Source organism: Cyprinus carpio, chromosome A24 (assembly GCF_018340385.1).
Source record: "Cyprinus carpio isolate SPL01 chromosome A24, ASM1834038v1, whole genome shotgun sequence".
Classification (NCBI taxonomy): domain Eukaryota; kingdom Metazoa; phylum Chordata; class Actinopteri; order Cypriniformes; family Cyprinidae; genus Cyprinus; species Cyprinus carpio.
The window spans coordinates 18,324,865-18,429,344 of NC_056595.1; the positions used below are offsets into that span (position 1 = coordinate 18,324,865).

The window sequence follows — 104,480 nt, forward strand, 5'->3', positions numbered from 1 at the left end:
AATAAACACAATAAACCAAACGAAATGCAAGCTATGCTAATATTTTTATTGAAATATAACTCATACATTTATATACAGATATGTTAAATACCAACACAGAGGAGATTGAGGAACTTGTGATTAATGTCCACGGAATTTAAAAGTTCTGTCTGCTCAGTCTCAGACTCATTCTCAAACTAACTTGAGAAAAAAAAGAAGAAAAAAAAAAATCAGAATTACATTTGTTGGCTTATAAAGTTGCTGGGTTGTGAGGTGACAGTAAACATGCAATATTATGTACTCATGTATACCTGTATGATAGATATACATGTATGATAGATTACATTCAGATTTGTAACAGAAATTACAAAATGACTCAACTATGATCAGATCCATAAAAACGATGTGTGAAGATGAATATCAGATAAATCAGAATTAGGCATGGAATGCATGATATATTGGTACCATATTGGTCATCGTCTAATATAAAATTTTCTTTTATTAAATATTAAATAACCTTTAAAATTATAAGTTTTGTGTTCTCTCACAAAAGCATTGAAATATAGTTCTTCCTCCTACCTCTTTATTTCCATCACACATTTTTTTGCACAAACAAAATTTTGTAAGAGAAAAATATTATTTTTCCTTTCATCTTATTTTTTTCCCTATCACCTAAGCCTTTAGAGGTGTAACATTCATTTAGGGAACACATTCACTATTAACTAAGAGTTTTCCTTAATAAATTCCTAATTTACTGCTTATTAATAGTAAGTAAGGTAGTTGTAGTTATGTTTAGGTATAGAGTAGGGTTAAGGAATCTAGAATATGGGCATGCAGAATAAGGTATTAATATGTGCTTCATAAGTACTAATAAATAGACAATATACTAATAATATGCATGCTAATAAGCAACTAGTTAAAAGTGAATAGTGCTCCCTAATCTAAAGTATTACCAAAACTACTAATAATGTAAATGTATATGTAAAAATATACATGTAATCTTTAGTAAATATCAAAGTGAATATTTATTTATTATTATAATAAATGTATATAACATTATTACAATAATGCCTAAACTCATTTGTAGAATTTACTTTTTTTTTTTGTCTTTTATTTAGAAAAAAGTTTGAGTCATTTATTGGTCAATATTAAATCATGACAGATCTGCCAGAGTTTTACTATCGGTCCCTCTAAATTTAAAAGGTTTTTGAAGGGGCCCCTGGTTATCTTGTCAACCTGCTTCCTGGATCCAACCTCATTACAAGTCCTGGGGGGCGGGACTGATACTGTCACGTGGATTTTTTTAAAAGTGTTTTTAAATGTTTGTAAAGATTTGTAAAAATGAAACAAAAAGTCTTAGTGACCCTTGGCTTGATTTGTGTCATACTGTTTCTAAGAAAAGCTCAAGTATAGTGTAGGTGATGCATGCAAAGATAGCAAAGCAAGACAAGAAACCACAACTCGGCATGTTGCTTAAGTAGTCAAGATGAAATCATCTCACGTCACTGAAATTTGAGTCACTGAGACAGATATTAATAACACTACATGTGTATGGTATGTGCATGGTGGCCCAAACAACATTTAAACTCATATATTTCTAAATGTGGTTTTGCACAATGGAATAAAGTCTAAAGCTGTGTCAGTGGATCTACTAGTCAGAATCAAACTTCTGTTAAACTACTTATTATTATGGCATATTATTAATAGTATAACATGGTGAACTTCTATACAAGGGGTTCATTTCTTTCATTAAGGCACTGTACTTGAGTTTAACTTAACATCTCTGGCTTGTAGCCTTAGTCTTTCTGTGCTGTGCTAACTTACCAAAAATGCTTGTTTATTAGCGGTTTGCACTTAGCCAAACCACAGATGAGCGCTGATAACAGGAAAAGGAAATAACCAGACATGAAAAGTGTGAACTTGCAGACTGCATCACATATGTCGCTTGAAAAATATTCTATTCTACTATTCTACTATAGTCAATATGTTTTTTGAAGAGTTTTAATCCTCTGGAGTCCAAGGGTATTTTTGGGGCCTGGAGAAGTTTTGTCATGCCCTGACATTTGTGCTTTTTTCAGTTTCTTATAAATATCTAAATGGCTAAAGTCTAATCTCACTGTAATCAGCACAAACTAGGCTATAATAATATGTGAGCAGCATGTATGTACATGATTGTGTTTTTGAGAGAAAAAAAATGTTTATGCGTGGTTAGTGAAAAACTAAAAATGTTAAATCACTTGAATAAGGCAATAAAACACATACAGAAAATTGGTTCCCAGGAATTTTGAGAACTGGAGCTTGTAGCCTAGAATTTTTTTTTCTAAATTATGTGAAAATCCATCTTGTTTACTCACTTACAGCAAAACAATATATTGATTTAAATTTTCTAAGACACTTTTTGTTGGTAAAAGTCATATGCGAGTAGGCGTCAACTATCATGAATTCACACCTGAGAAGACAAAGGCCTGCATAATGAGCTGCATAATGAGCCATTCAGTCAGCTGTGTCACTGAGAGGGATGAGTTACAAGAAAGAAATGTGAGGACAAAATAAATGTATATAATTTTATGTTTGTAGTTTATTTAGAATATACTTAATTATCCCACAACATAATTTAATATTCACTTGTGAGTGCAGTTAAACAGTTTATTAGGAAAAGTCAAAGCTGACTTTCAAACTGAATTTTTTGCATCATTACTCCAGTCACACAATCCTTCAGAAATCCTTTTAACAATCTTATTTTCTACAAAAAAACATTTATTGTTTTTTTGATAATTATTATCATCATCATTATTATTATTATTATTATTTATTAATGTTGTTGTTAGTTGTTTTATTTTTTTTTTTTTAGGTTTTTTTTGGGGGGATTTGTTGAATTAACAGCAATGATTTATTACATTTGTTACAGTTACATTTATTGTTACATTTATATTATTTACATCAAGCTTTTGAATGGTATAGTAGTGTATATTGTTATTGAAACTTCATAATATTTCACTTGATTATACATTTAGTCAGGAATTATAGTTTGGAAAAAGTCTTTGGAAAAAGTCTAACTAGTAAAATGTTTTACACGTTATGTGAAAACTAGTACAAGTATATAAATAAATAGAAAGAGACTTACTCATGTTTATGAACTCTGCTGAATAAAGTGCTTCATTCTTTTTTTCTGAGGAAATCCAAATCTCAAATCCTCAACCACATCACATCTTTTTGGGGTGAATTATGTCTTATTCCTCTCATCGCGAAGCAAACAGTAAAATAATAAAAACTTGAAGAACAATCTCGCGTTGTCTTCTGTTGTGTGGGCGTATTCAAAAGCCGCGCGCTTCAGTGAAAACATTTGAATCTCAAAAGCGCGCTCGGCGCGGGGGCGTGGTCGCATTAGAAGATAATGAAGGGAGACGTGAAAAACGGGACATCGGGTTTGTTTTCATATGGATTACTTTATCACAGAATATTTGTTTTCAGCAGCACTTGTTTAGTTTAAACGTAGACATGTCAGGCTTTCTATAGATATCTCTCTCATGTCTCTTCGTTGAGTATTCACTGAGTTACAGTTCATTTTAATGACGCATTTGTATCTGAAGATCAGCGCAGACAAAGCTGCAGACAGCACTCCTTGTTTGTTATCTTATTTTATAAGTGCACAAAGTTTTGTTGTTATTATGTCTGTATACAAAAAAAGAAGACCCTTTACAGATTCGATTGATGTATTGCACTTATCTGTACGATCAAACTGAAAGTGTAATTTAAGTTCTTTTCGGGGTATCAGGAGAAAATACCCCAAAACGCGTATACGCGTTAATCGACTCCAGAGGGTTTAATGTCTTTTACACAGTTTGACAGATAAATGTATTGATTACTGAGTCTTCATGTACTGTTAGATACATGGTTCAACTGAACTAAACAAAAGTTCTCTTTATGGAAGATAAAAACATTTCTCCTAAACTTTGATATAAAAACCACTGATAGAGAAACACACATTTGTGTAACTAGACATTGGAGTCAATATCTTATAATGACTGAGATAGTCTGTGTGAGATCAAGCACCAGACCAATGACTAATCAATATACAACATCACCTGTTTTGTGGGAGTAAAATGGAGTTTATCTGAGTCATCTTTTGATTTATAAACATTTGCCATGGTAACCTCAGTTTCCAAGTTAACAAAGTTACCAGTAACCAAAATAACAAAGTTACCAAAATAACAAACAAAGTTACCAGTAACCAAAATAACAAAGTTACCAGTTACCAAAATAATGGTGCGTTCAAGTCATCTCGTATCGATCGTATTTACGAGTTGAATGCACATGAACGCCTCCACAATATCGTAAATACCAGTGGGGAGCTCGGGATTTTCTTTAAAGCCCCAATCTGTTCGAGTTGGGGGCGTGTCAGTGATTAACATGGCGTAATCAATGGATGCAACGTCTGTAGTTGACGGTAAATTTTAATAGAATTTCAATGTTTACTAGTCTATAAACTGTCATTTTTCATGATCATCATTAATCTTGTTATAAGCAGCAAGTTAATGAATTACAACTAAAAATCCTAACATTTGTGCACCTTTAGACGAGAAATGGTTTTGATTCGCAACATTGCACATGGCTTTAACATCTTTTTTATCTCTCTCCATTTAGCATTTTTCTATAAGCAGAGTTATTAAACCTTGCTGTAATTTCTTGCTATTTATTAAAAGAAGGTGCAGCGCCATCTTGCTCCGACGAAACTGACTTGAACGCACCTCACGTCGTCAGCACGACTTCCCTCCTCGTACGTACGAAATTCCCAGGAGGACTTGAATGCTCCATAACAAACAAAGTTACCAGTTACCAAAATAAGTTAATACAGTAAATTGTAAATGTTTTTCAACACTACTTTCAGAATCTTTGTAATTTTATTTTATTATTATTATTTTATTTATTTATTTATTTAATAAATAAACTAGTAAGTAATACACAGCAATATCACACTTTGTTACCTATGGTAATTGGATGAATATTTGTCATTTTATTTTATTATTTATTCATTTGTTTATTTATTTTTTGTGAAACACAGCAATATCAAATTTTGTTACCTATGGTATTTGGATGAATCTTTTTCAGTTTATTGTATTATAATAATAATAATAATAATAATAATTATTATTATTATTATTATTATTATTATTTATTTATTTATTTATTTATTTATGTATGTATTTATTTATTTATTTATTTATTTTTTGTGAAACTATTAAGTAATATGCAACAATATCACTCTTTGTTACCTATGGTATTTGGATGGAAACTTTGGCTACCGTGGTAAAATTCTTTAAGTGTGTTATCCAGAATAATACAAAATATAGTTATGTTTACATGTTTCTTTCTTTCAGTAAATATGAAACTATCTCCATTAACCTGGCCTTTACTAAGTGAAGTCAGAACATTTTAAAATAACTAAAGTAATACTGATGCTGTTAATGTGAAGATTTATTCTCTATGAAGACTGTATTTTAATTGAGACAAGAACATAGAGTATTTCACATCTAATTTGTTGTCTAAAGTACATTTTAAAGTCCCTGACTCTAATTTGTGTAATTAGATAAACATTTACGATGCAAGTAGTGCCCCCTAGGGATGGACTTTGCTACTTTCTTTCTTTAGGTAATTTTTTCTGTTAATTTTTTTGTTAAATGCTGCCATCTGCTGAGTGCTCATGTCTGTTTGAATGTTGAAAACATATTATGCATTTCCTCACTTTTTTTTTTGATGAGTTTTTCACACTTTATATTCTACTTTATATTGCACATTTTTCAACCCTTTGAAAAGCAACAGCTCAGACCACTGACACCACACCACACCACCTGTACCTGTTGCTGTCTGCATACTGGTACGTAAGGGTGTGAAGACTCATGTTCATCATGCTTCACAGAACTTTTTAAAAAGACAGACAAAACAGCCAGGATGTTCTTTGATTTTATCCTGCCTGTCTGATTTGAGAGCAAGAGGCCTGGAGGTTGTTTCTAACTGGTCAGGTACAATAAACAGGTCTAAATAATTATATTTGAACTATCATCTGGGCATTTTCAATTCAATGACTATTAAAATATCTCTGTTTCATGTTTCAGGTGTGAATTATGGCCCAGACCAACAGTTCCTGTTCCATCAACAATCCTCTGCTTGTAAATGTCGTAACTACACCATTATGCAGGTAAAAGGATTCTCTAACAATGGCCATTAGAAAGTAGAAATGTATCCTGATGAAATAATAAAATTTTCAAGCAACATAAACTGCAAGAATGACATTATATTACAGTATATGAGCTTTTGTGGTGTCACTGTGGTCATGACGTCATTTTCCTGTGTCTCCATAGTGATTAGTCACATGACATTTATAGCTTAGGCATCAAGATTGGGTTTTAAAAAGTATCATATCTGGCTGTTGCCAGTTATATACAATGAAAAATCTTCCATTGTAGAATCCATTCATTGTTCATGGTTTCGTTTGCCCTCAAATGTTACTCCACAATCTGTAGTTTGCTGTTTTGCATACTGTATCTTTTATATAGCTTGTCAGAGTGCATATTGTCTGGTCCATACTTGGTGTTTCTGCAAAGACATTTCCTGTCAGGTATGAGAAAATGTTGATCTATCAGTCAGTCAATCAATCAATCTAGCCCCCCGGAAATCACTTGACAAACGCTTGTATTTAGCCATAGCGCAATCTGTGCATCTGTGTTTACTGCCGTGTCTCTAGAGATGAGTGTGTCTTGGAGTCAAATGAAGGTTTAGTGAGGTAGGAAAAGTTTTGTGGGCCACTTGCAGTCCCTGCCGAGCCTCATAGAATTTTTACATAGAACACGCTAAGGTCACATGATTTTGCAGTACACCACAATAACTTTCCCTAGTCTGTCAGACACATCTGTAGATGCACGTCAAAAGATGCCCCATTATTATTCTCACCAGCTTTGCTTTCTACAAATGAGTCTAAATATTAAACACTATTTAGTTACACTTTATTTTAAAGGTATTCTTGTTACAGTGTAATTTAAGCAATACTGTAAAAAAAAAAGCATTAACCAATAATAAATAAATTTATGGCCTTCAAAACCAAACACTCCAATTACCATTATTTAGACACTGCAAAATATTATTTTGTTCAATATAATTTTTTTATGAGGAACAACATCACATTGATTATTTCCAAATGAAACATTCACCTATGACCAAATCAATGGTTTGATTATTAGAAATTGAGTCCTCTGTACTTGGAAAAAGGCTGTACATATGCTAAATGCGTATTTCCCCCTGAGTTCGGTGAATGACCACAGAGACTTTGTTGCACCAACCCCTTCGAAACACTAACCACACCAGCAGACTGCAGGAAACCAACACTAACTCTCAATATTACCAAGTCAGAAAGAACTCATGAAGAGCAATTTCACAGTGTTTACAATGTAAATAAATTTTTGCTAGCAAAAATTGTGTAAAATATTAGCTTATTATATATATATATAATATATATATATATATATCTATATATATATATATATATATATATATATATATATATATATATATATACACACACACACACACACACACACACACACATATACATATATTATATGCTAATATTTCAATACATAAACTTATATATTATATTTAACTTTTAATTTAACAGTTTGTTAATTATATTTTACCAGAAGCATAACCATTCACTGAAACTCAAACTTTACATGAATTAAACAGCTGATGTAATATTAGTCAATATCGTTTGCAAAGTTCATTCATTATTCATTTTGTTCTTGATTATGTGAACATCTTGGTACTTTCCAGCTTCTACGACACACCTACATTAGCAGTGACCATGCTATCATGGTCATTTAGACCGCTGAATTTTAGAGAGCTGTGAATGTCTCCTCTATGTACACGGTGGTTGCTTGTGAGGTGAGGAGGGGGCCTTTTGTTCTGAGCGGACAGGTGACAAGTCTGTGGAAGGAAGTTGATGCTCATTTTCCCTCTGTGAGTGTTTATAAAAGTGCAAGTTGTGGTGAGCTGACATAATACGCATCAGACTCACAAGAGAAGATGAGGTGTGTTTGTGTAACCCTTCTGCTGTGCCTGGCTACAATGCTGCTCGCTCAAGTCACCTGCCAAAGTAAGACACTTTATGTAATTGTAAAAAAAAAAAATTATTATTATTATTATTATTATTATATTGTGTTGTCTAAATGAATTTCTGTTAAATGCTTTTGTTCCCTTTCTATGTTTGTAGTAAGTGGTATGTCAAATTGCCCTTGTCTCAAGACATCAAATAAGGTTTACCGCAAGGAAGAGATGGAAAATTACATGACACAAAAAGCAGGCATCTGCCATATTAATGCCATTTTGTGAGTCCTTTTTTCTATGCTCTGATCGATCTCAACCCTTAAACAATATATTTCATAATAGATCTTTGCTAATATGCCAGAATACTAGTTATTTTGTCTAGGCTTTATTTTAGTACATTGACAATTTTACCCATAACATTTTGATACCAAAATATTTTCTGTACATTTGTATATTTTGTTGTATTGTCATGCTAAATTGTTACTTTTATGTATTTACAGATTTAAAACAGTCAGTGGTCGTTTCATTTGCGCCGATCCAATAAAGCCTTGGGTGAAAAGAGCCATGGAATGTGTGGACAACAAGAAGAAGGCAGCTGAAACGACAGCGCGTCCCATAAACTCTGGGTCAACATCGACATTGAACAACACATCACATACAACAGGATAATCTATGACTATTTTACCTGAGCTTTGCAAATTTGTTAACATATGTCTGTAATTTTTGTGTTGGATTTTATATTAAAAATATTACTGCATAAAATATGTTGCAGTGCTATGCATGATTTTTTTAATTTTTATTCAGCTCAACAGGACTTTTTAAGTATCATTACAATAGTATTATAATTTTTATTCATATTTTAAATTAGGTTTATATTTGTATTTTTTGTTTTCACTGAATTTTTTTTTTTTTAATTTGAGTAATTTTGTTTGTCATACATTTTTATTTCTGTTTTAGTTATTTTAGTATATCAAGATAAACTAAATGAAAACGAGAAATGTTGCCTTGACAACTAGCTGATAAACAAAAATTTTTACTATAATTATAAGCTAAATTATATGTGGTTATTTTAAAATAACTATTAAAAATGTAGTGGCTGTGTGATTATTTCTAAACTTTGTTTTGCTAATGTATTTACTCACAATAACCTGTACAATTTAAAAAACAAAATGAATAAATAAAATGTGCTATTTAAGAATGTTTATTCTGAAGTAATTCTGACGTTTGTGTGCATGAATACCTGATCGCGAGTGTGTCAGTGGGTAGAACATAGTGAAGTGTTAAGTCTGTATTGTGAGATATCAATCATTTGTTCTAAAAAACAGAAACTCACACACACACACACACACACTGTTAACCCTTGTGTGGGTTTAGATACTCTTATCCACATCGTTCTGTGGGATTTCCCCTTTCACTGTATAAATATGTCACTCAACCTATAGCAGTCTGACTCATGTACAGTATATTACATTTAAGTTATTTTTTCCAATATTGTATTTGCGTGTGAAAAACGGTTAGACAATGCATGTGTGCATGTGAGGAACTGCAGTTTTGCATTGAAACCCCCGTCCCTTTGCATGATGCATTGAATTCCATGTCCACATGTTGGTTTGAGAGGAGGTGGAATAGATCACGGGGTGGCTTTCGTGAGAAAATGTGGGTGCTTAAAGAATAGGTTGGTGGGCAATATGTTTTCCGTAAAGTCAAGTTCATAACTCTAGTGTACTATATGTAAAAATCAGTAGAGCTTAGTTGCATTTAGTTGTTGAACCTACTGACTGCTGTATTTACATTATGGCTAGCAGTTTATCCCATGGATCAACAGAGATGTTCAGATGTGTCAGATAAAAGTGGGTCTTGTCTGTATTTCTAATTTAAAACAAGACCAAAAGTCAGTGAGGTAAATGAAAGCTAGGTCAGGTTTTTGTGGTCTGGGATGATGGTTGCATATCATAGCAGCCAATGCAACATCATGATGACGCCTTTGCTAGCAGCTATCACTCTGCAGCTCTTAGCTGGTTTCCCACTGAAGTATAGCATGGTTGAACCTGGTTAGTACCTGGATGGAAACCTCCTGGGGAAAACTAGGTTGCTGCTGGAAGAGGTGCTAGTGAGGCCAGCAGGAGGTGTTCACCGGGTTGTCTGTGTGGAAAATTTGCCCACTGGCCTCTTTCAATCATCATGGCCTCCTAATCATCCCTATACTGTATCTACAGATTGGCATCATCACTCTTTCTCCCCTCCACCAGTAATGCATCACAATTTCATCATCCAGCTTGGTTCATCAACAATTACCCCATCAAGCTCAGTCAGAAAATTTGGCATAATCTTTGATGAACAGCTGACCTCCATCATCTGCAGTAAAACCTTTCTTTATTTCTTTCTTTCTTTCAGTCAATAGACCCCTCATAAAAACTCTTGGTTAAAAGATGTGATTTTAGTTTTGGTTTAAAGATTGGTAATTATTTGTTATTTGTTGTTGTTTTTGAATGGATTTAGTGATTTATTGTGATTTATTGAGAGTGGTGGAGATGGTGTCAAGTTGAAGCTCAAATTCGGACAATTGATGCTTGCCTATAGAAGAAAGCCATATAATATAGTAAAATTTTCTGCTTATTAGCACCTGTCCTGTCATACTACCCACTTGCTCTGAGGAGTCCTATAAGTTAACGATGTGTACATCCCCATCCAGAATCCTGAAATCTGGGGAATTTTAAGTGAGAGGCATAAAAACGTTTTTGTCTCCTTTGTACAATTTCTGCAGTGTGGCTGGAGAGGCATAATAAAAATTTTTAATTATATGTTATATGGTGGTTTTTTTTGATTGTATATGGTGGTTTTTTTTAGGTGTTAATGGTGTTATGTTCAGCTAGCTTCCTTATTGCCCAGACAAAAAAACAAACAAAAAAAAAATTAACAAATAAAAACTATGCTTTCACTTCTTCTTAATTTATCCTTGTTCTAGTTTTTTAGCTTGTGATTTTCTTGTTTGAACCTTTTATTAAAATATTTTTATGTGATCTTCCTTTTTTTATTTTTTTTTTTGTATTGATTTGTTGTTTTATTGTTAGCTAGTGTGTGGTGAGCATTCTGGTGCACTATGGCTGCTGTCACGTCAACCAAAAAATTCAGACAACTGTTGGTATGACAATATTTACACAGCTATCAATACTTTGTAGACCAATTACCAAGCAGTGCTTAATTTTGTTCAGTCTGTGGTGTGAAAAGGTTGCACTATCAAATTAAGGAAAAAACACGTAAGCAGAAAATGGTGATGTCAAAGTGTCTGAATAATTTTTGGTCCCAATTTTTATCAATTTCACTAGTAGTCCACTGTATGTAGAATTTTTGGGTATATGTCACAGTTCGCTTTATTTTGCTATTCTCACTTACATAAATGAACTATAATGTCCTGCACCCACTAATAAAACAATATTAACAATTATATCTGGTGTCTGAATAATTTTTGGTTTGACTGTGCATTAATTCTTGTTAAAATTACAAAGTAATTCAGTCAAGAGCGGTGAGTGATATTTTTTCTTTAATTTTCTTGGATTAACATTACAGCAGCTAGTTTCTAATAATAGGGGGGCTAGTAGCTAAATTAGGCGAATGCATCCAATATAATACACATCCGATTTTTATCTCAACTGTTTGCTTTCACTTAAGACATACAGTAACCGAGAGTTTTTTCGAACATACTTTCGAAGACGGGAATTTTGACATATTTTCTATGTATTTGTCGGTACAAGAGCAAAAAGAGACAAATTCGGTGTTCAAGCGTTTTGAGACATGTCTCTCTGCGTGAGCCCTGAACACCAGAACACTGCGGTGCTGAATTGAGCTCCTTCACATCTTTTTCTGTTTGCTCAAACAACTGTGATTTGTATTTGTTCGTTCAGGCGCAGGAGGAACTTCGAGGAGAACTTCGCAAAGGAGAGCTCGGTGCGCAGCTCTGCGTGTGCACCGAACACAGCGCGAGTAACCAGCTACTCAGATGAGCTTTTCCACATCTTGTGTTTGAATGCTTTAAACTCTTTTCAGTGTTTAAATTGGCAAGTGGCAAGGCTTAAAAATTCGTGAAAATGATAAGCTTTCGTGACGACACACAGCAGTGGCCTGTCAACTGTCCTGATTGTCTTTTTAGGCTGGCCTCAGCCATACGGTTGAGATCGCCGGGGCCCCCCCCTCAGCCGTGGGCCCCTATAATCGTCACCACCTTTCACCCCACTAGCGACGGCCCTGATCAGGGGCACTCTAAATGCAGCAAACTGCGATGCACTGTGTGTTCTGACAATTTTCTATCATGGCTAACATTATTTTCTTTTAGCAGTATGAGCTACAGTAGCTTATCTATGTGATCAGACCAGATGGGACAAAAATTCAATTGTAGCTTGTATATTTGATTATTGGTTTTTGTTATTAGATTTGATTGGTTATTTGGTTGTCTTTCCATGAATCATTTTTGGTAGGTACTAATCCCTGGGAACACAACCCACAACACTTGCCATTTTGGAGATTTTTGCCCAGTCATCTGGCCTTCATTTGGCTCATGTCAAAGTCACTCATATATTTTTGATTGTCCATTTTTTACTGCTTCTATGACATGAAATTCAAGAACTGACTGTTAATTTGCTGTGTATAGTGAAATGTTACAGTGCTTTGACAAAGCCTTAATTTTTTTTTTCTTTTTTTTTTTTTTTTTGCAAAATAGAGCAACCAAAATGACATTACATTTGAGTCTGAATGTCACCTAATTTTGATATCTTGTTTATTGAACTGTTGTACAAAATCAATCAACTAATATGGGGTCATTTTTATACCCCATATCTTGAAGTTTTCATATGTTTTCAATAATTTGGTGCCATTGTCTCCCCAGGCTCCTGTTAATTTCTGACCCTGGGGTGTGTGTGGCATGACTGTGGGGTAGGGGCTCTTTCAAGTACAGGCCCTTTCTGTTGCAAGGCCTATATCATCTGAAACAGATAAAACAACATACTGTAGCAAAAGCTGCCACTGAGTGTCTAACCCCCTGACATTACAGGTCTCTAGAATGTTCCTTTATTTAACTTGCAGAAAGATTTTGTAAGTAAGGAGACATCTATGTGGGAGGAAGTTCTGATGTTCATTTTCCTGCTTGTGAGTAAAAATAAAAGTATGTATGTTGTGGTGAGCCAAGGTAATGTGCATCAGACTCACAAGAGAAGATGAGCTGTGTGTCGATAACTCTTCTGCTGTGCCTGGCTACAATGCTGCTCACTCAGGTTATGTTGATAAGTGTGTTGCTTTGTTTTATTGTTTGTCTGTCTGGTATGCTGCTCACTCAAAATGATTTTCTGCGTTATTAACTCTAATTTCAATATATCATATTATTTTGAATTAGACTGTTGTCAAAATGAATGTCTGCGTTAAAATGTTTTTGTTTCCTTTGGATGTTTGTAGTAAGTGGCGTGTCAAATTGCCCTTGTCTCAAGACATCAAATTGGGTTCCCCGCAAGGAACAGATTGAAAGTTACATGATACAAAAAGCACCCGTCTGTCATATTGATGCAGTTTTGTGAGTCCTTTTTTCTTATGGAGGCGTGTATGTTGTGATCTCAACTATTTTGGCCAGGCCTCAGTACTTTTTTACATTTTGTTGTATTGTCATGCTAAATTGTTACTTTTATGTATTTACAGATTTAAAACAGTCAGTGGTCGTTTCATTTGCGCCGATCCACTAAAGGCTAGGAGGGAAATACCCATGGAATTTGTGGACAAGAAGAAGAAGGCAGTTAAAATGACAGCACATCCCATAAACGCTGCACCAACATTTACAACAGCATCAACACCGGATACAGCATCAGACTGGAATGGACAGGATGAACTAAGAACTACTGAACCTGAGCTATTAGAATTTGTTAACACATGTGTGTATTTTTTTCATGTTACTTATTTTTATTTGCACCTGGTTAGTTTAAAGTTAGATATTTCATTTTAACTGTCTTGACTTAAAGAAAGGCAGTTGTTAAATTTTTGGGGGGGTTGGTTTCTTTGGGTGTTTACAGCAATTGCCCGTTTACTTTGCACTTGTTTGAAGACGTCGGAAGCTGTTCTCCACAAGGAAGATATCAAAAGTTACAAGATACATAAAGCAGACATCTGCCATATTGATGCCATTGAGTGAGTTCTCCTTTTTTTCTTGTGAAATTGTATACACTGATAAAACTCACACTATTCAACACTACACAGTAAAATCCATTTCAGATAAGGAAACAGATTACCAATTGCAATTCATTTAATTTTAATAAAAGAATATTTCCTTAAATATCACCCAAAATATTTACATATTACCCTGCAGCCCAAGACTGGTTGCCCACTGAAGCTAAGCAGGACTGAGCCTTGTCAGTACCTGGATGGGAGACCTCCTGGGAAAAACTAGGTTGCTGCTGGAAGAGGTGTTAGTGAGGCCAGCAGGGGGTGCTCACCCTGTGGTCTGCGTGGGTCCTAATGCTCCAGTGTAGTGATGGGGACACTATACTAACAAAAAGCACCGTCTTTCGGATGAGACGTTCTGTGGTCATTAAAAAACCCAGGATGTCCATCGAAAAAGAGTAGGGGTGTAACCCCGGCATCCTGGCCAAATTCGCCCATTGGCCTCTGACCATCATGGTGCGTGGGTCCTAATGCCCCAGTGTAGTGATGGGGACACTATACTGACAAAAAGGACCATCTTTCAGATGAGACGTTAAACCGAGGTCCTGACTCTCTGTGGTCATTAAAAATTCCCAGGATGTCCATCGAAAAAGAGTAGGGGTGTTACCCCGGCATCCTGGCCAAATTCGCCAGTTGGCCTCTGACCATCATGGCCTCCTAACCATCCCCATGTTTACTGATCGGCTTCATCACTCTGTCTCCTCTCCACCAATAAACTGGTGTGCGGTGGGCGTTCTGGCCCAATATGGCTGCCGTCGCATCATCCAGGTGGATGCTGCACACTGGTGGTGGTTGAGGAGATACCCCCTTCTATGTAAAGCGCTTTGAGTGTCCCATAGAAAAGGGCTATATAATGTAAGGAATTATTATTTTATTTTTTTTTATTATTATTATAAAATACAACTCAATAATTACTGTTATTGATTTTATACCAATTAATTAATAACATGACTTTTTGTCTGTTTCTTATTAACTGCTAGGCTAGCTAGCGATCCCAGGCCCAGCATAACAAAAAAGACTAACACTAACAGATCTCTCTGTATATATTTATGTGCAAACATAAAACACATAAAATTAACACTTCCATGTCTTGTCAACATTGAAACTCTCCTGGTAACTAGAGAAATCTAAAGCAAGTTGCATCCTGGGAAGAATTAGAACGGCTGTGTATCTCATCAGCTTGGGTTTGCTTAATATAAGCTCAGTTATTGAGTTCAATCATATATATTTTTGCAATAGTTTTTGCAATGAACTTTCATTTCATTAAATACAATTTGACTGTTATAGGTTGTTGAACAAGTGTATATTTCACGATAAATCTAAAACTAGTTATGCCAGAATGCTAATTCTTTTGGCCAGGCCTTATTTTAGTTTTTACCAATAACATTTAAAAACCAAAACACACCCTTTTATGGTACTCATTTTTGTAAAAAATAACATATTAATATTACGTTGTCATTGTTCATTGCAAAAACTGTTACTCTTATATATTTAACAGATTAAAAACAGTCCAGTGGTCTAACTTTTTGATCAATCCACAAAGAAGCCTTGGCGTGAAAGGAAAAGAGCCATAGAGTTTGTGGGACAAGAAGTGGTGCGGGCTTAGAAAACAACAGCACAATCTCCTTAAAAAACTCTGCACCAACTTCAAAAACAAAGTTAACCATGGATAAAAGCAGCAATAGGAACAGGTGAACTAAAAGTACACTGCAATTTCTTAACCAAATGTCTATAAATTTTGAATGCACTGGTTTGAGTAGTTATTTCAGTTAAATTGGACCAATAAAAGTGTGTAATTGGTTTCTTGGGTGGGCAAAAAATGTTGTAGCGATTGGCCGGGGGGGGGGGTTTATTTTGCCCTTGTTTTGAAGATATGGCCCGAGAAATGTTTGCCGCACGGACGATTTCCAAAAGTCCACAAGATACAGATGAAAGCCTTCTTTTTCTCTGTATTGGTTTGGCACTGAAAAAGTTTTACCCAATTAAATTTTGAATACCAAAAACAACACAAAGCGCTTTATGGTAACTATATACAGCTTTACAATTAAAGCATTAAGCATATTGTACATTGTATATTTTGTTGTATTTTTATGCTAAACTGTGGATGCAGTTTATGTATTTATCAGCTTTAAAAACAGGTCAGTGGTTCATTTCATTGTGCCAATCCACTAATGCCTTGGGTGGAAAGAGACCATGGAATTTGTTGGACAAGAAGGAAGGGGAAGGCAGCTGGAACAATTAGAACGAATCCCATAAACCCCATGCACCAACATTTACAAACAGCATCAACACTGGATACATGTGTCAGCCTGGAGAAGGGACAGGATGAACTAAGAAACTACTTGAACCCTGAGCTATTGGAATATGTCTACATCATGTCTATAATAGTAGTGCTAAATTATATCACCAAAAACATTTTAAAAAACCAAAACAACCTTTTATGGTACTCTTTTTTTAATAAAACCAAGTTATCTATATTATGTTGTCTGTATATAAACAGCACCGCGAAACTTTTATGTATTTACAGCTTTAAAAACAGTCAGCAGTGGGGGGGACAACTTTTGCTTCACTTTACAAACAGGCACTGGTGTGAAAAAAAGCCATTAGAGTTTGTGGACAAGAAAGGTTCAAGCTTTAGAAAACAACAGTACAGTCGTTGGACAAAAGTTTGAGAAATTACATAAATATTGGGAAATTGGAAAAAGTTGCTGCTTAAGTTTTTATAATAGATGCAATTTGCATATACTCCAGAATGTTATGAAGAGTGATCAGATGAATTGCATAGGGCCTTCGATTGCATGAAAATTAACTTAATCCAAAAAAAAACCTGTCCACTGGCATTTCACTTGCTGTTCATTAAAGACCTCTGAAATCAATATTCAGTATCAATCAGGTTCTTGGTTAACTCTAGTGTGAGATGTTTGATGACACAAGGCTGAAGAGATCATTATGTTCAGGCTGATTGGGTAGAATGGCAGACTTGACATGTTAAAAGGAGTGGTGATGCTTGAAATCATTGTTCTTCCATTGTAACCATGGGTGACCTGCAAAGAAACGCGTGCAGCCATCTATTGCATTGCATAAAAATGGCTTACAGGCAAGGATATTGTGGCTACTAAGATTGCAACCTAAATTAACAATTTATAGGTTCATCAAGAACTTCAAGGAAAGAGGTTCAATTCTTGTAAAGAAGGCTTCAGAAGGGCGTCCAAGAAAGTCCAGCAAGCGCCAGGATCGTCTCCTAAAGAGGATTCAGCTGTGTGGATCGGAGTGCCACCAGTTGCAGAGCTTGCTCAGGAATGGCAGCAGGCAGGTGTGAGCGCAATCTGCACGCACAGTGAGGCGAAGATCTTTTGGAAGATGGCCTGGTGTCAAGAAGGGCAGCAAAGAAGCCACTTCTCTCCAAAAAAAACATCAGGGACAGATTGATCTTCTGCAGAAAAGTATAGTGAATGGACTGCTGAGGACTGGGGCAAAGTCATATTCTCCGATGAAACCCCTTTCCGATTGTTTGGGGGCATCTGGAAAAAGGCTTGTCCGGAGAAGAAAAGGTGAGCGATACCATCAGTCCTGTGTCATGCCAACAGTAAAGCATTCCTGACACCATTCATGTGTGGGGTTGCTTCTCATCCAAGGGACTGGGCTCACTCACAATTCTGCCCAAAAACATAATGAATAAAGAATGTACCAAAACACCCCCTCCAACAGCACAACTTCTTCCAACACCCCCAACAACAGTTTGGTGAAGAAAACAATGCATTTTCCAGCACGATGGAGCACCCGTGCCATCAGGCAAAAAGTGATAACTAAGTGGCTCGGGGGGGACCAGAATGTTGAAATTTTGGGTCCATGGCCTGAAAACTCCCCAGATCTTAATCCATTGAGAACTTGTGGTCAGTCCTCAAGAGGGCGGGTGGACCAAACATAAAAACCCACTATTCTGACAAACTCCAAGAAGTTATTTTGAAAGAATGGTTTGCTAATCAGTCAGGATTGGCCAAGAAGTTGATTGAGAGCATGCCCAGTCGAATTCAGAGGTCCTGAAAAAAAGCAGGGGCCAAACACACTGAAAATACTGACTCTTTGCATAAATGTCATGTAATTGTCGATAAAAGCCTTTGAAAACGTATGAAGTGCTTGTAATATATTTCAGTACATCACAGAAACAACTGAAACAAAGATCTAAAAGCAGTATAGCAGCAAACTTTTTGAAAACTAATATTTATGTAATTTTCAAAACTTTTGGCCACGACTGTACATCTCTTAAACTCAGTCCTATTGCTGAAGAATACAGAAGCTCAAACTCAATGGTTTAACAAATCATCTTAGATAATCTTTGACTTCAAAAACAATCCATATGCATTTATTTTTAAATATCATGGCTAACAATTAGCAAAAAAACAAACATATTCCAACATCTTAAACACTCCAAATCTTATCTGTTAAACACAAACTACTTTACAATATTGGAATTAGAGTCTTTATTCTGACAGCTTCACATCTTATTTCTAAACTATTTGCTTTGTTTATCTTAACGCGTTAATTCCAGACTTTTCAAGGGCTCTCTCTTCCTTTGGGGCCCTGGTAATCAGTACTGGTTTTACCACCAGGTCCAACGCCCCTGTATATCTGTATACATATATATATATATATATATATATATATATCTGTATATATATATATATATATATATTCGCGGGGTATCTATATATACTTGTCATCAGCGCTGCCCCGCGAATTTATCAGTAAAATAGTTTCGCAGCTGAAGAGCTACATTTCACAGTAGCGAGGTTCTTCAAATAGTTGCTGAACACTGCTGAGACACACAGACGCACATATTCACACGTGCTTAATTTAATCGCTCTCTCTCTCTCTTTCTCAGTTCAATTCAATATGTGCTTTATTGGCATGACAATTGTTACAGTGTATTGTCGAAGCATAGTGTTTACATCTAAAACAGAGATTTATTTATATGTATTGTAGTAGGTTATATGTTTAATTCTATGAATGTTATGTAATTGGATAAATGATTTTTGAGTATTACATAAATATTGGAAATTGGAAAAGTTGCTGATTAAGTTTTTATAATAGCAATTTGCATATACTCCAGAATGTTATGAAGAGTGATCAGATGAATTGCATGAGTCCTTCTTTGCCATGAAAATTAACTTAATCCCAAAAAAACCTTTCCCACTGCATTTCATTGCTGTCATTAAAGGACCTGCTGAGATCATTTCAGTAAATCATCTTGTTAACTCAGGGAGAGAATGTTGACGAGCACAAGGCTGGGAGATCATTTGTCAGGCTGATTGGGTAGAATGGCAGACTGACATGTTAAAAGGAGTGTGATGCTTGAAATCATTGTTCTTCCATTGTTAACCATGGTGGACCTGCAAAGAAACGTGTGCAGCCATCATTGCGTTGCATAAAAATGGCTTCACAGGCAAGGATATTTGTGGCTCTTAAGATTGCACCTAAATCAACAATTTATAGGTTCATCAAGAACTTTAAGGAAAGAGGTTCAATTCTTGTAAAGAAGGCTTCAGGGCGTCCAAGAAAGTCCAGCAAGCGTCAGGATCATCTCCTAAAGAGGATTCAGCTGCGGGATCGGAGTGCCACCAGTGCAGAGCTGCTCCAGGAATGGCAGCAGGCAGGTGTGAGCGCATCTGCACACACAGTGAGGCGAAGACTTTTGGAAGATGGCCTGGTGTCAAGAAGGGCAGCAAAGAAGCCACTTCTCTCCAAAAAAAACATCAGGGACGGATTGACCTTCTGCAGAAAGTATAGTGAATGGACTGCTGAGGACTGGTGAAGCCCCTTTCCGATTGTTTGGGGCATCTGGAAAAAGGCTTGTCCAGAGAAAGAAAAAGGTGAGCGCTACCATCAGTCCTGATGTCATGCCAACAGTAAAAGCATCCTGACACCATTCAGGTGTGGGGTTGCTTCTCATCCAAGGGAGTGGGCTCACTCACAATTCTGCCCAAAAACCCAGCCATGAATAAAGAATGGTACCAAAACACCCTCCAACAGCAACTTCTTCCAACAAACCAACAACAGTTTGGTGAAGAACAATGCATTTTCCAGCACGATGGAGCACCGTGCCGTAAGGCAAAAGTCATAACTAAGTGGCTCGGGGACCAGAATGTTGAAATTTTGGGTCCATGGCCTGGAAACTCCCCAGATCTTAATCCCATTGAAGAACTTGTGGTCAATCCTCAAGAGGCGGGTGGAACAAACAAAAAACCCACTAATATTCGGACAAACTCCAAGAAGTTATTATGAAAGAATGGTTTGCTTTTAGTCAGGATTTGGCCCAGAAGTTGACTGAGAGGCATGCCCAGTCAAAATTGCAGAGGTCCTGAAAAAGAAGGGCCAACACTGCAAATACTGACTCTTCCATACAATTTCATGTAATTGTCGATAAAAGCCTTGTTTGAAACATATGAAGTGCTTGTAATTATATTTCAGTACAATCACAGAAACAACTGAAACAAAGATCTAAAAGCAGTTTAGCAGCAAACTTTTTGAAACAAATATTTTTTTTGAAAACTAATATTTATGTAATTCTCAAAACTTTTGGCCACGACTGTATATATGATTAAATTAGAACAAATGAACATTTACTATTCTATGAACAATTTAATATTCAGTGGTGTGTGTAGGCGCATCACTGATTTGTAGACTCTTCCCTCTTTTTGTGACAGGCATCAATGTATCTTGCTTGCTGCTCTGCTTCGCTTCGTGGCCACATCACCACCTCAGGTGTGCATTATTTTTCTAATAATTCAGCGGCCCAGAGTCAATTATTCCGCTTATACTACGGTTAACACACCTCAAGACATCGATCAGATGATATATTTAAAGGGATTCGTCCGGGTTTTGTACTTGAATCGTCATTGTGAGTAGGATTATTTCTTCCGCATCTCATCCAATGCCTCTTTTGCTGGTTCCAAAACATCATTTTAAGGCTGGTAATGGAGGCTTGAGCCGTTGATAGCATTCTAATGCAGTTATTAATGAAGTTATTAGAAAGAGAATGAGAGAGAGACAGAGACAAACAGAGAAAGAGAAAGAAAGAGAGAGAGAGCTTGTGTGAATTAGGCTAACTCTGTGCGTCCCTCAATAGTGTTCTGCAGCAGCGTCACTAAACAGCGCTGTTATTACCTCGCTAGTGAGAAATGCAATGTATATTTACTTTCTGAAAATCGTCTGTCATGTTGTATTTTTTTTCAGTCCTGTAATTTCCGTTATTACAGTTTTACTATGCGAAGTGATATGGAACTGTAATGCCGTCAAGAGAGCTGCCTGGAACTTGGTTCGCCATTCATTTCCCAGAAAATAATTGCACACCTCAGAACGTTCGTCAGTCAATCAGATTCAATCATTCAACTGCCCCTTAGTATAACTCCTAGTTTGGACTTTATAACTTGACTCAACAATTGCGAGTTTGTCAATTCTGAGGAAAAAAAGCCAGAGGTGTGGGATTATAAACTCATAATTCTGAGCAGAGGGGAAAAGAGAGAATGATGAGCTGATTTTTGAAATATAAACTCAAAATGTATTCTTTTATTCCATGGCTTGCACAGACTGCTATATTAAAACTGTCATCTTCTGCCACCAGATAGACTCTGCCCACAAAAAACGTCATCACTGTTTGCAAACACTGAAATTGGTCTATAATCTGGGGTGTATTCCAGAAAGTGGGTTTTGTTGGAAACTCAGAGTTTGTTAACCACCGAAAAGGGAAACTCAGTGTTTTCGGTTAAAACACTGAAATTGTTTTTTAATTTGGGGTGTTTTCTTGGTAACTTATTCTGTGTGTGAACCTAATTTGTTGGAGGGTTTTTTTTGGTAGGTAAAGAGTTGAGTTTCCATTAAGTAGATCTGTGTGTGTAGGATTGTGTGTGGACTTAAATTGTTTGTGAGCAACGTGTGAGTAGGAAGGGCTCTCACGGGCAGGGTGACCTAACGACCAGCTTAAAAAGCATGTGCGGGTGGAACCAGCTTCACTGTCATTCAGCAAGTGTTTGTCGCAAACAACAACAACACAACAAAATCTTTAAAACCCAGCTGGCAGTTCTTAAATCGGCTATATAGTCGTATTTTTCGGTGAAATCTGGGGTCACTTGCTTCCCCGTCTATATTCAGCTATAGCGTAAGTGAACTCAGTCAGTGAATGATTATATAAAATTATATTGTTGGTTTTCGGTGAAATCTCAGGCCGCTTAAAAGCTTCCAGTCTATATTCAGCTATAGAGTTAGTGTTTTTTTTATTGTTATGATAGTTACGGGTTAATTATACCAATGTAGTTTTGTGGAGAGCTTTTTTAGATAATGGTTGTGAAGCTGGGTGACAAAGAAGAAAAATAAATTATAAAATTTATATTGAATTTTTTTTGTTTGTGTTTTATATTAAATTGTTTATGTTTTTTATTTATTTTTTTTTTATTTGTTTGTGTTATGTAGGTCATCTATATTTTTTTTTTGTTTTTGGTAACACATTTCATTATTTGTTTTTATTTGTTATGTAGTGTTATATAAAATATGGGTTGTTCTGCTAATGGGTTATTTATCCTTACACAACACATGGGTTAATTTGTTTTTATTTGTATGGTTTCCAGCCGGTTATTTCTATCTTTGCTGAGGAAATGTTTAGATCTTTTCTAGTAGGAATATCGGTTTACATGAAGCGATATGGAGAATTTTTGGCCAGAGTTCCCCTGTTTGCGAACTCATGATGAATGGCTACGACTCAGATGACATCCACTGACTCATCCAGCTCTTCTTGGACTGGATGCTATGGTGCAGACTTGGCCGAGGCTTCATCTGTACGCTTTCCCCCGATCGCTCTGCCCCTGAGCGGGCACAACTCATAGCTTCTGGCAACTGAGGTCAGTTCCACACTGGATTTGTAAGGGTTACAACAAGAAAAACAGATCACAAACGTACCCTAATCAGAAGGGTTGTACAATCCAGTACTGAAGGTTAGAAGCATGTCCGTGGTGAGAACCAGCAGCCTCAGCTGTGTATTTCTGTCCTGAAGTAAAGAGTCTGCTCCAGTTGGCCACACTTTGATGGTCCTCACTTATGGCTTTACACGGTTGATGAGGGGTGAATACTTAGGGGTGAGAAACAAATAAAGGTGATCAGACTGTCCCAGGTGGGGGTGGGGGGGGTCACGATGTAAGGTCCATCAATGTTTGTGTAAACATGATCCAAAGTTTTGTCTCCTCTAGTGTGGCAGGAAACATGCTGATGGAAATTGGGAAGCACTGTCAAATTGGAGTGATTAAAATCACCTGTGACATATAAGCAGCCTTTTCGGTGAGCAATAGTAGTGTTGTTACTACTGGCCACATGCTGTAGCAAGCTTGGCATTAGCAATATAGGACGGCAGTTATAATGGTGAATGAACTCCCACGGCAGATAAAAAAGTCTCAACTTACATAAGAAACTCTAGGTTAGCTGAGCAGTGGTGAAAGTGTTCGTCAAGGCCGCTAACAAAATGTACAATCTGCCGCGTCTTGTCTTGCCGGATTCAGCTGTCCTATCTAGAGTAAGTGCAGCTAATAGCATTTATTGGGTACGTCAGTAGCCATCTATGAAAAACCATGACATTGCAATCCAAAATGTATGATGTTATACATTTGGTTCAATAAAAATGAACGTAACTTTATGGAACTGAAAAAATATGCCATTACAAAAGAACAAAAAACACAATGAAAATGAAAAAAATGAACTCAGTCGCAAAAATAACAGGAAAATGCTTCATCTTTGTTAATGTTTTTTTAGTTTTCGGTAATCGTGGATTCTGAATGCATAGTTCGCTTACGCTTCGCAGCTTTTTTGTTTGTGTTTTGACCAAAACCTTCTCGTGGGGGCGGAAGGACAGTGATCTACTGATTGGATAGTGAGCTTTTGTGAAGCTGGGAGAACATCCACTCAGTGGCGCGCAATTGTAAAGCTCTCGCGGTGATTTGGTATAAATAAAATATGTAAATTATTTTGGCCTTCGATGTCTCAGTCTGAGATGAGCTCTTGTCCTTCAAATTTTTGACAATAATAACCCGCAACGAACTGCTCACTGAACATGAATAAAAACTTGTATCGATGTTGTTGGTTTACAGACTTGAAGAACAAGCGAGGGAGGAAGATGATGCGCTCCGTTGTCTCTCCTGAGAGCTCATCTTTACAGACTGAGACGATCGAACATATTTACATATTCAGTAATACAACGCACGACGTATTGCATACAAATCACCGCGAGAGCTTTTTTTTCTTTTTCTTTTTTTATTAATGCAGAGAACAAAAACATAAAAAAGTATAAACATACATCACATAATATCAACCACAAAAAAAACAAAAACAAAAAAAAAACAATAAAGAATAAAATAGAGCTAAAGAAAAAGAGTGCCAAAATCTAAACAAAATTACACAAGGAGATCAAAGACAGAGCAATTTAACAGTCCTTATAGCTTTCTTATTAGTAGATACTGAGATTACATTCAAATAGTTTTTCCATTTCTTTTAGGAAAACAGAGAAGACAGGTTTACAGTTGGAGAATTTGCATTTGTGAATGTGAAAGTTGTTTAGGAAAAAATTAAATTAATAACAAAACTGATATTTTCGTTTGTGGGGTCAGAGTCATAATACCCAAATATAATGTTTTTTCATATGTACTGAGAAGCCTGGCAAAATCTTACTTGACAAACACACCGATATCATCCCAAAGTTTCTGAGTGTAGTGACATGACCAAAATAAGTGTACAGTTTCTTCAGAAGTCGAACAAAAAGAGCTTGTAAAATCAATGTCAGATTTAAATCTTTGTATAAACTTCTTTACAGGGTAGAACCTGTGTATGAGCTTAAAATAAATTTCTTTCACTTTGTCTGTGAAAAAGAATTTTTGTGGTAGAGACCAGATTTAATCACCGCGAGAGGTTTCCAATATGCGCGCCACCGAGTGACGTCTTTACTTCCCGGTCAGAGAGCACCTGTCCATCAAAAGCTCACTATACAATCAGAGTAGATCACTGTTAAGCCCGCCCCCACGAGAAGTTTGTCAAAACACCAAAAGAAAAACTGTGAAATGTAAGCGAAATCTGTGGCAATGCATTCAGAATCCACGATTAGTGAAAATGAATCTTTGAAAAACATTAACAAAGAATGAAGCATATTTAAAGAGCCTGTTAAATTTGTGTGACTGAGTTCATTTTTTTTTCATTTTCATTGTGTTTTTCTTCTTTTGTAATGGCATATTTTTGATAGTTTCTGAAAAAGTTACGTTCAGTTGTATTAGTTTATGTTAATTTTTTTTTTAATTTTTATTGAAGCAAATGTAATTCCATAGTGATGCAAAGTCGTAACTCATCCATTTTGTTCACCAGTGACTGCAGATTAGCGAGGAAAATGCTGGGTAAAGAGAGCCGGAGCGGTGTTAACTTTAGCTTAGCTCTTAGACCTCCACGCTTCCCCCGATCTCGACGCCGCCTGCGAGCACTTCTGCCCGGCCGGGTAGAGTGTGTAGCCTCGGGTGTTCTGGAGATCTCAGGGATGAGTCAAGGATTGTTAATAAAACTGTTGGAAAAGTGCACACCAATATCCAAGAGCTCCTGTCGGGTGTAAGATGTTAAGGCAAAGCTGTTCAGTACGAACAGACCCGAGATAAGCAGGAAAAATACTGCAAAATTGCAAAAACTGAAGAGACGCTGAACCTCGCGATGTGTACGCGCCACCATCTTGGTCTAGTAGTAAACCTAATAATTAGAATTTCCTTTAAGATTTCCAGTGTGGTTGGATGCATTGATTACACATATTCTCACCATCGCAACTTCCGAAATTGAAGCTGATTACTGTATGGAATGGAAGGATCCCAGATGGAAGGGTAGTGCAAGATATAGGCTGTAACCACAACCGCAGCTGTTAAATAAATACAAATTATTCACAATTTATTTGGTCATCTTTATGTTCTACAAATACAAAAGCAACAACTTATTCTTTCCCCTGTTGGAATTTAATATTGGTATTGTGGCCATCTCCTCTTCATCTGTCAGTGGTGCTGGTGCAGGTTCTCCCACTCCCACATGAGTCTCTGCCTTCTCGCTGTTGGCTTCTGAATAGAAGTCAAATGTTTTTCATTACAGTAATTAAGAAATGCAGCATGTTGGATTAGAGAACATTTAATTATGTGAAAAAGCATTAGATTATGTGGGAAAAGCTGCTGCACATTGAAATAGATATACATTGAATGATATTTATTGAATGTTAAATATTTGTAAAGTCATGTAACGTTAGCCTATACCCATTTCATGCTTGAAGCTTTACCTGATTGAATTATGTTTTTATGTTTAATTTTTTTCTGCTGCCACTTTTTTTTGCCCATGGGATACAATGAAAATAAATATTAGTTCAATAAATTACCTTTCTGCACTAACACTGCTTAAAAGCCGGTGTAAGTGATTTCTGGTAGCCAATGTTGACATTTGAAATCACCAAAACAAACACCCCCCTGCCCCAAAAGGTTCTCGCCTCTATTTTGATAGCTCTGCCCCACACATACGCAACCCAGGCAACGATTAGTTCTGTGAAACAAAGCAAAACCAATGTTACACCATGTCTACACCAGACGTGAGCGAACTCGTTATATAGAACTATAGAACTCGTTATAATCAGTGATGATATATATATATATGTGTGTGTGTGTATATATATATATATATATGTATATACACATATCTAGAACACTAAAAAGACACTTTCACACAGACACATAAACACGATAGAACCTTTTATTAAAATAGTTTGCAGCTGAAGAGTGAAATGACATTTCTCAGTACTGACGTTTGCTTTTTTTGAAGCAGTTCAACTTACAGCTTCATTAGTAGAAAAACTGCTGTCCAACATTATTGAGAGGTCACAAACTCAGTAATTCATCTCTTTCATAACTGCATATTAATAACTCAAGGCTCTGATACAAACTCTAAAATTACTTTTGCAATTAACAACCGAGGATTGGCATGAGATATGTAAGAAATTGGTTGTACACACAAGAGTGTTTTAAGGACAACAACCTGACAAATGTCTTGAGGTGTGGTATAACCGTTAAGTAAAATAATTGACTCCGGTCCGTTGAATTATTGAACAATAATGCACACCTGAAGTAGTAATGCAGCCACGACTTAAAGTGCTCTTATGTGTCTTTAATGTTTAGGAATATGTTTGTCTGTGTAATGTAATGACCATTTCTAGGAGGGACTTGTCCCCCTCAGTGTCTGTGGTGATTAGGGCCTTGCTCTATGGATTTGCTTATGATCTTGAAGCAACATGGTGAAGCATTACATCTGTAACACAATTTGTATGCATTCTCACATGTCATAAAACTAAAAGAAGTTTTGTTCTGTAGTTGGGTATGTATTCTTGCAATGCAACTCCATTCATCTACATTAGCTACCCACGCTGTGGCGAGCTGTGTGGGTGAAGGACCAAACCGAGAGCTCATCACTAGCGCCTTTTTCCACTCATCGGATGGGGGCTCATTTGAAAACTTTCTTTCACACACATACACTTTACCCATTTTGGAGGTTGAGGTTTGTGTGTATGTGTGCACAAAAGAGCAGAGGAAATGAAAGTGTGAAATATTAAAGCTGTGTAAGGAGTAGTTTCAGTCAGTGTCTGTCTGCACAGCCATCATGAATTCGCTCGCCTGTCTACCATTCTGCCTGGTGCTGTTTCTGTTCTGTCTCATTGCAGGTAAATCTCAATGTACCTTTTGTTACTCATTCCTGATTCCTGGAAAGGGTTAGTGTGTTGTCAGTTTGAATGCTTGAATAAATCACAAGTTAAATTTGTTGAAATCTATTTTTATGAAGTTCTGAAACAGTTTAATGTTTCAACTGCAGTTTCTTTTTGTCATGCAGAAACGAGTCAACGTCCTTCAGCCTGCTGTTTAAAGACGAGTGAAGACAGAATATCCATAAAAAGAGTGTTGGGTTATACAGTCCAGGAAGCAGGAGTTTGCCCTATCAACGCAATTGTGTAAGTCATCAGATTCTCATACTAAATGACCTTTAGTTATAGTTGTTTGTTACAAATTTCAAGATGTTGTAAAACTAAAGTTACCAGTGCTTACACTGCTTTAAACAGTAATTTAGCACTCAACTAATATGGAATTAAAATTTTTCCATTGTTTTTCTTTATAGCTTGTTGACTGTAGGACGGAAAATTAGGTGTTTTGATCCAGACTTAGAGTGGATCAAAGATATTATGAGAATGGTGGACCAGAACGGACAAAAACGGCCAAAACAAAACTCCGATTCAAGAGCCTTGCTGAGCCAAAATGCCAAAAGACAGAAATAAAGGAACAAATGAAAGATATGCAGACAGAACAATCAAAAGAAAATTTTATAAATTTTTTTGTTTACATTTGTAATGCATTGTTTGACCTGTGCCAACTGACATAAACCTTAATGCCAAAACAAGTATGACTGTTTTATGCTTACATCTCTTTTGAAATATGATGATATTATTATATTTCAAATAATATATCAAATGTCATAATATGAATGAGTGGATCCTTTAACCACAAAGCCACAGCTTCAGTCGGTTTCATGAACACCTGATACTCTCTTCTTCAATATACAGAAATAAAATCCTCTTAAGAGTGATTCAGATTAAGTTAAAAGAGGTATCTGTATCTATAAACTCAAATATGCAGAATACAGTATGCCTTCAGGCATTTAGTTAATTGTCAGGTTCATTGTTAATCCTGGACTTGGTACTTGCTACTTGCTTTTACGAAATGTTGCTTTAATATTGACCACCAGGTGGAGATGTATGACAGAAGATACAACGCCCCCATAACTGGAGTCTTGGTATTTAGTGTTAAAAATCCTTTTATGTTTGCAGCAAGTCAAATCTCAAAGTTCATTTACAGCTCACAAATAAGAATAATAACGGTATGTACTCACAGTTTGTCCAGATGTATTCCTGATTTTCAATGGTTTCACTTCTCTTGTGAGAAATGCCTTTTATAAAATTGAAGAAAATAAACTATAGACATTCTATGAAATAATTTAAATATTTTAATACACATATTTTAATGCACTGATAAAAGTAACAGCACCTAATATTTACCTTATATAGTTTTAATTTCTAAAAATATACATAAAATAGCTTTTATGTAACATCCTCTTGAGACATTTCTTTTCTGAGAAGATGTCTTTCTGGACAGGAACTTGATGCTTGCCACTGTTTCTGCTTTTGGTTTGTGGTGAGTTTCTTTATGACTGTGAGCACTTCTCAGCTTTACGCTCAACTCTGTGACACTTTTTCTTAGCCTCTGTTTTTCTGTCCAGTTGTTTGTCTTTAAATGTCCTTCAGTTGTGTGAAATTGTGGGTTTGTTATGGAAGAAGTGTGTGTAGCGCGTGAAGGATGTGTGGATGTGAGCGTATGTACTAGGAGGGAGGCCGGGTGAAATTAGACACCTGCTGCTTCGCTGTGTTCTCATCAGAGTGTGTGTAATGCGGTGGAAAACACACCTGCTCCCTGTCAGAAGGGCAACATGGACGCCACACTTAGGAGGCAGCAGATTGGTGATAGACACCATTGGAAAAAAACACAGCCATGGTGTAACAAAAGATTTGGAAGGTAAAATGTACCAGAAAGACTTGACAGAATAAGAGAATGCTCAAATCAATAAAGAGCTAAAATGTATGGCTTCACTTAAAATAAAAAAGGAGCATAATACCACCAAGGATTTTTGAACAAGGTACCACAGTAACACCATGGTTTTTGGATCCAACCTTGATGATATTACGTATCTGAAGTACCATGAGTGAATATGGTAATCTTGCAGTACCATGATGCATTACTACCACATGCCACCAGTTCTTTTAGTGTAATTATTATTATTATTTTTGAAGAAATTAATATTTCAATCGGCAAAGAAGCACAGTAATAGTAAATTCATTCAGATTGTTACAAAAAAATGCTTTTAATAAATTCTATTAATAAAAAAAATCACCCATTGTGGTTTCCAAAAAAAAAAAAAAAAAAAAAAAAAAAAAAAGAAGGAAGTAAGCAGCATAAACATGTTCAACACTGATAATAGTAAGAAATGTTTCTTAATCAGCATATTACAATGATTTCTGAAGGATCATGTGACACTGAAGACTGGAGTAATGGCTGCTGAAAAAAACAGCTTTGTCATCACAGGAATAAATTTCATTCAGATAGAAACCAGTTATTTTAAACTGTAATAATATTTTTAATATTACTGTTTTTACTGTATTTTTGATCAAATAAATGCAGCCTTTTTAGCACAAGAGACTTCTTTGAAAAACTTTTGAACAGCAATTTATATATTATATAAATATATTATATAAATATTATTACAGTAATTTATAGTTATATAAATGGATACTGAAACATCCTTGAAGCAAGATTTACTTTTATTTATTTTAACTGTAATTATAATATTTTATATGATATTAAAATACATTTGAATAATAATTTAATGAAATATTATACTCTCTCTATATATATAGTTCCTTTTTCCAAATATATTTTTTAAATTGTTATATAGCGTTTACTAAGAAAATAGTTTTTGTTGTGCATTTCACCACTAGACGGACAAAGACTGACCTTATCCCTTCCGACATCTCAGGCTCTGGAGAGATAGTGTTATCATGGCAGGTTATGAATATCGACTATATACTTTAGATCGATACAGAGACCTTTCACATAGAGCACAGCTATAATACAGCACAGATGAGGCCGCTCCATCATTTTCTCTCAGGTCACTCAGGTAGAACACGGAGACTTAGAGGCGTCTGCGCTCTGTTCGACTGGACACCTATATCTCATAAACATCCTGGAGCTAACATTAGCCATATTTAAACATCTTTAATAAAACACAGCACAGGTTAAATTACAAAACAGCAGCATATTTTCTGCCCTGAAAGGCCTCTTTAGACAACGTTTTGGTGTGATTACTGTACAAAAGACTACAAAATGTAATCTAACTTGTAATCTGTCTTTTTTACTCCTTTCATTCTCTTGATTCCTTATCCCGAGGCTGGCGTTAAGAGGCTGTGTGGAAGAGATAGGAGTCTGGAGTTTGCTTAAAGGATTTTCTGTGTTTTAAATAGAGAGGTTAACTGGGGTCATGGTGGACCAGTGATGTTTAGGGGCAGAAAGCCCAGCTGTGTGCTTCTGATGTTGTGGATTTGATGTTCTGTCAAGGGACCCGGTGTGTTTAGGAAGAGATGGTGTTAATAAAGTCAACATACAGCTAAAAACATTGTCATCCTGAGAGAGAGAGGGGGGGAGAGAGGTCAAAAAATGTGTGTTAAAGAAAAGAGTTCATTTCACTAGATCCAATAAAAGCAGTGTAAATGCAACACAGAAATATCTGCCATGGCAATATATCTAAACCTATTGCAGCAGCAATAAAAATGTGATGTTCAAGATCCAGACACGTATGCATTCTTAAAAATATCCCTTGTTCTCTTGTGTATTTTGAATCACTGTAGTCCAAAAGCCTGAAGTTGCATAACTCTAAAGGAAAACCCTGCATCTTGACCTACTTAAAGACACTGTAAGAATCGGCTGGTACCTTTTTAATGTCGTCCCACTCTGTAGCTGAATGCAAGCTGTAATACTTATCACTAAATATTGATTAAATTAGATAGAGCAGCTGTTTGGTAATGAGATCTCAAATAATTACAAAGACTAATCCGCACCAGAGCATTACGGATTGATCCGTTTCTCTGCCTTGAAATGGAGAGAAGCGGCATTCTTGGTCGGTGCGTCTTTGACAGGGACGATGGAAGCAGAAACCCAGTGAACCCGAGTGATGTGCAACATCACAGAGCCGGCGCTGAAAAAACATTCTCTCTTGGTTATTATATAACCACGCCAAAGGGACGGGAGTCTTTTCTCTCCTCTGTGATCTAAAAGAGACATCCAGTGCCCTCTAAAGCATTGCAGAAGAAGACATATTCAGAGACATTACAAAATAAACAACTCTGACAAGGTTTTGTTCTTCCAGGGGTATGTTGTGTAAGTGTCTAAGGAAGCACAACAGAGAGGAAAAAGTGATGGAGATACGGGGTAATGGTTTTGTTAATGTGTAAGGTGGTTTTTAAGAGGTTTGTAATACAATGTTGAATTGTTTTCTTTTTGAATAGTTTAGTACATATTAGTAATACCTCCCAGAAATATGCTCTTTCTGCAATGTCTGTCAACTGTTCTTACATACGCCAGGATGCATTTATAATATAACATTTATTTGAATTAATTATCGAGAGAGAGAGAGAGAGAGAGAGAGAGAGAGAGAGAGAGAGAGAGAGAGAGCGATGTCTGTGCGTCCCTCTCTCTCTACAAACAATGAAGCTGTGAGTTTTGTTACTTCTAAAACAGAGATTTTACCCCCTCGTTGGGGTATTTTATCAATTAGAGTCGTGGGACAGCGTTAACAACAAGTTTCTGGGCTCTTGAATGTTTCTGTGTGCATACGTGCCACTGCCAGCCATTCAGAATCGCTGTCATTTTCTCCTTCTCTGAGAGCGGTGACGTAGTCAAAACATCTGGTACAATGGGTTTTTCAGGAAATGTGTGTACTCCCTGGACCTCTGCAGGCTTCTCGCAAATATTACTGTGCATTGTGCATGTTATTTTGACAGACAAAAGGTTACATTCAGCTGTCGCAAATTTGTTCGAGTTTATTTTGTGGTTTTGATGCACAATGTTGATTTCTTCTAACACTTTTAAACCCTTTTAAACCCATTAAAATGCTAATCCTGTTGTAAATAATAATGAAATTCAAAACAAAACAAACACAGTATTTACTGGTTTCAGTGTTGTTGTTTTTAATTTACTTATTAATTGAATTATTCGTTTTTTCAATTATTGCTGGCCTGTATTTTTTTTTACCCTTATTAAAAAATTATATCATAAAAAAATCATTGAGACTTTACCTAGCACCTAGCAACCACACAAAACACTCTAACAATCACATGCTAAAACCATTTTAAATACCGTAGCAACCACATAGCAACACTCTGCCAACACTCTAGAACAGTGGTTCCCAATCCTGTTCCTGGAGCACCCCCAACACTGCACATTTTAGATGTCTCCCTATTCAGACACACCTGATTTAACTCATCAGCTCGTTAGTGAAGACTCCAAGAGCTCAAATGTGTGTCAGATAAGAGAGACACCAAAAACGTGCAGTGTTGGGGGTTCTCCAGGACCAGGATTGGGAACCACTGATCTAGAAAATGATTAAAAACATTACAATTAAGTTCTGGTCTAGTGTAGCTTTGAAGATTTTCCCTATTAAGAGCCACAAAATACAACAAAAAAAAGTAGAGATGAAAATCCTTTATCATTAAATTGCACTTTCATTTCCTGTTTCTTTCTAATTCAGATTCTCACAGTGTGACAGAGAGTAAGCCACTCATTTATTCAGCTATACAATATCTACGATCCTTCAGGTAGTGCTAAGGAATTAAATAAACAGACCACTGAACTTTACTCAGCCATGTGGCCTTACATTGTCTGCATTCACTGAACTCTCACTGTGCTTGGCCAGTTTTTCAGATGTAAAAGACTCTAAAATGGTTGTCAACAAGAGTTTTTTTTTTCTTTTTAACTCACTATGTACTTTACTAGAAGTAGCCTAGTGCATGCTAAATGTAACTTTACCACATAAGAAAAACCTTAGCAACTTCTAGAAACCTGCAGCAGACATGCAAGCAGCCCTTTCTCTTTCTCTGCACCAGACACTTTTGTAGAGCTGCACAAAACAAAACAAAAACAAAAAAGCTCTTTTGTGATGGCTTGTGGTGCATCAGGAAGTGCATGCTGGCTGATTGACGGGGGTCCAGGCTCCACCCACCAGAGGTGAGCAGGAGTGTGGGAAGAGGCAAGTGCACAATGCCTGCTCTCCAGAGGGGCGGGAGGGACCTAAGACTCGGCCCCTGCTCCATGGCAGACAGTGCAAGGCTCTCTTTCAGTAGACAGAGCCCTAGGGTCAGTATATGGGGCCCAAAGAAGCAGATCTGTGTGGAGTGTCACGGCCCTCGTTTAACCTGTCCCAGATGGCTCTGTTTTGTGGGCAACACACAGTCTGGGCAGTTCAGCCTCTTAGTTGCCAAGTTCAAAGAATAAGTTCATGAAAATAATGTGGAAGTGGACTTAATTTAAATGTATAATCTAATCTAATTATGCAGTCCAGATTACATGTAATCAATTACTACCCAGCACTTCTTTGTATTTTTATATCAATATGACTCATGATTATCCTATTTAAATCAATGTGACAAACAAGTTAGTACAAAAGTAATTTAAAAGTAGTCTGATTATATTACCTAAAATTTTTAATGTAACTAAATTAAATTAAATTAAATTTATGCATTTTGCAGACGCTTTTATCCAAAGCGACTTACAGTGCATTCAGGCTATCAATTTTTTACCTATCATGTGTTCCCGGGGATCGAACCCCCAACCTTGCGCTTAACGCAATGCTCTACCACTTGAGCTACAGGAGAAGTACAATTATTGTCACATAATTTGGAATCAGACTATTTGTAAGCAACCTGCCCAGTATATATGTAATACTATACATCTATAATAAAGTATATATGTGATTTATTATTTATTAAGATTAATCATATTTAACAATAGTTTAACAATCTTTCTTTGAGATATTAAAAACATTAAAATCATAGTCTAAACAGCTCATAGTCTAAGTATGGGGTGCCTAAAGAAAGATAAAGGCTTTTTCTAAGAATGTATTTATCACAATTAGGCCACTGAAACCAATTCAGTGGTATTTTTTTCCACATTAAATGCTCTTCCCATATGTAGCAGCAGCAGGGTTCTGGAGATCCAGAGGGGCCCCTGCTCAAAGTTCAAGAGCTCTAGTGCAAACCCCCCTTCCTATGGCCATCCACCATGGTTACACATCCATGATAGACAAATATGAAAGCATGTGGCTCTCGGCTGAGGCTGAAATGATCATTCGTGCTCTGTCTGGCCTCTGGAGCTTGCCAGCAAGCCTCATTAGGCTCGAGCTATCTGCGCTAACCAACAGGAGGTCTTAGGTTGAAGGTTGATATGTATTTGTCAGCCCTGTCAAAGTCCCTCCCATAAGAGTGGGCGTGAAGATCTCGGATCTGCCACAGCGGTTGGATTCTCTGGCTGATGGGTACAGATTCTCACTCCTTTGTGCTAAATAATGAAACAGGTTTATGTTGGGGATGTGGTGCAGTGGGAGACATTGTGGAAGACACGTCGTGACCACAACTTCCCCAAACAGGAAGGTTTATCTGACAGGTCACTGATGCATGCAGAGGGGTAATTTTAAAAATTCAGCAGGCCTTTAGTTATTTTTAAGTAAAGCGATATGACATTCAAAGAGAAATGAAAGAAGAAAATAAAAATCTGTCATAATTTATTCAACTTTATGTTGTTTTGGACTTTTCATGCTTAAAATTATGCCTATCATTATTCATGTTTTCTGGTGAATCATTCGGTTCTCGGGTTCAACTCATTGACTCGAACCAATCACAGGGGTTCTTGAATACACGGAAAAGGAAAACCTTATTTATTTTAGAGTAGGGAGATACAACATTTAAAGAGATAGTTTACCCAAAAGGAATATTCTGTCATCATTTATTCACCTTTATGTTGTTTTGGAGCTTTCATTCTTAGAATTATGCAAAACCACCATAAAAGTATCATACAGTGATCCAGACTAAATGTAAGTCAATTCATGACAGATATTGCCATATTTAATTTGTAAATGAACTGTTTTGTGAGTCAGATCTCATCAATGGATCTTTTAATAGAGTTCACAAAAACAGTATGAATGATTTGTTCACAAATCTGACTCATTTGGTTCTCAGGTTCAACTCATTGACTCAATCTGTTCACAGTGGTTCAGGGAAAAGGAAAACCTTTGTAATTTTGTAGTTGGGAGATACAATATTTAAAGACGTTCAAAAAGGAATCTATAAGTCAATAAATAGTTGATATTAAAAAAGTTAAATTCATCATTTACTCACCTTTATGTTGTTTTGAGGCTTTCAAGCTTAAAAGTATACAAAACCTTTATAAAAGTATCATAAAAGTACTAAATGTGAAATGTAAGTCGATTTATGACAAAAATTGCAATGCTCAATTTGTGAATGAACTGTTCTTGTGAGTATTGAGTGGTTCTTATGTTCACCTCATTCATTCGATCCAGTCACAGTGGTTCCTAAATACATGAAAAAGGAAAATTATGAGTGAATAATTTATAATAAATATATGGCATCAAAAGACTTAGCGCTCAGGTTGTTTGGAACACTTTGATTACACTTTCATGGTGGTTTTACATGCTTCATGAGGATTACAAGCTTCATTCCCCATTCATTGTAAATGCATGAAACAGAGTGAGAGTCTTAAAATATATATATATTTTTGTTTTGTTTGTTTTACACAAAAGAAAGAGAGTCAAATGTGTCTGAAAAAACATGAGGGTGAATAAATGAACTATTCCTATAATTACATTTAAAAGAAAAATAAAAGTGTGCAAGGGAGGTTTGTTTTTGTGGAAACTTTAAAATGTAGCTTCTTGGTTGCTGCATGCACCAGACTTTCCTCCCTGTCACCAAAAGTGTGATAGACAGCAAGAGAAAGACAGAGAAATACAGATAAAAAGACAGTGCCACTAAAAAACCTCACTGCATTTATTTTTTAGCTCTGGTGTGTACAGGCTTGTCTGAGCCATCATAAACACCCCCGGCACTCCTCCACACACCCCGGGCAGTGTGCCTGATTGTCTGTCAGCCATTGTTGGAGAGGGCTTACACAGTTGAAACGTCTCATTTACACTTCCTGCCATCACATTCAACCACATGAAATGTGATGTCATTTTTTTGGTAGGTGACAGAGCTTATGAGGGCTCCTGCGTGGGAGGAACCAGCTGGCAGAGGAGGAAAAATGGTGGCCTTTTTCCAAGAGCAGTGAGAGTATTGATTTGACCTTCATCTTTAAATACCAAACATTGAGGTTTTGGTCTAATGGGCTCTGTTGTGTTGGTTCACTTTGCGTCCCAATGCCTGTGATATGACACGTTGCCGCAGCCGGGCAATAAAGTGACTTTGACCCTCTGATCTAAATGCCCATAAGTAATTGCCAATGACAATGGGTGATGGAAGTCTATCTATCTATCTATCTATCTATCTATCTATCTATCTATCTATCTATCTATCTATCTATCTATCTATCTATCTATCTATCTATCTATCTATCTATCTATCTATCTACCTGTCTGTCTGTCTGTCTGTCTGTCTATCTATCTATCTACCTACCTACCTACCTGTCTGTCTGTCTGTCTGTCTGTCTATCTATCTATCTATCTATCTATCTATCTATACTGAATGCCGACAGTAACTATAACTTTACAGCTAAAAAATAAAGCAATACGCGCTCACCCACGCCTACTTTTGACGCCACGCACACACGCGTGACGTCCCCTTCATCCAGCTTGCTGTGGCCAGAGAGTGCAGCACATGCCAGTGTCGGATCCTCCTTCAAACAGGCGCGCTGTTTCCTCTCCAGCACAGTTCAGTTCAGTTCTCCAGCGCAGCCACCGGCTCACCAGCCCAAGTTTACGCACAGGGATGCGGGCGCGTGGAGCCGCCTGAAAATGGCTCTCTGTAGGATTTACTCTTTCCTTGCTCCTTTTCATATATTGGTGTTGTGTCAAGCCTTGAGGAATTATCCAGATAATGAAGGTAATGCATACAGTCGTTGTCGTATTTGTGCGCTTTGGATGTTCTTGGATTTTGTTGGACTTTGGCAATGATTTATAAATGAATCAAGGCGAATTCATGTACCCTCGTTTCTCTCCCGGGACAATCGCATTAAAATTGGATGCTTTAAAAGTAGGATTTGCCTTGGAGTTAGAAAACATTAAAATACACAGTCGTTAAAATGCAGGATTCTCATGACCTCTTTTGAGTCACAAAAACAAAAATGTTAGCGTTGCAACATTTGACGAATAATCCAATAATTTGACTTCACATCACTGAGTTGAAAGGATTAAAAACAAGGATCTTTATGACCAAAATATGATTTAATGCTACCTAAAAGTTAATTTGTAGGACGTTTTTGTAGTTTGTTTTGAACAACCATCCTGAGCGGTTAACACAGGTGATGCATAGCTGTGTGATTTATATAGCACAAAAAATGTTTAACAGAAGACAATTCAGACTAATTCAAGCTGTATTTATATGTATAGGTTTGATGCGTGGTTAGCATTGCCAGGGACGGGTTGGACAGGCAATGCCAGCAGTGACAAATGGATGTGAGACACTCATTTGCTTAATTAAACAATTAATTAGGAAATATCAGAGAGAGCTTTTCCCACAGAGACTTAGTATTCTAACTCACCCAGACCTATATATCATATACATTGACCCTTGAGTGCAATCTAACTTCTTTGAAACTGCCATGAGACAAGTTCCTTTCCGAGTAAGGGACGTGAATAAGAAATAGGTTTCTTAAATTTTCAAGTGAAGCAGTGATATTTATAGACCTTTTTGATTTAAAAAGCTCTTGTCATTTTAAATAACTTAAACAGATAGATATCAGGGATTTTCAGACTATATGTTCAAAGATGCAGGATGTCAGTTTACAGCAATCCACACTGACTTATTTCACTCTGAGCCTTCAAAAATCAGACAATAAATTAACCTCACTGGATTAAAATGGGTTTACTTCTCATTGTCATGAGATTAGGATTAAGCCACCCATTGTGCTGTTGTCAGAAGGAAGGTTCAATGGTGGGTTTAATACACATTTAGGTGGAATCTATCAGATAGGATTTTGTTCAGAGCGTTTAGACATGATGTCTTTGGCTGACTGGAGGCTTTGCAAAATTAAAATACACTTTGCTGGGCTTTGACAGTGGGAGTCAAGTCTAAATTTTGGGTGTTCTGTGGCGTGTCATCGATTTAGCACATCTCAATAATCATATGTAAGTAAATCTTTTAGCTTCACATATGGTTGTCCTTGTGCTGGTGTAAAATACAGCTGTTACAGAGGTGTGCACTTCCTCTAACTTCCAGCTGGTGGTATCCCTGAGGTGATTATTTTTTTTTCCATATGGTTCTGTGAATGTTTGTGTTGTGAGCAGATCTACATCTGTGTTTGTGTTGACGAAGTGTTTATTAATTTCTTGTTCTGGAGTTTTGGTCTTGTAAGCATTTTCTGCACTAAGGATGGTAGACATGTCCCATATCGACATATGCTTGATATCTGTCTTCTGGCCAAACTAAAACACATCAGCACGTATTTAATGTTAATGACTACATTGGTTTTCCATTCAGGGCTTCCTCAGCACATTTTCTGTTTTTGGAAGACATTACTGCAGTGCTTGGATATTTACACCCCTCTGGAGATAATAAAGACCAAGATGCTGCAGAAACATTTTTAAAATCGCTAAAAAAAGCTTCATTCACACTAGCTCAAACTTAAACCTTAAACTTGGTTCTTGACTAGCTGGTGATATTAAGAGACATTATTACATTCACGGCAAACAATTTTGGTGCAGTTTTGGGCAATTTAATTGTAAAATATGGATCTCCAAACCACTGATCTAGGGTGGTTTAACTATAAATTTAAAGCATAGGTACCCGTGACAACCTTTTACACTATATAAAGATATTTTTATTTTTAATAAGTGCCTTCTGTTGCCCTCTTGTTCTTCTAGTTAGCGCTAAGGTCCCTCTCATTAGCTTGTCCTTTGTGCACATTCTTACTGGATTTAGTGACGGTTTCTTGTTTGCTTTTGTTTCCCTCCCTGGCACTCTGGCAGGGAAATTAGCATGAGAAAACATGCTTTTTATGTTCAATTCAGCTGTGCTCAGAGACTCTTTTTTGCTCTCGTTCTTTCCCTCTCCCTCTCACCATCTCTTAGTTACTGACCTAAAGAATAGCCTGAATTTGCATCTCTCTTATTTGTGGGTTGTCTGAGGAAGTCTGTTGATTAGTCTAACCTGTGGCCTTCTTTTTGTTTTCTGCAGGTATAGGTTATTTTTCCCCTTCTAGTTGATAGAAAGAAGGTTTTATACATGAATACTTTAAGTGCTTGACTGGTATTTACTTTGCTTAAGATACATTTACAGATTTTAATTAGTTGTGACCGTACTGCCGTTCTATACCTGTCATGCAGTTCATTATTGAACATTTCGGTTTAAGAAACTGGGTTGGAAACTTGGAGCTAGCATTACAAAATCAAATTTTGCATGGTCATATGAAATTTAATGGACCAGTCTGATCTCCAACAGATGTATTTGCTGATATAAAGCTCAGAGAAAAGCACTATTGATTCCAACTTGGACTCATTGGAAACACGTGTCTGTGGTGAAATTTCTGCAAAATTATATTATGTTGCTTCTTGAACATTTTGCGACACTAAGGCCATGTCCACACGTACATGGGTATTTTTATTAACAGAGTTTTTCCTTCTTCTGTTTTTAAAAAAAGCTCCACATGAAAACGCAAACGCATGCTATGAAGCACTGTCAAGAGCATGCCAAGCCAACAGGTGGCGATATAATCGCAACCATAAAGCCATGTCGGCCGTTTAGAAGCCTGAAAAAGTTTCTAGTAGGCAGAGATAACAGCGCTGGTTTGACGTCACAAGCCAAAAACGCTGGTTTCAATGTCTACACGATAACACTGCCATCCGGAGTTTTTGAAAATCTTCACCCTGGCAGGTTTTTTCAAAAATGGCTGGTTTCAGTGACCCGGTGCAGCGTTTGCGTGTGGACGAATGGCCAAACTGCATAGAAAAAGCTGCGTTTTAAAAATAACCGCGTTCATGTGGACAGGCCTAAGTGGTGCTAAAAACACATTGAGTTTTATACAAAACAGATGAACGTGAATCTGGCTACATTTCGTTACATTGGTTGTTGTACGTATCATGGCAGAAAATGTCCTGTGAGTTGCGCTAAAAGTTTAATGCTAACGTAAGAAAAACGCATTTGCTGAAGCAACCATGCCTTTTTGGTTTGCTTTTACAAGACTTTGAGCTCTTTTATTTACTCGTGTTACAGAGGACTCTGATCACTCCGCATTGCAAGTGCAGTGCTGTACCAGGTGAGCGTCAGAGCAAGTTTACTACATCAGAAAAGCCATACATTTGGAGCTGGTTATATAATGCAAATGTCAAAATCTATTCATTTACAAATCATGCACAACGGTAAAAGTTTTTTGAGATCATAACTAGGGATGTTCATTTCAGTTATTTCTCCTAACCGACAACTGACGCTCGTTAACCAATTATTAACCGTTAACTGACGATTATTTTAAATTAGAATTGAATTAAATTAGAAAGGATAAGTGTCTGTGACCCGTTAAAAATACTAACATTTGTTTCCTGGGAATTAATTTTACATGTGCAAAAAGCAGCAAACAACAGAACATGAGGATTCACATGGTCTTCATATCACATCCCGCACCTGCAGCGCTTCTGCGAGTGGAGAAAAACATAATAAAGCTAGGCTATATATAGGCCTATATATATAACGAATAAATAGGCCTATACGAGAAATATGTTTTTACTTGAATAATAAATTAAGGAAATGAATGAAAAACTGTGCAACAAGTAGCCTAGTATGCAGAGTTTCGGTTCATTTTTGTGCTGCGCGAAGGGAAACCAGACGGCAGAAAGCGGCATCCTATTTTTCTTTAGGCTTATATTACAAAAGCACAAAGATTTATTTTTATTGTGAATGTGCACAAATAAAGGCAAACCTTTTACAATTTTTGACTAAAAGGAGTAGTTGCTTCCACTGTAATAAGGAAAAAATTCAAGTGATTGTGCTGCCACCGCATGCGCACACACAGTTAAGCATTGCTACCTTGACAATGCAGCCTGTTCATTATCATAATAAAATACAGTCAGTCAAACATGGAGGAAAAAAAAACACTGCTCAGATTAAATATGTAGTAAAATCTGTGCCGTTATCACCGTACCATCGCGATGTTATGCAAAACATTTTGTTTTATGTGGATATTGGAACGCGAGTGAATAGGCTACATAATAAATAATAATTTGGCATTCAAATACATTGCGAATATGGAAACATTTGATTTTGTGTGGAATGAGAGACCCAGCATTGGTTTCAGTTTCGTTTTAGCCTAAATGAATTTGTTTTGGCTTGTCGATATTATTGTTAAAGCTTTGTATATTTTTAATTCTTGTTCTTTTCTAAATACTGTTTATTGAAAGGCTTTCTTGTGGAGTGAGGGGAACTAAAATAGTCTAGCTATGTTTACTGTGTTTATTATAATGTTTGTAAAGTTTTCGACTCGGCAATAGGCCTATTTCTGAATAAAATAAACTGCGAATTATGTGGTTTTTTTCTCTTTCTAAAATCACAATTTGTTTATATGCGTAGCATATTTTAACCATGCAGCAAACTAGGGCTGGGCGATATATCTAACGATATGATCATGCGCATCTAGTCATTAATTCTGGTTCCTTGATTACCGCTAAATCGCCATCACCTGCTTTCAAATGGAGCGGCATTTAATAGACAGAGCCGTAGATCACTGACAAGCTACGCAATATCGGGTTCATTATCCCAGATGAATCGCCTTCGATAATGAACGCGATATTGCGTACCTTGTCAGTGAACTATGGCTCTGTCTATTAAATGCCGCTCCATTTGAAAGCAGGTGATGGCGATTTAGCGGTAATCAAGGAACCATATTGACTGACTAGATGTGCATGATCATATCGTTAGATATATCGCCCAGCCCTACAGCAAACCTTTTTAAATATTTTGATAAATTACTGAAAATAAATAAATTACTTTTTAAACTGTTGAACTGATTGTATTATCGGTTAAAATTCTTAACGGTCGGTTAACGGTTAACCGGTTAAAATGAACATCCCTAATAACATATTGTGCAAGGAGCTGCCTGAAAATAATTCTTTATAATTTATTAATCTTCCCTGTAATCATAAGTTGTGTGAAAAGGAATAAAAGTTGTTGCTGTTTTACTGCGTCCAGTGTTCATTTCAGCTGGAAACTGCAGTGAATTGTATAGTAGAGTTGTGCGGTAGAGACAGGCTGATTGATTCAGTTGAATAAGTCAGTTGATTTTATATAAATAACTATGAGTCAAAACCATTAACATGAGAGAGCTATTACATATTTCTGTCTCCTGCTGCTCTGAATTGCACAAGTTAGACCTTATCGCCCCCAGCTGCATTCAGACTCTTGCAGATCAGACAGCTCATGCGGCAGAATGAGTCTCGATGCCTGTGGCATTCAAGGACAGAGGCACATGAGTGCTTTGGATCGTTTCTGGGAAGCTGGGTTTGTTCCATTGGGTTAAACACCATGTGAATCTCCTGAATGAGACGATTCATTATTGTGCTATTTACCTTTACATGAGCATCATCGTTGAGCTGGTGGAAAGTAGAAATGTAATCTTAATATAATCTTCCTCAGCTTGTTGAAGGTATAGTTCTATAGAAAATCCTGTCATTATTTATTCATCCTTATATTGTTCCAAACCAGAATGTCTTTATCCTTTGTGGAACAGAAAAGATGTTTTGAAGAATGTTTTAAATGCTGGCCTTTGCAATGAAAGTCGAAGGAGTCCAAAACCCCCAATGGGACCTCATTGACTTTCTTTGTATGGACTAACAAACACTGAGATATTTATCAGATTCCATTGAAAAAGGATTCCATGTTCATTTCAATTGGATTTGTAAATTTTCTTGTCAATCAGAGAAGGAAGATCAACTTACATCCCACCTTTCCATGAAGGCATTGTATTTTATCAGCTGATCTTTTGTCTGATGGCTTTGTGTTTTTACATTAAGGACATTTCGGTTCTGGTAAAGTAATGAGACTTGATTAAAACAGATCCCTTGTGTGTTCATGCATGCACAAGACCATTTTAGCTGAGAACAGCTTTGATCTGTCCTTATTGTGTGGTCCACTCCTTCACCTTCATTAACACGCTCTCTACTCTCTGTACCCAATACTCAGCCTTAATGTTTTCTAATGTCTGAGACGGTGTGAATTCTGTTGTGCATATCTCATTAACAGCACTATGTTTATCACTGATGGTCTGCTCCCCTGGGGATTTGAAGCTTGTGTGCTATGATTCCTGGGAGGTTTTATCGGATTGGACCCCTGCATTTTGTTAATGCAAGACTTAATTGCTTAGAGACTCATTCCGAATTTGAAAACGGCTGTTTCATGCGTATTACGACAAGCTTTTTTTCCTTGGATTGAAATTAAAGAATTATGTTACTATAAATAAAATTTGTTTTATGAAATTTGCTAAATAAATATTATATTTTGGTGCATAAATTGAACTGCTATGTATTTTAATATAATTTTTTTTTGGCGGTGTTCTGAGAAACTAATCAGAATAATAATCTCTTTAATCAACCTTAATTATAAAGGGTCATTATGAACCACAAGCTCAAAGGTGATGTCATCCTCTTCTAGTGTGTCCCAGTTTAATCTCTCTAATTATGACTTGTGCTGTTGTGTTGTAACCTGTTTCATGCCCTCTTGGGATTTCATGTCCAGCATGGGTGCAGTTTTATTTGGATGTTGTGCGTCTCTGCACACACATCCAGACTCATCGATGCGGCAGGTGTGGCCCGAGCCGTGTCTGTGCTTCTAATGAGACATCCCAAGAGTGTCTTCCCTGCTGTCTTCCACTAACTAACACACAGGTTACCATTTCATGCCATGTCTGGCAGCAGCCTGTTTACACCACTAATCATTAAACAGACCTTGGCATGGCCAGTCAGTTGTGCCTGAAACACATTACAATCATTATTAGGTTGGGAAAGGACCCTTATGTGTTCATTGTAATTCACAAGCTGATGTGGTTCCTGTCTAAAGGAGATGTGTGTAATTTTTTTCATATAAGTAAAAAAAAAGAAAATAAATTAGAATACTCCTAGTTAGATCTGCTAGTTTGTACCTCTTTGGCATTTATGTAGTGCATTCAGATATGAATTTAAAAGTACATTGATATTTCATTCCTTTTTACTTTACACTTCTTCTTTCTTCACTGAGTGGGCAGAGCTCAGTTTATCTCAGCAAAGCCTGTTTGACAATATGATGCTGTAGTTCTCTGATATTTGTGTGAGTGATAACAGTGATTGTGTGGTGATTTCTGTCTTGGTTTGTGAGGCTTATCTATCTCATGCTTTTGCCTTTGAGCTATGGCTTCAGTGTGAAGATCATGATCTTATGACTTTCTGTCAGCAAAATGTTTATTCTAACCAGTGAAACCAGTAAAATGTACAAAAAGAACACCAAGAATGGAAATCAGGTTAAAATAAGTCCTTGAAATCCTTTTTTGTCATGGTAAATCATCTTATCATCATGTGGTTTGTTATTTTAAAAAAAAATTTATTTATAAAAAAAAAAAAAAATATATTATATATATATATATATATATATATATATATATATATATATATATATATATATATATAAATAGTAATCATTATTATTATTATTATTATTATTATATATTATTATTATTATTATTTTTTTTTTTTTGCTACTTTGAAATGAATCACATGTGACAGGAGTTTGAAGACAAATCTTATGTTGTAACTTTTCCGATAAAGACAAAAAGAATGCTGGCTTTGTATGCGGCTGAAAAATTTCTACTTCACTCTTCTAAAGTTGCGGTGAGTTTGCCGTGTTCAAGTGCTTTGTTTTCAGAAAGAATAGGAATCATGAAGGATACCAGGTTCCTTCTTCCCTATTTCTTGAGGAAATCGCATTAAAGCCAAAATGTATTGAAAATTTGTAGTCAATATCCGATGGATTTTAAGTAACAAGTATTCGTTGAAAGCCAAATAAATGATTCTGTAGTTTCGGTAAAATAAATGCTGCTTTCGCTGTGAAAAATACATACAATATGCATCAAATGGTTGTTTATATAGTTAAATATAAAAAAGCAAACATAAAAAATGTGAGCAAGCAATGTAGATTTGGTGGGAAGTTTATGGGCCGCCCAACTCAGAAACACTTGTATAAAAATGATCTTATAGTTTCCCATTTATAAATACAACTTGAGAGGCCATTCGTGTCCAATATCTAACTAGGAAACTCATATTTACGATAATTCCGATAGCATGTGAAGGCAGCATAAAAGCAAAAAAACTCCATCGGTGTGTTTGGACCCATGTCTGCTTAGAAGATACCAGAACATCTTCATTCATATGTGTTAAACAGGTTTGTCAGTGGACATTAGGAGATCACTCATGGGTGTCAAGCTGTAACTGGATGGCTGTTCTTTTGGCCATTGAGTCAGATGAGTGTGATGCTTGTGCCGGACAGGCAGGATCTCTGTGGCAGGTCTCATCAGTCTGTTGAGGCAGAATACCACCTCCCAGTAGAGCAGACCTCTGACGCCCCACCAGCAGTGACTGACAGGAACTGCTGACTGCATTTCAAATACACCCCACCACTTCTGTCAAGATGGCTGTACGATACCAATCTCTTACAATAGATATGCTTTCCGTGCTTAGAGTGGATGCTGTGGAAACCGACATATCAGTCTGTGCAGGTTCTGTGTTCTGTGCATCAGTAACCCCAGAGTCCTTTTCTTCGAACCATACCAATAATTTTTACAGATGTGGAAGACTTATGAGACTTAAGGGTGAAGTGTGTAATTTTTTGTTGATGCTGAAATACTTTTCCGTCTTAATATTTAGAGAAAACTAGAAGTCATTTTTCTTGTTTGGTTGATTTTGCCGAGAAGAGTAAACACTGTAGCTGTGTCAGAAATCACATGCTGTCTGAGTAGGTACTACATTTGATGATGAACTTTGTGATCATAAAGTATGCTCATTATTGGATGACTGAAATCCAAACGTACTACATCCTCCATGTTTTCATTGTGATGTGACTTACAGCATCAGCTGTGTCTCTATACTGACATTTGCAGTTCCTCTCCCATGGTCTCATGGGATATTAAAGTGTCCATTAGATGCACACTTTTGAATCTAGGCAGAAGTAGTAGGTCACCCAGGTATTTTTTTAACCTAATGTTTCATGAATTCTGAGAATTCGAACATACTACTCTTTTCATATACCGTTTTTTGCCAACTCTGTGGAGAATGTTATTTGTTTAAGAATCAGCCTGACATAGCAATGGACTTAACTAATGATGTGAGTTTGGGGCGGGGATATGTATTTGTCTGACCAATGACAGAAGGGGGAGTGTTCAGAAAACCTTTTTGTAAACTATCATGATTTTTGCAATTATGTTTGGTGAGAAATTAAATTACACACTTCACACTTCATAAAAAACTAGTGAGAATACACTTAGATATGAATACCATAATTTATGCTCACAAATCAAGTAGATTTTAAACATTTTAATGCCCAATAGTCCTGAATCTTGTCAGAACATATATTTTCAGAGTTAAGAATAGCATCCTCAGAGATTGATTTACCTTTGAAGGATACTTGACAAGTACCTGACAGTGGCTACGCGTGAGCGAGAGTGACCCCATTGTCCTTTTCGGTTCCCTGAGGACACATATCCAGCTGCTTATCTGTCCTTTCCCTCTTACTTTCTTGACCTACCCTTCTCCTTTTTCAGTTTTTAAGTTTTTGCTCCCCTGTTTACATAGGTGATTGCTGACTACTGCACTCTTCCCAGTCTTAATGGTTAAAATCATCTATTGGCCTGAGGTGCTGAGATCTCTCAGCCACCCCGAGGAATTCCAACATTTGCCATATCCACAGCTGCACGACTGAGAATGATGAAGAAAAGCACCCCTCCTCTACAATATCTAACCAGCTGTTTTTAGTAAAGATCACATTTATTGGCCTGGTTCTGTACAAGATTGTAACCATATTTGAGATAATGGGGGCTAAATATTATTTGTTGGTGAAAAGGAAACATACCATACAACCACTATTAGAGTGGGTGCTTCACCCACAGTGTCTATAAAATTTATTTACAGTGATCTCTTAACATAATTTTGAATTCTATGGTACCTAGTTAGGAAATCTTGTCATTTTGTTGCATGGGACTGTCATGTCTTTTGGTGAGCCTGATTATATTCTTCCTTAAGGACTGCAGAAACACCAGCTTTGTGAAACACTCCCTTCTCTTTTTCTTTGACAGGTAAAGATTAAAGGGATCTTTCACATTTTGGATGACAAATAATTTAAAGACTTTCTATGTGTTTGAGAACTAGACTTCTTAAACATTTGGGCTTTTGTGACATCTGGCTGCGTAAGGTTGTCAACTTGCTAAAGTTAGCTAAACTGTTTTTTTTTTTTTTTTAATTTTTTTAAATGGGTTTTGTTGAAATCACATACATGGCTTGTGATAGTCTTGGTAGCATCAGTAAGAATGGTTTGAAAATTACAAACCAATCTTGTTTTGCCATGTATGCCATTATTTTTTTGCCATTATTTGTAGCTGTCTTAAAATTTCCTATAATAATTATAACTAAATTTCCAGCAACTGTTATTTATCAGTAAAATAAGTTAATTGTGTGAAATTATTTAAATAATATTTCAAAATAATTTTATAATAAATGTACAAATTTTATTCAAAATTATTAAAGCAAATATGAAATTATACATTTTAAGTTTATAAATCTGTTAAATTTTTGGTGCCAATGAAAATCTGAGCAAATAAAAAATGTTCTAGCCTGGGCTCCTTGCTGCTGTGATCAGTAGATTAATGATGTTCATGCTAGTTTATTCTGGTTAGTTTGGTACTTATCTTGCTGAAAGCAGCTTAGCAATTATGTTTACTTGTAAAACATTGTCAGTCAAGTTGGTTACACCTGATCTTGCAGGTGCAAATGGTTGACCAAGTGGTCTTGCTGGTTGAAACAGTAAAAAATTGGCAAGACCTTTCATGTTCAGAGTGTCAACAAAGACTATCTTGCTGGTTTAGAAGTTTGAGCATTTTAGTTGTTTGTGATTTAATAGCCTGGTATCCAAAACATAACATGCAAGTCTTTTCATCAGGGACTGTATAGCAGTTGTTTAAAAAATGCTTGCTGAGCCAGAACTGATGTCGCAGGTGGAACAAATTTTGCCTTGCTGTGAGTTAAATGTTACCTGCTGTTTGTATTAATGGACTGTGCGAGGCCTGTGGCTGTATTCATTTGTTTGTTTTATTAAATGTGTCTTTGAAAGGCCAAGCAGAATGATTTCCAGATCGTTTGGACTGATATATTGGTCTGTCTGGTTTTACTCCTTCATCAGAAAACAGACACACGAGCACCAGCGGTTAATGGCATCGTAATCTGTATTCGGTTAAGAAGCAATATCCTGCTTTGATTCTACATATGGTTTTCTCTTCGAGCGTCAAGTCATCAAATTTACCCAATTGCTCTGTATATGACCCATAAAACCAAACATAATCCATGTTTCCGCATCAACTAACCATCAAAGCGCGATTTAAAACTGCACACTGTTTGCATGTCTCACAGACTCATTGGCAGTCAGTTTTAATTAGAATTTGGATCCAGATGGTCTTTGATTTTTCTAATTTTCCTTCTTCCTTTTTTTTTTTGAAATTGTCACAAAAGGGCACGCACATGTGCCAGGAGAGGGAGAGGTTGATATTCAGCGTGAAAGAGGAGGAACATCTGAGGTTTGGATGTGATTAAGAATTAATCACCCTGGTTGCCAGGGATGTAATTGGTTTGGAACGGAGCTCAAAGTGGGAAGTTCAGGGCTCCGACCAATGGGAGATTGAAAGATTGTAGCAAAAATAGCACCATCAACCTCTGAAAATATTGATGTGAGAACAGATTTCAAAAAGACTGTGTGAGGAGCTGCAAATGAATATCTAACCCTATCTGGCTTTAGATTATTGCGCCTAGTTGTAGAAGTTGTTGAGGTTTAAATCCAATGTATATGTCATGTACCATCTAAATAAAATGGGAATGAATAACCTCAAATGCAAAGTTTTGATTAGACTTTTACAAGTGATTCTGACATTTCTAGAGCTCCATTGTCTATATTTTATTCAGAAATACTGTAGCCTTGAATGATTCATGCTTTACATGACATCATGCTGTTTAAAAACCCCATTATTGTTTATGATAAAACGATAAAAATATGATCTATTAAGTATACTAGCACTGTGGCTTTGATTGACTGAGCATCACTGTCCTTTTCATTCTTTTACAGTCACTCTACTCGACTCCATGTCTGCCCCAGGTGATCTGGGTTGGGAAGCATATCCACCAGAGGGGGTAAGTACCTGTGAAAGTCTGCACAGCACAGCCGAAATAGATCAATCAACTCAAGAAAAAAAAAAAAAAATAAAAAATACTTTTTTTGATCTCTTTGTTTGTGGATGTTTGCTTGTGAATTTTTCATTGTGCCTTTGCCAAAGATTTTTTTTTTTTTTACCTGAAAGCAGTTCAACGTGGAGGCCACTGTCACATGTTTTGGGATGAGTGCAAAGTTTTTTTAAGTTTCAACATCCAATAAAAGGAATTTACAGAATAACTGTTCAAATAAATTCAACATAGACAATGCATTCTGGGAAATTAAGTGTTTTTCTAGCTATCTATATATGTATCTGTTGTTCTTGCTATCTGTAAGGCCTACAAACCATCAAACTTCAAGGCTTATAAATATACAGTTTGTTTTTTAATTGTAAAGTTTTTAAATTGTAAAGTTTTTAAATTGTAAACTGTAAAGTTATAGATTTACAGTTTTTTTTTTTTAAAACATATAGTTTCTTTGAAATGTCATTTTATTTTCTGTACATTCTAATTCAAATTAAGTAACTGAATTGGAATTTAAAAAGCATTGCAAATTCTGGATATGCACAACCATTACACACATCTTATAGTTGTTTGGGGTTGGAACCTAAAAACTTTTAATTACCTGCCCATATATTTAACTGTTACTGCTTCTCCATACAGAGCTGTCACACCCCAGATTTAAAGTGTACTGCTTGATCTTTCCTTGATCTTTCTGACGCTCAAAAATTCTCACTGCTTCCCTCTGTGAACATACAGGCTGTGACTCTTCATAGTTTCCTGTGGGGGGTCGTAGGAAAGTCTCATTTCGAACAACCTTGCCAACCCGCTGAGTAACGATTCTCTGTCTCCTCTGTGGGAGTTGGTTCTCATCCCACGCTTTCGTTTCATTCATTCAAATCCATTTTCACATGATGATGGATTGTAATAGTGGCCTTGGCACAAGAAGTCACGCTCGGATTCATGAGTGCCTGTAAAGTGAAATATCTCATGCTTTTGTGTGGTGCTTATAAAGCAGGGGAAACGTTCAAGGTTTGGCATGTTCAGCAATATGCATACTACACTTTTGAAATGAAAGATTTGAAAGATTTACATTGTTCCATTATTTTTAACCCACATACTTACTGACGTCAGTGCCAAACCAACAAACCAAGTTATTTTTCATGGTTTTCGCCTTTGTTGATTCTTAACTTTTAACAATTGAAGTTTCCAAAGCACAATCATACAATTTTCTCTGCATCAACAATGAGCTGATTTATGTATGAACAAAACAACTGAGACAATTCAGTTCATAACTTTGAGCTGATTGCCTGTCAAATGCACTTTCCCCTTGATGACAGTTAAATGAAGACTTTTCTCGTAATGTGCCCATCATGCATCTTTCAAAATCTTTTAGAACCCACTCTAAGAGCCTAGAAAGTTCAGAACCAAAGTACAGAAAGCAATTACCAAAGCATTGAGGGATGTGTGTCTCTTTGTATTGATTGACTTTTTGTCTGTTTGTTAGTGGGAGGAGATCAGTGTTATGGACGAGAGGAACATTCCTATGAGGACCTACCAGGTGTGCAATGTAATGGAAGCCAATCAGAACAACTGGTTGCGCACTGGACTGATCCAGCGAGAAGGTGCGCAACGTGTCTACGTGGAGATCAAATTCACTTTGCGTGACTGCAACAGCCTTCCGGGAGTCCCTGGAACCTGTAAGGAGACATTTAATGTGTACTATCACGAATCCAACAATGCCGTCGCCGCACCTTTGCGCCACATTCGAGAGAGCCAGTATGCCAAGATTGACACTATAGCGGCTGATGAGAGCTTTACGCAGACCGATGTTGGGGATCGTGTCATGAAGTTGAATACGGAAGTGCGAGACATCAGTGGTCTCAGTAAGAGGGGCTTGTACCTGGCGTTTCAAGACCTGGGTGCTTGCATTGCTCTGGTGTCGGTGAGAGTTTTTTATAAGCGCTGTCCTCTGGCGGTGCTCAATCTGGCCCAGTTCCCGGACACGGTGACGGGCGGCGATTCAGCACTGGTGGAAGTGCATGGCACTTGTGTGGAGGATGCGGAAGAGCTCGAAGCACCACGGATGTTTTGCAGTTCCGATGGAGGTTGGCTGGTGCCCATCGGCCGCTGTGTGTGCCGGCCAGGCTTCGAGGAGGTAGATGGACACTGCCAACGTAAGTATTATTGCTTTTACTGTCTCAAATGATTGTTTTAGAAAATATCAACATTAGGGGTGCACGATTAATATCGGCCGATAATTAATGCGCATCTCGTCAGTAAAGCCGGTTCAGCGGTAAATTCCATCAGGTGCGTAATTTCACATAGAGCAGCTGTTACTACACAGAGCCATTGTTAACTGACAAGCTGCGCAAATCCATCATTATCAGCCGATATTTATCGTGCACCCCTAATCAACATTTTTGTGGCTAAATGGGTAAACATGCTCTTGATCTAAAATGATTCTGTTTGAAATTAATATTGTGACCACAATAGTGGTTTTATATAACAAACATTTCCAAATTCAGAACTTTTTTTATAGGTTCTTTCTGCTTGTGTTAGCAATATACAAAGGGTTGCATAACAGGTTGGTTTGGTTAAACTTTTGGTTACTGTTGTTAGTTGGTGGTTTGGAGGTTTTTTATTGACTTAAAGACAAAGTCCCAGAGTGTTTTAAAATGATCTAATGATTGGATGGAAGAGATTTAGATGGATTATTGTTAGATCACTGAAACGTGGCTGCATCGGCAGATCCTATAGTTGAACAATAGATAAGGATTGGTAGGTAAGTGGTTGAATGGATGAGTAGTTGGGTAGGTAGATGGGTAGATAGATATAGTTAAGCTTTAAATGTAGGAGTGGAGATAAGATAGATGGGTAGGTTGCTAGATAGTTAGGTAGGTGGCTAGATAGATAGATGGTAAGATCATAGCTGGGTAGGTGGCTAGATAGATAGATGGGTAGGTAGCTAGCTAGATGAGTGGATAGATGGGTAGATATATTTCGTCTATAGATACAGACGTGCAGATAGATGGATAGATCAGTGTAGGAGACCTTTGTGTAAACTACATACCTCAATCAAAAATCAGCATCATAATCCTCTAGGGAGTGTTCTGCACATTGGTGTCTTTCATACTTCCAAACAAAAAAATCCATTAAAAGGAGAAAATGCTAGATAAAACCTCACAAATTAATCTATCCCCCTGAGAAAGGTAGACTGCACACTTTATTATCGCATGTGCATGATAATAGGTTTAAACTCAGGTCTTCACTGTTCTTTTCATCTCAGAAGGTGCTAATGGCTTCATTAATGTAGCTTGCTTTCTAGCCAAGACGAGGGGTGCTCTGTAATTACTTATTTATTTTGCTTTTGTTTCTCACTTCGCCTTTGGTGTTTTAAAGCACTGTCACCCCTCAGCCTCTGTTTGAGGAACTTGTCCGTACGCCACCCCAGGACTGAGAAGGCTGCAGCTTTTAAATATTCATTTCAGCCATTCTGGACCATTTTCTTGTGGGTGGAAGTGTAGATCAGGAAGGGAGGGGGTTTGGACAGTGTTACAAGGAACATTTGAGTGGCATGACTAGGAAGTAGACAGAGAGATGGGGCTGGGATATCTGTCACAACCAAGCTGATAGAGTCCTACAGCTAATGTCAATGATTGTATCTGTTAATTAGACTGTTAGCGATAGGCGCAAGTCAGATTTGATAACCTTTCTTTGCTGTGTTGTCGTGATAGTGGCAGAAAATAGAGAACCAGGAAGTTGGGGTAGGATATGTCCAAGGGTCTGTTTTAAAAATCGTCCAATAGCCTTTCGCTTACATTACATCTGTGATGTAATTTTCTAATTGCTATTGCTGGTCAGAATCGGATGCCATTAAGGATGGGATGTTCTCATTCTAGAGAGCATTTGGTTTGACAAAAATGTGTGTAGGAATATGTGTTGGTTTGTTTTCCCAGCAGAGAAAAGCGGTACATTTTATGTGTATACATGCAAAAAGGTATTTTAAACTGGCATATAGATACTCTCAATGCTACTGGACCAAAATCATCAAAATATCAGTTTTGAGAGCCTATAAAGTCTATAAAAATACTAAACTATAAACTGAACAGTTGTATTTTTGGTTGTTGCATGCAGCCTGTCAAGACATCTCATTAGAAAAAGATGCGTTTTCTATATATTGACTTTATGATGTCATAGTATTCAGTTTATCTTGCAACTTTCTATTCAGATAACTTCATCTTTTAGAACACACTCAGGAAACTCACTCTTTGCCATGACACAGTAGATTCAGCTCAGTGCCGCAAGAAATAATCAGCACCGATGGAAAAAGGGTAACATTTTAGCATCCATTCATTACCAAGAGTGGACAAGACTGGGCTGTAACTCAAAATTAACCTCAAAATAAAAGATTTACTCCAAATGCAATATGAAATTGGCATATCAGCCCGGTCAGCTGACAAAACATTAATTTCTCTCTGGCTCCAATAGCTCCTTGAAAAACAGTGCAATGGCATGCGAAATGACTTAAAGTGAAACCGCTTGTGGTCTGTTTTCACCTTGCGGTCTTCCTGTGAGTTCTGGAAGTGCTTGCTGACGCTGGCTTTCTCCACTTTTCATGCTGTGAGGGCTTTTATATTTACCGCATTAGTAGAAGACAGAAGTATTACAGCTAATTTTAGGCTGGTGTTTAACAAATGTTTCTCTTTTCCTAACCTTTTCCTAATTTTTTCCCCTCGTCTTTTCTTACTTCCTACCTTTCTCTTTTTGTATTTTATTTTCATTTCGTCTTGTGGATTCTTTCTAAATCTTTTAACAGCACCTTAGTCTAGCCCACTTACTGCTCAATGTCGACACACAAGGCTGTAATAGAAAGACAGTGAAAAAGAGAGGGAGACGGCTACTATTTAGATACGTCTTCTCCCACAACCTCGGCTCAGTGAGCTGCCTCTTATATTTATCTCTTCCATTCTTTACTTTTCGTCTTATTGTGGCAGCTCTCGAGCGCTCTCCAACAGAAACCCCCTCCCATCCATTCTGGTTTAACACTTTGTCCTGTCGTCCATAGATTCATCCTTTTTCTCTTGCATTTCATTCTCCATATCCTCTCTTAACCTTTTATTCTGTGCAAGTATGTTGTTACTCTGATTAAAAAAACCCTCTTGTGTCAAGTCCTTTCAACGGGGCTGTTCGTTCTTACCTGTATCTCTCAGTGTTGAGCACTTCGGTGTACAATAAGGCCCTTTTGTTGGATGTAAATGGTTTTTGAGTGGCTTGGTGGTGCTCGACAGACTCTGAGTTTGGGTCTGGCATGAGGTCCGACTGTTAGAATGCCAGCTGGAGATGGGCACTCTCTTTTGTCTCCCAAGGCGTATTCGCTAAGCTCACACAGTTGTTGCTGAACGGAGTGTTTTTCATCGGGGCAGGAGCGGCAGAAATGAGCTCTTTGTGACGGTAATCTTGCTGTGAGGAGCTCTGGAGTGTCTTCCTCTATAGGATTTGAGCTGAGAAACTGGGTCATGGGATTGTCAGCTCCCCAATGGAGATTCACGGAGGAGGCGGCTTTAGGAGATAAGCGTGTGTGTGCTTCAAAACCAAATTTTGGAGTGTAGATTGGAGAGGTTAACACGGTTAAGAGACCTGAGCTTTCTACACACTGCTGCTGTTCATCTTTATAGGGGCTCTAGTAATCACATACTTAGACATTTAGTTCGATTTCCACATCTGTAATCCTCACCATGTGATGCTCGCCTGCCAGTTGACAGCATGATGCTGGAATCTTTGTGCCATTTGTTGGCTAAAAGGTGAATGGGCATAAGAAAATTGGAAGGTTTGAGTCGTTTTGCCTTTTATGGACAGGACAGTTTAGAGCAGTGGATCTCCACCTTTTTACTATCCACAGTAATATTTGCAAGTCCCATTACATTTACATTTTCTGAAATGTAAAAGCCATTAATAAATGGCTGGAAATGGCTTGGGTCCCTCCTGCAATTATATTACAATGTCAATATAAAAGGTTTGGAATAAGATTTTTAAATATCTTAAATCTTTTAAAGTATTTTGTGCTCACAAAAAAAAAAAAAAAATCAGTAAAAACTAAGGCTGCACAATTAATCAAATTTCTAATTGCGATTACAATTATGGATGCCATAATTACGTAAGCGTTCAAAGCAGCAATTAATTGTTCAAAGTCCACTTATGTTATTCTGTGTGCTTAAGATGCGTTTTTTTCTTTCTACATGTTATCTTAAGGGTTTTTTCCATTATTTTAATTTTAGTTTTAATATAATAACATTATAATACCATTCATATTTTTACTTTTTTATAATTTAAAGAAAAAAACAATCCAATGTATAGTTGACATTTGAGGCTTAATACTATAGAAAATCACTCAAAGTTTTTCAGTTAGTGTTTTTAGCGTGTTTATTTTCATATAAAAATACGGCATGCAGTTGCACTAAACAATGGTTTAAACAACATTTAACGTAAATTGTGATAATCGTAATTATAATTTTGCCATAATCGTGCAGCCCCAGTAAAAACAGTAGTTTTGTGAAATATTATTACAATTTAAAATGTGAAAATATTTTTGTGGTAAGATTTAAAAAAAAAAAGAAAAAAAGACAGATGCTTTTATTCAGCAAGGACACATTAAACTGATTAGAAGTGTCAGTAAAAAGACATTTAAACTGAAACAAAAGCTTTCTATTTCAAAAAATGCTGTTCTTTTGAACTTTCTATTTAAAAAGTCATCCTGAAAAAAGTGTCATATTTAGTTTTGCCATCACAGAAGTACATTTTAAAATAAATTCTAAATGGAAATAGTTATTTTAAATTGTTATAATATTTCTCAATCAAATAAATGCAGCCTTGGTGAGCATAAGAGGAGTCTTTTAAATAACATGATAATTTCAAACTTTTGACCAGTAGTGTATTATGTTATAGCAAATATTGTATTATATTACATCATATTATACATTGAAGGAGGGACCCTTGAGGCATTTTTATTTATACATCATGTTTAAAAAAAATTTTAAATAAAAAAAGGCTATATTTATATTTATATTTATATATATATTATATATATATATATATATATTTAAAAAAAATTTTAAATAAAAAAAGGCGGTACTGCCAGTGAATCCGACCACAAAACATGCCTGTGGATATTTAGGTCCCAGAACACATGAAGCGTGATATAGCGTTTCTGCACTGTGGACATACATATACTGAATCATTTAACCGGCACTGGTACATGCTGATAGCCCCTACAGCTCAGTGAACCATCAAGCTGCCTGCTCAACATTCAGCCCAACTCAGTGACCTGCGCTGTTTTTTTCCCCATATGCATAGCATATTGCTAGCTATCTGCTAGTTACTCATGGCCAGTGTGTATGAGCTGCATCGAGTGCAAGTTTTTCTTCCAACAGAGAAGCTTTTATTGGAGAAGACAGCGTAAGACATCTGCAATAGCCATTTCATTTACCCTTGACAATAATATTATTTCTGGAACAAATTTTTAAAGGAGAAAAAGATGCTCATGTGTAGCTACATTGCCAGCCAGTTTGGACACACTCGACTGAATTTGTTACTTGTGATCTTTAAAATCATAGGCTTAAATGCTTAAAATTAATTTAAAATTGTGCCTGCATTAAAAAAAAAAAATTATATATATATATATATATATATATATATATATATATATATATATATATATATATATATATATATATATGTATATATATATATATATATATGTGTAATTTTTTTTTTTTTGGTCACCAGCCTACATAATTACAATGTTTGAAAAAATTGTCCTGTTTTTATTATTAGCATCTAGTTAATCAGCTGCCGACTAAAATGTCTAGCCGTCTCAGCCCTCTATCATACTGTCTACCACATGTCATCTACCCATTTCTGTACCTCCAGCTGCTGTTCGGATCAATAATACTTTAGTAGCCGATAGTAAACAACATGGAATAACCTGTCAGAGGATGGCAAAGTGCCAATCTGCAATTTAGGCTCACGGTCCAACTGTCATAACACAGACGATTCATGATAGTTGTTTTCTTTCATGTGCAGTTGTCTCTAAGGAAACTGTAGAACATGTTCGAGTTTCAGATTGCTGGCCTGATGAGATCTGGGTGGAATAAAATATAATGATCAAGTAATGGTATCGCTATTGACAATTACATGGTGCGTAGACTTAATTTCAGGACGGTTCTTTTGTTGGTGTATTCGTAGGTTTAAGGGCCATGGAGATTTAAAATTTGTGCATTTCTTTCTCAGAAAGCAGTTAAATTGAGACTGTTGTGAGCTCTGCTGGAGAACGTCAGGATGGCTACCAGATGTAGGCTGTTTTTTTTTTTTGTCTGGCTGCTGGGTCTTGGGTGTGGACCCCTGTAGGAAAGACAGCCACAGGAATAGAGAGTCTCCACAGCCAAAGCATCAAAGACTCAGAGCACCATCAATTATACAGGGACATTGACAGCTTACAGAACTCTAAAATTTCATCTAGGGAGTTTAGCACATTGTTGAATGTTCCTTTTCTGTCTACAGGATGAATTTATGAATGTTTTTGCATGCGTTTAGTAGAAGTTGTATTTCACAGTCTGTAAAACTGACAGTCAGGCTTTACTGTTTTTCTTTATTGAAAAGGAAAAATGTTAAGGAAACCAGACATTTCTTCCTCATTCCTCCTAATCACCCGCAGTTTAAAAGTCACAATAGTCCTATGATTCCTATTTGAAATATAAATATTATAATTTTTAAAGAAATTCACAAAACACATTATGACACTAATAGAGGAATGCGATTTTCACAGTTTGGTCAAAATAACCATTAAAAACCCATAATGGGGAAATGGACATTGCTGTTTTTGTTCAGCATGGACAGTTTACACTTCTCACTACAGTGTTTACCGGTGTTGTGATGTGTTCTTTGCTGATGTTGCCTCACAGTGACGTTGCAATGGGATTTGTTTCTACACCTGTTCTGTCTCTTATTGGCACTCAGATGTATTTTTTCAGTGTGTGTGTGTGTTGAGAAGGAAGACGGCACATGGAGGCACCCACACGTGCAACCAACAGTCGTCTTGTAATATTTTTTTCAAACTCTTTTAATAATTCATCCAGCGGGCTGCAGATGACAAGAGGGCCTTACGACCAGAAGAAACAGTCTGCTGGTTGGCTCAGACTCCTTATTGAAAGTCAACATGAATCAGAATGGACCCTATTTACTTGATTGCGTTTTCCTGGCCTTATTGTCAGTGACTCACAAATCCAAATTTTAAAAACTCTCTTTGTAACCTTTAATCAGATATCCTCTTGCAAGGGTATTAATTTAATTTAATTTAATTTAATTTAATTTAATTTAATTTAATTTAATTTAATTTAATTAAATTTAATTTAATTTTTTTAATTTAATTTTTAATTTTTAATTTTTCATTTTTCAATTTTTCTGCCTTAGACCACACAAGCTATTGAATGATATTGACTGATTTTAACAAACTCCGCGCTACATTGTTTCCCCCTTGTGGAACATTCCTTTTCACCCAAAAATAAATCAGATGTTGGAGTTAAAAGGGTTTTTCAGTTTTAAGGGACAAAAACTTCACTGTGAGCTGCTCTGTTAGAACGCAATCATGTCTTGGTCATTAAAAGTTATCACCACTTTTAAAAAACAGGTGGAGCCACAGGAGAGACAGGAATGAAATATCCAATATATTTCCACATGTGTATGAAATGGAGCCACTATCAATAAAACAAGAGTCTGTCTTTTAAGAGGAGCCAGTTTCCAGAGCTGACTGGTTTAAAGACCTGGTCTACATTTTGTGATTACAGACCTGTACAGCCTCACATCTCCCAGGTAAATCTGGATTTTGCTATCAACCTGTATGAACAGAGAGGACACAAATCTTCTCAAGCAAAATTCTAGACACTGGAAGGCTTATTAAATAGACCAATATGAATAAATCTTTTTGATTTTTCATGACACAGAATGTTAAACGAAAACAGTAGTAAGAAAAAGACTTCAGCAGCTATTTTAATGGCTGTTCTATGTTCAGAAATAATGCATTGCTTTGGAAACTCAGCTTGAAGTAGTTTTTTTTTATATTCCTGTGATTTTAAATTGATATAGTGAGGCTATAGCTCTGTATGCTCGCACACACAGCAAGAAAAAAGGCACGGATAAGCGGAGAAGAATTCGTTTTTATTGCTACTTTTCTCACATGTATGGATAATCTCTTTTTTATAGCTCTCCGCCCAAGAACTGTGGTCAGAGGCTCCCCCCTGCGCCCGCTCTGTAGCTCACCCCACTGAAATAACAGCAAGACCGCTGGTCTCCAAACACACCTGCTTTTCATTTCAGCTCCACTGATTACAAAGTCTGCTGGAAAACTGAAGTATTGAGTACGCTGTATAAGTTTGAGTAGAATGAGCTGGATGCGAAGCACATTCAAATATGTTGTTCCCCAAGTTCTGATGCATTTCTAAAGATAAAAAAAAGATTAATTTTTTTTTTTTATCTAAAGAAAGCACTATATAACATATTTTATTACATTTATTTTTATTTATTATCACATTTTTTATGAACTTTTCCATAGTTTTTTCAAATACTAAACGTAAGAATTTTGGCTGTTGGACTATAAACAAGTGGGGGAAAAATGGGGCAAAATACTTACATTGAAGAAGCCCTATCTAGGTACCAGATGGAGCAGATTTGACCCAGCAACCACCTAACAATCTACCAAAACACCCTAGAAACTACATATAGCTTAAGAAATGCACTGCCAAGCCTTGTACAGACAAGTACCACTCATATTCGTCCAAATCTAGTTATTTTGTAAGTGCGTTTGTCCGTAGGCTTTGCAATCGTATCATTCAAAAGTGGTTTTATTGTGTGTGTGATTCTTCTCAGAGTTGGAAAATCTGCTGTGGGTGGAATTAATGGTTGAGGAAAACTGTAGAGCTCCGCTTTTGGGTCATGATAAAGTCGCCCACCTTGTTTCTATCAGTTGTTTCATGGGATTAAGTAGCCATTTCGTGTCTGGCTCAAGTGGCCGTTATATGCCACTAGGTTGATAGGATGTTCCAGCTAGGCATACCAGCAAAGCCTGGGAGATTGGCTCTGTCACGCTGTGCATGATGGGTGGAAAGCGGGAAATAGCCTTTGGAAAGAAAGGGCACTCTAGTGAGATTGAGAGCAGATTGAGACAAAGGAGAAATCCATCCGTGGAGATGTTCAAACCCTCTCTTGACACCTCTGAGGTTATTGGACAGGTATTTCGGATGTTGAAGGCCAGGTGGATGCTGCATTTTGTGACTTTAAGCCATTTGAGCAATCGTTTTTTCCATGGTTATTGGAGAAGCTAAAGATTTTGACCTCTGAAACGCTGATATCCTCAGTTGCTTCTGGGATCAACTCACTCCATAATCTTCCTGTTTAAGGAACCACTAAAGATGTGGTTTAGGCCCAGAACAGGCTAGTTCTGTGTGAACATTGCAAATGAACTTTTAGCTGTGTTTCTAGTGAGTGTGCTTAGAGGAAAATCTGGCTTTACCATTCTCCAGTCAACAGCCTGGATGGGTTGGATTTTTTTCCTTATCCAATTGCCTAATGGCCAGGGTAAAAATGGCTGAAAAGACTTAAAAAGTCTCTGTTGTGCAACCGGACCCTAAATCAATACATTGCTATAATCACCAGAACATTTCCATTCCTGTAGGTGAGATCGAGTTCTGCTAATGAGAAGAACCTTGTTTATTCTTGTATGGCAAAGGGCTCAGCGGTTCATTTGTTTACCAACAGAAATGCAAACATGGACAACCATAGACAAATATTCTGTAATACCCTAGAGGCTAACATGCTAGCCTCGATTAGCATGTCATATTGAAAGTGCCACTTTGAAATTGATGCTTTTTGCCTGTTAAGCATCAGTGAGTCAAGAATCTACTTCAAGGTGAGCAAACATCAAAGTCTAGTGGTAAGAAACTTCAATGATCACTAACGCCAACGCTTTTTAGCGGCTTTATGGTCAGCCATCGATTTTCATGTTGTATGCATAAAAGAGAATGCCTTATGATTATACTTCAAAATACTAACGCAAACTAGTCTAGAGGAGCCCATATTTGTCTGTTTGAAGGCCAAGCACATTAAACATGCCTCTGAAGGTTGGCTATATAAAGTTTGTTGAAGGTGTTTAAGATGCTTTTATTTCCAAGTGCCTTTCTGTGCTTTATGTACGAATCCTTCGCTATGTGTGGATAAACGTATTTCCCTCTTTAATCCACCTGGAGTTCTACTATTTAGGTTGCCGTGATTTTGCCAAGTAAGACATGTTCCTGGATCAACGTCTTTTGATGATCCTGGATCAACATTACTGTCCAAAAATATAGACTTAACCCTATCCCTACCCCTAAACCTAATCCTACCCATAATTTATTTCTAAAATCAGTTGAAATGATTAACAAGGGCGTAGAAGCACCTAACCCTGATTGTAAACCTAAAACAGGTATTTCCTAAAAAGTTATATCTTAGTTCTGATTGGTTGATTGGAATGTTGTTCCAGGATCAACAAGGATGTTGATCCAGGAACATGATTTACTTGGTGAAATCATGCTCACCCTACTATTTAAGTCTTGATTTGCACTCAATGCAGGAAATGTTTTGGAATTATGTTGCCATGGAAACTAGTACATAAGCTCCTCTCCCTACATAATAGAATGTTCGGTTTCTGTGGGTACAGGACCCTGTGGTTGGTGGGTTTTTTTTGAGCTTCAGTTTAGGTCAAGTTTTCCCAATTGTTAGTTTTTATTTTAGTTCATTTTAACTTTTTTTTTTTTTTTTTTTTTTTTTACAATAGTAATAACAGCGTCCCTGATCCCTGTGATGGAGAAGGGTCTCTGTTAGCTTTTCAGGTGGTGGGTTGATGTCTATTGATCTGCCTCATTCAATATGAAGCAGAGGCTGCAGACAGAATGAGAAATACTCTAATAGCAATCATTCGTCCCCATGGACTAGGGCATTAAACACACTCTCCAAACATGTCTCTCATCCTCCTCCTTGCAGGACGAAAAAAATACAAGCGCTCCGCTGTTCATTTTTCTCTCGCTTGCTTTCTCTGTCCCCTGATGGTGCTGCTCTTTCTGTCTTTTTGTCTGAAGGTATCATATATAAAAGCTATTGATTCTCTTGAGCCAAGGGGACACCAATCACACCAATGTAAATATTTGATAAGGAAGCCATCCGAAATCTCTGAGATGTTTCACTTTTCTGTCTTCTGCTCATGAGCAAAAGTACAATCTCAAAATGTTTTGTTTTACATCGATTATTTTCTTCTCCCATCAATAATTTGTATTGACATTTTGTTTGCTCAATGTAAAATTCATGACTTTGACTTTTGGTTTTGGTGGTTTTTCAAATATTAATAAAAAATTGACTTTTTTTAATGTATTTAATATAACAATGCTTTTTAAAAAAATATTATTTATATATATTAAAGACATAAAAAAATCTTCATAAAGGAGGTGTATTCAGGTCATGAATTGCATTTTTAATGTTTTTATTTTTTATTTTTTAATGAAGGAATAGAAAATGAGTGCCATTGATTAATAGCATGTCTATACCAGTACCAAACCAGCATAAACCATTATGTTCACTTATTTTGTTTGACTAAATTAAGATTTAACTATGGTAGACTTACCTTGCTAGAGGATGTTTTCAGGCTCTGATGATCTCAGATAGACCAGTTAATCTGGAGCTTTTCAGCTCTCCACTTTGGGGCAAATTGCTTCTCCTGGATCTATCCATCACAGCAATTCCATATCCTCTAACACACTTTCATTTGCGGTTAACAGGCGTAGTCGAAATCTACCTTGTAGCTATTGCACTGGCTTTGACACACTTGACCATTTGGGTTCCACAAAAGGCTGGGCTTTCCAAGGGCTTTCTGGTTTGGCATTGAACACAGAGAGGGTGCAAAACCATAATACACACACGCTGTTTCATTTCAGGCCTCGTTCCAAACCACCACAGGGACTTTACACCTCTTAACTCACACACTGACCACCAGAGGTGATGGAGAAAACAATCACATGTTCATCAGGTCTTAGCTTAGTATACTGTAATCAGTGTTTCTACTCCCCATGCAGCAGAACTGTGTTTTAGCTCAGAATTATTTAGGTCAGTGAATACTCCTGGATTTGTGCCAGAATTCAGTGAGCCTGTTAGCATAAAGCTTTAGTGAGCACAGCAGTGTAGACATTTGGGAAATTGGTTTTCCATTGAATTTTCACATCTGTGTATATACTCCTTTTGTTCTGGTGTACAACAGAAAAGCAGGAACTATGTAGCGCATTGAGCTCTGGCATTAAAAAAAAACAATGGCTTTTTGTGTACCCTATTTGTGGCCATGTGGATTACAACATCTCAGTAAATAAAAGGAGAGCATGCCTAGATAACAAAATACAGTCGAAAGTATCATTGAGGAAGGGAGTATTTGTTTGTTTGGGGCAGTGGAAAAGTGTGAGTTTTTCGTGTTAAGAGCAGTATTAATTCTGCTGGTCCCGATTGCCTCTCGGCGGCATGAAGTAAAAGCATTTAGAGCAAATTCTTGTTCCTTTAATCTCTCAGAAAGATCTCCCACTGAGAGGGTCTTATCTTTACTAAAGCATTATCGGTTTCTTGTTTTCTCACTCTATGTGTGTTTGTAGCTGTATGTGTGTGTGTGTGGTTGTGTCAGTGGCTTTAAATTGAGATAGATGGAGTTTTTTTTGTAATTTTTTTTTTTGTGTTGATGAATGTGTTAACCTGTGGTACACCGTTTTTAAGCTCCTGTGTTTACAGAAATGAAATTTTAGGCCAAAAATTGAAAATATTAAATGGCAAAAATAAACTGGACTGGTCAGAAAGAATGAATTTTTTAATGTCCCATTAAATGACATCCGCTCATGTTTTGACCCATTTGACCTTTTCATGCTTCATACCAGCAATAAACCACTGTTGATTGGTTGGTGGGGAACTGAAAGATGTTGATTAATTAATTAGGAGGGGCCGCTGTCTTATTGATTATGAAACATCTCCGGCCACTAAGTAATGGTAGAGTGGTGGTAAATCAGAGCGTCAGTTAATGGATTGAGGTTGAGGATGTGAGTGTAAATTATAAAGCATGCAATGTAAATCATATTCTACTGCTATTTGGGATTCTTCTGGCTTGTGCATTGCACATTATGTTGTAATGATATATATTTATATAGTACAAGTATTTTTGGTTATTTTTTGCATTTAACCTTTGCTTTATTTTTGGCCTTTTTGCCTATTTTTATTAATATGGAAAGTATCAAAAAAAAAAAAAAAAAAAGACAGGAAATGGAAGCAGGAAATGTTGCAAGCCAGACATGAACTCCATCCACATTTACCACTAGGCCACAGCTCTGATGCAATGTAAATCTGTTTTGCATAGTTTATTAAGAAGAGAAAAAGAAATGATCCATTTTAATATGGTGAACATTTGAAGTATAGCATGGCGTTTTCATGTGCAGATGAACTTCTATAATGAAGATGCATTGGAGCCCAAGACAGCTTCTGTGTTTGAGTTATTAATTACAATAGGTTGAGTCACTTAATGTTGTTAAATTTGAAGCAACACCTCTCAAAACTACATCCACCTTTAACAGCTTCTCAAAGCTGCCATCACTCTACACTCCATTAGCACGGTCCAAAGTTCAGTATTAGTCGCTTTGAAAAGCCTCTCCTGAAAAGGGAAATATGTTGGAGGCATTGTGCTGTGGCTGATAAGAACTGACATGTTTCGAATGTGTTTGCAGAAATATAGGGTTTGCTTTTAGTTCAGGGGCAACATGGGAGTCTGGCACGGCGTCCCTGAGGGGAAGTGCTCTAATGCGTGTGCATACACACACACACACACACACACACACACACACACACACACACACACACACACACACACACACACACACACACACACACACACACACCAATCAGACTCACTCAGCTCCAACTTGACCCAGGCCCCACACACACAGAAAACACAGCTGCCGCGTGCCTCCAGTCATGCTAATGCTGCAGTGGGATGTTAGTTAGGACTCGCTGGAGAAGGTGACGAGAGCTAATAGGAAACCTCCTTCAGATAACATCACAAAACTGCTCTCTTTCCATTGCTGCTTTATTTTTTTCACATTTATAAATGAAAAGAAATAACTTATAGCCTACACTTACTAACTAATGGAAGTCAAGTGTAAGGATTCTTGCTCCAGATCAGTCGATATGTAGTTTTACTTTAACCTTTTTTCACTCTTTTAGCCCTAGCACGCAACATTCTGTGTTTGCTACTGTAGCTTTAAGAATTTCTATATGCAAATTACCTCTGTTTTATTTTTTTTATTAATAAACATCAGCATGTGTGTGTGTATTTCCCTTTTCAGAAGAGTCTTTTCATAGCTAGATGGATGGATAGATGGATATTATCATATACATAAATATATGTATATGTTTAATTTTATTATAGTTTTTATAAAAAAAAATTCTCAAGTAATAATTCAGTTAATTTATTGTAATGATAATATTTCTGAAAATATGAAAATATTTTAATATAAAATATATCAATATTATAAAATTGTTCTATTTCTTATAATTCAAGTAATTTATTGAAATGACATTTCTGATTTAAGAAATATTTATATAAAAATATACATATATTTAATTTTTTCTATTACATTTTATTTTTCTGATATACATGTATATATAATTTAATTTCATACAATTTAATATTTTATATTTACATATAAGTTGTACTTTTTATATATCATTTATAATTTGTGTAATTTATTACACTGCAGATATTTCTGAATATAAATAAATAAATGAAATAATTTTAATTTTTTTCTTCTTCGATAGCATGTCGGTCAGGTTTCTACAAGGCCTCTGCTATGGATGCGTACTGCGTGAAGTGCCCCCCACACAGCTACTCCCACCAGGACAAGGCCTCAGAGTGTGTGTGTGAGAGAGGCTTCTACAGGGCCGAATCAGACCCTCGCTCTATGGCGTGCACAAGTAAGCAGGGGCTTTGTGGCTTCTTAAATAAAATAAAAATAAAGCATTAAAACATCCAGTTCATTATTGTGTTGATTTTATTGTCAAGATTTTATTTGGATAAGTGCACAATTGATGTTCTTTACTTGTGTGTACATCCATCAGGACCACCTTCGGCACCCGGAAATCCTATTTCCATGGTGAACGAGACTGCAGTCATTCTAGAATGGAGTCCTCCTCGTGAAAGTGGCGGACGTGGAGATGTCACCTACAGTGTCCACTGCAGGAAGTGCTCTGGAGAAGCAGGGGCTGGGGGAGACAGTGAGAGGTGTGTTCCCTGTGGCAGTGGTCCGCATTTCAACCCAAGGCAGTTTGGCTTGATGCACCCCAGAGTTCTGGTCACAGAACTTCAGCCTCACACCAATTACACCTTCAGCATTGAAGCCCTTAACGGAGTGTCAGACCTCAGCCCCAGTCCACGTCAACTAGTGTCTGTCAACGTCACCACCAGCCAGACAGGTGAGATGTCACACGTCTACATTCTGTGTTTCTTCATTAAATGATTTTTCTGTTTATTAGTAGTCTCTGATTTTCAAAGCTTGTATCTGAAGGCTAATTATTATATATATATATATATATATATATATATATATATATACTGTGTATATGTGTATATTAAGAAATATTTATATATTTTTTGACATTTATGCAATTATCAGACACTTTATTCAGTTTATTACACTTTATTCTTCTTATCAGACACTTTATTCATTTTTTTTTTAGAAATTAGATTATTTGCAATTATTTTATCGTGTTGACTACTGAGTTTTAAGATTAAGAAATAGCAGCCAAATCTTGAAAATCCAAAAATCAAAAAGAGTTTTATATAAATAAATGAATACATTCAACTTATATTTATTTTTTTGTTTTATCAACTAGTAATGCAAATGATTCATTTCTCTAAATATGTTTACATTTAAAATTGGTGTATAATATTAACAATATAATACATAATAAAATATATAATACAGAATATTAATGTAGTAATTTAAATATTAAGTTAATTATGTTTATGAAGGGGTATCTTTTAAGGTGATGGTTATATATGAAGGACCTTGGTATCAAAAGCCTGAAACCCTTTGTTCTAAATGTTATGAACATTTTACAAGGACATACAATATTTATTTCCTTTTTTGGCTTTTTCATTTGATTCATACAAAATAAATGGTATGATACATGACGTAGGTATATTTTGTAACACTGTCAGAAGGGTCAGGGTTATGCTGTATTCAGTGTCTTTCAATAGCTTTAAATGTACTCAAGTACAGTTTTTTTCTGCTTGTGCTCTTAAATCGCTGAAGCTTTAGTCACAAATTTAGTCTCCTGTTTTCTGCTTTTGAATTTAACACGGCTGTGCTGTGCTTCAATGGCTCCTCTTCTATCTCGCCTGACCTTTAAACACGCACTCTGTGAGCGCCTCGAAGCCTGTCATTGGTCGAGAGGAGGGACGAGCTCTCCTGATCCTGTGGTTAATGATTCAGCCCCTCAGAGAACAAGAGCGTGAGCGAGACAGGCAGGAGCGAGAGGCAGCGTAATGAGAAGCCTGAGAGGAGAGTTACCCAGGATGCCCAGATCAACAGCCCTTCACTCTTATGAGAGCTGACATGCCTGTAACCGTGGAAACGCCACTAATGGGCGGGGCCTGATTGAGGTATATGTAACTCTGATTGGCCTGTATTTCGAGTGCTTGGCCTCTGGTCCACACCGCTTGAAATATTCAAGAGACAATCCACCGTGTGTCAAGAGGAGACTTCTGGGATGATGTAGTGCTTGTTTTGTGGATATTGACTGATGTTTCAGCACACATCATTCATCGGCATGTGTGCGAAAGATAGCAAACAGATTATTTATAAATGCAAATTGGGTGGAGACATAAAGTGACAAATACATCAAATAAAGCTGACAGATTCATGATTTCATAAGAACTGAATGCAGAGTGTTTTAATGCTACATATATGAATATATAATGCAAGTTGTTTCAAATAAATTCTCTCCTTTTGAACTTTCAGTGCATGAAATAGTCCTGAAACTGCATCAGTTTCCAAAAAAATAGTACAACTGTTTTTCAACTTTGACATTACAGAAATAAATAACATTTTAAAATATATTAAAATAAAAAAATGTTGTTTTAAATTGTAGTAATATTTCACAGTATTGCTGTTTTGATTAAATTAATGCAGCCTTGGTGAACATAAGAGACTTGTTTCAAAAACATGACCCCAAAAGGCAAAAAAGGATCAAGTTTTATCGGTATTATTATTATTATTATTACTGACCATATTTATATTTAGATTGAGTTGTTCACATAATGGTCAGATCATGTAGTCTGTATATAAATGCATTATTGTCCTGTTTTTAACGGTTTAACTCACCTTCTACATCATTTCCTGTGATATTTAGAGACACTTTTTTTTCATTACTCTGAATTGAAGCATGTCTGTTCTTTATCTGCGAACCAAACACATGCTGAGATATCATTGTAGCTGTTTGTTTATCACTTTAAGAGTGTTTGTGTGCGTACTGCAGTTAGCGGTGTCACTGTGTCAGCGCTGCACAGCAGATCAGAGCACGCAGAGTTAAGACTCACACAGCTCATTAAAGATCGAAACGTCAGCTCCTTCATTCATCACTAGCTGCCGGGGCCCAAACTGGGAGGCCCTCGTTTGTACTCACAATCTGACACCATCATTAGCACCTCTGTGTCTCTCTCTCTCTCTTTCTGCTCAGGGCGGCTCGTGAACACTGCTGTTGTATGAATGGAAGGGCTGAGGTGCTCTGGCTGCATGCCAGCTTTGTAGTACGGGGTGAAAATGACTCGCAGAATAATTTATCACTCCCAAAAAAGACAAGACGCGCTCTTCCAGCCGTCTCATACTCTTTAATTAGAAGTGTAATTAATCCTCCTCTTTTACATGGAAATCAATCTCAATTAATCTCTCTCTTTCTTTTTCAGTGAGCGTCATCTTAAAGGAAAGGAAGGGCACCGACAGTGTAACACTGGCATGGCAGGGTCCAGAACCTGCCGATGGGGCCGTGGTGGAATATGAAGTCACCTATTATGAAAAGGTTAGACACTTTGGTCTTTTCTTCAGCGCACACTGATCTTCATGACCTTTTGGCCTTATGCAAGTCCTTCTTGCACTGATTGGGCATATGGCAGCTCACTTTTATCGTACCCTGGGGAGAGGCTGTAATGTTAACACAGACATGCTTCATTCGGTCCCAATTAACATTCATAGATCTCCTGTCTGCCAAAAACCTTTGAGGTTGTCAAATTTTAGACTTGATGACATTATTGTCCTGAACAAATTATAGAGGCTTTGTTCAGACAGGGAGAAAAAATAAAAATTTTACTTCATCCAGCTCAAACCTGTTTAGTTTTATAGGCTGAACAGCCCCAAAAAATAAACAAAATCTGATATATTTGCAAATCCACATGCGATTATGTTTGAAATCCGATTAAAACCTTGTCCATATGTGGTTTGAAATCTGATTAAAATAAGATTCTCATTCCATATGATCAAATCTGATTTCAAGTAGTTTTTCTGATGTCTTCATTTGAGACATGTTAAAGGGTTACTCCACCCCAAAATGAAAATTTTGTCATAAATCACTTACCCCCATGTTGTTCCAAACCCGTAAAAGCTTTGTTCATCTTCGGAACACAATTTAAGATATTTTGGATGAAAACAGGGAGGCTTGAGACTGTCCCATGGACTGTCAAATAAATAACAGTGTCAAGGTCCAGGAAAGTATGAAAAGCATCATCAGAATAGTCTATCTGTCATCAGTGATTCAACCGTAACGTTATGAAGCGACGAGAATACTTTTTGTACACGAAGAAATCAAAAATAATGACTTTATTCAACAATTCCTCTTCTCTGTGTCTCTCCAAATCAGCGTAGCGCCATTTTGGCAATTCTGAGCAGTATGCAGATGGAGTACGCTCTTCTGTGTCAGCAGCGCTGCGCCGATCCACTGTTTGCTTTCAAATCAAAGCATATATACACGTAAAAAATGTATCCTTGTGGCGTGGCTGACACAGAAGAGCGTAAGCCGCTTGTGTACTAGTCAGAATTTAAAGAAGATTGCTAGATGATAACAAATGTAATGAAAATGTAAAAATAGCAGAAATGAGCATGCACAATTAAAAATATCTCCAAAATAATTGATCTGATATTGTACTTATGTATCGCACATATCTAGTGCGAACTACTTTCTGCAGTGACATTTCTAAACACATGGTAAGTGATTTCGAGCAGTTATTTGTTTCGATCCCTCCCGTACCACTGTACTCGGCAGTGTGGCATAAAGACAGGGTGATGGGTAATAATTATGATTTATTCAGGTGATTATGGGCTATGTGGCTTTTAGATGGAGTGCACAGATGGACAGGCTTGGCTGCCACTGTGTCCACGATCCGTTTGATGCCGCCTGTTTGGCCAATCTTAGATTTAATAGCACCACAGGAAATATGGCCATCCCTCTCTCGCAGGGCGTGGCGTTTCTGTCTGGAATGTTAGATTTCCCTAAACGAGCTGGCATGTGCCTCTTTTGCGAAGGGCTTACATGAAGCAAGATGAATGGATATCGATAAGCTGTGAAATATTAACATGAGCACACTGTATGGAATTCTCCTTAGGATTGGACAGTGAGAATTGGACAATGAGGCGACAGCTCCTAGTCAATAGGATTGATGTCATTTATCTGGATAAATTCCAGTTACTGGAAGCCGAAAAGCTGTTAGGCCCTTAAAAAAAATGCAGAAATCTGCAGTTTCTTTTCAGTTCAATCCGTCTATGTGAAAAGCATTGTGATAACCATTAGCAGGAGGTGCTTGAATGAGCACTAAATTCCATCTGAGCTAATTGGCAATTGACTGATTTGAATCCAATCTGCATGCTTTGTTCTCTTGTTCTTCGTTTGTTTCTGTGACTGTGAGCCGATATATTATGGATGATTCAACAAAGTTCATGCAGCCTCATGGGGTTTGCAGGACAGGAAGGGATTCAGGGATCATTGTTCGAGACATCCGTCTTCATTGAAAGCAGACTTGTTCACTTATTATTCCATTCTTTCCTACTGTAGAACCAGCAGGATCAGAACTACACTGTGCTGAAGACCAAATCCAACAGTATGACTGTGGATGGACTCAAGCCAGGGACCACATACATCTTCCGGATTCGAGCCCGTACGGATGGAGGCTATGGGAACTACAGGGGAGAGATTGAGTTGGAGACAAGCCATGAAGGTGAGTGGAAAACCATCCTTCATACACCTTCATAAATCAACCAGAAATGTTTTATCTGTTTAAGATCTCTTGCTTTCAACAGTGAAGTGAAGCCCTTTCTGAACTTTTGACGATTAGCCTAAATGTTTTTTCTAGTCTCGGAGAATGGACTATAAAATCTGACCCTAAAATTGTCATTTTAAAATGGACAGTTCTGCTCCTGGATGCTGATTTTTCAATATCATCCATGGCAAAATGCACAATATAATTTCATTACGCAAAACACGTTCATCCTATCACTGCGCATTTGAAATTGTTTTAATAAGCCCATACAATAAAATTGTAATGAAGCCTGTAGTGTTGTCAAAAGACCCGGTACTTCGGTACCAAGTCGGTACTGTTTCCCATACATTGGGAAATATTAAAACTGACTGCAACAAACAGATTTTCCAGAAGGCTTTGACTTCGTTGAATAAACATGAACACTGCACGTGTCAAAGTCTAAACCCGATGCAGGTGTTTTTATATCACTGTATTTCAGAAGAAAATCGACTCTCTTTAGAAAATTATGGATGTCATCTTCCCTGTAATGCCTGAGCAGTGTTTGTGAGCACATGCTCAGCGCTTATTTGATTACAGCCGTTACCGGGGAAACCTCTCTCTCGCTGGCTCTACAAGCACCTCCTGCTGGCAGAGAATGAATTTGCATATGCCGCTGTGGGAAACACCGCTTCGGTTATGAATACTATCAAATATTTTAATTTTTAAATGTTTAAAATATTTTAATATTTGAATGTCGGATTGAAATGAACGCTGTTATTAGAGTAGTTAATCATTAGCATAAGTGCGTCTAACGCTAATATAATGAGCATTAGAATAAAGTTTCTTTATTAACAATTTAATGCTCCTATGACTTTCATTAGGGTAAAAAAATGGATGACATGATGATATTTACTATTTTTACACACCAGAGGCTTTTTAATGAATTGTGAATCTAAAATATATGTGTTAGAGAATGTACAAATGGTTAACATTGTTTGTGTCATATCAGTCAAAAAAGCTGTTCTGTTTTTTTTTTTTTAAGCTAACTTAGTTGTTATTCTTGGCTTTAAATTCAAAATCCCTTTAAAAATAAATATGTACACAGTTTGGATTAAATGAAAGTATAGTCAAGTTTTTTAATTTGTATGTTTTTGTATTTTGCTTTGCTACCGAAATTGTTACAGAGAACCGTGGATTTTCACTGGTATTGGTACCGAATACTGAAATTTTGGTACAGTGAAAACACTAGAAGCCTGTGATTGTACTGTAGTTAAGGGGGCTTTAAGCACATTGCTTTGTGGTGTATTGCTTTATTAGAACCCCATTTACAGTGTCCTTTATTTTGTAGATCTCTCTATAATTTCTGACTGTGTAAGTCCCACCAAACCCCTTAATTTCTCACTCACAGCAGAATATCTTCAAATTTTCAAGAACATTAATTTCAGCCAAACTCTAACCTGTGTCACACATGTATTTCTCCAACCATTGATTGAATTTCCGATCCGCTGTGCGCATTGAAAGAGGCTGTGAAATACATGTGAACACGTTCAATTAGTCCCCTGAGAACAACGAGGCTCCTCGCGCGCTGCAGTTTGCTCTCTTGCTGCGGTGTTTGAAGTCTGAACATGTAGATTTTCTGTCAGTGATCCTCTGAAGTGTGAGCAGCTTCAGCCGAGAGTAGGCAGATACCCCGCTGTGCTTGTCTCATAGTTTGTGTACCATATGGTACGCGCCACCATTCTGTGCACATAATTAGAGGGACCCTTTCCTAAATCTTTTTATTGGAACATTATCTGGAAAAATTCAGCTTATTATTTTACATCCCCTATTCCCTCCACTAAGATATTAGTCATGATTATTTTTGTTTGTGATAACACTCATGAATAATGTCAAAATAGTTGCCCTGATTTTCATAAAGTGACTTTAACAGTTTCTAACTGTGTTTACAGTGTGCTATGCATGGCATATATGTACTTTTTCAAAAATGTAAAGAAAAAGATTAATTTAAAAAATGTAAGAATAAAAAAAAAAATTACTAATTGTTGAAATTAATGGCAACATGCACATAAAATATGCACTTTCCCATATACATGTAAATCAATTTTAGCCTAAAATGTTTATGTTAATAAAAAATTACAACCTTTTATGCATATACCATTGATTGAACAACCGTGTAGAGCGATATGTTTACTATGGTCTAACTGAAAATAATGCAGTTTTATGATCATCCTGCAGGACTGTGGTAAATTTTCAAAATTGCAAGAACCACTGAAAATAATCTCTGCTTGTATGTTGATTACTCTCTCTTTCTATCAGATATGCTTGCTGTTGGAGATCCCAACCAGCAAACCATACTGGCCATCTCTGTAGCAGGCGGAGCAGTGCTTTTGGTGTTGCTGGTGGCTTGTTTTGTTGTGAGTGGACGGTAAGAGTAATTTACTATTCTCTTTTTACATTCAAAATGTATCTTTTTCTTTAAAAATCTCCAGACACCAAAGTATGCAGCCTCCTGTATGATGAAAAAGCAGTGAATTGGCAACTTCTACATAGACAGACTTGGATGAATCCATGCTAATCTGGGTTGTTTAACTGTCAACAAATCCATACGAAGAATAAAGAAACCATGTTTCATTTAATCAGCGAGCAACCATAAATATACAAAGACAGAATCGAGCAAATGAGATGTTGTTGTGCATCTGTCAGTGTGTGTATGCCTTTGTATGAGTGCATGTGTGCATTTACACAAAATCAAAAGGACACAAAATTGTTTAGCCCTCTGATTGCATAGCGTGATCTATAGAGATGAAAGCAAACACTTGAGAGAGCAACTGAAGAGACAGACATAAGGGAGAAAAGCAAGAGTAGACACGCTGTACGGTTGAGAATGAGGGAGCTAATGTAATGGAAATGAAAGGAAAAAGTGGATCAGAGGAGACGAGGAACAGAAAGCAGAAAATAAACCGTTCTCGATGACATGAAATGGTCAGAATGAGTCGTGAGCTGATCTTTGTGTAGGTGTGTGCCCTTTTGGTCTTACTAGATTGTTATATCCAAAATTGGGTGTCAGTAAACTGTAATTGTAACTGTTATATTATTTTGTAATAATTTATATATATATATGAAATATATGAAATGTTTATTAATTTTTAAATAATATTAATAAATAAAATATTTTATTTCCATAAATTATATTATTATCAATATTAATAACATTGTTTACCAACAGTTTAACCCTGCAGTAAAAAAAAATTTTTTAATAATATATATATTTAATATATGTATATGTGTGTATTATATTTCTCATATAAAAAATACAACTATGAGACAATAAAGGCAATGTTCAGCAACCCAATTTAATTTCTTTTAGCAATAGTGTAGAAAGACTGGCATCGTTACAGCTTTAAGTACTGACCGGCACTCACATTCCTTTTTCAAAGGCTGATTTACTAGGGATTTTTCGACTGTTGGATGCTATACGATCCAGTATGTTGTAACACAGAATGAGATTTCCATCTGCTTTGCGATTTGTAACCCATAATGCTCTGTGACAGAAAGGTCCCGTAGGATGTGTTATGTCGGCCAAGTTTATGCCTGCCAGCCAAAACCTTGATGCTGCCACCTCTTATTCATGGTTTCCACCACCCCCAACCCAATGCATGTGTGTCTGCTTGTGGGAAGACCTTCATGGAAGCAATAAAAACAGTTTTGATGCTGATTTCGAATTACATGTTTCTAGTGTGGTGTGGAGGCCAATGAATCGTAATGATGAGTGAAGCTAAACTCTGTAATTGCATTCAGTCCCTTGGCATTGGATTATACTGTGCTATATATACTGGACTTAACAATTCAGTTCACTGTGCCCACGGTTCTTTTACTGCTTTCAGAACCTCAGCTGAGCTTTAAGAGAGAAAGGCCTTTCCATTTTTTTAATGACAGTTTGAGGTCATTGATTTATGATTCTCTCGCTCAGTTGAAAACATATGTAAACAGTTTTTTGCAAAGTTTAACTCTAGTGCGAATCATAAGCAAGATGTTAGGGTTTCAGATGATTAAATTGAGTGAGATCATGGAAGATCTAAAGAGGTTTTTTTTTTTTTTTTTTTTTTTTTTTTGACAGAATTCATACAGCATTATTTGTGACCAATCGGGGAAACCTGGAAATGTCAAAGAATTTTAAATCTGTGATTTGTCTGATGTGAATTCTTAAAAGTTTCTAGCAACAAGCATTTCTAGTTGGCATATTTTTTTCCTCTGGAATTCTCTAGAGGTTTTCACTGGTCAAGAGCAATGGGAGCTCTGGCGTGTGTGTTTGTCTTCTGTTTGCACACTGAAGTTGAGGTTGGTCAGAGAAATATGAAGAGTTTAGGCATGTTTAGTGTGTTCAACTTTGTTTTTGCACTGATTTGGGCTCCCAGTGATTTGGAGTTGGCCAGCATTCTGATACTTGATGAGGAAAAAACAGCTCTGATTGGCTGGTGAGGATGCTGGCAGATGGTCTTCGTTTGTCTTTCATTTCCCCGTTATTTTCTGCTTCTATCCAGCAAAGCAATTAAAAATGGAGCACACATTTAAAGACTTTAAAGATTTTTGTGATTTTGTCTGTGGAACATTTCAGTACAATGACAGATGCTGCAGTACGTCTAGCAGGTGCCTACTAACCAAAGACCCACACATTTGCAAGTCTGAAGAGCATTGTTTGCCAGCCGTGAAAACTAGCTAAAGACTTCAAGCTTCTGATAATAAAACAATTCCCTTAACCTCCATTTGGACGGGCTCCAAACCATTCGCTAAAGCTCATGTTGGATGAAATTATTGCAGTTTAATGATGAAATCTAGAAGCCACATGGCTGTTTTCTGTAGGAATGATAGATGAGTTGTTGGTTAATATTCCATTTTTGGGGTTATTGCATTTCTGATTACTGGTTTTGTGTTTGTGTTATCCGAGGAACCTTTTCGGCTTTTTCCCCTGCCTGTTTTACTTAATCACATCAAGATTTGGCAGATTTGTAGTGTGCTAAATCATGCAAGAAGGGGAAAAATATGATATATTACGTAATAAAATAAGTGTACACCATATAACAGCTGCTCTCTGATGGTTGAATATTCTATGAGACTCTTCAAAAATGAGTAAATGATTCAATTTTATCAAACTGTACAACCACAAAATTATCCAATTCAGACTGCAAACATCATTACAACAAAAAAATGGCACACAGGCTGCTGTTTTTCTGTAATTTTTTTTTACTAGTTTAGAGAGCATCTCATAAACTATCAATGTGTAAAAAAACAGTTTGGTGGATGAAATCTAACTATTGTGATATAGCAACTGAAAACAGACATATACAATCATAAACTAAGAGATTTCAGTGCCACATTTCTCTCTGTTTAGTGAAAACCCACAGTGTTGTGTAACTGATGCCATTTAGGGGAAGTAGTTTTTGTTCACAATCTACCAACGTGAGTGAATGTAGCTTGTGAATGTGTTTTGTTATTCAGTTCTTTGTTTGAGCAGTGTACATCATGCTTTGGAGGCACAGCTGAGGGCTTAATGGGTCTTGTTTGGTTGATTTAGTGCAGACATTACCTGTATGTTGCCCTTGGGTTTGATACCGTACCGTGACTGTTTAGTCAGTCCATTTGTATGTGTTTAACAGAGAAATATAGCAACACATGCAAGTACACACACAAAAACCATTCTGAAATGGTTGCATGAGCGTGTTCGGCTGTTAAACAGGGTTGTTTTTTTCCAAACAATTCCATCTGGCTATTCGAGAGCCTTTCTAGGCAGAAATCGCTGGCCGTGTAGCCCCTGAGCACATCATGACTCACTCACTCTCAGCATGCAACTTCACTTAGAATTTCATTTCCATTCGTTTGATGGCAGGCCAGCTGTAGATGTGTCTCAACGCGTCAGCAGAACATTCTGGAATATAGAGGTGGATGATATGTTGGATGCATGTGCATTGGCTGGAGATGAGAATAGGATGTGCCATCAATCAGCTCAATTTTCTTCTGGATTTCAATTAGCGTAATGAACCCTTCTCAAATGATAGAGTCAGTGTTTTTAAAACACCTGTCAGAGGAGCTTCGAATTTATGAGTGTCCATTTCCTCCGAACACACGATCATTTCCTCTTTTTGCAATTAGCCAGATTGTAAATCTATTTTTTATACTCAGGTAGGAGGAAAGGTTTATAGAGATTTCTCTAGGGACCACACTGTCAATTTCTAGTTGCAAAAAAATACAAATAAATAAATAAATTGTTCTGATGTACTATCACTAATTGCCAATATTCCTTTGGTTTAAAAAAAGACAAGAAAGTATTACAAATAATTTGGAATTACTTTCTATAATTTCTGATACACTTCGAAACCAAAAGTTATTATTGACAGTATATATAAAGTAGTACATCCACGTTTTGTCATTATGTTGTTATAAGTTCTGTATTTTTTAGCAATCTTTATTTATTTGTATGTTAAATCATAAGACTATACTATGACCTCTCAGATATGCTTATGCAGAATATAATAACTGTTTTTTTTTTTTTTTTTTTTTGGTAATGATAGATTTATTTTGGTCTGTTGGTTTGTCTTCATCAGATGTGTCAATATGCCCTTGTGCTTCTCTGAAAAAACTTACAAAATTACAAACTTCTAGAGAGAAATCATTAGTAATCCATGATATTGGCCAGCAAACGTTATGGCTCACGGATACATCTACTCTTTCTTTACAGATTTAATTTAATTTTTTTCAGATAAAATGCATGCTTCAGTGAACTGTTCCAAATTAGCACTGTCCTTTAGGAGAACAGGCACATGGTAACATGCAAAGACATTAGTTGAATTTTGTTTTGTTGTTCATGCCACCCTACTGGGATGTATTGACCATGCCAGTGGCTTGGCATGTCCTTGTAGCAGGCGAAAGCCAGAGCTGGTCTGCCGTCTGCTACATGCGGAACAGATCTCGAAACCCAGCTGGAAGCTGCTTTACCTCATTAGCTCAATGAGCTGGAGTGTCATTATGTAATGAACTAGTTTATGGTCAGAGGACAGTTACCACATTAAAACGACAGTGTTTTATGCTCGTAGCACATCATCTTATGCTGGTTGTTCGGGAAAACCACTTGGTTCTTTGTCCGATGGGATCTAGTTTATATAGCCACATTCTTTATGTGCGTATAGGCTCAAAAATCATTTACGAAAAGAAAAAGCTTGCAAAGGATACACTGTCAGAACAGCTTGTCAGTAGGGTGGTACCCTTAAAGAGACAATTTTGTATTTCACCTAGACCTAAAAGGTGCATAGTGTATTTGTGTTTAAAGTAGAAGTTTGAGGTGGATAGTGTAAAAAACATGCTATTTCTAGGATCTTTGTATTTCACCTAGACCTAAAAGGTGCATAGTGTAGTGTGTTTTTTTGTGGTTTCTAAGGCGTTGCTACAGGTATGTGGTTATTTTGAGTAGTTTTCTCAGAATAATATTCTCAGAATACCCGTTTTATTATCCACCTGGCCAAAATTCTAAGTTTTATCACTTAGAAAAGTAATAGCACATTAATGTCCATAGCATAAATGCTATAAATATAGGCTAACAGAATGAAAGTTCCATCTGTTGTTCTATCTATCAGTATTTTTTTCATTCTATCACACTATCATTAATTTCTGTCTGTGGTTCTGTCACTTTGTCTGTCTACCAGTGGTTTGTAGCATTAGGCTGTTTTATTTTTACCTGTTTTATTATCTACCCAGCCAAAATTTTAAGTTTGATCCCTTTGAAAAGTACTAGCACACCACTTTATAGGCTGCATGTAGCATAAACACTGTAGGATGATTTACATACCAACATTTAATACTGTAGGTTTGTATTAGCAATAATATTGTTGACAAGCACTAAATATCTATTTCCTCAATCTCTCCATTACATTTTTCCCGTAATGCTTATGGTAGACTCAAAGTCAGCTCTCAAGCTGGCCAGACAGTTTAAGAGTCTCTCTGCTTTTGCACCATGGCACTCAACATCCCTTTCTCAAAGGCACAGAGAAAGATGTGAACCCTGTCAGCACATACAAAGCTGCACCGCTGCACTGCTGCACTGTCACCTGCAGATACAAGCTTCACACTGTGAGAGTGAGAGAAAGACAAAAGAGGGGAAGAAGAAAGAAAAAAGAAACTGGGTTGTAGACAAAGGGCTTCCAGCGGTGTAGGGCTGCGAAACGTCTTTATCACCACACAAAAGGGATTATTTGAGGAATGCTTCGTAGTTGAAAAATGTGTTAATTGCAGAGTCCTAGACACTAGTCTGTCACATTTTTTCCCCCGTTTTATCTGCCGTTATAACAGAATATGCAAATAGCGGCGCAGTGTGCATATTGCATTCAAATGAGTGACAGGAAGGTTGAAGGGTGGGATCACGCTTCACTTTAGAAGCCCCTGGATCTCCCGCTGCGGCACGGGAAGTGTTTCATCAGCGTGTTGAGCAGCGCTGCAGCAGGTGCAAGGGGGAGGGATCTGTCTACGGGACCTCGAGGGACAGCAGAGCAGGTTAGAGAGCAAGCGGGTCGGTTTCAGAGTCGATTTACTCTCCCTGATTACCACATGCTTCAGTCGGGAAGCCCACCTCTGTGAACCCCTCCAGCTCTGCGCCCCCTGTTCAAGCGTTTCGCACTTAATAGACTGTGTTTCGCACATGGGACGGTTAAAGATCTGAGGGGTTGGGGGGTTGTACCTGCACACAGATGCACACTAGGCCCCAGGCATTTATTTAGGGGGGTGCATGTGTATGTGTGACTGATGAACAGGTGGGGTCTCTCTTGAGACCCTCAGACTCATTAAAAGCTGCAGAGAGGAAACGAAACACATGTACCTCTGAACCCCCCACCAGACGGGCCTGTACAACAGCTGAAAGGGAGAGGTTTACCCCCCGCAGCTCCACAGGGAGATGCAACAGACCGGATTAGAGGGGGCATGAATGAACCCAGCAGTCTTCCCATTATGTAATAGACCCCCATGTCTGCTCTTGCCCCAACCCTGGCCTCGGGCCCCGATGCTTTGACTGCTTTGTGGCAGCTGAGCACGCTCTGGCTCTTGAATGAAGGGGACCCTGTATCCTGTATTGATTAGCATTGTTAAGTATGTATAAAATCAATACCAGATCCAGAATACTGGTAACACTGATGCATGATCATTTCCACAGATGCTCCAGGAGTATTACTGGCTTAGCTGTATGATTGCAGGGTTTTGGTGATTTCTCACTGTCATTATGGTCTGATTGCAGTGCAGAATTCAGAGTTCCTGAGTGTCATTTTGAATTGAATCTGTCCTTCTGTCCATTTATCCATCTGTCGATCTGTCAGTCGCTCTCACTCATTCTATCTATCGATCTATCGCTTGATCATTCTAGATATAATTCTGTCATTTTAGATATTCTGTTGTTCTGTCTGTCACTCTATCCTTCTGTCATTCTATCTATTATTGTATCTTTCATTCTGTCTATCATTCTATAACTCATCTATCTGACTGATACATCTATCAGTCTAGATATAGTTTAATCAGTGTAGGTATGTTAATATATAGTTCTATTGATCTAGATATCATTCTGTTGTTCTGTCTATCTGTCATTCTATCTATCATTCTTTAGTTCTATCTGTTATACTATCATTCTATCATTCTAGATATCTGCTTTTCTAATTCCAAATAAAATTGCAATTCAGCAATTCTATCTATCATATTATAACACCAAAATTTAAATTAAATCCCTCATTTCAAGTTCAGTATTTGAAATGGAATTAAGGAAGCATAGTTGATTTAGTTCTGAATTGCACTCATCCATGGATTATAGGTTTTCTAAAGGAGCATTTACACTTTTTATTTTGGTCATCTGTGTACACAGTCATCCAACAAGACTTTTTGACAACTGTGTGGTATCTGTCTGCTTGTTGCATTTTTAAAAAAGCTATGTCAGTTTAAAAATATCTACCTTTTAAAAGGTTAACTTTAAAAAAAAAATGTACCTCATGACCCCTTCAATCTGTTCCATTCCCTTGCACTCTAGCTGGTTTTGGATGGAAGAACAAGTTCTGTGTGAATTCCCCCAAAGGCTTTTGACTCATAACACTGTCTCTCCATAGTTGACCTTTTAGCTTTCTTTACCTGCAGTTAGAGGAAATGCCTTGCATTTTGTCATCTGCTATAGCACAATAGAGACTCCAGCTTGCATTTCTATTCCTAAATGGATATTCACCCATATTATTGATCCAGTGTCCTCTAGAAACCCATTTAGGATGGCTTTTTCCACCTGGTCCCCATCAAATGTGCCAGTCTGTAGACATTTTGCAGCCATTCTCCACATTTCAATATGCTGTATAATTACTATGGCTAGTCAGCCTGGGACATTACATTTTTGACAATACGTTATTGTTAAAGACATGACAGGAAAAGGGAATATGTAAGCATGTGTCACTACAAGTATTAAATGAATAATGAACATAATTATCAGTCCTACGCTGGCCACCTTTCCTCCCCAGTGTATTGGAATATTCATTATCTGGGGCATTTCCTTATTCATGATCCCACTGTGAGAGGAATGATGTAGTTAATGATAAAGTCAGAGGTGACAGGATTGAATTTTCTTGGTGCTAAAGAGTGGATTAGAGCAGCGAAATCCTTAATTTGGTGGGAAAATCGTCCTCTGAAGGCACATAATGGTTAAACTACACCGTAAAAAGATGATATATGAGACCAGACCAGGCCGCTGTAGATTTGATTCTACAGTCATCAACATTTTCTAAGTCTTGGGGGATTGGCTGGTTGGTTGATTTAGTGTGAGAGAAAACATGTATTTCATTGTGTCAGTCTGTTTTAATTGTGTTTATCCTATTGTTCCAGGCGCTGTGGATATATAAAAGCAAAGCAAGACCCTGAGGAAGAGAAAATGCAGTTTCAGCATGGACGAGGTAATGCACGCAGGTTTTTTTGGTCTTGGAAAAGAGCTCAAATCTTTTAAGAGTAATCAGCAAAATGTTGGGCAAAACTTTTTAAGATGTCTAATGCAGTGCGTTCAAAGAACATAGTTTGAGAAATTTCATCAAATCAGGAAAGTATTTTTTCTGGCCAGTCAGACGGTGAAAATAATTCAGTCTGGCTGGATGGATGAATAAAGAAAATGCATGCTTTTTCCAGCAAATTGTCGGTTAGTGAACATGCATCTGCTGATGTCTCTGATCGCAAAAGTTGCCTAGTGTGTTTTGTCTAATGACACTTTTCCTGCCTGCCAAAGACAATGTTTAATGAGGTTGAAAATGCGGCACTCCCCTCCTTTTAGGAAAATGGATGGTTCAGTCTAGGTAATGAAATTGTCTGTAAATCAATCTGACCGTTATTCTCACTCCTACCGTGTTCTTGCATTGCAGTCAAACTTCCCGAAACCCGCACATACATTCACCCACATACATACGAGGACCCTAACCAGGCGGTGCGAGACTTCGCCAAAGAGATCGAAGTTTCCAACATAAGGATTGAAAGAGTTATTGGGGCCGGTGAGTCCAAATGAATCAAGAACATGCCCTACTTGTGTTAACCACCTGAACAGCTCTCCAGGGATTGTAATGAAATTAAATTAGGCATTGAGGGTAAATTCAGTTAGTTGACAGGCTCTTGCTTGACTTCCAGGTGAGTTTGGTGAGGTCTGCAGTGGCCGTCTGAGGCTGCCCAGTAAGAGGGAGATCCAGGTGGCCATCAAGAGTCTGAAAGCTGGATATTCAGAGCAACAGAGACGTGACTTTCTGAGTGAGGCTAGCATCATGGGCCAATTTGACCATCCCAACATCATTCGATTGGAGGGAGTCGTCACCAGATGTAAGCATTTACATCCAGAACACATTTGCACATGTAACTTCCATTGCTGGAAATAGTTTGTACCCCCTGTGTTCTCCACACAGAGATAATTGACTTTACAATCTTATCTTCCAACAAAAACAAAATAGCACAGTTCATGAATATTCATTCGAATAATAATGTATGACAATATTTATATCAGTGATTTTCTGCCCTACTTCTACTTTAGAATACAAATGTGCTATGACAGTATGCCTTTGAATTTGCTTTTATCGCTTTGAATTATCACTTTAGCTGGTAAGATAATGTCTTTGGAAAGGTCACAAATAACTTATCATGGCGAGAGTTGGCTTAAATTGTTTGAAAAAAAAAAAAAAACTAAACAAAACAAAACCTTGTTTTGTTGGACTTTGGATTTCAGAAAGGCATATTAGGTCTGTATTACCTCTGATTGCTTGTATCACCACTCCTAAGAATCTGAAATTGATGTGCGCTGCTCACTGATAATGAGGATGCTAATATTGGCCGTGATTAGAATAGCGCTACTGAACCTTGCCTGAATTTGCCAGCTTATTGAGAATGATGTTGCCATTGTGTTTATTTCAAGGCTACTATTGTCTTTGTTTAAAAAAGCTGTATCTTGCAACAGGTGTTTTGGTCACTGTTGAGTGGTAATTTCCACTGCTGATCTCACTTATGATTTTTTCCTCCTTCAAGCCTCTGTGGATTAGACTGACAGGCTCTATAACAAAAGGACCATCCATATTCATACCAGCTGGATGAATACCGATAATACAAACATGTAATTGGATGTGAGTTTTGGGAGGGATCATGAATATTCAGTGTCAGAATTATTAACATTAATCCTCTCGACATTTCCTTTCAGTTCCTCTTACTCATGCAAAATGCTAATGGTGGCCTTTAGTTTGATTCAGTTTAAATAGTTATTATTAATGTTGTTAGAACAGCTTTTCATCTCTTATTAAGTAAATGTACAGTAATTTTCTCATTTGTTTTTAATTCTGTGCTGTTGCAACATAATTATGAGGTTATGAATGTCTTGATTCAACAAATATGTCAGTGAAAGGCTTTCATTATTGTAGGCATTGATTGTCCAAAGGCACACAGAATTCCTGTAGCCCTCATAATGACTCTCATTAATCAATTTAATTCAAGATGATATTTTACATGGACATAGGAATTAAAAAAAGCGCACACACACACACACACACACACACACACACACACACACACACACACACACACACACACACACACACACACACACACACACACACCAACATGCACACACACACACACGCACACCCACACACCATATTTTAGATCCTTTAATCCTACCACATATCTAAATTTAACAGTTACCTTATTAACTATTAATAAGCAGCAAATTAGGTGTTTGAGGCAAAAGTCGTTGTTAATAGATAATTAATAGTGAGAACTGAACCTTAAAATAGAGTGTGTGTGTGTATATATACATATATAATTAAATTTCAGAATAAACAGGATTATGTACAGTATAGCCTTATACAGAGATGGCTTGGGTGTGTATTACGCTAATAATTAATAACTGTATGACACACACTCCCTAATTTAGAAGAATCCTGATTTTTTTTAAAAAAAATTGAATAAAAATACAAACAAAATGTGTGAATGACAACCTTTTCTGCGCACATATATAAACACACTTTTGTGAGTGAGGCTGAATGAAAGTCAGATTATATATCTTCCACATTGCTCTTTCTGGCAAGTAATATAACACACGTGTGTCGGTTTGCGAACGTGTCCTCGTCTGCCGCTGATTGGGTGAGATATGATAGACGGAGTAATTTCACAGGTCACAGATCAGCCTGATGGTGTTGGGGATGGGGATAGGAGAGGTCAGTGACCCTTCAGCACTGCATTACTGAAGCAGCTGTCAATCCAGCCCCCTCCTCGTATGCACAGACTAATCACAGCACTGATGGAGCTGAGCAGAGATGCATTAAAGAGGCTGAAGAGTGTTTATGCTGCCTGATGGAGCGTCAGCAAGAAAGACAAAGAGTTTTGCGCCGTAATATGAAAAGCATCTGTCACATAACACAGCTTTCAGAGAGGCGCTCTATCATTACCACCTCAGACGGCAAAAAATTAGACCCTGATTGAGCTTTTTGTAATGCAAATGTGTCAGCAGCTCAGAGAATGGAATCAGAATAGACCTTAATGCCCCATTCAATTCTTTATCCCCATCTTTACAAAAACACAGAGCTGTCATCATCTCTATTATAAACCCATTGTGCATCTAACCATCAGATTAGCGGACTGCAGTCTGCTGTCTGATAAACGCCAACCTCGGCTCTATTTTCAGGTTCATTCCAGCTGAGTCCTCAAGAAAAGTTTTCTTTGTGCCATCAACAGTGGGAACAATAGATAAGAGGATGTATTTTCTAAATCATTGAAAGTATTGCTTTGTTCAGAGTAATGTGTGCTTTTAAGCTAGAGCTTTACTTGTTTAGAGCCCTAAAAATTCCTTTATCCTCTGATATTTCATAACAAATTGCTGTCATTTCATCAAATGCCACCAAAGCATGTGATTACAGATGATGCACAGAGTACATACTGGAGCTGCAGTTCTTTTAATGGCAATCAACTTTTTCGGAATGGTTTTCTCTAGAAAATGCACGCATATTAACTGGACAAACCTGAACTTTTTATTTTATTTTTTGCTTTATTATTTAAGCATTCCTCTTATGTTTAATGATAAATTGCTTTCATTTCATCAAATACCTCCAAAGCATGTGATTACAGATGATGTGCAGAGTACGTACTGAATTTGTAGGTCTTTTAATGTATATCACTGTTTTCAGATTCTCTTAAATACATGTCCTTGCTCCTGTGATAGTGACCATAATTACGGCCTTTCCAAAGTGGTAAGACATTTAGAGTAGACCGGCTCACCGTGGGACACAATGGACATTTGAGTCAGTGTTGCCAGATTGGGATTTCCAGCCCAAAAGCTTACCAAAACCCACCCAATCCAACAAAAAACTGCCCAAAACATTAACTGTCAAAATGTGACAGAATTTTATTGCCATGTCAATGAAGGTTGATAAGGACCCATTTTAACTCCTTAAAACAAAATAAAGATGACAAACCGCACCAGACAACTTTCCAGGGTGTGTGTTTTTAGTAATGTCATGTTGACTGATTGGATGCAGTACATGCACACTTGGGTTTTTTTTTTTTTTTTTTGTCAATTAGCCTATACAGTTTAGATGTTTGAAAACCACCAAACTGACCCCAATCCAGCCCAAATTTTGTCCACCCACCCAAACCATTTTTTACCCACACAATCAAAATGAAAAACCGCCTAATCTGGCAACACTGGTTTGAGTGTGTGTGTGAATACTGTCTAAAGTGCTCCTACAACTGCTGCAGCATCAATCACCCATAAATATGCATGCATGGATAAATAGCTAGGTAATTTCATTAACAAACTTATCAGTAGAACCGTCAGCCATACTCTAGCTCAATGGCTAGAGTGCAGAAATGCACATCCGTTTGATCTGATGTGAACAACAGCAATGCCAGGGAGATGTTGCGGTTTATGTTTGAATGCGCTCTATATTTCAGTTCTGGTGGCCAAACAATTGTAGGTTGAGGCAGGGAGGCCAGGTCATCCAGCTAGCTCAGTGTCAAAGTAATTTGTCCCACCTTGATAAGCTAATGCGCGATCCTTTCGGATATTCTTCGCCACGCTTGTCGTGTGGCTTAAATTCTAAATGATGTGACCGATACATTTGTGATTTACTTAAAGTGACAGCTAGGACATACAGTGCAACCCCCATTCATCTGAAACCACAAATGGCAACGTCTTAGGGCTTGGTGCTATAATTAGCTTGTTAGGGTTGTTTCTATTTATTTGTGCTTTGCTGAAGTAAAGATTACAAAACCATAATGAAACCATTGACTCTTTGCTTGTAGCCTCACTCTCCAGTCTGCAGGCTTAAATGGTTTCCATGCAAACTGTTTAACAGCTGAAGCACAAAAAGCATATTATACTATATGATATGAAATAAAATAAAATAAAATAATATAAAATAACTCACTAATCAATGACCTCACTAATCAGTTAGTCAAAGGGAAATTTTTTTCATAGCTTTGTTTGTTTGTTTATTTCTATAAAATTAATTATAATTATTCAATGGACCACCCTGAATTTATTTTCTCCAAATTTGTAGTTATTTTTTTATTCTATTGAATTGACTTGAATTGTTTTAATTTAAAAATAAAATGAATGAAAAAAATATTTTAACGGGGACAATATATTATAATCATATTGTATAATAATAATATAATATATATAACATAATAAAATAAATATGAAAAAACATCACTAGTCAATTAATCAAATGAAAAAAAAGTTTAGTTAGATATTTAGTTATCCCTAGAAAATGCATGCTTATTAATTGGACCAGCCTATTTTCTGTTTTTTTTTTTTCATTCAGTTTAATTTATATTATTTTAATCTAAAAATAAAATTTAAATAAATAAAAATAAAAAACAATAACCTATTCATTTACTGGAACAATATAATAATAATAATAATAATAATAATAATAATAATAATAATATATTACACATAATGTATTAAATAAGAAAAGAAAACACTTTTTGACATCACTAATCAAATCGTAAAATAGAAATAAATGTTCATATTATTTGTTTGTTTGGTTGGTTGATTGTGTTTTCTCTAGAAAATGCATATTAACTGGACCAGTTTATTTTATTTATTTATTTTAAATAACATGAATAATTTGCATAAACAGTCCCCATGGAGCAAACTGCGTTTACGTCACAATAGTGATACCTCAAGGATCACCTCGCAGCATTCAAACCTATAACCTGTAAGGATAGGCTACAGGCTACAGCATAAAGGGCTGCTCACAGAAATGGTTAACATCTCTAGGGTTAAACTGCATCTGTGTCTGGTGCCACGAGGTGAACATTTCTGCTGTACATTACATCAATCAAGCATCTCTGATAATCAGGATGGATTAGCATGTGCTCTTCCCTGTCACATGCAGGGTGAGAAGGGGGTTCTCTCTGATTGACAGCGTGTTATTTGGGTGGAATCAAGGGAGAATTTTTAATTACTTTCAGTAGCGCAGGTGCGAGCTCCCCATATGAGCTTCAGGCAGCTGTGTCTGCAACATAGCAAAGAGTTGAACACTTTTCCCATTAGCAGATCTTTACACCCCTTCATCTTCACCCCCAGGGCAATTAATCACCACACCCCCTAAAAACCTCCCCCCTCACTTGTCTCCCCCCTTCATCATCCTCCCTCCTAAAGGAACTCATTAACATTTTAGGTATTTCTGGACAAAGATATTCTCAGTGGACAGCTCACTCTAATTATCTGTCACTATGAGTAACAGGCAGCAGGTAGAGGTGAACGAAAACAGGAACGAGGGTCTGTGAAGTCGCGTTGAGTGGGGGAGGTGTCCGCTCTCTTTATCTGCATGTTTTTCTCTGTCATCTTGGAAATTAATTAAATATAGGACACAAAAGCGCCAGCCTCTTCCTGCCTCTCTGCTGTGTCTTTTCTTATTCGCCTGTGAAAAAAATTCAACGTCTTTCTCTTGCTTCTGCTTTCTCTCTCTCTCTATTTTCTGCAAAATTTCACACTTCCCATTTTGTCTCCTCTTTCTCCGTCCCTTAGGTAAGCCTGTGATGATAGTGACAGAGTACATGGAAAATGGATCTCTGGACAGTTTTTTGAAGGTGAGCGTGCTCTATTTTGCTACGAATGATGGAGGCCAATTTGCACCAAAGGAAATGCTGTGAAATATCACAGGAACACAAAGCAGTCATCCGGCTCTTCCAGACTGGGCTCCACAACTCGCATGTTCACCCCTCACTATATGTCTGGTTTTTCTTTGTGTCCCTCAGCTTGTGTTTGGTTTCCCAGTTCATCCAGGTCAAGTTAGTTTAGAAGCTTTGAGACAGAAGCCACAAAAGGTTTTTCAGGCTTTTTGTTGCCAAATTATTATATAGTGGATATGCAAATAATTTGTACTGTCTGAGAAAAATAGTAAGTGTGGTATTATAAAGTTATTTCAAATTTTTTCTTTACATTATTATACTAAAGTCAAGGCAAAATATTGGAATATTATCCTGAAAATATTTACTTTCTATTATATTGACAGTGTCTTCTACCTATTATAACTTGAAGAGATTTTTTTTTTACATTTAAATTTATTATTTATAGCACTTTTCAGTAAATTGATTATACAAAGTGATTTTACAGATATTATTGCCCCTTTTCTTTAATAAAAGCTACAAAATATTTTAAAACTAATAAAAACTGTGATTTAATTATATTTGAAATAAAAATTAATAAATAATCATATGATTTCTGACACATCTTTTACAAGCAAAAATGAAGCTATAAATAATGTAGAATTTCATACATATCTTAAAGTATTATATGAATTTATTACATTAAAATATTCAGTTAATAACCATCTATTTATATACACATACATACACATAATAAACAGGCTTTAAATTGGGCCAGCACATAGACTCCAGGGCTCGACATTAACACTTCATTAACTCCAGACAAGTAACGTGATTAAAACATCAATAAACAAAAATAACTATTTAATCACCAAAACGCAAGTATAATTCTGATTTTATTACATTTGGAGTAAGTGGTGAATAGTGGATATATAATGCATCTATTGACGGAATAAGGTTGTGCTCCTGAGGCGAGGCTCATAGCCTCTCCGTGAGAAATCAAAACGCGCAACACTAAGAAACTCAGCATCCTGAGGTAAAAATTAAAAATGGAAAGCTTTTATAATTAAAATACAGTTAGTTAGGCAACATCACACAATGTTTTCACCATTACGACTGTTTAATAGTTCTATAAACATTTCAGTAAGCAAACAATAATATTAGGCCACTTAAATTTTAGGTGGAAACACAGCGCATCTCACAGCAACCAGCCGATTCATTGCTGATTGATTCCGTGTTTTGTACGAATCGGTTAAGTCAAAGTTTCATTAGCCCGTAAATAAACATCTGATGAATCTGCCATTTGAACAAATCGTTTGAATGAACGACTCAATGACTCACTCATTAAACACTCACTACTGGCACCTACTGGTGTTTTAATTTAGTTGAAAAGTATCATTTCACCCATCATTTCTTGTTTGTATATTCAAAAATATTTAAAATAATCTCATAATATTATTTAATGCCGTTGTATTTTTCAGTTTAAATTATTAAATTTGATACCGTATGGATAATCACATTATTATTATTGAATCTATGGATCAAATGTAATAATTTGAAATAAAAAGTATTAATGAGATTAGTGGGAAAATGCCCTGGGATAAAATATAAAAAACACGCAAATTTACATGTCACAGCTGATAAAAACTGATGAGAATATTGCTTAAGAATAAATCATATTTGCAAAAAACAAAACACACACACACACACACACACACATATATATATATAATATATATATACATATATATATATATATATACATATATATATATATATATATATATATATACACATATACATAAGCTCGATACCATTGCCCCCCCCCACATAACAAATCCCAATTTTACCCCTGATAATAGTCATACATAGCATATACATATTAACATACAGAAAAAGTATTAATTGAAAACCCCTGCTCTAACAAACCAGCATCCCATTATAACCCCAATATTACCACGCAAACAAAGTTAACAATCAAAAAAATGCCACAGGGTGTAATGAAACATCTTAATTTGGTTAGTTGGTTACTTACTTGCCATTGGTTACATAAAAGCCTGAATGATTATACAGTGATTGCAGTTAATAGCTCATGCCCTGTAACATGTGAGCAACACTATTAATTAGGGAGCCAATGAATTATGAATTACTCACGAGACACATTTGAACATGACCGACTGTGCCAGGATCCATAGAGGTTGAACAAGGCCACAGGGATGAGAATTTGACATGAGAACTCTTTATTTTGTGCAGAAACACGACGGGCAGTTCACGGTGATCCAGCTGGTGGGAATGATGCGTGGGATAGCCGCGGGGATGCAGTACCTCTCAGAGATGAACTATGTGCACCGTGATTTGGCGGCACGGAACATTCTGGTGAACGGAAACCTGGTGTGTAAAGTGTCTGACTTCGGGCTGTCGCGTGTGTTAGAGGACGATCCTGAGGCGGCGTACACTACACGGGTGAGAGATCATGCTTCTGCTCTGGATGTTTGCGCTCCAGTCTCAGATTAACTAGATTTACTATGCAACAGTTTTGTTGTGATATGTTAAGCTGGTTCAGCTTTTTGTTTAATAAAAGAAATATGATTTGATTGTGTAGGGAAAAATCAGACACAATCTTGCTGACCTGTAGTCTGGAAATGAGGTCACACAGGACTGTCATAACAGCTATCCAGACTGATGGATGGCTAAACATCTACTCAGTGTCTGTGTGTGCCTTTCCCTGCCTGTGAATGCATTTTTACATGGTTTTGCTGGAAGATGAGTATAAAAAAAATTAAAATAAAGGTTGGACCAGCATTCCAGAGCAAAATTAACAAGCAATGGCTTTTTTAATTGAAAGGAAGGACTTCCTTTACCACAGCCGCCATAGTGAGTTTTGCAATTATGCCCAGTTATGTTTCAGCAAGTGGTTTGTTTGCTCCTTAACTGTCCAAACATTCATGTTCCATATGTGTCCTCTGGTGTCACTATGACATATTTTGAAAAAAAAAAACTGCTTACCACTAAACACTAGTTACTTGCTAGCTAAGCTCCCAGTTAGCTAAGCTAAGCTAAATGCTCCCCTTTAGCAAAAGTAGCTACAACCTACAGTACTGTACATTTCAAAAATAGCTTGCTATTAAGCTATTCCACAACTTAAGATAATAAAATAGCTTCACTACTGTAAAGCTGCATGATTTTAAAAATAGCAGTGCTAGCTCGTTGATGGTGATTGCCTAATCGCTTTGTAGTGATGCTGCTTCACAGCATTGTGAATCACTGATTTTTTTTTTTTTTTTTTGCTGTTTTTTAGGGGGGTAAGATACCCATTCGATGGACAGCCCCTGAGGCCATCACCTACAGGAAGTTCACTTCAGCCAGTGATGTGTGGAGTTACGGCATTGTCATGTGGGAGGTGATATCCTATGGGGAACGACCGTACTGGGAAATGTCCAATCAGGACGTGAGTAAATTCTGAATATAATGTTACCATAGTTTCACTGCACAAAGATCTCACAGTAAACAGAAAATGGAAGTTTTAAGAATTAATTTTGTGAGGTATAACCATTAGTGTTATTTTATTATGTATGTGCTATTATAGTATTTATTAATATTTTGAATTCACTTTTATTTTAATATTTAATATTTAATGTTTTTATTTTTGTTTAAGTCCTTTTGTTTATTAGTTTTTTTTTATAGTAATTTTAGTTTTTTTTTTTATTTTATTTCATTTTGTTTTTATTTTTGTTTTTGTTTGTTTTTTATGTTGTTTTTTTTTTTTTTTTATTTGTTTTAGTTAACAGTAACAACTCTGTTTACCATTGCAAACTGGCCACTTTATTTTTTAAACTTGTGAATCCTCACTGATTTGTAATAAAAGACCTCTGCCAGAACACTTCACTGGGACTGGAATTAAAAAAAAAAAAAAACTCCCAGGCTTAAAAGGTAAAAAGATTAAATGCATCTGGAGGGTGAACATTTTCAGATTTCAATTCACAGGCCGCTTTAAAAGAGGGAATTTGAATCCGTGTCAGTGGGTTCTTGGCAGATTTTCCACACCAGAATCCATTTTCATTTATTTATTATCACCTTGGGAAGAGATCTTTGCTTGGGATTTGGAAATAGGCTGCTCGGGAAAGAGATTGAGACATCTGGGAATGATTCGAGCCTGTATACTCGACATTTTAAAGTGGAACACAAAAACGTTTGCATGCTTGTAAGCGGATGCACTTTTATTGTGTCGAGGGAGCGGAATTCGAAAGTTCTATTCAAGGCGTAAACCACAAAATCCATCTGTCTTCCTTCCCTTGCTATTGTAACAGGAAATGGAGCGTTTCGACAGTTACAGTCTTCAAGGCAAGAGTTAAGATAATACGAATGTTTGCATCAAGCTAGTTTATTCCTTCCCTTACGGCAGTATCATTTCATAAAAGGGACTAAATTAAACAGCTCTCTTCTTGCGCTAACAAAGACGGTCTGACCCAAAATCTCATTCTCACTTCAGTCACAGATGGATAAAAAATGAATTAATCCAACCCCACACAAAAGCCAAATGCATTAAGCGAGAGAATAAATCTGCTCAGTATTCATGAAGCGTAGATGCTGCTAATGTATGATTTTTAATGTGGAATCTTCTTCCCTCCAGGTGATAAAAGCTGTAGATGAAGGCTACAGGCTACCGGCTCCAATGGACTGTCCGGTGGTGCTTCACCAGCTCATGCTAGACTGCTGGGAAAAGAACCGCAGCGATCGGCCAAAATTTGTGGAGATTGTCAGTACCCTGGACAGGCTGATCCGGAACCCATGCAGCATGAAGCAGCTGGCCAACACTGCAGTCTGGTGAGCCAAATGCCCTCCGCAGATTAGATCTTAATTCAATAGAGGTGATCCGCTGGGATGTGTGTGGCGGTTTGCAATATATAGCTCATGAAGTGTGTTATGATGTTGCTCAGGTGTGTGATTAAAATCGGAGGTGTTTTTTTGCAGTAATCCAATAAATTCAAAATAAATGAAACAGATATCCAGCTAATCTAGATTGAAGCCAGATGTACGTCAGTACGAACCTCTTCCTTCCAGTGCATGTTTCTCTCAGTCAGGAGGGGGGTTTGTGGTGGTCTTGGCTGATATCTGATTGCCTGTCTATCCCTCTGCCGCATTTTGAGGGTTGCCAAATAGGAGGCAGATGGGCTCTGGACTGTTTAGCCAGTGCTTGCCACAGTTAAAGCAGAATGTGCAAACTAAATTTTCTCACAAACCACTGGGAAAACTCTGCCTAGTGCCCTTGCAATTAAATAAAATAGGTTTAAATCTAAATTACTCAGGATTGTGGGTTATAATGGAGGCTATGCAACAGAGAGGGAGAGAGTGAAGGAGACATGATTTGGGGCAATCCACCTCCCTTCTGGTTTTGGAAAGTCTAACGTGTCCAGGCAATGATAAGCTTTTGATAAGATGACACAAACACGCACACACTCGAATGCATGAAAAAAGCTGGGTTCTTACCCATTACGGAACTGTGTTTGTAAGTGCTCGCATCATTGAAACACTTACATTGAAACTGCATGAATCTTAATGGAATTTTACCAAGACACAAAATCAAATGGATACATACATCTGACATCCTCACAGACCAATGCAGAATGCTTTCTTCATGACAATTCGACAAATGCAATACTAGATGTGAAATGACATGGTTATAAAAGACCGTTGTTCTGACTGCACTTCCTGCTCCAACCATAGGGAGGACCCAGTGACTCCTGAGGCAGGAGCCAGCACGGTGGAAGACTGGCTGGACTTGATTAAAATGGGTCAGTACAAGGAACACTTTTCCAGCGCCGGTTACGTCACCCTGGACTCAGTTCTGTACGTCAGCACCAGGTAAATAAAAGCTACACTTATTCAAAAGACACTTGACTGTGTTCTCAATGGTATATTATCTTACAGCATGCTAAGAATCAAACTGAGAGTGTACAAACTGCGCCAAAAAGTAGTTTACCATACCATGTTGTAAACCGAATACTTGAATACATTGCACACTGCCTACTATTTTTAAAAAAGTATGCAAAACCATATAAAATATACATTGTTAAACGGTGTAAACAATATTGTTAGGACGTGACCTCATTACTTGGCAGGTTTAATTCAGCAAGTTGCATCCAGTTATAATATTGAAAATAAACATGATTGTTTAGCGTTTTCATCCAAATATGTGTAAGAATTATTCTGCAATCAAAATGAGTGTTATTTGCTCAAGTTTCATTTGCATTTCTCATTGCATTATGGGAGTACAATGTCCCACAGGCATTAGTATGCAACAGTAGTATGCTTAAATGTCACATGACCTCATTATGAGTTCAACTTAAATAATTATATTTATATAATAATATAATAATAAATCAATTATATATAATTAGTATAGTAGTATAGCATTCCAAATATACCAGCTATGTTGCAAAATTGAATTTTCTTCTGCCACTTTCCTTTCTCTGATAGTGAACTGGATAAGATGGGTGTAGCACTGGCAGGCCATCAGAAAAAGATATTGTCTAGTATCCAGTGTCTTCAGGCACACCATGGGACACAGGTTCAGGTATAGCTCCTCACCTCAACGTCCTCAAACCTATTCCGCTTCCACCGAGGAGGAGATTGGGAGCATTCTTGCCACATGGAAGCGTCTTGCTGCAAAAATGACTCTGTTTTATCTCTCTACCAGCATTGAAGTTCATCAGCCCTACAGGAGAATGGGCTGGTACCTTCCCCTTTGTGATCAGCATCCAGAAAGGCAGTAGATCACTGCGGATGTCCGAGATTTTGGATTTTCCAAAATCTATCGATCCAAGTGAAGTAAGGACAAGAATCAACACCATGTGACATCACAGCACTGTGAACATCACGCTTCACTCCTCTTTGTACAGAAGACCTTGAGAAGAAACACCGATTGTGTCTTGTGAATCTTTTAACTGTACTTAGAGCGATACTAGTAGGATTTTCTTCAATTAATGTGAACTGCGAGGATGAGGAAAGCTTCAGTGAAATGTCCTTGCAAACTTGTGTATGTGGAAATAGTTTTGAAACATTCAGACTCGTCTTTAGAAAGCACTGAGCTCTCTTTCGCACATACGCACACATTTAAACGCTACATAGAAGGGCCGCTCCTTGACCCCGAATGCCACTCCGGCCAGCTCCCGTCAAGCCCTCGGCAGCGTCTTTGGAATATGTTAATTCCACCGTGGAGATCCTAGAGTTTAGAGTGCCCACGCTTGTCACTTTTGACAAGTTCTGACATCCAATGTGCAGCAACCGAGAAACGAGAGACATTTAAGGAATGAAAAGTAATTGTTGCTTCACAAACAGAGAAGTGACAGTGTGACGATGTCATAAAGAGGGCAGATGTCCTCCTTCCTTCACAATGGCAGCAACTTTCAGTCGTCTTTTTCAACACGCTGATGTGGAGCCGCTTCATTTGATGTGGCTTTCCCTCTAATTTCATTGCCTGTTTAAAGTGATTTTGCCTCGTTACATGCGTTTCATCACAAACATGAGTGTCTTTTTTGGAAGCAGGAAGGATATGTGTTGAGCTTTTTATGAGGGAGACTTTATTCCTAAATCAACTTGGTGTTGATGGAGCTGCACTCAGTGGACTGTTGAATCTATATTTGTGTTGGACCTCATTTAGCGTAGATCTCTGGTGCTTACCCAGTAATTGGTACCTTCAGATTTCCATATGATCTGATAACAGAATGGTGGAGCTTAAACATTTTAGCATATACTTTCCATGTCATTTCATGCACCATGTTCACAATCCCGTGTAAAAAGGTGTCCGCAACAGATGCTGGTGCTTTAAAAATAGCTTCATCCTCCATTTTCTGGTTTCTCACCCCAAGTTTCTTGGCAGTGCTTTGTTCTGCGCTTGGAAACGTGTGATTGAAGAAGAAACGATTCTATTGCAGTAGAAATTGAGACGTTGTACAGTGTTGGTTATTGTATTTGTACAGTAATGACTTAGTGTTTTGAAGGTTTTTGTCAGTTGTAAATTAAGGCAAGGTGGTAACTCTTATTTTAACCTTCAACTCTAGCTTTGGACAGACGAGGATTGTGAGGCTGTAGAATGTAATGGATAATTTAGCTTTAAAGTGTTGGGGAAAGCTAAGCATTCTCAGGACTGTTTGTCACTGATACATGATTTCAAGATGGCAGCAGATCAGACAGAACCACCAACTCGGTTCTGTCGTCTACGGATACACTTCCTGTTCAATGCCTTTCAGTTTCATTGTTCTTATTTATGTTTTGTCATCACAAGTCCTTCATTTATGTCTTGTTTTCCAGTAAAATATATATCTAAACATCAGAATTTACAAGAAAAGACTTATTTTCCTTTATATTACTTATTTTTCTGTTCTGAAACTTAAAAAAAAATGTGCAGGTTTTATGCTTAAAAAGAAAACATTTTGTCAGTTTAGTATAAAAAATACATGTGATACTCTCTGAAACATAACATCTTTCACAATTTACAACACTGTTCAAAAGTCCGAGATCAGTTAGATTTTTTTTTGAAAGAAATGAATACTTCTTTCATCAAGGATGTATTAAATTAATCAAAAGTGACCATAAAGACATTTAATATGTATTTTGTGACATTGAAAATTCAGCTTTGCCATCACAGGAATAAATGACATTTTAAAATATATTCAAAAAGAAATGGTTATAATAAATTCTAATAATAATTCACAATATTGCTGTTTTTATTGATCCAATAAATGTAGCCTTGGTGAGCAGAAGAGACCTTTTTCCCAAAACATAAAAAATATGATCTACCCCAAACTTTTGAGCAATAGATTCTCTTATCTTTATGAATTTTTCTTGTTTTAAGGATGTTTAGAAAAACATTTTATTGGAAAACAAGACCGTGCAGATGCAAACCGTTTTAGGTGAAACTGTATTGATTTAAAAAGAACAACTTGAGCACTCTGGGTAAGGAAAAAACTAAATAAAAGATCAAGCATGATTTTTTTTTTTTTTTTATACATTATTTATAATGTTGGCAGACATTTTCTAAGTGATGCAGAAGAAACAAAAACAGTGTTATCCTCTCATTCTGTGACCTCTTGTGGGAAAATGTTCCTTTGGCTCATTTAATTGAAACGATAATGAAGAATGTTTATTTCTTCCGAATATTTATTGATGAAAGTCAAGGTTATAATTGTAATAATGGGCACATCTGCTCTCTCCTTTTAGTAATTCTTAATTAGGAGCTATTCCTAATTGTCAAATTACTGAAACATATGTGCCTATTCCGATTTGTAATTTCCCATGCGGCAACAATAACAGCGAATAATTTAATGAGGCGTTGCAAAAAGCATCTTCCAACCCGAAACAATAAACTTTTGAATTCTTGGAGTGATTTCAAAGTTCTCGTCTATCAAATTTTTAGCTGATAGTCCTCTATTGACACAAACATGCACACAAACTCTTACAGTTCAATGCAGTAAACATTGTCTTGAAGCATTTTTGACATTCCTTTTGATTTTTAGAAATAATAAATGCCAGTGTTTGTTTCATTTTATGAAGTACTGTTATTATACTCAATAATATCACGCATACTTTGGTCTGGTAGTTTACACAGTCCACACTACCTGTTACTTGGTTACCTGCACATTGCATCAGGACCTGGGTTAGACATTTTAGCCAAGCTAGTGAGCACGCAACTTAAACTTTGATTGCCAGGTTTGAATATCAGCCAGGATTAGCAGTGAGACAGGAGAATAAATATATGTCACTCAGCGGTCGAGACGTGTAGCGCTGTTTTAAAAATATTAATGATGTGTCTGGAAGTCATGAAATAAACTGTAGGAGGCCACTCTCTTGTGGCCAAAAGATTCAATATAACAAAATCGTTGGATGGTTTTGAAGTCGGACTCTGTAACTCACTCTGTACCAATCAGGACTGTTGTTTTGTTGTATGGGTAACCGCACGGTGCATTACGTAATTAAATCATATCTGGTGTACTTGCGTTGAAGTGTACACATGTGATGCACTTTGCCACCCACTTCTAAACTGGAGTACTTCAGCCCTGAGTGTAAAAAGCTTCTCTGGCTTGCACGGGGTTAGTAATGGATACATGATCAGATAACTCCATGAAAGGTCACTGAGTCATTGACTTTAGCAAACCAGGTCCTCATTCAGTACCTGAAGATGTTACCTCTGAATTTCTGTGTATCTTTTGTTTTGGATTTTCAACGTTGTGCTCATTTGTGTACCGGTTTGGTTATTATTTTATAAAGTTCTTATTGAATTGTATACATTTTAAACATTGTGTCCAATAAATATGTTAATATTTTTAGCCTTTTGTTTTCATCTTTGTCTACTACAAAATTAATGTGAAATTAGTTATTTATTAGTTTGTGTGTTTGTATTAGCCATTTATTCGAAATAAATATTACACTTTTATTTGGAAAGTGCTTGTTTTAAAGTATAAAACAACAGATTGTTTAAAGATTATAAATTATGAATAAATTGTTTTCAAAAATTAAAGCAAACTGTGAAATTCGAGTTATTACCTTTAATATTGCTTACATCACACCTTTAAAATGCTTAAAATATATATGAAAAGTGTTTTATTTTTATTTTTTTTTTTTTTTTTTTTTTGCACAAAAGCCAAATGAATTAAATTGCAAAATATAATTTTTGTCCTTGGAAAAATATATTGGAAATATCAGAATTTCTTAAGATATTATTCTATGAGATATTATGTGCTATATGTAGGATTGACACCGAGTGGTTGAACTAGCTATTGCAGTCCAAATTCAAAATACTGGAGAGGGTTTTTATTTTTCACCCGGCTCTTCCTCCTCAGACTTGACGCACACGCAGGTTGCCAGATTGACGACACCAACGGGAACGAGCACACTTGACGATGAATGAAATTAAATGGGCTGTGTTTTCCGACCAACTGGCAACCCGGAGTGCCGAAATACAATTGGGTAAACTGGCAGTGGGAGGGTTTCACAAACCAAAACAAAGAATAACTTGACTGTAGCATTGTTTTTCAGATAAACAAGTATGTTAACGTGTTTCTTAAATATCTGCAAACATATGGTATTTCTATGCTTTAGTAGAGTCAAAAAATTACATACAGTACAGCACCTTTAAGTTTCATTTAAAGCATAACCAATCTAGAAATAACAGGAACAAAACTTCACTTCCAAGAAAAACATTAAACATCTGTCACCAGAAAACGGTTCCTAAACCTAGACTCCCCAGAGCGATTGTGAATAAACACACAGGTAAACACTGTCAGACGCTTGTCTCTCTCCCTTCCCTTCTACCTCTTCCAGGAGATGCTCGTGAGATCCATACTAACTGAAAACAAACAGAGCAGAGGTCTTTGCTATTCCCATCATGCTCTGCTCAAACAGTGGGCCACCATCTGGAGGGGCTTCTTCGAATGGCAGCGAGGGTTTTGCCACCTTAAAAACAGCTCCTGGTTGAAGCTACTCACAGATGTTTCATTGGAGCTTGTTCTCCAAACTCAGCTAGTTATTCATTCCTGGCTTGGAATCAACAAATAGCTGAATTTAGAGAGCAAGCAACTCAAGCAAAGATTGATTCAGGTTTTGGTATATGTATGAATGAAATAAAATAATATGTGTGGGTGTGTGCACTGTGCTTGAAAGACGTCAAGCATATGAAACATCTTGATCAACTGTGTAATGACATCAACAGACAAGCAGCAATGTTTTCAAACGTCAAAAGAAAACCTGGTTTTATTCTTGGAGAATATCACATTATTTTTCCTCATGGCCAGTCTTCAGTAATCCAAGCATCTGCTTCTAACCTTCTTTTGTTGAATATGATTAACATTTTTTGGGCTATCATTTATCCTCTCTGAAGATGTTTCAAGGGCAGATCGTTATGGAGACTGCAGCCAATAATTCCACCTTTCATTTGATTACAGCAAAGTGTTTGATTAATGCTGCCGAATGAAACCAGAAAATAGAAAATTTTTGATTATATTCAGCTATTTTACTTTGCTCTGTTGATGTAAACAGATATACTTTTTTCAAATATCACTTTTTTTCACTTTGTTGCAGTGCATTCTGGGATTGATTTACTCTCAAAGGTTACATATGGTGGTAACATAGAATTCAAAACATGTGCTTGGAACAGCCTTCACTTTAGGATTATGCCTATGAGGACTTGAAATGTCTAGTTAACCAGCTCATCGGTTTTGGAAAGGTGAGTGCTAATATTTATCATGCTGTGGTGTATAAATGTAACCTATAAATGTAAACTGACCATGAAAACATGATTTTGGTTTAAATGATTTTGTATTCAAGTATTTGAGCTGAAGTAGCAGTCAAAATAAGAGATTATAAACCTCTGTGTGTACAGAGTAAAATCAGTAAATACAATTTTGTAAGTCGGAAATGAAGAAACAGAATTAGTCTGAAGACAAAACATGGTTGTCTGTATTATACTATAACATGCACACAAAGAGTGTCTACACATTAACAGCGTGGACATGGGCATGTTGCCATGGTTACAACAAAGACACCCAAGTCTCTCATTTTTCAATCTGTAACAACTCCATGTATGGCGAGAAGCAATCGAATAAATTCAGTTTGCGTGACTGCAAGGGAATACAAATGTGAGAATAGACTAGGATTAGCTGAAAAAGCACCTTGAGACTTTGTGATTTATGATAGCGTTTTGTATCCAGTGGTGTTCTTGTTTATGTGAGAGTTGCCTTACTCTTGCTGTGTTCGTCAAATCGTGGGGATTAAAAAAACAATATTTTTTTTTCTTCAATCTGTGAGCTTCGAACTCTTTGTCCTCACAGTGACACAAAAATCTCTCTATGTCGGTTGAGTACACACACATCCATACACACATTACATAAAATTGCATCAGACTGACAGACTGGTATCTGGTAATGATTTGTATTTCATTTGTCTAGTCTGTAAGAAAACACAATATCCTATGTATAATTTAGAACTGGAGTGAGCAAAGTCTGTTCGTAGAATAATAAAAACCTCTCTTGGCTATGCTGGAAATAACATACTACTCACACCATTGCTGCAGAACATAGTATGTATATGGAGCACAGTATGCAATTTTTTTGTATGCATAAAATATAATTGTCTAAATTTGCATTATACTACATAACACATTGCTCATAATACTGTTTCCCCACAATGCAGTGCGCTCTGCAAAATGAAAAGCAAACATGTTTATTATTTTTCATTAATATAACAATAATGTCAATATGCTTCCATATGCATATATACATATAGGGGGCCTATGCTTATTAATAAATACATAAATACCAGCTATGTTTAAATTAATGACTTTGTGCATTTTTTAATTTTTATTTTAACTGGGGTCCACCAAAAATTTGAGATAAAAAATAATATAATATAATATAATAATATAATATAATATAATATAATATAATATAATATAATATAATATAAATGTACATTTTAAAAAGACATTTTTTTAAAGATTAATTTTTTCATGATTCAGTATTCAATATTCATTATTATTATCATTCCATGTTGCTTACTGTTAAATGTATAGTATAAATCTGTATGCTATTCCATTCTGAACATAGACCTCTTTCTCTCTCTGTCTCTTTTCAACGTATCTCCTCTTTCTTCATTCTGCTTCTCTCCACTCTGTCTCTTTGTCTGTTTCTCTTGCTTTCTTTTTTCTCTCATAATGACAGCACTCTCTGGCAGCTGAATGTCTGTGGATGTGGATGTGCACCTGCGGGCTGGGTGGACTCTGACAGTGCTCTGCCTCTCTGGAGCTGCTTATAACACATCTGCGATGCCTTAGGCTACCTCTGTTTCTGCTGCAGTTAATGGTAGGACTAGACCACAAATCCAGGCTGTG

The 104,480-nt window shown here is 36.8% G+C and overlaps 3 protein-coding genes and 1 long non-coding RNA gene across 5 annotated transcripts; all 4 read left to right on the forward strand.

The window, feature by feature from the left end:
* Positions 1–7,991: 7,991 nt before the first annotated feature.
* On the forward strand, positions 7,992–8,840 carry cxcl32b.1 (chemokine (C-X-C motif) ligand 32b, duplicate 1). Its single transcript, XM_042714946.1, has 3 exons — positions 7,992–8,125; positions 8,243–8,357; positions 8,577–8,840. Exons 1-3 carry the CDS (start codon positions 8,056–8,058, stop codon positions 8,743–8,745), a joined length of 354 nt encoding a protein of 117 aa, XP_042570880.1. The 5' UTR covers positions 7,992–8,055; the 3' UTR covers positions 8,746–8,840.
* A 4,595-nt stretch (positions 8,841–13,435) lies between these two features.
* Positions 13,436–14,238, forward strand: LOC109059240. Its single transcript, XR_006153552.1, has 3 exons — positions 13,436–13,633; positions 13,756–13,985; positions 14,124–14,238. It is a non-coding gene; the product is annotated as an uncharacterized LOC109059240 (long non-coding RNA).
* Positions 14,239–27,108: 12,870 nt separating this feature from the next.
* Positions 27,109–28,749, forward strand: LOC109046029 (monocyte chemotactic protein 1B-like). Its single transcript, XM_019063827.2, has 3 exons — positions 27,109–28,021; positions 28,189–28,306; positions 28,471–28,749. Exons 1-3 carry the CDS (start codon positions 27,961–27,963, stop codon positions 28,625–28,627), a joined length of 336 nt encoding a protein of 111 aa, XP_018919372.1. The 5' UTR covers positions 27,109–27,960; the 3' UTR covers positions 28,628–28,749.
* A 9,048-nt stretch (positions 28,750–37,797) lies between these two features.
* LOC109059251 (ephrin type-A receptor 3-like) lies at positions 37,798–98,254 on the forward strand. Of its 2 annotated transcripts, XM_042714516.1 has the most exons (18): positions 37,798–38,059; positions 50,507–50,571; positions 52,097–52,766; positions 67,504–67,659; positions 67,804–68,157; positions 70,652–70,764; positions 72,787–72,949; positions 75,287–75,395; positions 83,852–83,919; positions 84,376–84,501; positions 84,635–84,820; positions 90,519–90,580; positions 92,852–93,061; positions 93,897–94,046; positions 95,229–95,422; positions 96,323–96,460; positions 97,076–97,172; positions 97,296–98,254. In XM_042714516.1, exons 1-18 carry the CDS (start codon positions 37,972–37,974, stop codon positions 97,299–97,301), a joined length of 2,955 nt encoding a protein of 984 aa, XP_042570450.1. In that variant the 5' UTR covers positions 37,798–37,971; the 3' UTR covers positions 97,302–98,254. The 2 variants fall into 2 exon arrangements, with proteins under 2 accessions (XP_042570450.1, XP_042570451.1); XM_042714517.1 differs by lacking the exon at positions 37,798–38,059 and adding an exon at positions 38,215–38,798 and having other exon boundaries at positions 97,076–98,254.
* Positions 98,255–104,480: the final 6,226 nt, after the last annotated feature.

Coding starts and splice junctions, on each gene's coding strand:
- cxcl32b.1 (XM_042714946.1), top strand. CDS start 8,056: ATGAGGTGTGTTTGTGTAACCCTTCTGCTGTGCCTGGCTACAATGCTG. Junction 8,126..8,242: donor CGCTCAAGTCACCTGCCAAA/GTAAGACACTTT, acceptor CTATGTTTGTAG/TAAGTGGTATGTCAAATTGC. Junction 8,358..8,576: donor TGCCATATTAATGCCATTTT/GTGAGTCCTTTT, acceptor ATGTATTTACAG/ATTTAAAACAGTCAGTGGTC.
- LOC109046029 (XM_019063827.2), top strand. CDS start 27,961: ATGAATTCGCTCGCCTGTCTACCATTCTGCCTGGTGCTGTTTCTGTTC. Junction 28,022..28,188: donor TCTGTTCTGTCTCATTGCAG/GTAAATCTCAAT, acceptor TTTGTCATGCAG/AAACGAGTCAACGTCCTTCA. Junction 28,307..28,470: donor TGCCCTATCAACGCAATTGT/GTAAGTCATCAG, acceptor TTTTCTTTATAG/CTTGTTGACTGTAGGACGGA.
- LOC109059251 (XM_042714516.1), top strand. CDS start 37,972: ATGGCTCTCTGTAGGATTTACTCTTTCCTTGCTCCTTTTCATATATTG. Junction 38,060..50,506: donor GAATTATCCAGATAATGAAG/GTAATGCATACA, acceptor ATTCTTTTACAG/TCACTCTACTCGACTCCATG. Junction 50,572..52,096: donor AAGCATATCCACCAGAGGGG/GTAAGTACCTGT, acceptor TCTGTTTGTTAG/TGGGAGGAGATCAGTGTTAT.